Source organism: Anomaloglossus baeobatrachus, chromosome 4 (assembly GCF_048569485.1).
Source record: "Anomaloglossus baeobatrachus isolate aAnoBae1 chromosome 4, aAnoBae1.hap1, whole genome shotgun sequence".
Taxonomy (NCBI): domain Eukaryota; kingdom Metazoa; phylum Chordata; class Amphibia; order Anura; family Aromobatidae; genus Anomaloglossus; species Anomaloglossus baeobatrachus.
Window position 1 is genome coordinate 647,483,141 of NC_134356.1, and position 116,431 is coordinate 647,599,571.

Consider the following 116,431-nt stretch of genomic DNA (forward strand, 5'->3'; position numbering starts at 1 on the left):
CCTGAGAAGAGACGTACATGAAGGCCTCTTGAGTCTAATGTGCCCATTTTGAGGAAGTGAGTCTTTGTAGTATTTTCCTTTGCCAGGGCAGTCCTAAATTGTGAGGTTCACCAATGCCCCTGCATACAGACGTGCATGAGGGCCTCAAAACATTAAGTGTCCATTGTCAGGAAGTGGGTGTATTATAGTATAGCCCTTAGGCAGGGCAGCCAAAAATTGGGAGGCTCCACATTGTCCCTGGGTAGAGACGTGCATGATGGCCTTTAAACCTGAAGTGCCCATTGTAAGGAAGTGGGTCTATTTCAGTATAGCCCTTTGCCAGGGCAGCCAAAAATTGGGAGGCTCCACATTGTCCCTGGGTAGAGACGTGCATGAGGGCCTCAAAACATTAAGTGTCCATTTTAAGGAAGTGGGTGTATTTCAGTATAGCCCTTAGGCAGGGCAGCCAAAAATTGGGAGGCTCCACATTGTCCCTGGGTAGAGACGTGCATGAGGGCCTCAAAACATTAAGTGTCCATTTTAAGGAAGTGGGTGTATTATAGTATAGCCCTTAGGTAGGGCAGCCAAAAATTGGGAGGCTCCACATTGTCCCTGGGTAGAGACGTGCATGATGGCCTTTAAACCTGAAGTGCCCATTGTAAGGAAGTGGGTCTATTTCAGTATAGCCCTTTGCCAGGGCAGCCAAAAATTGGGAGGCTCCACATTGTCCCTGGGTAGAGACGTGCATGAGGGCCTCAAAACATTAAGTGTCCATTTTAAGGAAGTGGGTGTATTTCAGTATAGCCCTTAGGCAGGGCAGCCAAAAATTGGGAGGCTCCACATTGTCCCTGGATAGAGACGTGCATGATGGCCTTTAAACCTGAAGTGCCCATTGTAAGGAAGTGGGTCTATTTCAGTATAGCCCTTTGCCAGGGCAGCCAAAAATTGGGAGGCTCCACATTGTCCCTGGGTAGAGACGTGCATGAGGGCCTCAAAACATTAAGTGTCCATTTTAAGGAAGTGGGTGTATTTCAGTATAGCCCTTAGGCAGGGCAGCCAAAAATTGGGAGGCTCCACATTGTCCCTGGATAGAGACGTGCATGATGGCCTTTAAACCTGAAGTGCCCATTGTAAGGAAGTGGGTCTATTTCAGTATAGCCCTTTGCCAGGGCAGCCAAAAATTGGGAGGCTCCACATTGTCCCTGGGTAGAGACGTGCATGAGGGCCTCAAAACATTAAGTGTCCATTTTAAGGAAGTGGGTGTATTATAGTATAGCCCTTAGGCAGGGCAGCCAAAAATTGGGAGGCTCCACATTGTCCCTGGGTAGAGACGTGCATGATGGCCTTTAAACCTGAAGTGCCCATTGTAAGGAAGTGGGTCTATTTCAGTATAGCCCTTTGCCAGGGCAGCCAAAAATTGGGAGGCTCCACATTGTCCCTGGGTAGAGACGTGCATGAGGGCCTCAAAACATTAAGTGTCCATTTTAAGGAAGTGGGTGTATTATAGTATAGCCCTTAGGCAGGGCAGCCAAAAATTGGGAGGCTACACGTTGTCCCTGGGTAGAGACGTGCATGAGGGCCTCAAAACATTAAGTGTCCATTTTAAGGAAGTGGGTGTATTATAGTATAGCCCTTAGGCAGGGCAGCCAAAAATTGGGAGGCTACACGTTGTCCCTGGGTAGAGACGTGCATGAGGGCCTCAAAACATTGTTCCCATTGCAAAGGAGCGGGTCTCCTGTCGTTGTAATGTCCATTCTGCAAAGAATGGGCGAAAAAATTTACCACTGGGGGTATACCTGAAACAAAGACCTAACTATTGTAACGGTCATCATGATGGCGCATGAGGAGAAGGAGGAGCAGTCCAGCGATTATCCAAAGTCGAGAAGTGTACCCATGGGTGAGTGGAGGTACATGGCAAACTTTAAATTCCGCTCTCATTTGCTGGTGGTGTGGTGAAGTCTGGCCCAATCCAACCCTTGTTCATCTTTATCAGAGTCAGCCTGTCAGCATTTTCAGTTGACAGGCGGGTGCGTTTATCTGTAATGATTCCACCTGCGGCACTAAAAACACGCTCTGACAAAACGCTAGCAGCAGGGCAGGCCAGGACTTCCAAGGCGTAGAGAGCCAATTCATGCCACGTGTCCAGCTTGGATACCCAATAATTGTAAGGCACAGAGGAATGTCGGAGTACAGTTGTTCGATCTGCAAGGTACTCCTTCAGCATCTGGGCAAACTTAGGATTTCTTGTGGCACTACCCCGCACCTCAGGGGCTGTGGTACGTGAGGGGCTGAGAAAACTGTCCCACATCTTAAAGACTGTTCCCCTACCTCTGGCGGATTGGACTTGTGCCTCTCTCGGCTGTACGCCTCGGTTGTCCACTGATTCCTGACCTATGCCACTAGCGTTTTGTGAGGGGAATGCTTTGCCTACTTCCGTGAGTATGGCCTTCCGAAACTGCTGCATTTTGGTTGACCTCTCATCCACGGGAATAAGAGACAAAAAGTTCTCCTTGTAGCGTGGGTCTAACAGTGTTACCAACCAGTAATGATTGTCGGCCAAGATGTTCTTAACGCGAGGGTCACGAGACAGGCAGCTTACCATAAAGTCAGCCATGTGCGCCAGACTCTTAACAGCCAGGACTTCAGTAGCCTGACCAACAAGATGACTGAACATGCTGTCCTCCTCCTCCTCCTCCTCCTCCTCCTCCTCCTCATCTACCCTGTCCTCTGGCCAGCCACGCTGAATCGAGGATATGACTGGTGTGCATGTCATATCCTCAATTTGGCCGGAGAGTTGCTCCATGTCTTCATCCTCCTCCTCGTCATAGTCCTCCACTGCACGTTGTGATGAGACGAGGCTGGGCTGTGTGTTATCACCCACACCCACTACTGTTTCTTGCTGCAACTCATCGCGCTCCGCCTGCAATGCATCATGTTTGTTTTTCAGCAGGGACCGTTTTAGAAGGCAGAGTAGCGGTATGGTGACGCTAATAATGGCGTCATCACCACTCACCATCTTGGTGGAGTCCTCAAAGTTTTGGAGGATGGTACATAGGTCTGACATCCATCTCCACTCCTCAGGTGTTATGTGTGGAGTTTGACCCATTTCCCGACGGCTTAGGTGATGCAGGTACTCAACAACTGCCCTCTTCTGCTCACATATCCTGACCAACATGTGCAGAGTTGAATTCCAACGCGTGGGGACATCACACACCAGTCTGTGAGCCGGAAGATGCAAACGGCGCTGAAAGCCGGCAAGGCCGGCTGAAGCAGTAGGTGACTTTCGAAAATGTGCAGACAGGCGGCGAACTTTTACCAGCAGATCAGACAGCTCTGGGTATGACTTTATAAACCGCTGAACCACGAGGTTGAGCACATGGGCCACGCATGGAACATGTGTCAGCTGGCCTCGCCTCAAAGCCGCCACCAGGTTCCGGCCATTGTCACAAACGACCTTTCCTGGCTTTAGGTTCAGAGGTGTGAGCCAGTGATCTGCCTGCTGTTTCAGAGCTGTCCACAGCTCTTCTGCATTGTGGGGTTTGTCACCTATGCAGATTAGCTTCAGCACAGCCTGTTGCCGCTTCGCCGAGGCAGTGCTGCAGTGCTTCCAGCTTGTGACTGGTGTGGAGGGCACAGTGGATGAGGATGCGCAGGAGGAGGAGGAGGCTGAAGAGCATGACATTCCGGAGCTGTAGAGTGTGGGTGAAACACTGACTGAGGTAGGGCCTGCAAACCTTGGTGTGGGAAGGACGTGTTCCGTCCCTCGCTCAGACTGGGTCCCAGCTTCCACAATATTAACCCAGTGTGCCGTCAACGAGATGTAGCGGCCTTGCCCACAAGCACTTGTCCACGTGTCTGTGGTTAGGTGGACTTTGGGTGAAACAGCGTTGTTCAGGGCACGTGTGATGTTTTGTGACACGTGGTTATGCAACGCGGGGACGGCACACCGGGAGAAATAGTGGCGGCTGGGGACCGAGTAACGTGGGACAGCTGCCGCCATCAGGTCACGGAATGCTTCTGTCTCCACCAGCCTAAAAGGCAACATTTCCAGCGCAAGCAGTCGCGAAATGTTAGCATTTAGAACTGTGGCATGTGGGGTGTTGGCAGTGTATTTGCGCCTGCGTTCAAAGGTTTGCTCAATGGATAACTGAACGCTGCGCTGGGACAAGGACGTGCTTGATGATGGTGTTCTTTCTGCGTAGGCAACTGCAGGTGCAGGAGTGGAGGAGGCTTGTTCGCAGGCAGCATGGACAGAGGATTGGCTCGCATGCACAACCAGCGAAGACGTAGCAGTGACATCAGCAAGCACTGCTCCTCGACTCTGTTGTACTTCCCACAAAGTCGGGTGCTTGGCTGACATGTGCCTGATCATGCTGGTGGTGGTCAGGCTGCTAGTTTTGGTACCCCTGCTGATGCTGGCACGGCAGGTGTTGCAAATGGCCTTTTTTGAATCATCTGGATCCAACTTAAAAAACTGCCAGACTCGTGAAGACCTAACATTTGTACAGGCACCTTGTGTCGTCGTGTTGTTACGGGGAACGGTTGCCTGACTTCTGCCTGGGGCCACCACCCTGCTTCTTACTGCCTGTTGTGATGCTACGCCTCCCTCCCCCTGTGCACTGCTGTCCTCGCTCTGCATATCCTCCTGCCAGGTTGGGTCAGTTACTGGATCATCCACCACGTCGTCTTCCTCTTCCGCACCCTGCTCCTCCTCCTGACTTGCTGACAATTGTGTCTCATCATCGTCCACCACTTGTTGAGACACGTTGCCAACTTCGTGAGAACGTGGCTGCTCAAATATTTGGCTATCTGTACAGACGATCTCCTCATGACCCACTTCAATATGAGCTGGCGAGAGGCCAGAATGTGTGAATGGAAACGTGAACAGCTCTTCCGAGTGTCCAAGTGTGGGATCATTAATGTCCGAGGAGGACGTGTACTCAGCCTGGTGGTAGGAAGGAGGATCAGGTTCAGAAATGTGCGGTGCAGTATCACGGCTACTGACACTTGACCGTGTGGAAGACAGAGTGTTTGTGGTGGTGCCAATCTGACTGGAAGCATTATCCGCTATCCAACTAACAACCTGTTGACACTGGTCTTGGTTCAAGAGCGGTGTACTGCTGCGGTCCCCAAGAATTTGGGACAGGACGTGCGAGCGACTAGATGTGGCCCTTTGTTGTGGCGAAATTAGAGCTTGCCCACGACCTCGGCCTCTGCCTGCACCACCATCACGTCCACTTCCTTGTTTCTTGCCAATGCCCTTGCGCATTTTGCAATGCTGTGCACTGCTGACGTGTATATTCACTACTTGTGCGTTATATCAAAGTTTCTGGAAATTGCACACAAGTGCACCTGTACGCTGCCACCAACAGGCACACACGTGCGGTTTTAAAAACCAAGCACGGACGCAATAATAACCTAACACAGGTTTTAGGAGCAAAAATTAAGAACTCTGACACTATCAGCCACTGCTGACTGACGTGTATTATACACTACACTTGTGCGTTATATAATAGTTTGGTAAACGCACACCAGTGCACCTGTACGCTGCCACCAACAGGCACACACGTGCGGTTTTAAAAACCAAGCACGGACGCAATAATAACCTAACACAGGTTTTAGGAGCAAAAATTAAGAACTCTGACACTATCAGCCACTGCTGACTGACGTGTATTATACACTACACTTGTGCGTTATATAATAGTTTGGTAAACGCACACCAGTGCACCTGTACGCTGCCACCAACAGGCACACACGTGCGGTTTTAAAAACCAAGCACGGACGCAATAATAACCTAACACAGGTTTTAGGAGCAAAAATTAAGAACTCTGACACTATCAGCCACTGCTGACTGACGTGTATTATACACTACACTTGTGCGTTATATAATAGTTTGGTAAACGCACACCAGTGCACCTGTACGCTGCCACCAACAGGCACACACGTGCGGTTTTAAAAACCAAGCACGGACGCAATAATAACCTAACACAGGTTTTAGGAGCAAAAATTAAGAACTCTGACACTATCAGCCACTGCTGACTGACGTGTATTATACACTACACTTGTGCGTTATATAATAGTTTGGTAAACGCACACCAGTGCACCTGTACGCTGCCACCAACAGGCACACACGTGCGGTTTTAAAAACCAAGCACGGACGCAATAATAACCTAACACAGGTTTTAGGAGCAAAAATTAAGAACTCTGACACTATCAGCCACTGCTGACTGACGTGTATTATACACTACACTTGTGCGTTATATAATAGTTTGGTAAACGCACACCAGTGCACCTGTACGCTGCCACCAACAGGCACACACGTGCGGTTTTAAAAACCAAGCACGGACGCAATAATAACCTAACACAGGTTTTAGGAGCAAAAATTAAGAACTCTGACACTATCAGCCACTGCTGACTGACGTGTATTATACACTACACTTGTGCGTTATATAATAGTTTGGTAAACGCACACCAGTGCACCTGTACGCTGCCACCAACAGGCACACACGTGCGGTTTTAAAAACCAAGCACGGACGCAATAATAACCTAACACAGGTTTTAGGAGCAAAAATTAAGAACTCTGACACTATCAGCCACTGCTGACTGACGTGTATTATACACTACACTTGTGCGTTATATAATAGTTTGGTAAACGCACACCAGTGCACCTGTACGCTGCCACCAACAGGCACACACGTGCGGTTTTAAAAACCAAGCACGGACGCAATAATAACCTAACACAGGTTTTAGGAGCAAAAATTAAGAACTCTGACACTATCAGCCACTGCTGACTGACGTGTATTATACACTACACTTGTGCGTTATATAATAGTTTGGTAAACGCACACCAGTGCACCTGTACGCTGCCACCAACAGGCACACACGTGCGGTTTTAAAAACCAAGCACGGACGCAATAATAACCTAACACAGGTTTTAGGAGCAAAAATTAAGAACTCTGACACTATCAGCCACTGCTGACTGACGTGTATTATACACTACACTTGTGCGTTATATAATAGTTTGGTAAACGCACACCAGTGCACCTGTACGCTGCCACCAACAGGCACACACGTGCGGTTTTAAAAACCAAGCACGGACGCAATAATAACCTACTAACAGGTTTTTTTGGGGAGCGACAATTACAGTACAGACAAGTCAGACACTATCTGGACTGTTTTACACTGTGTACACCAGCCCCAGATATGAAGGCTGGTATACGGTCACCACTACCCTGCCTGCCTGCCTGCCTGTATACTGCTACAATAGTCCTGACAAGGACTCTTTTGGTCACTAGCCTGTATTCAGACCTGGCTATACCCTGCCTGTATATAGCAACAATAGTCCTGAGAAGGACTCTGCTACTGTACGCCGACCTGGCTATACCCTGCCTGCCTGTATACAACTAGAATAGTCCTGAGAAGGACTTTTGGTCACACTGTTTGCAGCCCTGCAACTGAAAAAGCTATAAAGGGCCGCAAAGCTTTCCCTGAATCAGCGACACTCTCCCTACACTCACTGTCAGAATAGCTGTGAGCAGAGCACAGCGCGCCGGCCGATATAAAGGCTCGGTGACGCTGTGCAGGCCGGCCAATCACTGCAATTCCACAACTAACAGGGCTGTGGCATTGCAGTGGTCTGCCAGCCAATCCCTGCATGAGGGCTGGCTCTCAAAAGAGCGCCAACATGCAGAAATGAAGACCACGAGTAAAGCACGAGTATCGCGAGATTACTCGGTCCCCGCCGAGCAGCCCGAGTACAGTGATACTCGTGCGAGTACCGAGTAGTGACAAGCATGCTCGCTCATCACTAGTATTGATCAGTTCTGGATCTCGCAAGACTTACTGAGTGGTACGCAAGATTGTGTGATAGAGAATATGGTGATCTCTGATCATAGTCCGGTGAGATTGGGCATTAGAGAGAAATTCAGGAGAGGTACAGATATCATATGGAGATTCCCATCGTTCCTTCTCAGGCAAGATAATTTCCATAAGGTGCTACAGGAGTGGTGGGGAGAATTCGCAGAGGACAATAAGGAACATAGAGAGTCCCCAGTGATATTTTGGGAAACGGCAAAAGCGGTCCTAAGGGGCCGTCTGGTGGGGTACGCAGCCATGATCAAACGGAAAACCAATGAGAATTATAATTTCCATAGTGAAGCAGTACGGGTAGCATATACAAATTATGTGACAAATAGATCTCCCATGACAAAAGGCAGATGGCTGGAGGCAAAAGAGGGATTTGACGAATGGGCCAAAAAAAAGGAACAACTATTCTGGTCGCACAAGGAGGTTGACTTACATAGGTTTGGCAACAAGGCGGGAAGGATGTTGGACAATCTGGCAAGGGGCAGCAGAAAGATGACAGTGATCTCTAAACTGAAAACAAAGGGGGGAGAGGTGACTACGGATCCTAAGGACATTAATAAACTGTTGGGAGATTACTATAGAAAACTATATGGGTCACGGAATAACGACATGACTGATGAGGCAGAGTGGCTAAGACAAGCCCAAATGCCTAGCTTGACGGAGGAAGATTTGAGTGCCTTAAACGCAGATATCACAGTAGAGGAGGTGACGAGAACAATTGGGGAGCTTAACACCAACAAGGCACCGGGACCTGACGGTTTCAATAGTGAATTCTATAAGGCTCTGAAGGATCTGATCTCGCCGGATCTAACCTCAGTCTTTAATGCTTTCCTGGGAGGGGCGGAAATACCCAAAAATTCCAACATAGCATATATTAAATTACTCCCCAAGGGAACCAAGGACCTGGATGATCCCTCTAGATATAGACCTATATCGCTCATAAATCAGGATTTAAAAATCATGTCCAAGATCATGGCTAATAGACTGGCCGAGATCTTACCTAGGATCATTACGAATCACCAGGTGGGGTTTATTAAGGGGAGAAATGCCGTTACCAATATCCGAAAGACAATTCTAGTGGTAGACGCGGTTAGACTGGGTCTCACTGAGGGAGGGGCTAGACCTGCCCTAGTTACACTTGACGCAGAAAAAGCGTTTGATAATGTAAATTGGGGGTGGTTAGACAGGGTAATGGAGGCCATAGGGATTGTAGGCAAGATGAGACTTTACATTAGAAACCTTTATGCCAACTCGGGAGCTAGGGTACACACTCCGGGCTTTCTATCAGACGTGTTCCCTTTGATGAAGGGAACAAGACAGGGCTGCCCATTATCTCCTCTTTTATTCAACCTGGCAATCGAGCCGTTGTCAAGAATACTACAGGGACAAAATAGCTTTAAAGGAATCAAGATAAGGGGTTCAGAAGTAAAGACAGCGCTTTTTGCTGATGACATCATACTTTATATGGGGGACCCCGGTGCGGATTTGCCACAGACTCTTGCCTTGATTGAAAAATTTGGCTCATTCTCCGGTTTCAAACTGAACAAAAAAAAATGCGAGATCATGTTCCTAAAGGGGCATCATGGGACAATGGGGGGACAAATAAGGGATGGCTGTCTATGTGGAATTCCTATAGCACAATCTTCAATTAAATACCTGGGAGTGCATATAGGAAGATCGGTGGAAACAATCTATAACTTGAATTATGGACCGCTAATCAGGAAAATTATAGTTCAATTAAAGGGATGGAAAGGTCTGCCACTTCCATTACTGGCAAGATGCCACCTGATAAAAATGATGAGCTTTCCTAGGCTGCTGTATCCCTTCCAGACAATCCCGCTATTGCTAAAACTAAAGGATGTGAATAAGCTCAACTCCGCGTATACAGAATTTCTGTGGAGGGGAAGGAAACCCAGAATAAAGCTGCGTACGCTGATGAAGTCAGCAGAGGAGGGAGGTCTAAACTTTCCAGATGTCCAAGGGTATAATCTTGTATGTATCATGAGGCATGTAATTGATTGGGTGAGAGGAACGAGTAGGCACTCAGATCATGCGATGGAAACTAAATATGCGTCACCGTGGGATCTGACGTCCATTCTGCACTCCCCACTATCCAGGGTTGAAGGGAACATAAGGAACTCAATTATATTCCGAGACACCATGCTAACATGGAAGTCGGTAAGGAAAAAACTGGGGCTCTCATGGAAAGTGTCCAAGTACTTGAACCCCTGGGCATTCCCAAATTTTCCCCTGGGACGAGAAAACAAGCTATTTACTAGATGGAAAGAGAGGGGAGTCAGGAGAATGATAGATGTTATGAATGTGGAGGACAGGAGGTGGATGACAGGTCGGGAAGTGTTGGATAAGTACAACCTTAATAGCTCACATGTCATCCAGTATGAACAATAGAAACATGGAATAATAGGAGACCTGGGTGTGGTTGGAAGAGAGCTGAACAGAAGTTCGATTGATGAGTTACTGGAATGTGATGTAACAAGTATAAATGTCTCTAAAATATATCGATCGCTAAGGGGGGTGCTTATCTCACGGGAGGATAGTCGGACTTTAAAAGCGTGGGGGAAACAATTGGGAAGGGAAGAAGTGGTGGATGATATACTGAGAGGATGGGTACAAGTGCGGAAACATATTACCAATGAGAGATGGAGAGACACTCAATTCAGAATTCTACATAGGGCCATTATAGGTTTCAACATACCAGGTAGGGATAGGTGGTGTCCTAAGTGTCAAAAAGAAAAAACGGATATGCTGCATGGGCTATGGGAATGTGAGACAATCGCTAGGTTCTGGAACCAAGTCAGACTATTTGCCCAGTCAACATGGGGAATTTTCAGCAAACTAGACTTAATGGTGTGGATTTTCCACTCCTTTGAGGGAGGAGTAGGAGGAGGACCGAGCACGCAGGAAAAGAGGAAATACGCAATAACGCATGACATAGCCATGATAGCTAAGCGTTGCATCTTAAAACACTGGATTCAAAGGGAGGGCCCATCCATAAAGGAGGTTGTGGGCGAATTACACAACCTTCTGAAGTGGGAAAAACTAGAAGCGGAGAGGGATAAAGATGGGTTGACAGCCGAGTTTTTTGTGAGATGGAGACATTTTATTGAAAGCCAATTCACACAGGGAGAAATAATTAACCTGATGGCACCTTTTGTTCACTCGGAGTGGTATATCCTGAGCGATATCCAGGACAGCCTGGGTAAACTGAGAATCACCTAGGAGGGGGCTTTGGCGGGAGGGGGAGACAAGACGGTTGGGAATACCAAGACACGCTAGCAAAATTGAAATCATTCAGGGACGACACAGAGATTTAACGAATTGTATTGCATATGTTATATTATATTTCATTACCTCTGTTTTGGTTTAATGATACTGTATACTATCTTAAATCGAACAGCAACATGGAACTCCAAATTGGGGTATCACCCACCTCTATGTCACATTTTGTCAGACGAATGTTCTTTTTTTGCAATGATACTTGTCATGTTTTTACAAATTTGAAAAATCAATAAAAAACGTTTTGGAAAAGAACCCTATATGTTTTCTGCAACTATGTGGAATATCCCATATTAATTAGCAAGCAGTTTTCTTAGTTTACTGGTTCAATTCCTGATAGGGGAGTGCCACTTTTTTCTGCAATAGTTCCTGCATTCAAAGGTTGACACATACCTTGCAGACAAAGTTAGTTTAGATTAAAATTGCTCTTTGCAGCGAAAAATGCTGACCACAAGAGCTTTTAGCCATTCATTCCATTCTTTTGCACAAAAAGCCATTTGAGCTCATATCGGAAATCATTCTCACCTTCAACTTCCAAATACTTGGTGTCAAGAGACTCAAACCCCTCAACATATTATTGTTGATTTTTGGTACTCAGTGGAAACAAATGTGGCTCTCTAGACAAGATGGAGACAAAATCTCCAAAGAAAAGGGCCACATGTGAGGATCACAATCATGACCTTAAGAGTTTGAGATTGACGCGCCACCTATTGTGCTAACAAGGAAAGCTTCTGTTGCAAACGTGCAGAAGTTGCTTACTTAAAGAAATAAAGTTCTTTTTTTCCACATCATCGACTACACAGCACAACATTTCCCATATGGTCTAGCGGTTAGGATTCCTGGTTCTCACCCAGGCGGCCTGGGTTCGACTCCCGGTATGGGAATGCAACTTTTTCTGTGCTTGTTTCGACATTCAAAGGCCGACGCAATTGTTTGGCCATTGTGGCCTGTCATTTGACCTAAAATTTCCTTACTTATCCATAGAATATTGGAACTGAATGGTAAAGTTTCTAGGCTCTCCTGCCAAAAATAATGAGTAAACTACATACCGTCTGAGGAAAAAACTTACAATCTTCAGTATATTGAATTGACTTGTTAACTCCAGCTCAAATGAGGCAGGATTCAACTACTAAAATGAAAAACAGCTTTTTAGTGAAGGCAACACTCTTTTTTTTTTTTTTTAAAACCCTATATGTTTTCTGCAACTCTGTGGAATATCCCATATTAATTAGCAAGCAGTTTTCTTAGTTTACTGGTTCAATTCCTGATAGGGGACTGCCACTTTTTTCTGCAATAGTTCCTGCATTCAAAGGTTGACACATACCTTGCAGACAAAGTTAGTTTAGATTAAAATTGCTCTTTGCAGCGAAAAATGCTGACCACAAGAGCTTTTAGCCATTCATTCCATTCTTTTGCACAAAAAGCCATTTGAGCTCATATCGGAAATCAGTCTTACCTTCAACTTCCAAATACTTGGTGTCAAGAGACTCAAACCCCTCAACATATTATTGTTGATTTTTGGTACTCAGTGGAAACAAATGTGGCTCTCTAGACAAGATGGAGACAAAATCTCCAAAGAAAAGGGCCACATGTGAGGATCACAATCATGACCTTAAGAGTTTGAGATTGACGCGCCACCTATTGTGCTAACAAGGAAAGCTTCTGTTGCAAACGTGCAGAAGTTGCTTACTTAAAGAAATAAAGTTCTTTTTTTCCACATCATCGACTACACAGCACAACATTTCCCATATGGTCTAGCGGTTAGGATTCCTGGTTCTCACCCAGGCGGCCCGGGTTCGACTCCCGGTATGGGAATGCAAATTTTTCTGTGCTTGTTTCGACATTCAAAGGCCGACGCAATTGTTTGGCCATTGTGGCCTGTCATTTGACCTAAAATTTCCTTACTTATCCATAGAATATTGGAACTGAATGGTAAAGTTTCTAGGCTCTCCTGCCAAAGATAATGAGTAAACTACATACCGTCTGAGGAAAAAACTTACAATCTTCAGTATATTGAATTGACCTGTTAACTCCAGCTCAAATGAGGCAGGATTCAACTACTAAAATGAAAAACAGCTTTTTAGTGAAGGCAACACTCTTTTTTTTTTTTTTTTTTTAAAACCCTATATGTTTTCTGCAACTCTGTGGAATATCCCATATTAATTAGCAAGCAGTTTTCTTAGTTTACTGGTTCAATTCCTGATAGGGGACTGCCACTTTTTTCTGCAATAGTTCCTGCATTCAAAGGTCGACACATACCTTGCAGACAAAGTTAGTTTAGATTAAAATTGCTCTTTGCAGCGAAAAATGCTGACCACAAGAGCTTTTAGCTATTCATTCCATTCTGTTGCACAAAAAGCCATTTGAGCTCATATCGGAAATCATTCTTACCTTCGACTTCCAAATTCTTGGTGTCAAGAGACTCAAACCCCTCGATATATTATTGTTGATTTTTGGTACTCAGTGGAAACAAATGTGGCTCTCTAGACAAGATGGAGACAAAATCTCCAAAGAAAAGTGCCACATGTGAGGATCACAATCATGACCTTAAGAGTTTGAGATTGACGCGCCACCTATTGTGCTAACAAGGAAAGCTTCTGTTGCAAACGTGCAGAAGTTGCTTACTCAAAGAAATAAAGTTCTTTTTTTCCACATCATCGACTACACAGCACAACATTTCCCATATGGTCTAGCGGTTAGGATTCCTGGTTCTCACCCAGGCGGCCCGGGTTCGACTCCCGGTATGGGAATGCAACTTTTTCTGTGCTTGTTTCGACATTCAAAGGCCGACGCAATTGGTTGGCCATTGTGGCCTGTCATTTGACCTAAAATTTCCTTACTTATCCATAGAATATTGGAACTGAATGGTAAAGTTTCTAGGCTCTCCTGCGAAAGATAATGAGTAAACTACATACCATCTGAGGAAAAAACTTACAATCTTCAGTATATTGAATTGACCTGTTAACTCCAGCTCAAATGAGGCAGGATTCAACTACTAAAATGAAAAACAGCTTTTTAGTGAAGGCAACACTCTTTTTTTTTTTTAAAACCCTATATGTTTTCTGCAACTCTGTGGAATATCCCATATTAATTAGCAAGCAGTTTTCTTAGTTTACTGGTTCAATTCCTGATAGGGGACTGCCACTTTTTTCTGCAATAGTTCCTGCATTCAAAGGTCGACACATACCTTGCAGACAAAGTTAGTTTAGATTAAAATTGCTCTTTGCAGCGAAAAATGCTGACCACAAGAGCTTTTAGCTATTCATTCCATTCTGTTGCACAAAAAGCCATTTGAGCTCATATCGGAAATCATTCTTACCTTCGACTTCCAAATTCTTGGTGTCAAGAGACTCAAACCCCTCAATATATTATTGTTGATTTTTGGTACTCAGTGGAAACAAATGTGGCTCTCTAGACAAGATGGAGACAAAATCTCCAAAGAAAAGTGCCACATGTGAGGATCACAATCATGACCTTAAGAGTTTGAGATTGACGCGCCACCTATTGTGCTAACAAGGAAAGCTTCTGTTGCAAACATGCAGAAGTTGCTTACTCAAAGAAATAAATTTCTTTTTTTCCACATCATCGACTACACAGCACAACATTTCCCATATGGTCTAGCGGTTAGGATTCCTGGTTCTCACCCAGGCGGCCCGGGTTCGACTCCCGGTATGGGAATGCAAATTTTTCTGTGCTTGTTTCGACATTCAAAGGCCGACGCAATTGGTTGGCCATTGTGGCTTTTCATTTGACCTAAAATTTCCTTACTTATCCATAGAATATTGGAACTGAATGGTAAAGTTTCTATGCTCTCCTGCGAAAGATAATGAGTAAACTACATACCGTCTGAGGAAAAAACTTACAATCTTCAGTATATTGAATTGACCTGTTAACTCCAGCTCAAATGAGGCAGGATTCAACTACTAAAATGAAAAACAGCTTTTTAGTGAAGGCAACACTCTTTTTTTTTCTTTTTTTTTTTTTTTTAAAACCCTATATGTTTTCTGCAACTCTGTGGAATATCCCATATTAATTAGCAAGCAGTTTTCTTAGTTTACTGGTTCAATTCCTGATAGGGGAGTGCCACTTTTTTCTGCAATAGTTCCTGCATTCAAAGGTCGACACATACCTTGCAGACAAAGTTAGTTTAGATTAAAATTGCTCTTTGCAGCGAAAAATGCTGACCACAAGAGCTTTTAGCCATTCATTCCATTCTTTTGCACAAAAAGCCATTTGAGCTCATATCGGAAATCATTCTTACCTTCAACTTCCAAATACTTGGTGTCAAGAGACTCAAACCCCTCAACATATTATTGTTGATTTTTGGTACTCAGTGGAAACAAATGTGGCTCTCTAGACAAGATGGAGACAAAATCTCCAAAGAAAAGTGCCACATGTGAGGATCACAATCATGACCTTAAGAGTTTGAGATTGACGCGCCACCTATTGTGCTAACAAGGAAAGCTTCTGTTGCAAACGTGCAGAAGTTGCTTACTCAAAGAAATAAAGTTCTTTTTTTCCACATCATCGACTACACAGCACAACATTTCCCATATGGTCTAGCGGTTAGGATTCCTGGTTCTCACCCAGGCGGCCTGGGTTCGACTCCCGGTATGGGAATGCAAATTTTTCTGTGCTTGTTTCGACATTCAAAGGCCGACGCAATTGGTTGGCCATTGTGGCCTGTCATTTGACCTAAAATTTCCTTACTTATCCATAGAATATTGGAACTGAATGGTAAAGTTTCTAGGCTCTCCTGCGAAAGATAATGAGTAAACTACATACCATCTGAGGAAAAAACTTACAATCTTCAGTATATTGAATTGACCTGTTAACTACAGCTCAAATGAGGCAGGATTCAACTACTAAAATGAAAAACAGCTTTTTAGTGAAGGCAACACTCTTTTTTTTTTTTTTAAAACCCTATATGTTTTCTGCAACTCTGTGGAATATCCCATATTAATTAGCAAGCAGTTTTCTTAGTTTACTGGTTCAATTCCTGATAGGGGACTGCCACTTTTTTCTGCAATAGTTCCTGCATTCAAAGGTCGACACATACCTTGCAGACAAAGTTAGTTTAGATTAAAATTGCTCTTTGCAGCGAAAAATGCTGACCACAAGAGCTTTTAGCCATTCATTCCATTCTTTTGCACAAAAAGCCATTTGAGCTCATATCGGAAATCATTCTTACCTTCAACTTCCAAATACTTGGTGTCAAGAGACTCAAACCCCTCAACATATTATTGTTGATTTTTGGTACTCAGTGGAAACAAATGTGGCTCTCTAGACAAGATGGAGACAAAATCTCCAAAGAAAAGGGCCACATGTGAGGATCACAATCATGACCTTAAGAGTTTGAGATTGACGCGCCACCTATTGTGCTAACAAGGAAAGCTTCTGTTGCAAACGTGCAGAAGTTGCTTACTTAAAGAAATAAAGTTCTTTTTTTCCACATCATCGACTACACAGCACAACATTTCCCATATGGTCTAGCGGTTAGGATTCCTGGTTCTCACCCAGGCGGCCCGGATTCGACTCCCGGTATGGGAATGCAAATTTTTCTGTGCTTGTTTCGACATTCAAAGGCCGACGCAATTGGTTGGCCATTGTGGCCTGTCATTTGACCTAAAATTTCCTTACTTATCCATAGAATATTGGAACTGAATGGTAAAGTTTCTAGGCTCTCCTGCGAAAGATAATGAGTAAACTACATACCATCTGAGGAAAAAACTTACAATCTTCAGTATATTGAATTGACCTGTTAACTCCAGCTCAAATGAGGCAGGATTCAACTACTAAAATGAAAAACAGCTTTTTAGTGAAGGCAACACTCTTTTTTTTTTTTTTTAAAACCCTATATGTTTTCTGCAACTCTGTGGAATATCCCATATTAATTAGCAAGCAGTTTTCTTAGTTTACTGGTTCAATTCCTGATAGGGGACTGCCACTTTTTTCTGCAATAGTTCCTGCATTCAAAGGTCGACACATACCTTGCAGACAAAGTTAGTTTAGATTAAAATTGCTCTTTGCAGCGAAAAATGCTGACCACAAGAGCTTTTAGCTATTCATTCCATTCTGTTGCACAAAAAGCCATTTGAGCTCATATCGGAAATCATTCTTACCTTCGACTTCCAAATTCTTGGTGTCAAGAGACTCAAACCCCTCGATATATTATTGTTGATTTTTGGTACTCAGTGGAAACAAATGTGGCTCTCTAGACAAGATGGAGACAAAATCTCCAAAGAAAAGTGCCACATGTGAGGATCACAATCATGACCTTAAGAGTTTGAGATTGACGCGCCACCTATTGTGCTAACAAGGAAAGCTTCTGTTGCAAACGTGCAGAAGTTGCTTACTCAAAGAAATAAAGTTCTTTTTTTCCACATCATCGACTACACAGCACAACATTTCCCATATGGTCTAGCGGTTAGGATTCCTGGTTCTCACCCAGGCGGCCTGGGTTCGACTCCCGGTATGGGAATGCAAATTTTTCTGTGCTTGTTTCGACATTCAAAGGCCGACGCAATTGGTTGGCCATTGTGGCCTGTCATTTGACCTAAAATTTCCTTACTTATCCATAGAATATTGGAACTGAATGGTAAAGTTTCTAGGCTCTCCTGCGAAAGATAATGAGTAAACTACATACCATCTGAGGAAAAAACTTACAATCTTCAGTATATTGAATTGACCTGTTAACTCCAGCTCAAATGAGGCAGGATTCAACTACTAAAATGAAAAACAGCTTTTTAGTGAAGGCAACACTCTTTTTTTTTTTTTTAAAACCCTATATGTTTTCTGCAACTCTGTGGAATATCCCATATTAATTAGCAAGCAGTTTTCTTAGTTTACTGGTTCAATTCCTGATAGGGGACTGCCACTTTTTTCTGCAATAGTTCCTGCATTCAAAGGTCGACACATACCTTGCAGACAAAGTTAGTTTAGATTAAAATTGCTCTTTGCAGCGAAAAATGCTGACCACAAGAGCTTTTAGCTATTCATTCCATTCTGTTGCACAAAAAGCCATTTGAGCTCATATCGGAAATCATTCTTACCTTCGACTTCCAAATTCTTGGTGTCAAGAGACTCAAACCCCTCGATATATTATTGTTGATTTTTGGTACTCAGTGGAAACAAATGTGGCTCTCTAGACAAGATGGAGACAAAATCTCCAAAGAAAAGTGCCACATGTGAGGATCACATTCATGACCTTAAGAGTTTGAGATTGACGCGCCACCTATTGTGCTAACAAGGAAATCTTCTGTTGCAAACATGCAGAAGTTGCTTACTCAAAGAAATAAATTTCTTTTTTTCCACATCATCGACTACACAGCACAACATTTCCCATATGGTCTAGCGGTTAGGATTCCTGGTTCTCACCCAGGCGGCCCGGGTTCGACTCCCGGTATGGGAATGCAAATTTTTCTGTGCTTGTTTCGACATTCAAAGGCTGACGCAATTGGTTGGCCATTGTGGCTTGTCATTTCACCTAAAATTTCCTTACTTATCCATAGAATATTGGAACTGAATGGTAAAGTTTCTAGGCTCTCCTGCGAAAGATAATGAGTAAACTACATACCGTCTGAGGAAAAAACTTACAATCTTCAGTATATTGAATTGACCTGTTAACTCCAGCTCAAATGAGGCAGGATTCAACTACTAAAATGAAAAACAGCTTTTTAGTGAAGGCAACACTCTTTTTTTTTCTTTTTTTTTTTTTTTTTAAAACCCTATATGTTTTCTGCAACTCTGTGGAATATCCCATATTAATTAGCAAGCAGTTTTCTTAGTTTACTGGTTCAATTCCTGATAGGGGAGTGCCACTTTTTTCTGCAATAGTTCCTGCATTCAAAGGTCGACACATACCTTGCAGACAAAGTTAGTTTAGATTAAAATTGCTCTTTGCAGCGAAAAATGCTGACCACAAGAGCTTTTAGCCATTCATTCCATTCTTTTGCACAAAAAGCCATTTGAGCTCATATCGGAAATCATTCTTACCTTCAACTTCCAAATACTTGGTGTCAAGAGACTCAAACCCCTCAACATATTATTGTTGATTTTTGGTACTCAGTGGAAACAAATGTGGCTCTCTAGACAAGATGGAGACAAAATCTCCAAAGAAAAGGGCCACATGTGAGGATCACAATCATGACCTTAAGAGTTTGAGATTGACGCGCCACCTATTGTGCTAACAAGGAAAGCTTCTGTTGCAAACGTGCAGAAGTTGCTTACTTAAAGAAATAAAGTTCTTTTTTTCCACATCATCGACTACACAGCACAACATTTCCCATATGGTCTAGCGGTTAGGATTCCTGGTTCTCACCCAGGCAGCCCGGGTTCGACTCCCGGTATGGGAATGCAAATTTTTCTGTGCTTGTTTCGACATTCAAAGGCCGACGCAATTGTTTGGCCATTGTGGCCTGTCATTTGACCTAAAATTTCCTTACTTATCCATAGAATATTGGAACTGAATGGTAAAGTTTCTAGGCTCTCCTGCCAAAGATAATGAGTAAACTACATACCGTCTGAGGAAAAAACTTACAATCTTCAGTATATTGAATTGACCTGTTAACTCCAGCTCAAATGAGGCAGGATTCAACTACTAAAATGAAAAACAGCTTTTTAGTGAAGGCAACACTCTTTTTTTTTTTTTTTTTTTTTTTTTAAAACCCTATATGTTTTCTGCAACTCTGTGGAATATCCCATATTAATTAGCAAGCAGTTTTCTTAGTTTACTGGTTCAATTCCTGATAGGGGACTGCCACTTTTTTCTGCAATAGTTCCTGCATTCAAAGGTCGACACATACCTTGCAGACAAAGTTAGTTTAGATTAAAATTGCTCTTTGCAGCGAAAAATGCTGACCACAAGAGCTTTTAGCTATTCATTCCATTCTGTTGCACAAAAAGCCATTTGAGCTCATATCGGAAATCATTCTTACCTTCGACTTCCAAATTCTTGGTGTCAAGAGACTCAAACCCCTCGATATATTATTGTTGATTTTTGGTACTCAGTGGAAACAAATGTGGCTCTCTAGACAAGATGGAGACAAAATCTCCAAAGAAAAGTGCCACATGTGAGGATCACAATCATGACCTTAAGAGTTTGAGATTGACGCGCCAACTATTGTGCTAACAAGGAAAGCTTCTGTTGCAAACGTGCAGAAGTTGCTTACTCAAAGAAATAAAGTTCTTTTTTTCCACATCATCGACTACACAGCACAACATTTCCCATATGGTCTAGCGGTTAAGATTCCTGGTTCTCACCCAGGCGGCCTGGGTTCGACTCCCGGTATGGGAATGCAAATTTTTCTGTGCTTGTTTCGACATTCAAAGGCCGACGCAATTGGTTGGCCATTGTGGCCTGTCATTTGACCTAAAATTTCCTTACTTATCCATAGAATATTGGAACTGAATGGTAAAGTTTCTAGGCTCTCCTGCCAAAGATAATGAGTAAACTACATACCGTCTGAGGAAAAAACTTACAATCTTCAGTATATTGAATTGACCTGTTAACTCCAGCTCAAATGAGGCAGGATTCAACTACTAAAATGAAAAACAGCTTTTTAGTGAAGGCAACACTCTTTTTTTTTCTTTTTTTTTTTTTTTTAAAACCCTATATGTTTTCTGCAACTCTGTGGAATATCCCATATTAATTAGCAAGCAGTTTTCTTAGTTTACTGGTTCAATTCCTGATAGGGGAGTGCCACTTTTTTCTGCAATAGTTCCTGCATTCAAAGGTCGACACATACCTTGCAGACAAAGTTAGTTTAGATTAAAATTGCTCTTTGCAGCGAAAAATGCTGACCACAAGAGCTTTTAGCCATTCATTCCATTCTTTTGCACAAAAAGCCATTTGAGCTCATATCGGAAATCATTCTTACCTTCAACTTCCAAATACTTGGTGTCAAGAGACTCAAACCCCTCAGCATATTATTGTTGATTTTTGGTACTCAATGGAAACAAATGTGGCTCTCTAGACAAGATGGAGACAAAATCTCCAAAGAAAAGGGCCACATGTGAGGATCACAATCATGACCTTAAGAGTTTGAGATTGACGCGCCACCTATTGTGCTAACAAGGAAAGCTTCTGTTGCAAACGTGCAGAAGTTGCTTACTTAAAGAAATAAAGTTCTTTTTTTCCACATCATCGACTACACAGCACAACATTTCCCATATGGTCTAGCGGTTAGGATTCCTGGTTCTCACCCAGGCGGCCCGGGTTCGACTCCCGGTATGGGAATGCAAATTTTTCTGTGCTTGTTTCGACATTCAAAGGCCGACGCAATTGTTTGGCCATTGTGGCCTGTCATTTGACCTAAAATTTCCTTACTTATCCATAGAATATTGGAACTGAATGGTAAAGTTTCTAGGCTCTCCTGCCAAAGATAATGAGTAAACTACATACCGTCTGAGGAAAAAACTTACAATCTTCAGTATATTGAATTGACCTGTTAACTCCAGCTCAAATGAGGCAGGATTCAACTACTAAAATGAAAAACAGCTTTTTAGTGAAGGCAACACTCTTTTTTTTTCTTTTTTTTTTTTTTTTTAAAACCCTATATGTTTTCTGCAACTCTGTGGAATATCCCATATTAATTAGCAAGCAGTTTTCTTAGTTTACTGGTTCAATTCCTGATAGGGGAGTGCCACTTTTTTCTGCAATAGTTCCTGCATTCAAAGGTCGACACATACCTTGCAGACAAAGTTAGTTTAGATTAAAATTGCTCTTTGCAGCGAAAAATGCTGACCACAAGAGCTTTTAGCCATTCATTCCATTCTTTTGCACAAAAAGCCATTTGAGCTCATATCGGAAATCATTCTTACCTTCAACTTCCAAATACTTGGTGTCAAGAGACTCAAACCCCTCAACATATTATTGTTGATTTTTGGTACTCAGTGGAAACAAATGTGGCTCTCTAGACAAGATGGAGACAAAATCTCCAAAGAAAAGGGCCACATGTGAGGATCACAATCATGACCTTAAGAGTTTGAGATTGACGCGCCAACTATTGTGCTAACAAGGAAAGCGTCTGTTGCAAACGTGCAGAAGTTGCTTACTCAAAGAAATAAAGTTCTTTTTTTCCACATCATCGACTACACAGCACAACATTTCCCATATGGTCTAGCGGTTAGGATTCCTGGTTCTCACCCAGGCGGCCTGGGTTCGACTCCCGGTATGGGAATGCAAATTTTTCTGTGCTTGTTTCGACATTCAAAGGCCGACGCAATTGGTTGGCCATTGTTGCCTGTCATTTGACCTAAAATTTCCTTACTTATCCATAGAATATTGGAACTGAATGGTAAAGTTTCTAGGCTCTCCTGCCTAAGATAATGAGTAAACTACATACCGTCTGAGGAAAAAACTTACAATCTTCAGTATATTGAATTGACCTGTTAACTCCAGCTCAAATGAGGCAGGATTCAACTACTAAAATGAAAAACAGCTTTTTAGTGAAGGCAACACTCTTTTTTTTTCTTTTTTTTTTTTTTTTTAAAAAACTATATGTTTTCTGCAACTCTGTGGAATATCCCATATTAATTAGCAAGCAGTTTTCTTAGTTTACTGGTTCAATTCCTGATAGGGGAGTGCCACTTTTTTCTGCAATAGTTCCTGCATTCAAAGGTCGACACATACCTTGCAGACAAAGTTAGTTTAGATTAAAATTGCTCTTTGCAGCGAAAAATGCTGACCACAAGAGCTTTTAGCTATTCATTCCATTCTGTTGCTCAAAAAGCCATTTGAGCTCATATCGGAAATCATTCTTACCTTCGACTTCCAAATTCTTGGTGTCAAGAGACTCAAACCCCTCGATATATTATTGTTGATTTTTGGTACTCAGTGGAAACAAATGTGGCTCTCTAGACAAGATGGAGACAAAATCTCCAAAGAAAAGTGCCACATGTGAGGATCACAATCATGACCTTAAGAGTTTGAGATTGACGCGCCACCTATTGTGCTAACAAGGAAAGCTTCTGTTGCAAACGTGCAGAAGTTGCTTACTCAAAGAAATAAAGTTCTTTTTTTCCACATCATCGACTACACAGCACAACATTTCCCATATGGTCTAGCGGTTAGGATTCCTGGTTCTCACCCAGGCGGCCTGGGTTCGACTCCCGGTATAGGAATGCAAATTTTTCTGTGCTTGTTTCGACATTCAAAGGCCGACGCAATTGGTTGGCCATTGTGGCCTGTCATTTGACCTAAAATTTCCTTACTTATCCATAGAATATTGGAACTGAATGGTAAAGTTTCTAGGCTCTCCTGCCAAAGATAATGAGTAAACTACATACCGTCTGAGGAAAAAACTTACAATCTTCAGTATATTGAATTGACCTGTTAACTCCAGCTCAAATGAGGCAGGGTTCAACTACTAAAATGAAAAACAGCTTTTTAGTGAAGGCAACACTCTTTTTTTTTTTTTTTAAAACCCTATATGTTTTCTGCAACTCTGTGGAATATCCCATATTAATTAGCAAGCAGTTTTCTTAGTTTACTGGTTCAATTCCTGATAGGGGACTGCCACTTTTTTCTGCAATAGTTCCTGCATTCAAAGGTCGACACATACCTTGCAGACAAAGTTAGTTTAGATTAAAATTGCTCTTTGCAGCGAAAAATGCTGACCACAAGAGCTTTTAGCTATTCATTCCATTCTGTTGCTCAAAAAGCCATTTGAGCTCATATCGGAAATCATTCTTACCTTCGACTTCCAAATTCTTGGTGTCAAGAGACTCAAACCCCTCGATATATTATTGTTGATTTTTGGTACTCAGTGGAAACAAATGTGGCTCTCTAGACAAGATGGAGACAAAATCTCCAAAGAAAAGTGCCACATGTGAGGATCACAATCATGACCTTAAGAGTTTGAGATTGACGCGCCACCTATTGTGCTAACAAGGAAAGCTTCTGTTGCAAACGTGCAGAAGTTGCTTACTCAAAGAAATAAAGTTCTTTTTTTCCACATCATCGACTACACAGCACAACATTTCCCATATGGTCTAGCGGTTAGGATTCCTGGTTCTCACCCAGGCGGCCTGGGTTCGACTCCCGGTATAGGAATGCAAATTTTTCTGTGCTTGTTTCGACATTCAAAGGCCGACGCAATTGGTTGGCCATTGTGGCCTGTCATTTGACCTAAAATTTCCTTACTTATCCATAGAATATTGGAACTGAATGGTAAAGTTTCTAGGCTCCCCTGCGAAAGATAATGAGTAAACTACATACCATCTGAGGAAAAAACTTACAATCTTCAGTATATTGAATTGACCTGTTAACTCCAGCTCAAATGAGGCAGGATTCAACTACTAAAATGAAAAACAGCTTTTTAGTGAAGGCAACACTCTTTTTTTTTTTTTTTAAAACCCTATATGTTTTCTGCAACTCTGTGGAATATCCCATATTAATTAGCAAGCAGTTTTCTTAGTTTACTGGTTCAATTCCTGATAGGGGACTGCCACTTTTTTCTGCAATAGTTCCTGCATTCAAAGGTCGACACATACCTTGCAGACAAAGTTAGTTTAGATTAAAATTGCTCTTTGCAGCGAAAAATGCTGACCACAAGAGCTTTTAGCTATTCATTCCATTCTGTTGCACAAAAAGCCATTTGAGCTCATATCGGAAATCATTCTTACATTCGACTTCCAAATTCTTGGTGTCAAGAGACTCAAACCCCTCGATATATTATTGTTGATTTTTGGTACTCAGTGGAAACAAATGTGGCTCTCTAGACAAGATGGAGACAAAATCTCCAAAGAAAAGTGCCACATGTGAGGATCACAATCATGACCTTAAGAGTTTGAGATTGACGCGCCACCTATTGTGCTAACAAGGAAAGCTTCTGTTGCAAACATGCAGAAGTTGCTTACTCAAAGAAATAAATTTCTTTTTTTCCACATCATCGACTACACAGCACAACATTTCCCATATGGTCTAGCGGTTAGGATTCCTGGTTCTCACCCAGGCGGCCCGGGTTCGACTCCCGGTATGGGAATGCAAATTTTTCTGTGCTTGTTTCGACATTCAAAGGCCGACGCAATTGGTTGGCCATTGTGGCTTGTCATTTGACCTAAAATTTCCTTACTTATCCATAGAATATTGGAACTGAATGGTAAAGTTTCTAGGCTCTCCTGCCAAAGATAATGAGTAAACTACATACCGTCTGAGGAAAAAACTTACAACCTTCAGTATATTGAATTGACCTGTTAACTCCAGCTCAAATGAGGCAGGATTCAACTACTAAAATGAAAAACAGCTTTTTAGTGAAGGCAACACTCTTTTTTTTTCTTTTTTTTTTTTTTTTTTAAACCCTATATGTTTTCTGCAACTCTGTGGAATATCCCATATTAATTAGCAAGCAGTTTTCTTAGTTTACTGGTTCAATTCCTGATAGGGGAGTGCCACTTTTTTCTGCAATAGTTCCTGCATTCAAAGGTCGACACATACCTTGCAGACAAAGTTAGTTTAGATTAAAATTGCTCTTTGCAGCGAAAAATGCTGACCACAAGAGCTTTTAGCTATTCATTCCATTCTGTTGCACAAAAAGCCATTTGAGCTCATATCGGAAATCATTCTTACCTTCGACTTCCAAATTCTTGGTGTCAAGAGACTCAAACCCCTCGATATATTATTGTTGATTTTTGGTACTCAGTGGAAACAAATGTGGCTCTCTAGACAAGATGGAGACAAAATCTCCAAAGAAAAGTGCCACATGTGAGGATCACAATCATGACCTTAAGAGTTTGAGATTGACGCGCCACCTATTGTGCTAACAAGGAAAGCTTCTGTTGCAAACATGCAGAAGTTGCTTACTCAAAGAAATAAATTTCTTTTTTTCCACATCATCGACTACACAGCACAACATTTCCCATATGGTCTAGCGGTTAGGATTCCTGGTTCTCACCCAGGCGGCCTGGGTTCGACTCCTGGTATGGGAATGCAAATTTTTCTGTGCTTGTTTCGACATTCAAAGGCCGACGCAATTGGTTGGCCATTGTGGCTTGTCATTTGACCTAAAATTTCCTTACTTATCCATAGAATATTGGAACTGAATGGTAAAGTTTCTAGGCTCTCCTGCCAAAGATAATGAGTAAACTACATACCGTCTGAGGAAAAAACTTACAATCTTCAGTATATTGAATTGACCTGTTAACTCCAGCTCAAATGAGGCAGGATTCAACTACTAAAATGAAAAACAGCTTTTTAGTGAAGGCAACACTCTTTTTTTTTCTTTTTTTTTTTTTTTAAAACCCTATATGTTTTCTGCAACTCTGTGGAATATCCCATATTAATTAGCAAGCAGTTTTCTTAGTTTACTGGTTCAATTCCTGATAGGGGAGTGCCACTTTTTTCTGCAATAGTTCCTGCATTCAAAGGTCGACACATACCTTGCAGACAAAGTTAGTTTAGATTAAAATTGCTCTTTGCAGCGAAAAATGCTGACCACAAGAGCTTTTAGCTATTCATTCCATTCTGTTGCACAAAAAGCCATTTGAGCTCATATCGGAAATCATTCTTACCTTCGACTTCCAAATTCTTGGTGTCAAGAGACTCAAACCCCTCGATATATTATTGTTGATTTTTGGTACTCAGTGGAAACAAATGTGGCTCTCTAGACAAGATGGAGACAAAATCTCCAAAGAAAAGTGCCACATGTGAGGATCACAATCATGACCTTAAGAGTTTGAGATTGACGCGCCAACTATTGTGCTAACAAGGAAAGCTTCTGTTGCAAACGTGCAGAAGTTGCTTACTCAAAGAAATAAAGTTCTTTTTTTCCACATCATCGACTACACAGCACAACATTTCCCATATGGTCTAGCGGTTAGGATTCCTGGTTCTCACCCAGGCGGCCTGGGTTCGACTCCCGGTATGGGAATGCAAATTTTTCTGTGCTTGTTTCGACATTCAAAGGCCGACGCAATTGGTTGGCCATTGTGGCCTGTCATTTGACCTAAAATTTCCTTACTTATCCATAGAATATTGGAACTGAATGGTAAAGTTTCTAGGCTCTCCTGCCAAAGATAATGAGTAAACTACATACCGTCTGAGGAAAAAACTTACAATCTTCAGTATATTGAATTGACCTGTTAACTCCAGCTCAAATGAGGCAGGATTCAACTACTAAAACGAAAAACAGCTTTTTAGTGAAGGCAACACTCTTTTTTTTTCTTTTTTTTTTTTTTTTAAAACCCTATATGTTTTCTGCAACTCTGTGGAATATCCCATATTAATTAGCAAGCAGTTTTCTTAGTTTACTGGTTCAATTCCTGATAGGGGACTGCCACTTTTTTCTGCAATAGTTCCTGCATTCAAAGGTCGACACATACCTTGCAGACAAAGTTAGTTTAGATTAAAATTGCTCTTTGCAGCGAAAAATGCTGACCACAAGAGCTTTTAGCTATTCATTCCATTCTGTTGCACAAAAAGCCATTTGAGCTCATATCGGAAATCATTCTTACCTTCGACTTCCAAATTCTTGGTGTCAAGAGACTCAAACCCCTCGATATATTATTGTTGATTTTTGGTACTCAGTGGAAACAAATGTGGCTCTCTAGACAAGATGGAGACAAAATCTCCAAAGAAAAGTGCCACATGTGAGGATCACAATCATGACCTTAAGAGTTTGAGATTGACGCGCCAACTATTGTGCTAACAAGGAAAGCTTCTGTTGCAAACGTGCAGAAGTTGCTTACTCAAAGAAATAAAGTTCTTTTTTTCCACATCATCGACTACACAGCACAACATTTCCCATATGGTCTAGCGGTTAGGATTCCTGGTTCTCACCCAGGCGGCCTGGGTTCGAGTCCCGGTATGGGAATGCAAATTTTTCTGTGCTTGTTTCGACATTCAAAGGCCGACGCAATTGGTTGGCCATTGTGGCCTGTCATTTGACCTAAAATTTCCTTACTTATCCATAGAATATTGGAACTGAATGGTAAAGTTTCTAGGCTCTCCTGCCTAAGATAAAAGAATTAAAGAGGGTAGGTAGTGATGAGGCATTATATAATTATAGAAAATTAAATAAAATATGTAAAAAGCAAATTAAGTTAGCAAAGTTTGAGACAGAGAGACTCATTGCGAGAGAAAGTAAAAATAATCCTAAAATATTCTTTAACTACATAAACAGCAAAAAACTGAAAAGCGATAGTGTTGGCCCCCTTAAAAATAGTCTTGGTGAAATGGTGGAAGGGGATGAGGGTAAAGCTAACCTGCTGAATGACTTTTTTTCTACGGTTTTTATACAAGAAAATGCCATGGCAGATGACATGACCAGTGATGCCATAAATTCACCCTTGAATATTACCTGCTTAACCCAGCAGGAAGTACGCCACCGCCTCGAAATCACTAAGGTTGACAAATCTCCGGGCCCGGATGGCATACACCCCAGAGTACTACAGGAATTGAGTTCTGTGATAGATAGACCATTATTTTTAATCTTCTCAGATTCCTTAATAACAGGGTCGGTACCGCAGGACTGGCGCATAGCAAATGTGGTGCCAATATTCAAAAAGGGGACAAAAACTGAGCCGGGAAATTATAGGCCGGTAAGTTTAACCTCTACGGTTGGTAAAATCCTTGAGGGTTTCTTGAGAGATGCTATACTGGAGTATCTCAAGAAAAATAACCTTATGACAGAGTATCAACATGGGTTTATGAGGGATCGATCCTGTCAAACTAATTTGATCAGCTTCTATGAAGAGGTAAGTTCAAGCCTGGACCAGGGAAATGCAGTGGATGTTGTGTATATGGACTTTTCAAAAGCTTTTGATACGGTGCCACACAAAAGGTTGGTACATAAAATGAGAATAATGGGGATAGGGGAAAATATGTGTAACTGGGTTAAAAACTGGCTCAGTGATAGGAAACAAAGGGTGGTTATTAATGGTACGTACTCGGACTGGGTCTCAGTTCATAGTGGGGTACCACAGGGGTCAGTATTGGGCCCGCTTCTTTTCAACATATTTATAAATGACCTTGTTGGGGGCATGCGGAGTAGAATTTCAATATTTGCAGATGATACTAAACTCTGCAGGGTAATCAATACAGAGGAGGATAATTTTATATTACAGGGAGATTTATGTAAATTGGAGGATTGGGCTGAGAAGTGGCAATTGAAGTTTAATGTAGATAAATGTAAGGTCATGCACTTGGGTAGAGGGAATAACATTTATGATTATGTACTTAATTGTAGAACACTGGGTAAAACAGACACAGAAAAAGACTTGGGTGTATGGGTGGATGGTAAACTTCACTTTAGTGGACAGTGTCAGGCAGCTGCTGCCAGGGCTAATAAAATAATGGGATGTATTAAAAGAGGTATAAGTGTTCATGAAAAAAATATAGTTCTACCTCTGTACAAGTCACTAGTGCGACCGCACTTAGAATACTGTGTACAATTCTGGTCACCGATATATAAGAAGGACATAGCTGAACTGGAGAGGGTGCAGAGAAGAGCGACCAAGATTATTAGAGGAATGGGGGGGCTGCAATACGAAGACAGGTTATTAAACTTGGGGTTATTTAGTCTGGAAAAACGAAGGCTTAGGGGAGATCTAATCACAATGTATAAATATATGAGGGGACAGTACAGAGACCTTTCCAAAGATCTATTTACACCTAGGCCTGCGACTGGAACACGGGGGCATCTGCTACGTCTTGAGGAAAGAAGGTTTAATCATAATCACAGACGAAGATTCTTTACTGTACGAGCAGTGAGACTATGGAACTCTCTGCCGCATGATGTTGTAATGAGTGATTCACTACTAACATTTAAGCAGAGACTGGACGCCTTTCTTGAAAAATTTAATATAACCAGTTATGTATATTAGATTTTATGACAGGGTATTGATCCAGGGAACTAGTCTGATTGCCGGATGTGGAGTCAGGAAGGAAATTTTTTCCCCATTGGAACTTGTTTGCCACATTGGGGTTTTTTTGCCTTCCTCTGGATCAACATGTTAGGCTACGGGTTGAACTAGATGGACTTAGAGTCTCCCTTCAACCTTAAAAACTATGATACTATGATACTATGATAATGAGTAAACTACATACCGTCTGAGGAAAAAACTTACAATCTTCAGTATATTGAATTGACCTGTTAACTCCAGCTCAAATGAGGCAGGATTCAACTACTAAAATGAAAAACAGCTTTTTAGTGAAGGCAACACTCTTTTTTTTTCTTTTTTTTTTTTTTTTTAAAACCCTATATGTTTTCTGCAACTCTGTGGAATATCCCATATTAATTAGCAAGCAGTTTTCTTAGTTTACTGGTTCAATTCCTGATAGGGGAGTGCCACTTTTTTCTGCAATAGTTCCTGCATTCAAAGGTCGACACATACCTTGCAGACAAAGTTAGTTTAGATTAAAATTGCTCTTTGCAGCGAAAAATGCTGACCACAAGAGCTTTTAGCCATTCATTCCATTCTTTTGCACAAAAAGCCATTTGAGCTCATATCGGAAATCATTCTTACCTTCAACTTCCAAATACTTGGTGTCAAGAGACTCAAACCCCTCAACATATTATTGTTGATTTTTGGTACTCAATGGAAACAAATGTGGCTCTCTAGACAAGATGGAGACAAAATCTCCAAAGAAAAGGGCCACATGTGAGGATCACAATCATGACCTTAAGAGTTTGAGATTGACGCGCCACCTATTGTGCTAACAAGGAAAGCTTCTGTTGCAAACGTGCAGAAGTTGCTTACTTAAAGAAATAAAGTTCTTTTTTTCCACATCATCGACTACACAGCACAACATTTCCCATATGGTCTAGCGGTTAGGATTCCTGGTTCTCACCCAGGCGGCCCGGGTTCGACTCCCGGTATGGGAATGCAAATTTTTCTGTGCTTGTTTCGACATTCAAAGGCCGACGCAATTGTTTGGCCATTGTGGCCTGTCATTTGACCTAAAATTTCCTTACTTATCCATAGAATATTGGAACTGAATGGTAAAGTTTCTAGGCTCTCCTGCCAAAGATAATGAGTAAACTACATACCGTCTGAGGAAAAAACTTACAATCTTCAGTATATTGAATTGACCTGATAACTCCAGCTCAAATGAGGCAGGATTCAACTACTAAAATGAAAAACAGCTTTTTAGTGAAGGCAACACTCTTTTTTTTTTTTTTTAAAACCCTATATGTTTTCTGCAACTCTGTGGAATATCCCATATTAATTAGCAAGCAGTTTTCTTAGTTTACTGGTTCAATTCCTGATAGGGGACTGCCACTTTTTTCTGCAATAGTTCCTGCATTCAAAGGTCGACACATACCTTGCAGACAAAGTTAGTTTAGATTAAAATTGCTCTTTGCAGCGAAAAATGCTGACCACAAGAGCTTTTAGCTATTCATTCCATTCTGTTGCACAAAAAGCCATTTGAGCTCATATCGGAAATCATTCTTACCTTCGACTTCCAAATTCTTGGTGTCAAGAGACTCAAACCCCTCGATATATTATTGTTGATTTTTGGTACTCAGTGGAAACAAATGTGGCTCTCTAGACAAGATGGAGACAAAATCTCCAAAGAAAAGTGCCACATGTGAGGATCACAATCATGACCTTAAGAGTTTGAGATTGACGCGCCAACTATTGTGCTAACAAGGAAAGCTTCTGTTGCAAACGTGCAGAAGTTGCTTACTCAAAGAAATAAAGTTCTTTTTTTCCACATCATCGACTACACAGCACAACATTTCCCATATGGTCTAGCGGTTAGGATTCCTGGTTCTCACCCAGGCGGCCTGGGTTCGAGTCACGGTATGGGAATGCAAATTTTTCTGTTCTTGTTTCGACATTCAAAGGCCGACGCAATTGGTTGGCCATTGTGGCCTGTCATTTGACCTAAAATTTCCTTACTTATCCATAGAATATTGGAACTGAATGGTAAAGTTTCTAGGCTCTCCTGCCTAAGATAATGAGTAAACTACATACCGTCTGAGGAAAAAACTTACAATCTTCAGTATATTGAATTGACCTGTTAACTCCAGCTCAAATGAGGCAGGATTCAACTACTAAAATGAAAAACAGCTTTTTAGTGAAGGCAACACTCTTTTTTTTTCTTTTTTTTTTTTTTTTTAAACCCCTATATGTTTTCTGCAACTCTGTGGAATATCCCATATTAATTAGCAAGCAGTTTTCTTAGTTTACTGGTTCAATTCCTGATAGGGGAGTGCCACTTTTTTCTGCAATAGTTCCTGCATTCAAAGGTCGACACATACCTTGCAGACAAAGTTAGTTTAGATTAAAATTGCTCTTTGCAGCGAAAAATGCTGACCACAAGAGCTTTTAGCCATTCATTCCATTCTTTTGCACAAAAAGCCATTTGAGCTCATATCGGAAATCATTCTTACCTTCAACTTCCAAATACTTGGTGTCAAGAGACTCAAACCCCTCAACATATTATTGTTGATTTTTGGTACTCAATGGAAACAAATGTGGCTCTCTAGACAAGATGGAGACAAAATCTCCAAAGAAAAGGGCCACATGTGAGGATCACAATCATGACCTTAAGAGTTTGAGATTGACGCGCCACCTATTGTGCTAACAAGGAAAGCTTCTGTTGCAAACGTGCAGAAGTTGCTTACTTAAAGAAATAAAGTTCTTTTTTTCCACATCATCGACTACACAGCACAACATTTCCCATATGGTCTAGCGGTTAGGATTCCTGGTTCTCACCCAGGCGGCCCGGGTTCGACTCCCGGTATGGGAATGCAAATTTTTCTGTGCTTGTTTCGACATTCAAAGGCCGACGCAATTGTTTGGCCATTGTGGCCTGTCATTTGACCTAAAATTTCCTTACTTATCCATAGAATATTGGAACTGAATGGTAAAGTTTCTAAGCTCTCCTGCCAAAGATAATGAGTAAACTACATACCGTCTGAGGAAAAAACTTACAATCTTCAGTATATTGAATTGACCTGATAACTCCAGCTCAAATGAGGCAGGATTCAACTACTAAAATGAAAAACAGCTTTTTAGTGAAGGCAACACTCTTTTTTTTTTTTTTTAAAACCCTATATGTTTTCTGCAACTCTGTGGAATATCCCATATTAATTAGCAAGCAGTTTTCTTAGTTTACTGGTTCAATTCCTGATAGGGGACTGCCACTTTTTTCTGCAATAGTTCCTGCATTCAAAGGTCGACACATACCTTGCAGACAAAGTTAGTTTAGATTAAAATTGCTCTTTGCAGCGAAAAATGCTGACCACAAGAGCTTTTAGCTATTCATTCCATTCTGTTGCTCAAAAAGCCATTTGATCTCATATCGGAAATCATTCTTACCTTCGACTTCCAAATTCTTGGTGTCAAGAGACTCAAACCCCTCGATATATTATTGTTGATTTTTGGTACTCAGTGGAAACAAATGTGGCTCTCTAGACAAGATGGAGACAAAATCTCCAAAGAAAAGAGCCACATGTGAGGATCACAATCATGACCTTAAGAGTTTGAGATTGACGCGCCACCTATTGTGCTAACAAGGAAAGCTTCTGTTGCAAACGTGCAGAAGTTGCTTACTCAAAGAAATAAAGTTCTTTTTTTCCACATCATCGACTACACAGCACAACATTTCCCATATGGTCTAGCGGTTAGGATTCCTGGTTCTCACCCAGGCGGCCTGGGTTCGACTCCCGGTATAGGAATGCAAATTTTTCTGTGCTTGTTTCGACATTCAAAGGCCGACGCAATTGGTTGGCCATTGTGGCCTGTCATTTGACCTAAAATTTCCTTACTTATCCATAGAATATTGGAACTGAATGGTAAAGTTTCTAGGCTCTCCTGCGAAAGATAATGAGTAAACTACATACCATCTGAGGAAAAAACTTACAATCTTCAGTATATTGAATTGACCTGTTAACTCCAGCTCAAATGAGGCAGGATTCAACTACTAAAATGAAAAACAGCTTTTTAGTGAAGGCAACACTCTTTTTTTTTTTTTTTAAAACCCTATATGTTTTCTGCAACTCTGTGGAATATCCCATATTAATTAGCAAGCAGTTTTCTTAGTTTACTGGTTCAATTCCTGATAGGGGACTGCCACTTTTTTCTGCAATAGTTCCTGCATTCAAAGGTCGACACATACCTTGCAGACAAAGTTAGTTTAGATTAAAATTGCTCTTTGCAGCGAAAAATGCTGACCACAAGAGCTTTTAGCTATTCATTCCATTCTGTTGCACAAAAAGCCATTTGAGCTCATATCGGAAATCATTCTTACATTCGACTTCCAAATTCTTGGTGTCAAGAGACTCAAACCCCTCGATATATTATTGTTGATTTTTGGTACTCAGTGGAAACAAATGTGGCTCTCTAGACAAGATGGAGACAAAATCTCCAAAGAAAAGTGCCACATGTGAGGATCACAATCATGACCTTAAGAGTTTGAGATTGACGCGCCACCTATTGTGCTAACAAGGAAAGCTTCTGTTGCAAACATGCAGAAGTTGCTTACTCAAAGAAATAAATTTCTTTTTTTCCACATCATCGACTACACAGCACAACATTTCCCATATGGTCTAGCGGTTAGGATTCCTGGTTCTCACCCAGGCGGCCCGGGTTCGACTCCCGGTATGGGAATGCAAATTTTTCTGTGCTTGTTTCGACATTCAAAGGCCGACGCAATTGGTTGGCCATTGTGGCTTGTCATTTGACCTAAAATTTCCTTACTTATCCATAGAATATTGGAACTGAATGGTAAAGTTTCTAGGCTCTCCTGCCAAAGATAATGAGTAAACTACATACCGTCTGAGGAAAAAACTTACAACCTTCAGTATATTGAATTGACCTGTTAACTCCAGCTCAAATGAGGCAGGATTCAACTACTAAAATGAAAAACAGCTTTTTAGTGAAGGCAACACTCTTTTTTTTTTCTTTTTTTTTTTTTTTTTAAAACCCTATATGTTTTCTGCAACTCTGTGGAATATCCCATATTAATTAGCAAGCAGTTTTCTTAGTTTACTGGTTCAATTCCTGATAGGGGAGTGCCACTTTTTTCTGCAATAGTTCCTGCATTCAAAGGTCGACACATACCTTGCAGACAAAGTTAGTTTAGATTAAAATTGCTCTTTGCAGCGAAAAATGCTGACCACAAGAGCTTTTAGCTATTCATTCCATTCTGTTGCACAAAAAGCCATTTGAGCTCATATCGGAAATCATTCTTACCTTCGACTTCCAAATTCTTGGTGTCAAGAGACTCAAACCCCTCGATATATTATTGTTGATTTTTGGTACTCAGTGGAAACAAATGTGGCTCTCTAGACAAGATGGAGACAAAATCTCCAAAGAAAAGTGCCACATGTGAGGATCACAATCATGACCTTAAGAGTTTGAGATTGACGCGCCACCTATTGTGCTAACAAGGAAAGCTTCTGTTGCAAACGTGCAGAAGTTGCTTACTCAAAGAAATAAAGTTCTTTTTTTCCACATCATCGACTACACAGCACAACATTTCCCATATGGTCTAGCGGTTAGGATTCCTGGTTCTCACCCAGGCGGCCTGGGTTCGACTCCCGGTATAGGAATGCAAATTTTTCTGTGCTTGTTTCGACATTCAAAGGCCGACGCAATTGGTTGGCCATTGTGGCCTGTCATTTGACCTAAAATTTCCTTACTTATCCATAGAATATTGGAACTGAATGGTAAAGTTTCTAGGCTCTCCTGCGAAAGATAATGAGTAAACTACATACCATCTGAGGAAAAAACTGACAATCTTCAGTATATTGAATTGACCTGTTAACTCCAGCTCAAATGAGGCAGGATTCAACTACTAAAATGAAAAACAGCTTTTTAGTGAAGGCAACACTCTTTTTTTTTTTTTTAAAACCCTATATGTTTTCTGCAACTCTGTGGAATATCCCATATTAATTAGCAAGCAGTTTTCTTAGTTTACTGGTTCAATTCCTGATAGGGGACTGCCACTTTTTTCTGCAATAGTTCCTGCATTCAAAGGTCGACACATACCTTGCAGACAAAGTTAGTTTAGATTAAAATTGCTCTTTGCAGCGAAAAATGCTGACCACAAGAGCTTTTAGCTATTCATTCCATTCTGTTGCACAAAAAGCCATTTGAGCTCATATCGGAAATCATTCTTACCTTCGACTTCCAAATTCTTGGTGTCAAGAGACTCAAACCCCTCGATATATTATTGTTGATTTTTGGTACTCAGTGGAAACAAATGTGGCTCTCTAGACAAGATGGAGACAAAATCTCCAAAGAAAAGTGCCACATGTGAGGATCACAATCATGACCTTAAGAGTTTGAGATTGACGCGCCACCTATTGTGCTAACAAGGAAAGCTTCTGTTGCAAACATGCAGAAGTTGCTTACTCAAAGAAATAAATTTCTTTTTTTCCACATCATCGACTACACAGCACAACATTTCCCATATGGTCTAGCGGTTAGGATTCCTGGTTCTCACCCAGGCGGCCCGGGTTCGACTCCCGGTATGGGAATGCAAATTTTTCTGTGCTTGTTTCGACATTCAAAGGCCGACGCAATTGGTTGGCCATTGTGGCTTGTCATTTGACCTAAAATTTCCTTACTTATCCATAGAATATTGGAACTGAATGGTAAAGTTTCTAGGCTCTCCTGCCAAAGATAATGAGTAAACTACATACCGTCTGAGGAAAAAACTTACAATCTTCAGTATATTGAATTGACCTGTTAACTCCAGCTCAAATGAGGCAGGATTCAACTACTAAAATGAAAAACAGCTTTTTAGTGAAGGCAACACTCTTTTTTTTTTTTTTTTAAAACCCTATATGTTTTCTGCAACTCTGTGGAATATCCCATATTAATTAGCAAGCAGTTTTCTTAGTTTACTGGTTCAATTCCTGATAGGGGACTGCCACTTTTTTCTGCAATAGTTCCTGCATTCAAAGGTCGACACATACCTTGCAGACAAAGTTAGTTTAGATTAAAATTGCTCTTTGCAGCGAAAAATGCTGACCACAAGAGCTTTTAGCTATTCATTCCATTCTGTTGCACAAAAAGCCATTTGAGCTCATATCGGAAATCATTCTTACCTTCGACTTCCAAATTCTTGGTGTCAAGAGACTCAAACCCCTCGATATATTATTGTTGATTTTTGGTACTCAGTGGAAACAAATGTGGCTCTCTAGACAAGATGGAGACAAAATCTCCAAAGAAAAGTGCCACATGTGAGGATCACAATCATGACCTTAAGAGTTTGAGATTGACGCGCCACCTATTGTGCTAACAAGGAAAGCTTCTGTTGCAAACGTGCAGAAGTTGCTTAGTCAAAGAAATAAAGTTCTTTTTTTCCACATCATCGACTACACAGCACAACATTTCCCATATGGTCTAGCGGTTAGGATTCCTGGTTCTCACCCAGGCGACCCGGGTTCGACTCCCGGTATGGGAATGCAAATTTTTCTGTGCTTGTTTCGACATTCAAAGGCCGACGCAATTGGTTGGTCATTGTGGCCTGTCATTTGACCTAAAATTTCCTTACTTATCCATAGAATATTGGAACTGAATGGTAATTTTTCTAGGCTCTCGTGCCAAAGATAATGAGTAAACTACATACCGTCTGAGGAAAAAACTTACAATCTTCAGTATATTGAATTGACCTGTTAACTCCAGCTCAAATGAGGCAGGATTCAACTACTAAAATGAAAAACAGCTTTTTAGTGAAGGCAACACTCTTTTTTTTTTTTTTTTTTTTTTAAAACCCTATATGTTTTCTGCAACTCTGTGGAATATCCCATATTAATTAGCAAGCAGTTTTCTTAGTTTACTGGTTCAATTCCTGATAGGGGAGTGCCACTTTTTTCTGCAATAGTTCCTGCATTCAAAGGTCGACACATACCTTGCAGACAAAGTTAGTTTAGATTAAAATTGCTCTTTCCTATACTCCACGTCAGCAGAACCGAGACACCAATGTCCGTTTTATCAGTACTTTCAATCATGAGTGGGACACAATGAGGGGCATTTTAAGTAAGCATTGGCCGGTACTTCTGACTGATCCCACCTTGGCAGAAGTACTACCCGATCGGCCCCTCATGACGGCCAAACGAGCGAACAACCTCGGGGATCTTCTTGTTAAGAGTCATTATATCCCTCCCCGACCCAATTTCTTTGGTTCGAGTGGCCCACTTCGTGGGTGTTACCCTTGCGGCCATTGTGTGGCATGCAGCAACGTCGTCCGGAGTAAGTCCTTCTCATCCTCTGATGGCACCAGACATTTTTCCATCTATCCCTACATTAATTGTGGGACTACCCATGCCATTTATTATGCTACTTGCGCGTGTTCCCTGATCTATGTGGGACTCACTTCACGTGAGCTCCGCATACGGGTCAGGGAACACGTCCGAGACATCATGGGTGCCAAGACAGCTGAAGATATTAGTCTCCTTAAAACTTTACCTCGTCACTTCAGACTCCACCATCAAAGTGACCCTAGTTCTCTTCAGGTCAGGGGTATTGATGTTGTTCAGGGCGGAATTCGTGGGGGAAACTTGCGCAAGACCCTTGCCCAACGAGAATCCAAGTGGATCATACTCTTAAACACCTTGGTACCCAACGGCCTTAATGAAGTTTTCAGCTATGCCCCCTTTCTTTGAATGAATTTAGTATCAACACTCCTTTGACCTTTTGTATGATAAGCTTCTAATTCCACCTTTTTGATGTCTGGGAACAGCTGGCTCCTTTCCCCCCCCCCCTTTCCCCCCCCCCCCTTTTGAGCTCTATATGTCATCCTGCTCTCCTATCCCACAGACCTCTGCTGCGTTCCCCCACAGCTTCGCCTTTAACTATTCATTTTTAAGGATTTACTAACGTATAAAATATACATAAATTTATGGAATTTTTCTCTTGGAGCAATATATATCTTTTGATATGCTCCTATTATGCACAGACGTACTAATTTGTGCTAACATATATTACTATTATGTGTTGGTAAAAGTATTAACTATTTATTTATCTGCTATTGGTTATACTAATATTTATTTTATTATTCTTGTCTTATGTTATATTTTCCCCTTTAGGTCTCTCCTTTTTTAACAAGTTTCCATGAATGAAATTATGTCCTGGGATTCAGAATTTTATCAAATCACTCTCCTTTGACTTCCTCGAAACATATTAGAGTACCGATATTTATATTTATCATATTTTTCTTTTGCTCTATTGTTTCATGTGTCTTATTTTGTTATTCTTACTCAATTCAATCTATGTTCATATCACCTATACGTCTTGTTAAGGGAAGACTCGCTGCTGGCATCAGTGCGCGCGCGTCGACCTGCCGATGGGCGGGCCGTGTGGATGCCCGGCGTCGCCGCGTGCGCATGCCTGGGAGTCATGGTGACGCGTCCCTGCCTCCCGGGCGTGCGCCCGAGCGGCGGCGCTTGTGGCTTCCTCGCCCCCCGCCCCTCGGCGATCGGCGCGTGCGCCGCACCTGTCAGCAGTTGTGAGAATCATCTCCCCTTGCCAACACTATTTAAAGTGACACAGTTCGCTTCTGGTGTATACTGCCCCTGGAAAAAGCGCTCCCATAGCGAAACGATCGTTGGTGAGGTCCCCTCTCCTGCCCCTGGCGACCCTTCACCTTCCAACAGGTAATCATTGAGGTTTTATACCTCCTCTTTACTAATTTACCACTCTGCTTTATAGCGCTGTAAATAATGCGGTGAGTACATCCTATCTGGACGTACGGCTTACACAGCTCCATTCTAACACACACCGACTACCCTGACACATGGACTGACTATCCAGCCTTCACATGGTGAAATACTTATCTTACTGTGGCTGTTTATATAAACACCAGTCCATGTGCCTCGGTATTGTAGCCGCCTCCAGACTTAGGATGTGCATTTTTCTCTGCACATTTTAGATAAGATAACCCATGGGGTGTTTGTTCCTGAATACAATAGTCTATTGTTTCTGCACTGACAGAGTTCTGTACAATGGGAACACCCCATCGGTTACCTTAGCACATGGACCGATCCTTCAGCCTTTACATGGAGAAATATCTATCCAAATTTTCTACAGCTATTTTTAGTCGATCCATGTGCTCTATTACTGCAGTCGCTATCAGATTTTGAACGTGCTTTCCCCCCGCACATTCTACTCCCCTTCATTAGATTTGTCCCCACCCTTTTTCCCTACCACCTTGGGTCGCTTCGCGCAGGAGAGGGGTCCTTTTATTGCCATTGTATAAATTGTGCAGTTGATGACTTTTTTGACATCCCATTAATGTTTGTCTTTGACCTACTGGTCCATGTACACTCCCTTTTTTTTCACTTAAAAATAAAAATATTTATATTTTCACTATCATATATTTTGGTTTTGTTCTTTTTTCTCCGGTTTTCTCTAAAATTGCTCTTTGCAGCGAAAAATGCTGACCACAAGAGCTTTTAGCCATTCATTCCATTCTTTTGCACAAAAAGCCATTTGAGCTCATATCGGAAATCATTCTTACCTTCAACTTCCAAATACTTGGTGTCAAGAGACTCAAACCCCTCAATATATTATTGTTGATTTTTGGTACTCAGTGGAAACAAATGTGGCTCTCTAGACAAGATGGAGACAAAATCTCCAAAGAAAAGGGCCACATGTGAGGATCACAATCATGACCTTAAGAGTTTGAGATTGACGCGCCACCTATTGTGCTAACAAGGAAAGCTTCTGTTGCAAACGTGCAGAAGTTGCTTACTCAAAGAAATAAAGTTCTTTTTTTCCACATCATCGACTACACAGCACAACATTTCCCATATGGTCTAGCGGTTAGGATTCCTGGTTCTCACCCAGGCGGCCCGGGTTCGACTCCCGGTATGGGAATGCAAATTTTTCTGTGCTTGTTTCGACATTCAAAGGCCGACGCAATTGTTTGGCCATTGTGGCCTGTCATTTGACTTAAAATTTCCTTACTTATCCATAGAATATTGGAACTGAATGGTAAAGTTTCTAGGCTCTCCTGCCAAAGATAATGAGTAAACTACATACTGTCTGAGCAAAAAACTTACAATCTTCAGTATATTGAATTGACCTGTTAACTCCAGCTCAAATGAGGCAGGATTCAACTACTAAAATGAAAAACAGCTTTTTAGTGAAGGCAACACTCTTTTTTTTTTTTTTTTTTTTTTTAAAACCCTATATGTTTTCTGCAACTCTGTGGAATATCCCATATTAATTAGCAAGCAGTTTTCTTAGTTTACTGGTTCAATTCCTGATAGGGGAGTGCCACTTTTTTCTGCAATAGTTCCTGCATTCAAAGGTCGACACATACCTTGCAGACAAAGTTAGTTTAGATTAAAATTGCTCTTTGCAGCGAAAAATGCTGACCACAAGAGCTTTTAGCCATTCATTCCATTCTTTTGCACAAAAAGCCATTTGAGCTCATATCGGAAATCATTCTTACCTTCAACTTCCAAATACTTGGTGTCAAGAGACTCAAACCCCTCAATATATTATTGTTGATTTTTGGTACTCAGTGGAAACAAATGTGGCTCTCTAGACAAGATGGAGACAAAATCTCCAAAGAAAAGGGCCACATGTGAGGATCACAATCATGACCTTAAGAGTTTGAGATTGACGCGCCACCTATTGTGCTAACAAGGAAAGCTTCTGTTGCAAACGTGCAGAAGTTGCTTACTCAAAGAAATAAAGTTCTTTTTTTTCCACATCATCGACTACACAGCACAACATTTCCCATATGGTCTAGCGGTTAGGATTCCTGGTTCTCACCCAGGCGGCCCGGGTTTGATTCCCGGTATGGGAATGCAAATTTTTCTGTGCTTGTTTCGACATTCAAAGGCCGACGCAATTGGTTGGCCATTGTGGCCTGTTATTTGACCTAAAATTTCCTTACTTATCCATAGAATATTGGAACTGAATGGTAAAGTTTCTAGGCTCTCCTGTCAAAGAAAATGAGTAAACTACATACCGTCTGAGGAAAAAACTTACAATCTTCAGTATATTGAATTGACCTGTTAACTCCAGCTCAAATGAGGCAGGGTTCAACTACTAAAATGAAAAACAGCTTTTTAGTGAAGGCAACACTCTTTTTTTTTTTTTTTTTTTTAAAACCCTATATGTTTTCTGCAACTCTGTGGAATATCCCATATTAATTAGCAAGCAGTTTTCTAAGTTTACTGGTTCAATTCCTGATAGGGGACTGCCACTTTTTTCTGCAATAGTTCCTGCATTCAAAGGTCGACACATACCTTGCAGACAAAGTTAGTTTAGATTAAAATTGCTCTTTGCAGCGAAAAATGCTGACCACAAGAGCTTTTAGCCATTCATTCCATTCTTTTGCACAAAAAGCCATTTGAGCTCATATCGGAAATCATTCTTACCTTCGACTTCCAAATACTTGGTGTCAAGAGACTCAAACCCCTCAACATATTATTGTTGATTTTTTGTACTCAGTGGAAACAAATGTGGCTCTCTAGACAAGATGGAGACAAAATCTCCAAAGAAAAGGGCCACATGTGAGGATCACAATCATGACCTTAAGAGTTTGAGATTGACGCGCCACCTATTGTGCTAACAAGGAAAGGTTCTGTTGCAAACGTGCAGAAGTTGCTTACTCAAAGAAATAAAGTTCTTTTTTTCCACATCATCAACTACACAGCACAACATTTCCCATATGGTCTAGCGGTTAGGATTCCTGGTTTCTCACCCAGGCGGCCCGGGTTCGACTCCCGGTATGGGAATGCAAATTTTTCTGTGCTTGTTTCGACATTCAAAGGCCGACGCAATTGGTTGGCCATTGTGGCCTGTTATTTGACCTAAAATTTCCTTACTTATCCATAGAATATTGGAACTGAATGGTAAAGTTTCTAGGCTCTCCTGCCAAAGATAATGAGTAAACTACATACCGTCTGAGGAAAAAACTTACAATCTTCAGTATATTGAATTGACCTGTTAACTCCAGCTCAAATGAGGCAGGGTTCAACTACTAAAATGAAAAACAGCTTTTTAGTGAAGGCAACACTCTTTTTTTTTTTTTTTTTTTTTTAAAACCCTATATGTTTTCTGCAACTCTGTGGAATATCCCATATTAATTAGCAAGCAGTTTTCTTAGTTTACTGGTTCAATTCCTGATAGGGGACTGCCACTTTTTTCTGCAATAGTTCCTGCATTCAAAGGTCGACACATACCTTGCAGACAAAGTTAGTTTAGATTAAAATTGCTCTTTGCAGCGAAAAATGCTGACCACAAGAGCTTTTAGCCATTCATTCCATTCTTTTGCACAAAAAGCCATTTGAGCTCATATCGGAAATCATTCTTACCTTCGACTTCCAAATACTTGGTGTCAAGAGACTCAAACCCCTCAACATATTATTGTTGATTTTTTGTACTCAGTGGAAACAAATGTGGCTCTCTAGACAAGATGGAGACAAAATCTCCAAAGAAAAGGGCCACATGTGAGGATCACAATCATGACCTTAAGAGTTTGAGATTGACGCGCCACCTATTGTGCTAACAAGGAAAGCTTCTGTTGCAAACGTGCAGAAGTTGCTTACTCAAAGAAATAAAGTTCTTTTTTTCCACATCATCGACTACACAGCACAACGTTTCCCATATGGTCTAGCGGTTAGGATTCCTGGTTCTCACCCAGGCGGCCCGGGTTCGACTCCCGGTATGGGAATGCAAATTTTTCTGTGCTTGTTTCGACATTCAAAGGCCGACGCAATTGTTTGGCCATTGTGGCCTCTTATTTGACCTAAAATTTCCTTACTTATCCATAGAATATTGGAACTGAATGGTAAAGTTTCTAGGCTCTCCTGCCAAAGATAATGAGTAAACTACATACCGTCTGAGGAAAAAACTTACAATCTTCAGTATATTGAATTGACCTGTTAACTCCAGCTCAAATGAGGCAGGGTTCAACTACTAAAATGAAAAACAGCTTTTTAGTGAAGGCAACACTCTTTTTTTTTTTTTTTTTTTTTTTTTTTTAAAATCCTATATGTTTTCTGCAACTCTGTGGAATATCCCATATTAATTAGCAAGCAGTTTTCTTAGTTTACTGGTTCAATTCCTGATAGGGGACTGCCACTTTTTTCTGCAATAGTTCCTGCATTCAAAGGTCGACACATACCTTGCAGACAAAGTTAGTTTAGATTAAAATTGCTCTTTGCAGCGAAAAATGCTGACCACAAGAGCTTTTAGCCATTCATTCCATTCTTTTGCACAAAAAGCCATTTGAGCTCATATCGGAAATCATTCTTACCTTCGACTTCCAAATACTTGGTGTCAAGAGACTCAAACCCCTCAACATATTATTGTTGATTTTTTGTACTCAGTGGAAACAAATGTGGCTCTCTAGACAAGATGGAGACAAAATCTCCAAAGAAAAGGGCCACATGTGAGGATCACAATCATGACCTTAAGAGTTTGAGATTGACGCGCCACCTATTGTGCTAACAAGGAAAGCTTCTGTTGCAAACGTGCAGAAGTTGATTACTCAAAGACATAAAGTTCTTTTTTTCCACATCATCGACTACACAGCACAACATTTCCCATATGGTCTAGCGGTTAGGATTCCTGGTTCTCACCCAGGCAGCCCGGGTTCGACTCCCGGTATGGGAATGCAAATTTTTCTGTGCTTGTTTCGACATTCAAAGGCCGACGCAATTGTTTGGCCATTGTGGCCTGTCATTTGACCTAAAATTTCCTTACTTATCCATAGAATATTGGAACTGAATGGTAAAGTTTCTAGGCTCTCCTGCCAAAGATAATGAGTAAACTACATACCGTCTGAGGAAAAAACTTACAATCTTCAGTATATTGAATTGACCTGGTAACTCCAGCTCAAATGAGGCAGGATTCAACTACTAAAATGAAAAACAGCTTTTTAGTGAAGGCAACACTCTTTTTTTTTTTTTTTTAAACCCTATATGTTTTCTGCAACTCTGTGGAATATCCCATATTAATTAGCAAGCAGTTTTCTTAGTTTACTGGTTCAATTCCTGATAGGGGAGTGCCACTTTTTTCTGCAATATTTCCTGCATTCAAAGGTCGACACATACCTTGCAGACAAAGTTAGTTTAGATTAAAATTGCTCTTTGCAGCGAAAAATGCTGACCACAAGAGCTTTTAGCCATTCATTCCATTCTGTTGCACAAAAAGCCATTTGAGCTCATATCGGAAATCATTCTTACCTTCGACTTCCAAATACTTGGTGTCAAGAGACTCAAACCCCTCAACATATTATTGTTGATTTTTTGTACTCAGTGGAAACAAATGTGGCTCTCTAGACAAGATGGAGACAAAATCTCCAAAGAAAAGGGCCACATGTGAGGATCACAATCATGACCTTAAGAGTTTGAGATTGACGCGCCACCTATTGTGCTAACAAGGAAAGCTTCTGTTGCAAACGTGCAGAAGTTGCTTACTCAAAGAAATAAAGTTCTTTTTTTCCACATCATCGACTACACAGCACAACATTTCCCATATGGTCTAGCGGTTAGGATTCCTGGTTCTCACCCAGGCGGCCCGGGTTCGACTCCCGGTATGGGAATGCAAATTTTTCTGTGCTTGTTTCGACATTCAAAGGCCGACGCAATTGTTTGGCCATTGTGGCCTGTCATTTGACCTAAAATTTCCTTACTTATCCATAGAATATTGGAACTGAATGGTAAAGTTTCTAGGCTCTCCTGCCAAAGATAATGAGTAAACTACATACCGTCTGAGGAAAAAACTTACAATCTTCAGTATATTGAATTGACCTGTTAACTCCAGCTCAAATGAGGCAGGATTCAACTACTAAAATGAAAAACAGCTTTTTAGTGAAGGCAACACTCTTTTGTTTTTTTTTTTGTTTTTTTTTAAAACCCTATATGTTTTCTGCAACTCTGTGGAATATCCCATATTATATAGCAAGCAGTTTTCTTAGTTTACTGGTTCAATTCCTGATAGGGGACTGCCACTTTTTTCTGCAATAGATCCTCCATTCAAAGGTCGACACATACCTTGCAGACAAAGTTAGTTTAGATTAAAATTGCTCTTTGCAGCGAAAAATGCTGACCACAAGAGCTTTTAGCTATTCATTCCATTCTGTTGCACAAAAAGCCATTTGAGCTCATATCGGAAATAATTCTTACCTTCGACTTCCAAATTCTTGGTGTCAAGAGACTCAAACCCCTCGATATATTATTGTTGATTTTTGGTACTCAGTGGAAACAAATGTGGCTCTCTAGACAAGATGGAGACAAAATCTCCAAAGAAAAGTGCCACATGTGAGGATCACAATCATGACCTTAAGAGTTTGAGATTGACGCGCCACCTATTGTGCTAACAAGGAAAGCTTCTGTTGCAAACATGCAGAAGTTGCTTACTCAAAGAAATAAAGTTCTTTTTTTCCACATCATCGACTACACAGCACAACATTTCCCATATGGTCTAGCGGTTAGGATTCCTGGTTCTCACCCAGGCGGCCCGGGTTCGACTCCTGGTATGGGAATGCAAATTTTTCTGTGCTTATTTCGACATTCAAAGGCCGACGCAATTGGTTGGCCATTGTGGCCTGTTATTTGACCTAAAATTTCCTTACTTATCCATAGAATATTGGAACTGAATGGTAAAGTTTCTAGGCTCTCCTGCCAAAGATAATGAGTAAACTACATACCATCTGAGGAAAAAACTTACAATCTTCAGTATATTGAATTGACCTGTTAACTCCAGCTCAAATGAGGCAGGGTTCAACTACTAAAATGAAAAACAGCTTTTTAGTGAAGGCAACACTCTTTTTTTTTTTTTTTTTTAAAACCCTATATGTTTTCTGCAACTCTGTGGAATATCCCATATTAATTAGCAAGCAGTTTTCTTAGTTTACTGGTTCAATTCCTGATAGGGGACTGCCACTTTTTTCTGCAATAGTTCCTGCATTCAAAGGTCGACACATACCTTGCAGACAAAGTTAGTTTAGATTAAAATTGCTCTTTGCAGCGAAAAATGCTGACCACAAGAGCTTTTAGCCATTCATTCCATTCTTTTGCACAAAAAGCCATTTGAGCTCATATCGGAAATCATTCTTACCTTCGACTTCCAAATACTTGGTGTCAAGAGACTCAAACCCCTCAACATATTATTGTTGATTTTTTGTACTCAGTGGAAACAAATGTGGCTCTCTAGACAAGATGGAGACAAAATCTCCAAAGAAAAGGGCCACATGTGAGGATCACAATCATGACCTTAAGAGTTTGAGATTGACGCGCCACCTATTGTGCTAACAAGGAAAGCTTCTGTTGCAAACGTGCAGAAGTTGCTTACTCAAAGAAATAAAGTTCTTTTTTTCCACATCATCGACTACACAGCACAACATTTCCCATATGGTCTAGCGGTTAGGATTCCTGGTTCTCACCCAGGCGGCCCGGGTTCGACTCCCGGTATGGGAATGCAAATTTTTCTGTGCTTGTTTCGACATTCAAAGGCCGACGCAATTGTTTGGCCATTGTGGCCTGTCATTTGACCTAAAATTTCCTTACTTATCCATAGAATATTGGAACTGAATGGTAAAGTTTCTAGGCTCTCCTGCCAAAGATAATGAGTAAACTACATACCGTCTGAGGAAAAAACTTACAATCTTCAGTATATTGAATTGACCTGTTAAATCCAGCTCAAATGAGGCAGGATTCAACTACTAAAATGAAAAACAGCTTTTTAGTGAAGGCAACACTCTTTTGTTTTTTTTTTTAAAACCCTATATGTTTTCTGCAACTCTGTGGAATATCCCATATTAATTAGCAAGCAGTTTTCTTAGTTTACTGGTTCAATTCCTGATAGGGGACTGCCACTTTTTTCTGCAATAGTTCCTGCATTCAAAGGTCGACACATACCTTGCAGACAAAGTTAGTTTAGATTAAAATTGCTCTTTGCAGCGAAAAATGCTGACCACAAGAGCTTTTAGCCATTCATTCCATTCTTTTGCACAAAAAGCCATTTGAGCTCATATCGGAAATCATTCTTACCTTCGACTTCCAAATACTTGGTGTCAAGAGACTCAAACCCCTCAACATATTATTGTTGATTTTTTGTACTCAGTGGAAACAAATGTGGCTCTCTAGACAAGATGGAGACAAAATCTCCAAAGAAAAGGGCCACATGTGAGGATCACAATCATGACCTTAAGAGTTTGAGATTGACGCGCCACCTATTGTGCTAACAAGAAAAGCTTCTGTTGCAAACATGCAGAAGTTGCTTACTCAAAGAAATAAAGTTCTTTTTTTCCACATCATCGACTACACAGCACAACATTTCCCATATGGTCTAGCGGTTAGGATTCCTGGTTCTCACCCAGGCGGCCCGGGTTCGACTCCCGGTATGGGAATGCAAATTTTTCTGTGCTTGTTTCGACATTCAAAGGCCGACGCAATTGTTTGGCCATTGTGGCCTGTCATTTGACCTAAAATTTCCTTACTTATCCATAGAATATTGGAACTGAATGGTAAAGTTTCTAGGCTCTCCTGCCAAAGATAATGAGTAAACTACATACCGTCTGAGGAAAAAACTTACAATCTTCAGTATATTGAATTGACCTGTTAACTCCAGCTCAAATGAGGCAGGATTCAACTACTAAAATGAAAAACAGCTTTTTAGTGAAGGCAACACTCTTTTGTTTTTTTTTTTAAAACCCTATATGTTTTCTGCAACTCTGTGGAATATCCCATATTAATTAGCAAGCAGTTTTCTTAGTTTACTGGTTCAATTCCTGATAGGGGACTGCCACTTTTTTCTGCAATAGTTCCTGCATTCAAAGGTCGACACATACCTTGCAGACAAAGTTAGTTTAGATTAAAATTGCTCTTTGCAGCGAAAAATGCTGACCACAAGAGCTTTTAGCTATTCATTCCATTCTGTTGCACAAAAAGCCATTTGAGCTCATATCGGAAATCATTCTTACCTTCGACTTCCAAATTCTTGGTGTCAAGAGACTCAAACCCCTCGATATATTATTGTTGATTTTTGGTACTCAGTGGAAACAAATGTGGCTCTCTAGACAAGATGGAGACAAAATCTCCAAAGAAAAGTGCCACATGTGAGGATCACAATCATGACCTTAAGAGTTTGAGATTGACGCGCCACCTATTGTGCTAACAAGGAAAGCTTCTGTTGCAAACATGCAGAAGTTGCTTACTCAAAGAAATAAAGTTCTTTTTTTCCTCATCATCGACTACACAGCACAACATTTCCCATATGGTCTAGCGGTTAGGATTCCTGGTTCTCACCCAGGCGGCCCGGGTTCGACTCCCGGTATGGGAATGCAAATTTTTCTGTGCTTGTTTCAACATTCAAAGGCCGACGCAATTGTTTGGCCATTGTGGCCTGTCATTTGACCTAAAATTTCCTTACCTATCCATAGAATATTGGAACTGAATGGTAAAGTTTCTAGGCTCTTCTGCCAAAGATAATGAGTAAACTACATACCGTCTGAGGAAAAAACTTACAATCTTCAGTATATTGAATTGACCTGGTAACTCCAGCTCAAATGAGGCAGGATTCAACTACTAAAATGAAAAACAGCTTTTTAGTGAAGGCAACACTCTTTTTTTTTTTTTTTTTTTTAAAAACCCTATATGTTTTCTGCAACTCTGTGGAATATCCCATATTAATTAGCAAGCAGTTTTCTTAGTTTACTGGTTCAATTCCTGATAGGGGAGTGCCACTTTTTTCTGCAATAGTTCCTGCATTCAAAGGTCGACACATACCTTGCAGACAAAGTTAGTTTAGATTAAAATTGCTCTTTGCAGCGAAAAATGCTGACCACAAGAGCTTTTAGCCATTCATTCCATTCTTTTGCACAAAAAGCCATTTGAGCTCATATCGGAAATCATTCTTACCTTCAACTTCCAAATACTTGGTGTCAAGAGACTCAAACCACTCAACATATTATTGTTGATTTTTGGTACTCAGTGGAAACAAATGTGGCTCTCTAGACAAGATGGAGACAAAATCTCCAAAGAAAAGTGCCACATGTGAGGATCACAATCATGACCTTAAGAGTTTGAGATTGACGCGCCACCTATTGTGCTAACAAGGAAAGCTTCTGTTGCAAACATGCAGAAGTTGCTTACTCAAAGAAATAAAGTTCTTTTTTTCCACATCATCGACTACACAGCACAACATTTCCCATATGGTCTAGCGGTTAGGATTCCTGGTTCTCACCCAGGCGGCCCGGGTTCGACTCCCGGTATGGGAATGCAAATTTTTCTGTGCTTGTTTCGACATTCAAAGGCCGACGCAATTGGTTGGCCATTGTGGCCTGTTATTTGACCTAAAATTTCCTTACTTATCCATAGAATATTGGAACTGAATGGTAAAGTTTCTAGGCTCTCCTGCCAAAGATAATGAGTAAACTACATACCGTCTGAGGAAAAAACTTACAATCTTCAGTATATTGAATTGACCTGTTAACTCCAGCTCAAATGAGGCAGGGTTCAACTACTAAAATGAAAAACAGCTTTTTAGTGAAGGCAACACTCTTTTTTTTTTTTTTTTTTTTTTTTTAAAACCCTATATGTTTTCTGCAACTCTGTGGAATATCCCATATTAATTAGCAAGCAGTTTTCTTAGTTTACTGGTTCAATTCCTGATAGGGGACTGCCACTTTTTTCTGCAATAGTTCCTGCATTCAAAGGTCGACACATACCTTGCAGACAAAGTTAGTTTAGATTAAAATTGCTCTTTGCAGCGAAAAATGCTGACCACAAGAGCTTTTAGCTATTCATTCCATTCTGTTGCACAAAAAGCCATTTGAGCTCATATCGGAAATCATTCTTACCTTCGACTTCCAAATTCTTGGTGTCAAGAGACTCAAACCCCTCAATATATTATTGTTGATTTTTGGTACTCAGTGGAAACAAATGTGGCTCTCTAGACAAGATGGAGACAAAATCTCCAAAGAAAAGGGCCACATGTGAGGATCACACCCATGACCTTAAGAGTTTGAGATTGACGCGCCACCTATTGTGCTAACAAGGAAAGCTTCTGTTGCAAACGTGCAGAAGTTGTGCTTACTCAAAGAAATAAAGTTCTTTTTTTCCACATCATCGACTACACAGCACAACATTTCCCATATGATCTAGCGGTTAGGATTCCTGGTTCTCACCAAGGCGGCCCGGGTTCGACTCCCGGTATGGGAATGCAAATTTTTCTGTGCTTGTTTCGACATTCAAAGGCCGACGCAATTGTTTGGCCATTGTGGCCTGTCATTTGACCTAAAATTTCCTTACTTATCCATAGAATATTGGAACTGAATGGAAAAGTTTCTAGGCTCTCCTGCCAAAGATAATGAGTAAACTACATACCGTCTGTGGAAAAAACTTACAATCTTCAGTATATTGAATGGACCTGGTAACTCCAGCTCAAATGAGGCAGGATTCAACTACTAAAATGAAAAACAGCTTTTTAGTGAAGGCAACACTCTTTTTTTTTTTTTTAAAACCCTATATGTTTTCTGCAACTCTGTGGAATATCCCATATTAATTAGCAAGCAGTTTTCTTAGTTTACTGGTTCAATTCCTGATAGGGGAGTGCCACTTTTTTCTGCAATATTTCCTGCATTCAAAGGTCGACACATACCTTGCAGACAAAGTTAGTTTAGATTAAAATTGCTCTTTGCAGCGAAAAATGCTGACCACAAGAGCTTTTAGCCATTCATTCCATTCTTTTGCACAAAAAGCCATTTGAGCTCATATCGGAAATCATTCTTACCTTCGACTTCCAAATACTTGGTGTCAAGAGACTCAAACCCCTCAATATATTATTGTTTATTTTTGGTACTCAGTGGAAACAAATGTGGCTCTCTAGACAAGATGGAGACAAAATCTCCAAAGAAAAGTGCCACATGTGAGGATCACAATCATGACCTTAAGAGTTTGAGATTGACGCGCCACCTATTGTGCTAACAAGGAAAGCTTCTGTTGCAAACGTGCAGGAGTTGATTACTCAAAGACATAAAGTTCTTTTTTTCCACATCATCGACTACACAGCACAACATTTCCCATATGGTCTAGCGGTTAGGATTCCTGGTTCTCACCCAGGCGGCCCGGGTTCGACTCCCGGTATGGGAATGCAAATTTTTCTGTGCTTGTTTCGACATTCAAAGGCCGACGCAATTGTTTGGCCATTGTGGCCTGTCATTTGACCTAAAATTTCCTTACTTATCCATAGAATATTGGAACTGAATGGTAAAGTTTCTAGGCTCTCCTGCCAAAGATAATGAGTAAACTACATACCGTCTGAGGAAAAAACTTACAATCTTCAGTATATTGAATTGACCTGGTAACTCCAGCTCAAATGAGGCAGGATTCAACTACTAAAATGAAAAACAGCTTTTTAGTGAAGGCAACACTCTTTTTTTTTTTTTTTTTTTTTTTTTTTAAACCCTATATGTTTTCTGCAACTCTGTGGAATATCCCATATTAATTAGCAAGCAGTTTTCTTAGTTTACTGGTTCAATTCCTGATAGGGGAGTGCCACTTTTTTCTGCAATATTTCCTGCATTCAAAGGTCGAAACATACCTTGCAGACAAAGTTAGTTTAGATTAAAATTGCTCTTTGCAGCGAAAAATGCTGACCACAAGAGCTTTTAGCCATTCATTCCATTCTTTTGCACAAAAAGCCATTTGAGCTCATATCGGAAATCATTCTTACCTTCGACTTCCAAATACTTGGTGTCAAGAGACTCAAACCCCTCAATATATTATTGTTGATTTTTGGTACTCAGTGGAAACAAATGTGGCTCTCTAGACAAGATGGAGACAAAATCTCCAAAGAAAAGGGCCACATGTGAGGATCACACCCATGACCTTAAGAGTTTGAGATTGACGCGCCACCTATTGTGCTAACAAGGAAAGCGTCTGTTGCAAACGTGCAGAAGTTGCTTACTCAAAGAAATAAAGTTCTTTTTTTCCACATCATCGACTACACAGCACAACATTTCCCATATGGTCTAGCGGTTAGGATTCCTGGTTCTCACCCAGGCGGCCCGGGTTCGACTCCCGGTATGGGAATGCAAATTTTTCTGTGCTTGTTTCAACATTCAAAGGCCGACGCAATTGTTTGGCCATTGTGGCCTGTCATTTGACCTAAAATTTCCTTACCTATCCATAGAATATTGGAACTGAATGGTAAAGTTTCTAGGCTCTCCTGCCAAAGATAATGAGTAAACTACATACCGTCTGAGGAAAAAACTTACAATCTTCAGTATATTGAATTGACCTGGTAACTCCAGCTCAAATGAGGCAGGATTCAACTACTAAAATGAAAAACAGCTTTTTAGTGAAGGCAACACTCTTTTTTTTTTTTTTTTTAAAAACCCTATATGTTTTCTGCAACTCTGTGGAATATCCCATATTAATTAGCAAGCAGTTTTCTTAGTTTACTGGTTCAATTCCTGATAGGGGAGTGCCACTTTTTTCTGCAATAGTTCCTGCATTCAAAGGTCGACACATACCTTGCAGACAAAGTTAGTTTAGATTAAAATTGCTCTTTGCAGCGAAAAATGCTGACCACAAGAGCTTTTAGCCATTCATTCCATTCTTTTGCACAAAAAGCCATTTGAGCTCATATCGGAAATCATTCTTACCTTCAACTTCCAAATACTTGGTGTCAAGAGACTCAAACCCCTCAACATATTATTGTTGATTTTTGGTACTCAGTGGAAACAAATGTGGCTCTCTAGACAAGATGGAGACAAAATGGAGACAAAATCTCCAAAGAAAAGGGCCACATGTGAGGATCACAATCATGACCTTAAGAGTTTGAGATTGACGCGCCACCTATTGTGCTAACAAGGAAAGCTTCTGTTGCAAACGTGCAGAAGTTGATTACTCAAAGACATAAAGTTCTTTTTTTCCACATCATCGACTACACAGCACAACATTTCCCATATGGTCTAGCGGTTAGGATTCCTGGTTCTCACCCAGGCGGCCCGGGTTCAACTCCCGGTATGGGAATGCAAATTTTTCTGTGCTTGTTTCGACATTCAAAGGCCGACGCAATTGTTTGGCCATTGTGGCCTGTCATTTGACCTAAAATTTCCTTACTTATCCATAGAATATTGGAACTGAATGGTAAAGTTTCTAGGCTCTCCTGCCAAAGATAATGAGTAAACTACATACCGTCTGAGGAAAAAACTTACAATCTTCAGTATATTGAATTGACCTGGTAACTCCAGCTCAAATGAGGCAGGATTCAACTACTAAAATGAAAAACAGCTTTTTAGTGAAGGCAACACTCTTTTTTTTTTTTTTTAAACCCTATATGTTTTCTGCAACTCTGTGGAATATCCCATATTAATTAGCAAGCAGTTTTCTTAGTTTACTGGTTCAATTCCTGATAGGGGAGTGCCACTTTTTTCTGCAATATTTCCTGCATTCAAAGGTCGACACATACCTTGCAGACAAAGTTAGTTTAGATTAAAATTGCTCTTTGCAGCGAAAAATGCTGACCACAAGAGCTTTTAGCCATTCATTCCATTCTGTTGCACAAAAAGCCATTTGAGCTCATATCGGAAATCATTCTTACCTTCAACTTCCAAATACTTGGTGTCAAGAGACTCAAACCCCTCAACATATTATTGTTGATTTTTTGTACTCAGTGGAAACAAATGTGGCTCTCTAGACAAGATGGAGACAAAATCTCCAAAGAAAAGGGCCACATGTGAGGATCACAATCATGACCTTGAGGGTATGTGCGCACGTTGCTTTTTACCTGCTTTTTACCTGCTTTTTTGCTGCTTTTTCTTCTGCGCTGTTTAATGCCAAAATGGATGTGTTCTTCTATTCAAGCAAAGTCTATGGGAATTTGGGTTTCCTGTTCACACTATGTTGTTCAAAATGCTGCCTTTTTGTGGCAGAACTTTGGTCAAAAACTCAGCTTTGCAGTGCAAAACCCAAATGGCAAAAACAATTGACATGTTGCTTCTTTGAAAAGCTGAGTTTTTGACCAAAGTTCTGCCACAAAAAGGCAGCATTTTGAACAACATAGTGTGAACAAGAAACCCAAATTCCCATAGACTTTGCTTGAATAGAAGAACACATCCATTTTGGCATTAAACAGCGCAGAAGAAAAAGCAGCAAAAAAGCAGGTAAAAAGCAGGTAAAAAGCAACGTGCGCACATACCCTAAGAGTTTGAGATTGACGCGCCACCTATTGTGCTAACAAGGAAAGCTTCTGTTGCAAACGTGCAGAAGTTTCTTACTCAAAGAAATAAAGTTCTTTTTTTCCACATCATCGACTACACAGCACAACATTTCCCATATGGTCTAGCGGTTAGGATTCCTGGTTCTCACCCAGGCGGCCCGGGTTCGACTCCCGGTATGGGAATGCAAATTTTTCTGTGCTTGTTTCGACATTCAAAGGCCGACGCAATTGTTTGGCCATTGTGGCCTGTCATTTGACCTAAAATTTCCTTACTTATCCATAGAATATTGGAACTGAATGGTAAAGTTTCTAGGCTCTCCTGCCAAAGATAATGAGTAAACTACATACCGTCTGAGGAAAAAACTTACAATCTTCAGTATATTGAATTGACCTGTTAACTCCAGCTCAAATGAGGCAGGATTCAACTACTAAAATGAAAAACAGCTTTTTAGTGAAGGCAACACTCTTTTTTTTTTTTTTGTTTTTTTTTTTTAAAACCCTATATGTTTTCTGCAACTCTGTGGAATATCCCATATTAATTAGCAAGCAGTTTTCTTAGTTTACTGGTTCAATTCCTGATAGGGGAGTGCCACTTTTTTCTGCAATATTTCCTGCATTCAAAGGTCGACACATACCTTGCAGACAAAGTTAGTTTAGATTAAAATTGCTCTTTGCAGCGAAAAATGCTGACCACAAGAGCTTTTAGCCATTCATTCCATTCTTTTGCACAAAAAGCCATTTGAGCTCATATCGGAAATCATTCTTACCTTCGACTTCCAAATACTTGGTGTCAAGAGACTCAAACCCCTCAATATATTATTGTTGATTTTTGGTACTCAGTGGAAACAAATGTGGCTCTCTAGACAAGATGGAGACAAAATCTCCAAAGAAAAGGGCCACATGTGAGGATCACACCCATGACCTTAAGAGTTTGAGATTGACGCGCCACCTATTGTGCTAACAAGGAAAGCTTCTGTTGCAAACGTGCAGAAGTTGCTTACTCAAAGAAATAAAGTTCTTTTTTTCCACATCATCGACTACACAGCACAACATTTCCCATATGGTCTAGCGGTTAGGATTCCTGGTTCTCACCCAGGCGGCCCGGGTTCGACTCCCGGTATGGGAATGCAAATTTTTCTGTGCTTGTTTCAACATTCAAAGGCCGACGCAATTGTTTGGCCATTGTGGCCTGTCATTTGACCTAAAATTTCCTTACCTATCCATAGAATATTGGAACTGAATGGTAAAGTTTCTAGGCTCTCCTGCCAAAGATAATGAGTAAACTACATACCGTCTGAGGAAAAAACTTACAATCTTCAGTATATTGAATTGACCTGGTAACTCCAGCTCAAATGAGGCAGGATTCAACTACTAAAATGAAAAACAGCTTTTTAGTGAAGGCAACACTCTTTTTTTTTTTTTTTTTAAAAACCCTATATGTTTTCTGCAACTCTGTGGAATATCCCATATTAATTAGCAAGCAGTTTTCTTAGTTTACTGGTTCAATTCCTGATAGGGGAGTGCCACTTTTTTCTGCAATAGTTCCTGCATTCAAAGGTCGACACATACCTTGCAGACAAAGTTAGTTTAGATTAAAATTGCTCTTTGCAGCGAAAAATGCTGACCACAAGAGCTTTTAGCCATTCATTCCATTCTTTTGCACAAAAAGCCATTTGAGCTCATATCGGAAATCATTCTTACCTTCAACTTCCAAATACTTGGTGTCAAGAGACTCAAACCCCTCAACATATTATTGTTGATTTTTGGTACTCAGTGGAAACAAATGTGGCTCTCTAGACAAGATGGAGACAAAATGGAGACAAAATCTCCAAAGAAAAGGGCCACATGTGAGGATCTCAATCATGACCTTAAGAGTTTGAGATTGACGCGCCACCTATTGTGCTAACAAGGAAAGCTTCTGTTGCAAACGTGCAGAAGTTGATTACTCAAAGACATAAAGTTCTTTTTTTCCACATCATCGACTACACAGCACAACATTTCCCATATGGTCTAGCGGTTAGGATTCCTGGTTCTCACCCAGGCGGCCCGGGTTCGACTCCCGGTATGGGAATGCAAATTTTTCTGTGCTTGTTTCGACATTCAAAGGCCGACGCAATTGTTTGGCCATTGTGGCCTGTCATTTGACCTAAAATTTCCTTACTTATCCATAGAATATTGGAACTGAATGGTAAAGTTTCTAGGCTCTCCTGCCAAAGATAATGAGTAAACTACATACCGTCTGAGGAAAAAACTTACAATCTTCAGTATATTGAATTGACCTGGTAACTCCAGCTCAAATGAGGCAGGATTCAACTACTAAAATGAAAAACAGCTTTTTAGTGAAGGCAACACTCTTTTTTTTTTTTTTTAAACCCTATATGTTTTCTGCAACTCTGTGGAATATCCCATATTAATTAGCAAGCAGTTTTCTTAGTTTACTGGTTCAATTCCTGATAGGGGAGTGCCACTTTTTTCTGCAATATTTCCTGCATTCAAAGGTCGACACATACCTTGCAGACAAAGTTAGTTTAGATTAAAATTGCTCTTTGCAGCGAAAAATGCTGACCACAAGAGCTTTTAGCCATTCATTCCATTCTGTTGCACAAAAAGCCATTTGAGCTCATATCGGAAATCATTCTTACCTTCAACTTCCAAATACTTGGTGTCAAGAGACTCAAACCCCTCAACATATTATTGTTGATTTTTTGTACTCAGTGGAAACAAATGTGGCTCTCTAGACAAGATGGAGACAAAATCTCCAAAGAAAAGGGCCACATGTGAGGATCACAATCATGACCTTGAGGGTATGTGCGCACGTTGCTTTTTACCTGCTTTTTTGCTGCTTTTTCTTCTGCGCTGTTTAATGCCAAAATGGATGTGTTCTTCTATTCAAGCAAAGTCTATGGGAATTTGGGTTTCCTGTTCACACTATGTTGTTCAAAATGCTGCCTTTTTGTGGCAGAACTTTGGTCAAAAACTCAGCTTTGCAGTGCAAAACCCAAATGGCAAAAACAATTGACATGTTGCTTCTTTGAAAAGCTGAGTTTTTGACCAAAGTTCTGCCACAAAAAGGCAGCATTTTGAACAACATAGTGTGAACAATAAACCCAAATTCCCATAGACTTTGCTTGAATAGAAGAACACATCCATTTTGGCATTAAACAGCGCAGAAGAAAAAGCAGCAAAAAAGCAGGTAAAAAGCAGGTAAAAAGCAACGTGCGCACATACCCTAAGAGTTTGAGATTGACGCGCCACCTATTGTGCTAACAAGGAAAGCTTCTGTTGCAAACGTGCAGAAGTTTCTTACTCAAAGAAATAAAGTTCTTTTTTTCCACATCATCGACTACACAGCACAACATTTCCCATATGGTCTAGCGGTTAGGATTCCTGGTTCTCACCCAGGCGGCCCGGGTTCGACTCCCGGTATGGGAATGCAAATTTTTCTGTGCTTGTTTCGACATTCAAAGGCCGACGCAATTGTTTGGCCATTGTGGCCTGTCATTTGACCTAAAATTTCCTTACTTATCCATAGAATATTGGAACTGAATGGTAAAGTTTCTAGGCTCTCCTGCCAAAGATAATGAGTAAACTACATACCGTCTGAGGAAAAAACTTACAATCTTCAGTATATTGAATTGACCTGTTAACTCCAGCTCAAATGAGGCAGGATTCAACTACTAAAATGAAAAACAGCTTTTTAGTGAAGGCAACACTCTTTTTTTTTTTTTTGTTTTTTTTTTTTAAAACCCTATATGTTTTCTGCAACTCTGTGGAATATCCCATATTAATTAGCAAGCAGTTTTCTTAGTTTACTGGTTCAATTCCTGATAGGGGACTGCCACTTTTTTCTGCAATAGTTCCTGCATTCAAAGGTCGACACATACCTTGCAGACAAAGTTAGTTTAGATTAAAATTGCTCTTTGCAGTGAAAAATGCTGACCACAAGAGCTTTTAGCTATTCATTCCATTCTGTTGCACAAAAAGCCATTTGAGCTCATATCGGAAATCATTCTTACCTTCGACTTCCAAATTCTTGGTGTCAAGAGACTCAAACCCCTCGATATATTATTGTTGATTTTTGGTACTCAGTGGAAACAAATGTGGCTCTCTAGACAAGATGGAGACAAAATCTCCAAAGAAAAGTGCCACATGTGAGGATCACAATCATGACCTTAAGAGTTTGAGATTGACGCGCCACCTATTGTGCTAACAAGGAAAGCTTCTGTTGCAAACATGCAGAAGTTGCTTACTCAAAGAAATAAAGTTCTTTTTTTCCACATCATCGACTACACAGCACAACATTTCCCATATGGTCTAGCGGTTAGGATTCCTGGTTCTCACCCAGGCGGCCCGGGTTCGACTCCCGGTATGGGAATGCAAATTTTTCTGTGCTTGTTTCGACATTCAAAGGCCGACGCAATTGGTTGGCCATTGTGGCCTGTTATTTGACCTAAAATTTCCTTACTTATCCATAGAATATTGGAACTGAATGGTAAAGTTTCTAGGCTCTCCTGCGAAAGATAATGAGTAAACTACATACCGTCTGAGGAAAAAACTTACAATCTTCAGTATATTGAATTGACCTGTTAACTCCAGCTCAAATGAGGCAGGGTTCAACTACTAAAATGAAAAACAGCTTTTTAGTGAAGGCAACACTCTTTATTTTTTTTTTTTTTTTTTTAAAACCCTATATGTTTTCTGCAACTCTGTGGAATATCCCATATTAATTAGCAAGCAGTTTTCTTAGTTTACTGGTTCAATTCCTGATAGGGGACTGCCACTTTTTTCTGCAATAGTTCCTGCATTCAAAGGTCGACACATACCTTGCAGACAAAGTTAGTTTAGATTAAAATTGCTCTTTGCAGCGAAAAATGCTGACAACAAGAGCTTTTAGCCATTCATTCCATTCTGTTGCACAAAAAGCCATTTGAGCTCATATCGGAAATCATTCTTACCTTCGACTTCCAAATTCTTGGTGTCAAGAGACTCAAACCCCTCGATATATTATTGTTGATTTTTGGTACTCAGTGGAAACAAATGTGGCTCTCTAGACAAGATGGAGACAAAATCTCCAAAGAAAAGTGCCACATGTGAGGATCACAATCATGACCTTAAGAGTTTGAGATTGACGCGCCACCTATTGTGCTAACAAGGAAAGCTTCTGTTGCAAACATGCAGAAGTTGCTTACTCAAAGAAATAAAGTTCTTTTTTTCCACATCATCGACTACACAGCACAACATTTCCCATATGGTCTAGCGGTTAGGATTCCTGGTTCTCACCCAGGCGGCCCGGGTTCGACTCCCGGTATGGGAATGCAAATTTTTCTGTGCTTGTTTCGACATTCAAAGGCCGACGCAATTGGTTGGCCATTGTGGCCTGTTATTTGACCTAAAATTTCCTTACTTATCCATAGAATATTGGAACTGAATGGTAAAGTTTCTAGGCTCTCCTGCCAAAGATAATGAGTAAACTACATACCGTCTGAGGAAAAAACTTACAATCTTCAGTATATTGAATTGACCTGTTAACTCCAGCTCAAATGAGGCAGGGTTCAACTACTAAAATGAAAAACAGCTTTTTAGTGAAGGCAACACTCTTTTTTTTTTTTTTTTTTTTTTTTAAAACCCTATATGTTTTCTGCAACTCTGTGGAATATCCCATATTAAATAGCAAGCAGTTTTCTTAGTTTACTGGTTCAATTCCTGATAGGGGACTGCCACTTTTTTCTGCAATAGTTCCTGCATTCAAAGGTCGACACATACCTTGCAGACAAAGTTAGTTTAGATTAAAATTGCTCTTTGCAGCGAAAAATGCTGACCACAAGAGCTTTTAGCTATTCATTCCATTCTGTTGCACAAAAAGCCATTTGAGCTCATATCGGAAATCATTCTTACCTTCGACTTCCAAATTCTTGGTGTCAAGAGACTCAAACCCCTCAATATATTATTGTTGATTTTTGGTACTCAGTGGAAACAAATGTGGCTCTCTAGACAAGATGGAGACAAAATCTCCAAAGAAAAGGGCCACATGTGAGGATCACACCCATGACCTTAAGAGTTTGAGATTGACGCGCCACCTATTGTGCTAACAAGGAAAGCTTCTGTTGCAAACGTGCAGAAGTTGTGCTTACTCAAAGAAATAAAGTTCTTTTTTTCCACATCATCGACTACACAGCACAACATTTCCCATATGATCTAGCGGTTAGGATTCCTGGTTCTCACCCAGGCGGCCCGGGTTCGACTCCCGGTATGGGAATGCAAATTTTTCTGTGCTTGTTTCAACATTCAAAGGCCGACGCAATTGTTTGGCCATTGTGGCCTGTCATTTGACCTAAAATTTCCTTACTTATCCATAGAATATTGGAACTGAATGGAAAAGTTTCTAGGCTCTCCTGCCAAAGATAATGAGTAAACTACATACCGTCTGTGGAAAAAACTTACAATCTTCAGTATATTGAATGGACCTGGTAACTCCAGCTCAAATGAGGCAGGATTCAACTACTAAAATGAAAAACAGCTTTTTAGTGAAGGCAACACTCTTTTTTTTTTTTTTTTTTTTTTTTAAACCCAATATGTTTTCTGCAACTCTGTGGAATATCCCATATTAATTAGCAAGCAGTTTTCTTAGTTTACTGGTTCAATTCCTGATAGGGGAGTGCCACTTTTTTCTGCAATATTTCCTGCATTCAAAGGTCGACACATACCTTGCAGACAAAGTTAGTTTAGATTAAAATTGCTCTTTGCAGCGAAAAATGCTGACCACAAGAGCTTTTAGCCATTCATTCCATTCTTTTGCACAAAAAGCCATTTGAGCTCATATCGGAAATCATTCTTACCTTCGACTTCCAAATACTTGGTGTCAAGAGACTCAAACCCCTCAATATATTATTGTTGATTTTTGGTACTCAGTGGAAACAAATGTGGCTCTCTAGACAAGATGGAGACAAAATCTCCAAAGAAAAGGGCCACATGTGAGGATCACAATCATGACCTTAAGAGTTTGAGATTGACGCGCCACCTATTGTGCTAACAAGGAAAGCTTCTGTTGCAAACGTGCAGAAGTTGCTTACTCAAAGAAATAAAGTTCTTTTTTTCCACATCATCGACTACACAGCACAACATTTCCCATATGGTCTAGCGGTTAGGATTCCTGGTTCTCACCCAGGCGGCCCGGGTTCGACTCCCGGTATGGGAATGCAAATTTTTCTGTGCTTGTTTCGACATTCAAAGGCCGACGCAATTGTTTGGCCATTGTGGCCTGTCATTTGACCTAAAATTTCCTTACTTATCCATAGAATATTGGAACTGAATGGTAAAGTTTCTAGGCTCTCCTGCCAAAGATAATGAGTAAACTACATACCGTCTGAGGAAAAAACTTACAATCTTCAGTATATTGAATTGACCTGTTAACTCCAGCTCAAATGAGGCAGGATTCAACTACTAAAATGAAAAACAGCTTTTTAGTGAAGGCAACACTCTTTTTTTTTTTTTTTTAAAACCCTATATGTTTTCTGCAACTCTGTGGAATATCCCATATTAATTAGCAAGCAGTTTTCTTAGTTTACTGGTTCAATTCCTGATAGGGGACTGCCACTTTTTTCTGCAATAGTTCCTGCATTCAAAGGTCGACACATACCTTGCAGACAAAGTTAGTTTAGATTAAAATTGCTCTTTGCAGCGAGAAATGCTGACCACAAGAGCTTTTAGCTATTCATTCCATTCTGTTGCACAAAAATCCCTTTGAGCTCATATCGGAAATCATTCTTACCTTCGACTTCCAAATTCTTGGTGTCAAGAGACTCAAACCCCTCAATATATTATTGTTGATTTTTGGTACTCAGTGGAAACAAATGTGGCTCTCTAGACAAGATGGAGACAAAATCTCCAAAGAAAAGGGCCACATGTGAGGATCACACCCATGACCTTAAGAGTTTGAGATTGACGCGCCACCTATTGTGCTAACAAGGAAAGCTTCTGTTGCAAACGTGCAGAAGTTGTGCTTACTCAAAGAAATAAAGTTCTTTTTTTCCACATCATCGACTACACAGCACAACATTTCCCATATGATCTAGCGGTTAGGATTCCTGGTTCTCACCCAGGCGGCCCGGGTTCGACTCCCGGTATGGGAATGCAAATTTTTCTGTGCTTGTTTCAACATTCAAAGGCCGACGCAATTGTTTGGCCATTGTGGCCTGTCATTTGACCTAAAATTTCCTTACTTATCCATAGAATATTGGAACTGAATGGAAAAGTTTCTAGGCTCTCCTGCCAAAGATAATGAGTAAACTACATACCGTCTGTGGAAAAAACTTACAATCTTCAGTATATTGAATGGACCTGGTAACTCCAGCTCAAATGAGGCAGGATTCAACTACTAAAATGAAAAACAGCTTTTTAGTGAAGGCAACACTCTTTTTTTTTTTTTTTTTTTTTTTTTAAACCCAATATGTTTTCTGCAACTCTGTGGAATATCCCATATTAATTAGCAAGCAGTTTTCTTAGTTTACTGGTTCAATTCCTGATAGGGGAGTGCCACTTTTTTCTGCAATATTTCCTGCATTCAAAGGTCGACACATACCTTGCAGACAAAGTTAGTTTAGATTAAAATTGCTCTTTGCAGCGAAAAATGCTGACCACAAGAGCTTTTAGCCATTCATTCCATTCTTTTGCACAAAAAGCCATTTGAGCTCATATCGGAAATCATTCTTACCTTCGACTTCCAAATACTTGGTGTCAAGAGACTCAAACCCCTCAATATATTATTGTTGATTTTTGGTACTCAGTGGAAACAAATGTGGCTCTCTAGACAAGATGGAGACAAAATCTCCAAAGAAAAGGGCCACATGTGAGGATCACACCCATGACCTTAAGAGTTTGAGATTGACGCGACACCTATTGTGCTAACAAGGAAAGCTTCTGTTGCAAACGTGCAGAAGTTGCTTACTCAAAGAAATAAAGTTCTTTTTTTCCACATCATCGACTACACAGCACAACATTTCCCATATGGTCTAGCAGTTAGGATTCCTGGTTCTCACCCAGGCGGCCCGGGTTCGACTCCCGGTATGGGAATGCAAATTTTTCTGTGCTTGTTTCAACATTCAAAGGCCGACGCAATTGTTTGGCCATTGTGGCCTGTCATTTGACCTAAAATTTCCTTACTTATCCATAGAATATTGGAACTGAATGGTAAAGTTTCTAGGCTCTCCTGCCAAAGATAATGAGTAAACTACATACCGTCTGAGGAAAAAACTTACAATCTTCAGTATATTGAATTGACCTGGTAACTCCAGCTCAAATGAGGCAGGATTCAACTACTAAAATGAAAAACAGCTTTTTAGTGAAGGCAACACTCTTTTTTTTTTTTTTTTTTTTTTTAAACCCTATATGTTTTCTGCAACTCTGTGGAATATCCCATATTAATTAGCAAGCAGTTTTCTTAGTTTACTGGTTCAATTCCTGATAGGGGAGTGCCACTTTTTTCTGCAATATTTCCTGCATTCAAAGGTCGACACATACCTTGCAGACAAAGTTAGTTTAGATTAAAATTGCTCTTTGCAGCGAAAAATGCTGACCACAAGAGCTTTTAGCCATTCATTCCATTCTTTTCCACAAAAAGCCATTTGAGCTCATATCGGAAATCATTCTTACCTTCGACTTCCAAATACTTGGTGTCAAGAGACTCAAACCCCTCAATATATTATTGTTGATTTTTGGTACTCAGTGGAAACAAATGTGGCTCTCTAGACAAGATGGAGACAAAATCTCCAAAGAAAAGTGCCACATGTGAGGATCACAATCATGACCTTAAGAGTTTGAGATTGACGCGCCACCTATTGTGCTAACAAGGAAAGCTTCTGTTGCAAACGTGCAGAAGTTGATTACTCAAAGACATAAAGTTCTTTTTTTCCACATCATCGACTACACAGTAGAGTTGAGCGCGGTTCGTGGTTCGTGGTTCTCCAGTTCTAGGCTCGAGTGATTTTGGGGCATGTTCTAGATCGAACTAGAACTCGAGCTTTTTGCAAAAGCTCGATAGTTCTAGAAACGTTCGAGAACGGTTCTAGCAGCCAAAAAACAGCTAAATCATAGCTTGGTTTCTGCTGTAATAGTGTAAGTCACTCTGTGAATCAAACTATTATCACATTTCAGTGTATAGTGTGCGTGAACAGCGCCTTCAGATCACTGCTGTTTCTATAATGGCGATCGCCATTTTTTTTTTTTTTTCTTGTCTTCCTTCCCTAAGCGCGCGCGTCTTGTGGGGCGGGCCAGCATGTCAGCCAATCACAGACACACACACAGCTAAGTGGACTTTGAGCCAGAGAAGCAACGGCATGTGTGATAGGATCTGCATGTCACATGTCCCTGCATTATAAAACCGGACATTTTCTTCACGGACGCCATTATCTGCCTTCTGCGTCTTTGGTGTCAGACATCACTGTTGCAGCTCCGTCTTGAGTCCTATCGCTGATACAGCTGTATGCGCTGCATACACAGCGTTAGACAGCATAGGGAGAGCACTTTATAGCAGTCCTTTTAAGGGCTCAAACCGGCAGGGTCAGAGTTAAGGTGACAGGTCCTGAAAACAGCGCCAGCGTCTGTGCAGCCAAGGTCAGGGATTTCCTCCCTGCATTTCACCATTAGGAGGGAATAGAAAGGCAGGCTTCCATTCCTCTACCCAGAGCACCACAATCCTGCCACTGTACCCTCTTGTCCTCTGCACACTCCAACTCATAACTAAGCCATTATACTAGCAAACACTCAGTGTACCTAGTGGCATCCTATCTGTGGCTATTGGACTTTGCTATAGTCCCACTAGTGCAAAGACATTTGCAGAGCACGTCTGCCTGCATTGCACACTACAACTAATTATAACTAAGCCATTATACTAGCAAACACTCAGTGTACCTAGTGGCATCCTATACGTGGCTATTGGACTTTGCTATAGTCCCACTAGTGCCAAGACATTTGCAGAGCGCATCTGCCTGCGTTGCACACTCCAACTAATTATAACTAAGCCATTATACTAGCAAACACTCAGTGTACCTAGTGGCATCCTATACGTGGCTATTGGACTTTGCTATAGTCCCACTAGTGCCAAGACATTTGCAGAGCGCATCTGCCTGCGTTGCACACTCCAACTAATTATAACTAAGCCATTATACTAGCAAACACTCAGTGTACCTAGTGGCATCCTATACGTGGCTATTGGACTTTGCTATAGTCCCACTAGTGCCAAGACATTTGCAGAGCGCATCTGCCTGCGTTGCACACTCCAACTAATTATAACTAAGCCATTATACTAGCACACACTCAGTGTACCTAGTGGCATCCTATACGTGGCTATTGGACTTTGCTATAGTCCCACTAGTGCCAAGACATTTGCAGAGCGCATCTGCCTGCGTTGCACACTCCAACTAATTATAACTAAGCCATTATACTAGCACACACTCAGTGTACCTAGTGGCATCCTATACGTGGCTATTGGACTTTGCTATAGTCCCACTAGTGCCAAGACATTTGCAGAGCGCATCTGCCTGCGTTGCACACTCCAACTAATTATAACTAAGCCATTATACTAGCAAACACTTAGTGTACCTAGTGGCATCCTATACGTGGCTATTGGACTTTGCTATAGTCCCACTAGTGCCAAGACATTTGCAGAGCGCATCTGCCTGCGTTGCACACTCCAACTAATTATAACTAAGCCATTATACTAGCACACACTCAGTGTACCTAGTGGCATCCTATACGTGGCTATTGGACTTTGCTATAGTCCCACTAGTGCCAAGACATTTGCAGAGCGCATCTGCCTGCGTTGCACACTCCAACTAATTATAACTAAGCCATTATACTAGCACACACTCAGTGTACCTAGTGGCATCCTATACGTGGCTATTGGACTTTGCTATAGTCCCACTAGTGCCAAGACATTTGCAGAGCGCATCTGCCTGCGTTGCACACTCCAACTAATTATAACTAAGCCATTATACTAGCAAACACTTAGTGTACCTAGTGGCATCCTATACGTGGCTATTGGACTTTGCTATAGTCCCACTAGTGCCAAGACATTTGCAGAGCGCATCTGCCTGCGTTGCACACTCCAACTAATTATAACTAAGCCATTATACTAGCACACACTCAGTGTACCTAGTGGCATCCTATACGTGGCTATTGGACTTTGCTTTAGTCCCACTAGTGCCAAGACATTTGCAGAACGCATCTGCCTGCGTTGCACACTCCAACTAATTATAACTAAGCCATTATACTAGCACACACTCAGTGTACCTAGTGGCATCCTATACGTGGCTATTGGACTTTGCTATAGTCCCACTAGTGCCAAGACATTTGCAGAGCGCATCTGCCTGCGTTGCACACTCCAACTAATTATAACTAAGCCATTATACTAGCAAACACTTAGTGTACCTAGTGGCATCCTATACGTGGCTATTGGACTTTGCTATAGTCCCACTAGTGCCAAGACATTTGCAGAGCGCATCTGCCTGCGTTGCACACTCCAACTAATTATAACTAAGCCATTATACTAGCAAACACTCAGTGTACCTAGTGGCATCCTATACGTGGCTATTGGACTTTGCTATAGTCCCACTAGTGCCAAGACATTTGCAGAGTGCATCTGCCTGCGTTGCACACTCCAACTAATTATAACTAAGCCATTATACTAGCAAACACTCAGTGTACCTAGTGGCATCCTATACGTGGCTATTGGACTTTGCTATAGTCCCACTAGTGCCAAGACATTTGCAGAGCGCATCTGCCTGCGTTGCACACTCCAACTAATTATAACTAAGCCATTATACTAGCAAACACTTAGTGTACCTAGTGGCATCCTATACGTGGCTATTGGACTTTGCTTTAGTCCCACTAGTGCCAAGACATTTGCAGAACGCATCTGCCTGCATTGCACACTCCAACTAATTATAACTAAGCCATTATACTAGCACACACTCAGTGTACCTAGTGGCATCCTATACGTGGCTATTGGACTTTGCTATAGTCCCACTAGTGCCAAGACATTTGCAGAGCGCATCTGCCTGCGTTGCACACTCCAACTAATTATAACTAAGCCATTATACTAGCACACACTCAGTGTACCTAGTGGCATCCTATACGTGGCTATTGGACTTTGCTATAGTCCCACTAGTGCCAAGACATTTGCAGAGCGCATCTGCCTGCGTTGCACACTCCAACTAATTATAACTAAGCCATTATACTAGCACACACTCAGTGTACCTAGTGGCATCCTATACGTGGCTATTGGACTTTGCTATAGCCCCACTAGTGCCAAGACATTTGCAGAGCGCATCTGCCTGCGTTGCACACTCCAACTAATTATAACTAAGCCATTATAGTAGCACACACTTAGTGTACCTAGTGGCATCCTATACGTGGCTATTGGACTTTGCTATAGTCCCACTAGTGCCAAGACATTTGCAGAGCGCATCTGCCTGCGTTGCACACTCCAACTAATTATAACTAAGCCATTATACTAGCACACACTCAGTGTACCTAGTGGCATCCTATACGTGGCTATTGGACTTTGCTATAGTCCCACTAGTGCCAAGACATTTGCAGAGCGCATCTGCCTGCGTTGCACACTCCAACTAATTATAACTAAGCCATTATACTAGCAAACACTTAGTGTACCTAGTGGCATCCTATACGTGGCTATTGGACTTTGCTATAGTCCCACTAGTGCCAAGACATTTGCAGAGCGCATCTGCCTGCGTTGCACACTCCAACTAATTATAACTAAGCCATTATACTAGCACACACTCAGTGTACCTAGTGGCATCCTATACGTGGCTATTGGACTTTGCTATAGTCCCACTAGTGCCAAGACATTTGCAGAGCGCATCTGCCTGCGTTGCACACTCCAACTAATTATAACTAAGCCATTATACTAGCACACACTCAGTGTACCTAGTGGCATCCTATACGTGGCTATTGGACTTTGCTATAGTCCCACTAGTGCCAAGACATTTGCAGAGCGCATCTGCCTGCGTTGCACACTCCAACTAATTATAACTAAGCCATTATACTAGCAAACACTTAGTGTACCTAGTGGCATCCTATACGTGGCTATTGGACTTTGCTTTAGTCCCACTAGTGCCAAGACATTTGCAGAACGCATCTGCCTGCATTGCACACTCCAACTAATTATAACTAAGCCATTATACTAGCACACACTCAGTGTACCTAGTGGCATCCTATACGTGGCTATTGGACTTTGCTATAGTCCCACTAGTGCCAAGACATTTGCAGAGCGCATCTGCCTGCGTTGCACACTCCAACTAATTATAACTAAGCCATTATACTAGCACACACTCAGTGTACCTAGTGGCATCCTATACGTGGCTATTGGACTTTGCTATAGTCCCACTAGTGCCAAGACATTTGCAGAGCGCATCTGCCTGCGTTGCACACTCCAACTAATTATAACTAAGCCATTATACTAGCACACACTCAGTGTACCTAGTGGCATCCTATACGTGGCTATTGGACTTTGCTATAGCCCCACTAGTGCCAAGACATTTGCAGAGCGCATCTGCCTGCGTTGCACACTCCAACTAATTATAACTAAGCCATTATACTAGCAAACACTTAGTGTACCTAGTGGCATCCTATACGTGGCTATCGGACTTTGCTATAGTCCCACTAGTGCCAAGACATTTGCAGAGCGCATCTGCCTGCGTTGCACACTCCAACTAATTATAACTAAGCCATTATACTAGCACACACTCAGTGTACCTAGTGGCATCCTATACGTGGCTATTGGACTTTGCTATAGTCCCACTAGTGCCAAGACATTTGCAGAGCGCATCTGCCTGCGTTGCACACTCCAACTAATTATAACTAAGCCATTATACTAGCAAACACTTAGTGTACCTAGTGGCATCCTATACGTGGCTATTGGACTTTGCTATAGTCCCACTAGTGCCAAGACATTTGCAGAGCGCATCTGCCTGCGTTGCACACTCCAACTAATTATAACTAAGCCATTATACTAGCACACACTCAGTGTACCTAGTGGCATCCTATACGTGGCTATTGGACTTTGCTATAGTCCCACTAGTGCCAAGACATTTGCAGAGCGCATCTGCCTGCGTTGCACACTCCAACTAATTATAACTAAGCCATTATACTAGCACACACTCAGTGTACCTAGTGGCATCCTATACGTGGCTATTGGACTTTGCTATAGTCCCACTAGTGCCAAGACATTTGCAGAGCGCATCTGCCTGCGTTGCACACTCCAACTAATTATAACTAAGCCATTATACTAGCAAACACTTAGTGTACCTAGTGGCATCCTATACGTGGCTATTGGACTTTGCTATAGTCCCACTAGTGCCAAGACATTTGCAGAGCGCATCTGCCTGCGTTGCACACTCCAACTAATTATAACTAAGCCATTATACTAGCAAACACTTAGTGTACCTAGTGGCATCCTATACGTGGCTATTGGACTTTGCTATAGTCCCACTAGTGCCAAGACATTTGCAGAGCGCATCTGCCTGCGTTGCACACTCCAACTAGTTATAACTAAGCCATTATACTAGCACACACTCAGTGTACCTAGTGGCATCCTATACGTGGCTATTGGACTTTGCTATAGTCCCACTAGTGCCAAGACATTTGCAGAGCGCATCTGCCTGCGTTGCACACTCCAACTAATTATAACTAAGCCATTATACTAGCAAACACTTAGTGTACCTAGTGGCATCCTATACGTGGCTATTGGACTTTGCTATAGTCCCACTAGTGCCAAGACATTTGCAGAGCGCATCTGCCTGCGTTGCACACTCCAACTAATTATAACTAAGCCATTATACTAGCACACACTCAGTGTACCTAGTGGCATCCTATACGTGGCTATTGGACTTTGCTATAGTCCCACTAGTGCCAAGACATTTGCAGAGCGCATCTGCCTGCGTTGCACACTCCAACTAATTATAACTAAGCCATTATACTAGCACACACTCAGTGTACCTAGTGGCATCCTATACGTGGCTATTGGACTTTGCTATAGTCCCACTAGTGCCAAGACATTTGCAGAGCGCATCTGCCTGCGTTGCACACTCCAACTAATTATAACTAAGCCATTATACTAGCAAACACTTAGTGTACCTAGTGGCATCCTATACGTGGCTATTGGACTTTGCTATAGTCCCACTAGTGCCAAGACATTTGCAGAGCGCATCTGCCTGCGTTGCACACTCCAACTAATTATAACTAAGTTACATTGTCAGGGATATTTATTCTTTATTATTCTGCTGTTAATAAAGCTAGACCACCACTGCAATCTTCACCACCTCTCAATTTTTACTACCACATTTTCAGTCCACAATCTTGTCGCAATCAACATGAGTGGCAAAATGACAGATGCTGGTGGAAAGGGGAAGAGGCGTGGTGGAAAAGGCAAAAAAGGTTTTGTCAGTGGGGAAGGTGGCAAAGCTCCATTATCATCTGCTGCAGATAGACCATCTACTAGCAAAAGTAAGATGTCTACTACTTATTGTGGACAATCCGATGTGCTCCCTTTTTTACGGACACGAACAAGAGGAACAAAGGTAGATGATGGGCAAAAAAGGAAAATGCTTGAATGGATCTCAAGTGGTCCAACAAGTGCCCTCTCAGCCACTTCAAGTACCGCATCCAAAAAACACCAGTCCTCTGAGTTGTCATCCCAATCACACTTGATTTCTCCCAGCTCTGAAGTCTCCATCAGCCCTGCACAGTATGGTGGAACTGAGATGGCTGAGTCTGCAGAGCTGTTCAGTCACACTATAGCCTGGGAATCAGAGGTCTGCTCCCAAGCTACAGTGAGTACAGAACAGGAAATGGTCTGCAGTGATGCCCAGAACCTTTGTGACTCTGATTCAGGCCGTGAGGACCAAGTTTCTGAGCATAATGTTGACCCTTTGTCACAAACTGTAACACCTGTGGTTATAGACAATGAGGAACATACTGATGAAGATGAGACGCAGATACCCGATTGGGATGACAACTTAAATATTCGGTCAGGGCAAGAAGAGGCTCGGTCTGAGGGGGAGGGGAGTGCAAACTCAACAATTGATGATGACGTTCTAGATCCCACCTACTGTCAACCCCCAGTCAGGCACTCGAGGAGGTCAACAGAGGCGGTGGAGGAGGATGCAACCGACGACGAAGTTACCTTGCGCCTTCCTGGACAGAGTCGGAGCACTGGTAGCACGTCTACAACTGCATCCTCAGCCACCACTCTGCCTATGAGCATTATTCGGGGTGGATCAACAGGTCGCATGGCCTCTAAGCCTTGCCTAGCCTGGTCCTTTTTTCACATCGAAAAAGATCGCCCAACTCATGTGATATGTAACATTTGTCATGATTCTGTTAGTAGAGGTCAAAACCTCAGCAGTTTGACAACTTCTTCCATGAATCGTCACATGACTAAATATCATAAGTCCCGGTGGGAAGCTCACCGTGCTGCAATGCGGCCTAGCGGAGCGAACCATCCACCGCCCGCCCCTTCCAGTGCATCCGCGCACTCTTCATCTTCTAGGACTGTGGGGACAGCTGTCACACCTGTTTTTCCACGCAAAACTTCCACCACTGTAACCGCAACAGGCAGTTTGCTTGTAAGGTCGTCAGTTGGTTTGGAAGGGGAAACAAGTGAGTGTGTACAGCTCTCTCAGACATCGATAGCACCAACGTTGGATGAAGGCAACATCATGTCTCCGCCTGCACTTTCCTCACAAACCTGCATTTTTCCAGGGACACCCTACTCAACACCGTCTACACACAGCAGCCAGATCTCTGTCCCTCAGATGTGGTCAAATAAAAGGCCACTTCCTCCGACCCATGACAAAGCTAAGAGGTTGACTCTATCCCTCTGTAAGCTGTTGGCTACCGAAATGCTGCCTTTCCGCCTAGTGGACACACAGGATTTTAGAGACCTTATGTCTGTCGCTGTGCCCCAGTACCAGATGCCTAGTCGCCACTACTTCTCTAAGAAAGGTGTGCCCGCGCTACACCAGCATGTCGCACACAACATCACCGCTTCCTTGAGAAACTCTGTGTGTGAACGGGTGCATTTCACCACCGATACTTGGACCAGTAAGCATGGACAGGGACGTTACATGTCGCTGACTGGGCACTGGGTAACTATGGTGATAGATGGTGAAGGGTCTGCTGCACAAGTCTTGCCGTCCCCACGACTTGTGTGTCAATCCTCTGTCTGTCCAAGTTCCGCCACTGCTTCTGCATCCTCCACCTCCTCTGGGTCCTCCACCTCCGCCCCAAGCCTGCCTGGTCAGGCCACCAGCGTTCTCACTGCGCAGAAGGAATCACGCACCCCTCATGTCTATGCTGGCAGCAGAGCGCAACGGCATCAGGCGGTCTTTAGCTTGACATGTCTTGGTAATAGGAGTCACACAGCTGAGGAGTTGTGGTCAGCTCTGCGGTCCGAGTTTAATAAATGGTTGTCTCCACTCAACCTGCAGCCTGGTAAGGCCGTGTGCGACAATGCTGTAAACCTGGGTGCGGCCCTTCGCCTGGGCAAGGTGACACACGTACCTTGTATGGCTCACGTGTTGAACCTTGTCGTGCAGCAATTTTTAACACACTATCCCGGCCTAGATGGCCTTCTGAACAGGGCACGAAAACTGTCTGCTCACTTCCGCCGTTCAAGCGCCGCAGCTGAGCGACTTGCATTGCTCCAGAAGTCTTTCGGCCTGCCGGTTCATCGCCTGAAATGCGATGTGGCGACACGCTGGAATTCAACTCTCCACATGTTACAGCGACTGTGGCAGCACCGCAGAGCCCTGGTGCAATACGTCATGACGTATAGCCTGGGCCAACGAGATGCAGAGGTGGGGCAGATCACCCTGATGGAGTGGTCTCAGATCAAGGACCTATGCACCCTTCTGCACAGTTTCGACATGGCGACGAATATGTTTAGCGCTGACAATGCCATTATCAGCATGACGATTCCAGTCATTTACATGCTGGAGCACACGCTAAACACTATTCGGAGTCAGGGGGTGGGACAACATGAAGGGGAGGAACTACAGGAGGATTCATATGCGCAAGGGACAACAACATCACCAAGGTCCAGACGTTCATCATCACCAACGCAGCAGGCATGGGACCAAGGGGGACAGGGATCGACAAGGGCGCATAGTAGCAGGCGAAATGTTGAGCAAGGTGCAGGAGAACATGAAGAAATGGAGGACGAACTGTCCATGGACATGGAAGACTCAGCGGATGAGGGAGACCTTGGTCAAATTTCAGTTGAAAGAGGTTGGGGTCAGATGTCAGAGGAAGAAAGAACGGGTAGCACCTCTATGCCACAAACACAGCGTGGACTTGGTCCGCATGGCTGCGCAAGACACATGAGTGCCTTTTTGTTGCACTACCTCCAACATGACAGTCGTATTGTCAAAATTAGAAGTGATGATGACTACTGGATTGCCACACTATTAGATCCCCGGTACAAGTCCAAATTTTGTGACATAATTCCAGCCATAGAAAGGGACGCACGTATGCAGGAGTATCAGCAGAAGCTGTTACTAGATCTTAGCTCGGCTTTTCCACCAAACAACCGTGCAGGTGCAGGGAGTGAATCTCCCAGTTGTAACTTGACAAACATGGGACGGTCTCGTCATCTTCAACAGTCTACCCGTACCAGTAGGACCGTATCTGGTGCCGGTAACAGCAATTTTATGGAATCTTTTCATAATTTTTTTAGACCCTCTTTTGCAAGGCCACCAGAGACAACAAGTCTGACACATAGTCAACGGCTGGAGAGGATGATACAGGAGTATCTCCAAATGAACATCGATGCCATGACTGTGCAACTGGAGCCTTGCTCCTTTTGGGCTTCAAACCTAGAAAAATGGCCAGAGCTCGCAACTTACGCCTTGGAGATTTTGTCGTGTCCAGCTGCCAGCGTTGTCTCTGAACGTGTATTCAGTGCTGCTGGGTGTGTGCTGACAGATAAGCGCACGCGTCTGTCCAGTGACAATGTGGACAGACTGACGTTCATCAAAATGAACAAGTCATGGATCCAGAAGGAATTTACTACCCCTGTGTCATCCTGGGGAGAGTAAATGCTTGTTGATTTGGAATGTGCTTGATGCAAATCAAAACATCCTGTTTGCAACTAGGGCACAAGTGCTGCCACTGAATGGGTGGGTGTGTGGGGCCCAATTTTTGGAAAAAAAGGGAGACTCCGCTTGGAGTAACCCTTGCTTACATTGTTTTTAAAAGAAGCCAAGATGAACAGAGCTGGGATCAGGAAAGACTTTGCTACCTACCCCGGTGTCATCCTGGGGACGGATAAGAATGACGTATTTTTGAATGTGCTTGATGCAAATCTAGCTGTGAAGTGTACAACTGGGGCACAACTGCTGCCACTGAATGGGTGGGTGTGTGGGGCCCAATTTTTGGAAAAAAAGGGAGACTCCGCTTGGAGTAACCCTTGCTTGCTGTGTTTTTAAAAGAAGCCAAGATGAACAGAGCTGGGATCAGGTAAGACTTTGCTACCTACCCCGGTGTCATCCTGGGGACGGATAAGAATGACGTATTTTTGAATGTGCTTGATGCAAATCTAGCTGTGAAGTGTACAACTGGGGCACAACTGCTGCCACTGAATGGGTGGGTGTGTGGGGCCCAATTTTTGGAAAAAAAGGGAGACTCCGCTTGGAGTAACCCTTGCTTGCTGTGTTTTTAAAAGAAGCCAAGATGAACAAGTCATGGGTCAGCAAAGACTTTGCTACCTACCCCGGTGTCATCCTGGGGATGGATAAGAATGGCGTACTTTTGAATGTGCTTGATGCAAATGTAGCTGTGAAGTGTACAACTAGGGCACAACTGCTGCCACTGAAGGGGTGGGTGTGTGTGGGGCCCAATTTTTGGAAAAAAGGGAGACTCCGCTTGGAGTAACCCTTGCTTACATTGTTTTTAAAAGAAGCCAAGATGAACAGAGCTGGGATCAGGAAAGACTTTGCTACCTACCCCGGTGTCATCCTGGGGACGGATAAGAATGACGTATTTTTGAATGTGCTTGATGCAAATCTAGCTGTGAAGTGTACAACTGGGGCACAACTGCTGCCACTGAATGGGTGGGTGTGTGGGGCCCAATTTTTGGGAAAAAAGGGAGACTCCGCTTGGAGTAACCCTTGCTTGCTGTGTTTTTAAAAGAAGCCAAGATGAACAGAGCTGGGATCAGGAAAGACTTTGCTACCTACCCCGGTGTCATCCTGGGGACGGATAAGAATGACGTATTTTTGAATGTGCTTGATGCAAATCTAGCTGTGAAGTGTACAACTGGGGCCCAACTGCTGCCACTGAATGGGTGGGTGTGTGGGGCCCAATTTTTGGAAAAAAAGGGAGACTCCGCTTGGAGTAACCCTTGCTTGCTGTGTTTTTAAAAGAAGCCAAGATGAACAGAGCTGGGATCAGGAAAGACTTTGCTACCTACCCCGGTGTCATCCTGGGGACGGATAAGAATGACATATTTTTGAATGTGCTTGATGCAAATCTAGCTGTGAAGTGTACAACTGGGGCACAACTGCTGCCACTGAATGGGTGGGTGTGTGGGGCCCAATTTTTGGAAAAAAAGGGAGACTCCGCTTGGAGTAACCCTTGCTTGCTGTGTTTTTAAAAGAAGCCAAGATGAACAGAGCTGGGATCAGGAAAGACTTTGCTACCTACCCCGGTGTCATCCTGGGGACGGATAAGAATGGCGTATTTTTGAATGTGCTTGATGCAAATGTAGCTGTGAAGTGCACAACTAGGGCACAACTGCTGCCACTGAAGGGGTGGGTGTGTGTGGGGCCCAATTTTTGGAAAAAAGGGAGACTCCGCTTGGAGTAACCCTTGCTTACATTGTTTTTAAAAGAAGCCAAGATGAACAAGTCATGGGTCAGCAAAGACTTTGCTACCTACCCCGGTGTCATCCTGGGGATGGATAAGAATGGCGTATTTTTGAATGTGCTTGATGCAAATGTAGCTGTGAAGTGTACAACTAGGGCACAACTGCTGCCACTGAAGGGGTGGGTGTGTGTGGGGCCCAATTTTTGGAAAAAAAGGGAGACTCCGCTTGGAGTAACCCTTGCTTACATTGTTTTTAAAAGAAGCCAAGATGAACAAGTCATGGGTCAGCAAAGACTTTGCTACCTACCCCGGTGTCATCCTGGGGATGGATAAGAATGGCGTATTTTTGAATGTGCTTGATGCAAATGTAGCTGTGAAGTGTACAACTAGGGCACAACTGCTGCCACTGAAGGGGTGGGTGTGTGTGGGGCCCAATTTTTGGAAAAAAGGGAGACTCCGCTTGGAGTAACCCTTGCTTACATTGTTTTTAAAAGAAGCCAAGATGAACAGAGCTGGGATCAGGAAAGACTTTGCTACCTACCCCGGTGTCATCCTGGGGACGGATAAGAATGGCGTATTTTTGAATGTGCTTGATGCAAATGTAGCTGTGAAGTGTACAACTAGGGCACAACTGCTGCCACTGAAGGGGTGGGTGTGTGTGGGGCCCAATTTTTGGAAAAAAGGGAGACTCCGCTTGGAGTAACCCTTGCTTACATTGTTTTTAAAAGAAGCCAAGATGAACAGAGCTGGGATCAGGAAAGACTTTGCTACCTACCCCGGTGTCATCCTGGGGACGGATAAGAATGGCGTATTTTTGAATGTGCTTGATGCAAATGTAGCTGTGAAGTGTAAAACTAGGGCACAACTGCTGCCACTGAAGGGGTGGGTGTGTGTAGGGCCCAATTTTTGGAAAAAAGGGAGACTCCGCTTGGAGTAACCCTTGCTTACATTGTTTTTAAAAGAAGCCAAGATGAACAGAGCTGGGATAAGGAAAGACTTTGCTACCTACCCCGGTGTCATCCTGGGGACGGATAAGAATGGCGTATTTTTGAATGTGCTTGATGCAAATGTAGCTGTGAAGTGTAAAACTAGGGCACAACTGCTGCCACTGAAGGGGTGGGTGTGTGTGGGGCCCAATTTTTGGAAAAAAGGGAGACTCCGCTTGGAGTAACCCTTGATTGCTGTGTTTTTTATAAATGATCCAAGCTGCACAGAGCTGGGATCAGGAAAGACTTAGCTACCTACCCTGGTGTCATCCTGGGGACGGTTAATTATGGCGTATTTTTGAATGTGCTTGATGCAAATCTAGCTGTGAAGTGTGCAACTGGGGCACAAGTGCTACCACTGAAGGGGTGGGTGTGTGTGTGGCCCAATTTTTGGAAAAAAGGGAGACTCCGCTTGGAGTCACCTTGCGGTGTTTTACATGATTTTAGAAGGGCGTGCCATGCCTATATCTGTGTGTCCTCCTCTTTTTCCTTGTCCAGCTGTTTTGTTTTCGCATGAGTATATGTCCTTGTCACTTTCCAATGTGTTTGAGTTGTTTGTCACCTTTAGGACACCTTTGAGGGTGTTTTCTAGGTGTTTTTCTGTGTTTGTGATTGCCTGCCATTGTTTCCTATGCAGTTCGAGTTCGGTTCGTCGAACGTTCGACGAACCGAACTCGAACGGGAGGTCCGTTCGGCGAACCAACCTCGAGCCGAACCGCGACCGGTTCGCTCATCTCTACTACACAGCACAACATTTCCCATATGGTCTAGCGGTTAGGATTCCTGGTTCTCACCCAGGCGGCCCGGGTTCGACTCCCGGTATGGGAATGCAAATTTTTCTGTGCTTGTTTCGACATTCAAAGGCCGACGCAATTGTTTGGCCATTCTGGCCTGTCATTTGACCTAAAATTTCCTTACTTATCCATAGAATATTGGAACTGAATGGTAAAGTTTCTAGGCTCTACTGCCAAAGATAATGAGTAAACTACGTACAGTCTGAGGAAAAATTTACAATCTTCAATATATCGAATTGACCTGTTAACTCCAACTCAAATGAGGCAAGATTCAACTACTGAAATGAAAAACAGCTTTTTAGTGAAGGCAACACTCTTTTTTTTTTTTTTTTTAAAACCCCATATGTTTTCTGAAACTCTGTGGAATATCTCATATTAATTAGCAAGCAGTTTTCTTAGTTTACTGGTTCAATTCCTGCTAGGGGAGTGCCACTTTTTTCTGCAATAGTTCCTGCATTCAAAGGTCGACACATACCTTGCAGACAAAGTTAGTTTAGTTTAAAATTGCTCTTTGCAGCGAAAAATGCTGACCACAAGAGCTTTTAGCCATTCATTCCATTCTTTTGCACAAAAAGCCATTTGAGCTCATATCGGAAATCATTCTTACCTTCGACTTCCAACTACTTGGTGTAAATGGACTCAAACCCCTCAATATATAATTGTTGATTTTTGGTACTCAGTGGAAACAAATGTGGCTCTCTAGACAAGATGGAGACAAAATCTCCAAAGAAAAGTGCCACATGTGAGGATCACAATCATGACCTTAAGAGTTTGAGATTGACGCGCCACCTATTGTGCTAACAAGGAAAGCTTCTGTTGCAAACGTGCAGAAGTTGCTTACTCATAGAAATAAAGTTCTTTTTTTCCACATCATCGACTACACAGCACAACATTTCCCATATGGTCTAGCGGTTAGGATTCCTGGTTCTCACCCAGGCGGCCCGGGTTCGACTCCCGGTATGGGAATGCTAATTTTTCTAAGCTTGTTTTGACATTCAAAGGCCGACGCAATTGGTTGGCCATTGTGGCCTGTCATTTGACCTCCAATTTCCTTACTTATCCATAGAATATTGGAACTGAATGGTAAAGTTTCTAGGCTCTCCTGCCAAAGATAATGAGGAAACTACGTACAGTCTGAGGAAAAATTTACAATCTTCAATATATCGAATTGACCTGTTAACTCCAACTCAAATGAGGCAAGATTCAACTACTGAAATGAAAAACAGCTTTTTAGTGAAGGCAACACTCTTTTTTTTTTTTTTTTTTTTTTTTTTTAAAACCCCATATGTTTTCTGAAACTCTGTGGAATATCTCATATTAATTAGCAAGCAGTTTTCTTAGTTTACTGGTTCAATTCCTGCTAGGGGAGTGCCACTTTTTTCTGCAATAGTTCCTGCATTCAAAGGTCGACACATACCTTGCAGACAAAGTTAGTTTAGTTTAAAATTGCTCTTTGCAGCGAAAAATGCTGACCACAAGAGCTTTTAGCCATTCATTCCATTCTTTTGCACAAAAAGCCATTTGAGCTCATATCGGAAATCATTCTTACCTTCGACTTCCAACTACTTGGTGTAAATGGACTCAAACCCCTCAATATATAATTGTTGATTTTTGGTACTCAGTGGAAACAAATGTGGCTCTCTAGACAAGATGGAGACAAAATCTCCAAAGAAAAGTGCCACATTTGAGGATCACAATCATGACCTTAAGAGTTTGAGATTGACGCGCCACCTATTGTGCTAACAAGGAAAGCTTCTGTTGCAAACGTGCAGAAGTTGCTTACTCATAGAAATAAAGTTCTTTTTTTCCACATCATCGACTACACAGCACAACATTTCCCATATGGTCTAGCGGTTAGGATTCCTGGTTCTCACCCAGGCGGCCCGGGTTCGACTCCCGGTATGGGAATGCTAATTTTTCTGTGCTTGTTTTGACATTCAAAGGCCGACGCAATTGGTTGGCCATTGTGGCCTGTCATTTGACCTCCAATTTCCTTACTTATCCATAGAATATTGGAACTGAATGGTAAAGTTTCTAGGCTCTCCTGCCAAAGATAATGAGGAAACTACGTACTGTCTGAGGAAAAAACTTACAATCTTCAATATATCGAATTGACCTGTTAACTCCAACTCAAATGAGGCAAGATTCAACTACTGAAATGAAAAACAGCTTTTTAGTGAAGGCAACACTCTTTTTTTTTTTTTTTTAAAACCCCATATGTTTTCTGAAACTCTGTGGAATATCTCATATTAATTAGCAAGCAGTTTTCTTAGTTTACTGGTTCAATTCCTGCTAGGGGAGTGCCACTTTTTTCTGCAATAGTTCCTGCATTCAAAGGTCGACACATACCTTGCAGACAAAGTTAGTTTAGTTTAAAATTGCTCTTTGCAGCGAAAAATGCTGACCACAAGAGCTTTTAGCCATTCATTCCATTCTTTTGCACAAAAAGCCATTTGAGCTCATATCGGAAATCATTCTTACCTTCGACTTCCAACTACTTGGTGTAAATGGACTCAAACCCCTCAATATATAATTGTTGATTTTTGGTACTCAGTGGAAACAAATGTGGCTCTCTAGACAAGATGGAGACAAAATCTCCAAAGAAAAGTGCCACATTTGAGGATCACAATCATGACCTTAAGAGTTTGAGATTGACGCGCCACCTATTGTGCTAACAAGGAAAGCTTCTGTTGCAAACGTGCAGAAGTTGCTTACTCATAGAAATAAAGTTCTTTTTTCCCACATCATCGACTACACAGCACAACATTTCCCATATGGTCTAGCGGTTAGGATTCCTGGTTCTCACCCAGGCGGCCCGGGTTCGACTCCCGGTATGGGAATGCTAATTTTTCTGTGCTTGTTTTGACATTCAAAGGCCGACGCAATTGGTTGGCCATTGTGGCCTGTCATTTGACCTCCAATTTCCTTACTTATCCATAGAATATTGGAACTGAATGGTAAAGTTTCTAGGCTCTCCTGCCAAAGATAATGAGGAAACTACGTACAGTCTGAGGAAAAATTTACAATCTTCAATATATCGAATTGACCTGTTAACTCCAACTCAAATGAGGCAAGATTCAACTACTGAAATGAAAAACAGCTTTTTAGTGAAGGCAACACTCTTTTTTTTTTTTTTTTTTTTTAAAAACCCCATATGTTTTCTGAAACTCTGTGGAATATCTCATATTAATTAGCAAGCAGTTTTCTTAGTTTACTGGTTCAATTCCTGCTAGGGGAGTGCCACTTTTTTCTGCAATAGTTCCTGCATTCAAAGGTCGACACATACCTTGCAGACAAAGTTAGTTTAGTTTAAAATTGCTCTTTGCAGCGAAAAATGCTGACCACAAGAGCTTTTAGCCATTCATTCCATTCTTTTGCACAAAAAGCCATTTGAGCTCATATCGGAAATCATTCTTACCTTCGACTTCCAACTACTTGGTGTAAATGGACTCAAACCCCTCAATATATAATTGTTGATTTTTGGTACTCAGTGGAAACAAATGTGGCTCTCTAGACAAGATGGAGACAAAATCTCCAAAGAAAAGTGCCACATGTGAGGATCACAATCATGACCTTAAGAGTTTGAGATTGACGCGCCACCTATTGTGCTAACAAGGAAAGCTTCTGTTGCAAACGTGCAGAAGTTGCTTACTCATAGAAATAAAGTTCTTTTTTTCCACATCATCGACTACACAGCACAACATTTCCCATATGGTCTAGCGGTTAGGATTCCTGGTTCTCACCCAGGCGGCCCGGGTTCGACTCCCGGTATGGGAATGCTAATTTTTCTGTGCTTGTTTTGACATTCAAAGGCCGACGCAATTGGTTGGCCATTGTGGCCTGTCATTTGACCTCCAATTTCCTTACTTATCCATAGAATATTGGAACTGAATGGTAAAGTTTCTAGGCTCTCCTGCCAAAGATAATGAGGAAACTACGTACTGTCTGAGGAAAAAACTTACAATCTTCAATATATCGAATTGACCTGTTAACTCCAACTCAAATGAGGCAAGATTCAACTACTGAAATGAAAAACAGCTTTTTAGTGAAGGCAACACTCTTTTTTTTTTTTTTTTTTAAAAACCCCATATGTTTTCTGAAACTCTGTGGAATATCTCATATTAATTAGCAAGCAGTTTTCTTAGTTTACTGGTTCAATTCCTGCTAGGGGAGTGCCACTTTTTTCTGCAATAGTTCCTGCATTCAAAGGTCGACACTAGAGATGAGCGAACCGGTCCCGGTTCGGCTCGAGGCCGGTTCGCCGAACGGGGGTCCCGTTCGAGTTCGGTTCGTCGAACGTTCGACGAACCGAACTAGAACCAATAGGCTATAATGGGAGGCAATCACAAACACATAAAAATGCATTATAAATGTACAAAAACAGTTAATAAACATTGCCATAACACTTACCGGTCCTCGCGATCCCTTCTGCACTCTGTCTCCTGCCGCTATTCCATCCGATGATCGCTGAATCCTCCCGGTGACCTGCACTGCCAGCAGAGAAGCAGGACCTATCGTGACGTCAAAATAGCCATGTGACCAGTCACGTGGCTATTATCTCATTGGCTACAGACTGGTCACATGACTATGACACGTCATGTAGGACCTGCGAGTGCATCTCTCCGGTACACGGTGCACATATGTGTATCGCCGTGTACCGGCGACATGCTCTAGCACACGGTCGACTCCCCGTTCCGTTAGGGACCGGCTGACACAGCCGGTGATTAACGGAGATCACCGTTGCCATAGCAACGCAGTTAGCGGTGACGTCACCGCTAACCGCGGCTCCGGGAGCACCGTTGCTATGGTAACGCGTCTGTCAGCGTTACCGCTGTTACCGCTAGCAGCCAGCAGTGATCACTCACGGAGTGAAGGCTGCACGCTGCTTCCCGATTGTAGTGAGCATTGTAGTTAGGATGGAGGTTCCCCAGCCCCAAGTGATGCCCCTCACTACAATCGTCACTACTACTACACTAGAAAGAAAGAAGACAGAAGCGCAGGATCGTGGAGGGCTGACAGGGGGTAATAAAGATGGAGTCTCTAATGTGTCTGTGTATTTATTTCTATTAAAGTATTTTTTCTCTGTGTGGTGTCTTTTTTTAACCCTTTATTGGAGATTCTTAATGGCCGGGTCAAACGTGCCTGACATTAAGAATCTCTGGCTTAATACTGGCTGGTAAAACAAAGCCAGTATTAACTCATGATTACCCAACAAGCCACCCGGCTCCAGGGCTGTTGGAAGAGTTGGATACAGCGCCAGATGATGGCGCTTCTATGAGAGCGCCATTTTCTGGGACGGCTGCGGACTGAAATCCGCAGCAGAGGCGCCCACAAACCTCGGGCTAACCTGTGCTGCGGATTCCAATCCCCAGCTGCCTAGTTGTACCCGGCTGGACACAAAAATAGGGCGAAGCCCACGTCATTTGTTTTTTAATTATTTCATGAAATAAGTGAAATAATTAAAAAAAACGGGCTTCCCTATATTTTTGGTTCCCAGCCGGGTACAAATAGGCAACTGGGGGTTGGAGGCAGCCCGTGGCTGCCAGCTGTACCTGGCTAGCATACAAAAATATGGCGAAGCCCACGTCATTTTTTTGGTGGGCAAAAAACTTCTGCATGCAGTCCTGGATGGAGTATGCTGAGCCTTGTAGTTCTGCAGCTGCTGTCTGCTCTTCTCCATACAGACAGACAGCAGCTGCAGAACTACAAGGCTCAGCATACTCCATCCAGGACTGTATGCAGAAGTTTTTTGCCCCCTGAAAAAATTATGTGGCTTCGCCATATTTTTGTATGCTAGCCAGGTACAGCAGGCAGGTACGGCTGCCCCCAACCCCCAGTTGCCTATTTGTACCCGGCTGGGAACCAAAAATAAAGGGAAGCCCTTTTTTTATTATTTCATGAATTTCATGAAATAATTAGAAAACAAATGACGTAGGCTTTGCCCCATTTTTGTGTCCAGCCAGGTACAACTAGGCAGCTGGGATTGGAATCCGCACCACCGGTTGGCCTGAGCTTTCTGGGCCCCACTGCTGCGAATTGCAGTCTGCAGCCACCTCAGAAAATGGCATTTTCATAGAAGCGCCATCTTCTGGCGCTGTATCCAACTCTTCCAGCACCTGCCTGCTATACCTGGCTAGCATACAAAAATATGGCGAAGCTCACGTCCTTTTTTTGTAGCTTTTTGGCAAAAAAAAAAAAAATGCTTCCCTGGATTTTCCATTGCCAGTGAAGGTAACACCAAGCAGTGGGGGTTAGCAGCCAGTAGCTGCTTGGATTACCCTTAGCTAGCAATACAAAAAATGCAGTGGGAGCTAACATATATTTTTTTTAATTATTTATTTAAATAACTAAAAATAAAATGGGCTTCCCTGTATTTTGATTGCTGGACATCACAGTGCTGTAAAAATAAATCTTTAAAAAAATGACGTAGCGCTCCGCGGTATTTTTGATTCTCAGCGCAGATAAAGCAGACAGCTATGGGTTGCCACCCCCATCTGCCTGCCGTTACCTTGGTTGGCAATCAAAATACAGGGAAGCCCATTAATTTTTTCTATTTAAAAAATAGTTAAAAAAAAAAAATTACGTTGGGTCCCCCCATTTTTGATAGCCAGCTAGGGTAAAGCAGACGGCTGTAGCCTGAAAACCACAGCTGGCAGCTTTACCGTGGTTGGGGATCCAATGTGGAGGTCCCCTCAGGCTCTTTTTTATAATTATTTTATAAATATTAATAATTACACAATAAAAGTAGGGGACCCCCCAAATTGGATCACCAGCCAAGGTAAAGCGGACAGCTGTGGTCTGGTATTCTCAGGGTGGGAAGGTCCATAGTTATTGGGCCTTCACAGCCTAAAAATAGCAGGCCGCAGGCACCCCAGACGTGGCGCATCCACTAGATGCGCCAATCCTGGCGCTTCACCCCAGCTCATCCCGTGCCCTGGTGCAGTGGCAAACGGGGTAATAAATCGGGTTGATACTAGCTGTAAAGTCACCTGAGATCAAGCCCAGCAGTTTGTGATGTCATGGCGTCTATTAGATACCCAACATCATAAACTGTCAGTACTAACAAAAACAAAAAATCGACAAAAGAAATTTATTTGAAAAAACAGTCCCCAAAACATTTCCTCTTTCACCAATTTATTGTAAGAAAAAAAATAAAGGGGTCCCACGACGACTCTGGACCGTCTAGAATATGGGGGGGAGACACTCAGGGAACGTATCCCCCATTTTCTAGGAGTGCGGACCCTTCATGTGAGGAGTGTGGGTGCAATGAATCTGCACTCACTCTCCCCGGGTCCACAGCAGCAGAGTCCATGTCGTAATGGTTGCTACCAAAGCTGCAATGCCCTGCTCATGAGGTAAGGGCATGCCTAATCAGGAGAACTACTGTAGAGGAAGCTCTGCTCACTGGTATATAGGTGCTCAGAGGTAATAATAGATAAAATTAGTGAGTAACCTCGGCACTCTATATCTCCCAGACTAAGTCAGTAAGTCACAACGGATAGTAATGCAAAATCACTCTTTATTGGTCCGTATTAAGAAAATTTTTTTTTCATAAGCATATATGTTTTTGTCCAAAACAAGTTACAAATGACGTTTCGGCCTGAGCCTTCGTCAGATTGGACTTATCTGCATGTAATCATGAAAAATGACAATAATCAGTATCACATAAGAGTGAGAGAACAATAACATAAACTCGAACAATGTAGAGGTACAATTGGGATGCAGCAAAAAAATTGCAACACAGCAAGAAATGAAACACATGATACAAATGTCATAATACAGTACAAGGACAATATAGTAATGACAAATATGGGGTCAGAGTAGACTTAGACAGCTCTGGTACGAAAGAGATGTCAATCATAAAGTAACATGTGCAGTAGGTGTAGAGCTACACTATGCATGGCAGAGCTAATGGGTAGACCGACCATAGAAAAAGTAGAGAAAAAGTGGAGAAAAAGTGGAGAATAAGTGGAACATAAGAGGAGAAAAAGTGGAGAAAAAGTGGAGAAAAAAGTGGAGAAAAAGTGGAGAAAAAGTGGAGAAAAAGTGGAGAAAAAGTGGAGAAAAAGTGGAGATTAAGAGGAGAAAAAGTGGAGAAAAAAGTGGAGAAAAAGTGGAGAAAAAGTGGAGCATAAGTGGAGAAAAAGTGGAGAAAAAGTGGAGAAAAAGTGGAGCATAAGAGGAGAAAAAGTGGAGAAAAAAGTGGAGAAAAAGTGGAGAAAAAGTGGAGCATAAGAGGAGAAAAAGTGGAGAAAAAAGTGGAGAAAAAGTGGAGAAAAAGTGGAGAAAAAGTGGAGATTAAGAGGAGAAAAAGTGGAGCATAAGAGGAGAAAAAGTGGAGAAAAAAGTGGAGAAAAAGTGGAGAAAGTGGAGAAAAAAATGGAGAAAAAGTGGAGAAAAAGTGGAGAAAAAGTGGAGAAAAAGTGGAGCATAAGAGGAGAAAAAGTGGAGAAAAAGTGGAGAAAAAAGTGGAGAAAAAGTGGAGAAAAAGTGGAGAAAAAGTGGAGAAAAAGTGGAGAAAAAGTGGAGATTAAGAGGAGAAAAAGTGGAGAAAAAGTGGAGAAAAAGTGGAGCATAAGAGGAGAAAAAGTGGAGAAAAAAGTGGAGAAAACGTGGAGAAAACGTGGAGAAAAAGTGGAGAAAAAGTGGAGAAAAAGTGGAGAAAAAGTGGAGCATAAGAGGAGAAAAAGTGGAGAAAAAGTGGAGAAAAAGTGGAGAAAAAGTGGAGCATAAGAGGAGAAAAAGTGGAGAAAAAGTGGAGAAAAAAGTGGAGAAAAAGTGGAGAAAAAGTGGAGAAAAAGTGGAGCATAGGAGGAGAAAAAGTGGAGAAAAAAGTGGAGAAAACGTGGAGAAAAAGTGGAGAAAAAGTGGAGAAAAAGTGGAGCATAAGAGGAGAAAAAGTGGAGATTAAGAGGAGAAAAAGTGGAGAAAAAGTGGAGAAAAAGTGGAGAAAAAGTGGAGAAAAAGTGGAGCATAAGAGGAGAAAAAGTGGAGAAAAAAGTGGAGAAAAAGTGGAGAAAAAGTGGAGAAAAAGTGGAGATTAAGAGGAGAAAAAGTGGAGCATAAGAGGAGAAAAAGTGGAGAAAAAAGTGGAGAGAAAGTGGAGAAAGTGGAGAAAAAAATGGAGAAAAAGTGGAGAAAAAGTGGAGAGAAAGTGGAGAAAAAAATGGAGAAAAAGTGGAACACCCTTTGGTACCTTTCATGTGGCACTAAGGGGTGCTTAGCTTTGTATTTAGCCAAAAAAATGAAAAAAAAATGACATAGGGTTCCCCCTAGTTTTGTAGCCAGCTAGGGTAAAGCAGACGGCTGCAGCCTGCAGACCACAGCTGGCAACCTCACCTTGGCTGGTAATCCAAAACTGAGGGCACCCCACGCTGTTATTTTAAATTAAATAAATAATTGAAAAAAAAAACACGTAGGGGTCCCCCAAAATTGGATCACCAGCCAAGGTAAAGCAGACAGCTGGGGCCTGATATTCTCAGACTAGGGAGGTCCATGGTTATTGGAATCTCCCCAGCCTAAAAATAGCAGGCCGCAGCTGCCCCAGAAGTGGCGCATCCATTAGATGCGCCAATCCTGGTGCTTCGCCCCAGCTCATCCCGCGCCCTGGTGCGGTGGCAAACGGGGTAATATTTGGGGTTAATACCAGATGTGTAATGTCACCTGGCATCAAGCCCTGGGGTTGGTGAGGTCAGGCGTCTATCAGATACCCGACATCACCAACCCAGTCAGTAATAAAAAAAAAATACACGACAAACACATTTTTATTTGAAAAAACACTCCCCAAAACATTCCCTCTTTAACCAATTTATTAGATTGAAAAACAAATCCAGGTCTGGTGTAATCCAAGGGGTTGCCATGACGATGCACACTGTCCCAGTCAATGAAGAGCAGGATGTTCCCCATTGGCTGGGAGAGCAGTGCAGTGACCTGAGCTAACATCAATGGGTCAGCCCAGGTCACTGCAGGGGGGTGACAAGTGCTGCTGTCAGTGAGGTACATTACCTGCGCTGATCTCCAGCACACTGACAGCCCCTGTCACTGAGCTCAATGACCGCCCGGCGCCTTCACACCAAGTATCGCGAGAGGTCCGTGACGTCACCGCTAGTCAGTCTCGGGTCGGAAGCGATAGGTGATGTGACAAGCGGCGGCCATGGAGGACAGTGACAGCGCTGAGGTCGGGATGGCGGGACTTCATCACCGCAGGTAAGCCGAGCGAGCGAGCGAGCGGGCGGGCGGGCGGGCGGGGGGGGGGGGGGGGGGATGTGGATGTGTGTGTGTGTGTGTGTGTGTGTGTATGTATGTGTACATGCCGCGGGCAGGAGGGGGTGGAGCGAGCTGAGCGGGAAAGTGTGGGCTTCCTGCACGTAACTAAGATAAACATCGGGTTACTAACCAAAGCGCTTTGCTTGGATACCCGATGTTTATCTTGGTTACCAGCTTGTGGCAGGCTGCCAGCGATGGCTCCTGCTCACTGTAGCTGTAAAAAGCCCTGCTTTTTGCTGCTAGAACCGTTCTCGAACGTATCTAGAACTATCGAGCTTTTAGCAAAAAGCTCGAGTTCTAGTTCGATCTCGAACAGCCCAAAAATCACTCGAGCCGCGAACTGGAGAACCACGAACCACGAACCGCGCTCAACTCTAGTCGACACATACCTTGCAGACAAAGTTAGTTTAGTTTAAAATTGCTCTTTGCAGCGAAAAAAGCTGACCACAAGAGCTTTTAGCCATTCATTCCATTCTTTTGCACAAAAAGCCATTTGAGCTCATATCGGAAATCATTCTTACCTTCGACTTCCAACTACTTGGTGTAAATGGACTCAAACCCCTCAATATATAATTGTTGATTTTTGGTACTCAGTGGAAACAAATGTGGCTCTCTAGACAAGATGGAGACAAAATCTCCAAAGAAAAGTGCCACATTTGAGGATCACAATCATGACCTTAAGAGTTTGAGATTGACGCGCCACCTATTGTGCTAACAAGGAAAGCTTCTGTTGCAAACGTGCAGAAGTTGCTTACTCATAGAAATAAAGTTCTTTTTTTCCACATCATCGACTACACAGCACAACATTTCCCATATGGTCTAGCGGTTAGGATTCCTGGTTCTCACCCAGGCGGCCCGGGTTCGACTCCCGGTATGGGAATGCTAATTTTTCTGTGCTTGTTTTGACATTCAAAGGCCGACGCAATTGGTTGGCCATTGTGGCCTGTCATTTGACCTCCAATTTCCTTACTTATCCATAGAATATTGGAACTGAATGGTAAAGTTTCTAGGCTCTCCTGCCAAAGATAATGAGGAAACTACGTACAGTCTGAGGAAAAATTTACAATCTTCAATATATCGAATTGACCTGTTAACTCCAACTCAAATGAGGCAAGATTCAACTACTGAAATGAAAAACAGCTTTTTAGTGAAGGCAACACTCTTTTTTTTTTTTTTTTTAAAACCCCATATGTTTTCTGAAACTCTGTGGAATATCTCATATTAATTAGCAAGCAGTTTTCTTAGTTTACTGGTTCAATTCCTGCTAGGGGAGTGCCACTTTTTTCTGCAATAGTTCCTGCATTCAAAGGTCGACACATACCTTGCAGACAAAGTTAGTTTAGTTTAAAATTGCTCTTTGCAGCGAAAAATGCTGACCACAAGAGCTTTTAGCCATTCATTCCATTCTTTTGCACAAAAAGCCATTTGAGCTCATATCGGAAATCATTCTTACCTTCGACTTCCAACTACTTGGTGTAAATGGACTCAAACCCCTCAATATATAATTGTTGATTTTTGGTACTCAGTGGAAACAAATGTGGCTCTCTAGACAAGATGGAGACAAAATCTCCAAAGAAAAGTGCCACATTTGAGGATCACAATCATGACCTTAAGAGTTTGAGATTGACGCGCCACCTATTGTGCTAACAAGGAAAGCTTCTGTTGCAAACGTGCAGAAGTTGCTTACTCATAGAAATAAAGTTCTTTTTTTCCACATCATCGACTACACAGCACAACATTTCCCATATGGTCTAGCGGTTAGGATTCCTGATTCTCACCCAGGCGGCCCGGGTTTGACTCCCGGTATGGGAATGCTAATTTTTCTGTGCTTGTTTTGACATTCAAAGCCCGACGCAATTGGTTGGCCATTGTGGCCTGTCATTTGACCTCCAATTTCCTTACTTATCCATAGAATATTGGAACTGAATGGTAAAGTTTCTAGGCTCTCCTGCCAAAGATAATGAGGAAACTACGTACAGTCTGAGGAAAAATTTGCAATCTTCAATATATCGAATTGACCTGTTAACTCCAACTCAAATGAGGCAAGATTCAACTACTGAAATGAAAAACAGCTTTTTAGTGAAGGCAACACTCTTTTTTTTTTTTTTTTAAAAACCCCATATGTTTTCTGAAACTCTGTGGAATATCTCATATTAATTAGCAAGCAGTTTTCTTAGTTTACTGGTTCAATTCCTGCTAGGGGAGTGCCACTTTTTTCTGCAATAGTTCCTGCATTCAAAGGTCGACACATACCTTGCAGACAAAGTTAGTTTAGTTTAAAATTGCTCTTTGCAGCGAAAAATGCTGACCACAAGAGCTTTTAGCCATTCATTCCATTCTTTTGCACAAAAAGCCATTTGAGCTCATATCGTAAATCATTCTTACCTTCGACTTCCAACTACTTGGTGTAAATGGACTCAAACCCCTCAATATATAATTGTGGATTTTTGGTACTCAGTGGAAACAAATGTGGCTCTCTAGACAAGATGGAGACAAAATCTCCAAAGAAAAGTGCCACATTTGAGGATCACAATCATGACCTTAAGAGTTTGAGATTGACGCACCACCTATTGTGCTAACAAGGAAAGCTTCTGTTGCAAACGTGCAGAAGTTGCTTACTCATAGAAATAAAGTTCTTTTTTTCCACATCATCGACTACACAGCACAACATTTCCCATATGGTCTAGCGGTTAGGATTCCTGGTTCTCACCCAGGCGGCCCGGGTTCGACTCCCGGTATGGGAATGCTAATTTTTCTGTGCTTGTTTTGACATTCAAAGGCCGACGCAATTGGTTGGCCATTGTGGCCTGTCATTTGACCTCCAATTTCCTTACTTATCCATAGAATATTGGAACTGAATGGTAAAGTTTCTAGGCTCTCCTGCCAAAGATAATGAGGAAACTATGTACAGTCTGAGGAAAAATTTACAATCTTCAATATATCGAATTGACCTGTTAACTCCAACTCAAATGAGGCAAGATTCAACTACTGAAATGAAAAACAGCTTTTTAGTGAAGGCAACACTCTTTTTTTTTTTTTTTTTTTAAAAACCCCATATGTTTTCTGAAACTCTGTGGAATATCTCATATTAATTAGCAAGCAGTTTTCTTAGTTTACTGGTTCAATTCCTGCTAGGGGAGTGCCACTTTTTTCTGCAATAGTTCCTGCATTCAAAGGTCGACACATACCTTGCAGACAAAGTTAGTTTAGTTTAAAATTGCTCTTTGCAGCGAAAAATGCTGACCACAAGAGCTTTTAGCCATTCATTCCATTCTTTTGCACAAAAAGCCATTTGAGCTCATATCGGAAATCATTCTTACCTTCGACTTCCAACTACTTGGTGTAAATGGACTCAAACCCCTCAATATATAATTGTTGATTTTTGGTACTCAGTGGAAACAAATGTGGCTCTCTAGACAAGATGGAGACAAAATCTCCAAAGAAAAGTGCCACATGTGAGGATCACAATCATGACCTTAAGAGTTTGAGATTGACGCGCCACCTATTGTGCTAACAAGGAAAGCTTCTGTTGCAAACGTGCAGAAGTTGCTTACTCATAGAAATAAAGTTCTTTTTTTCCACATCATCGACTACACAGCACAACATTTCCCATATGGTCTAGCGGTTAGGATTCCTGGTTCTCACCCAGGCGGCCCGGGTTCGACTCCCGGTATGGGAATGCTAATTTTTCTGTGCTTGTTTTGACATTCAAAGCCCGACGCAATTGGTTGGCCATTGTGGCCTGTCATTTGACCTCCAATTTCCTTACTTATCCATAGAATATTGGAACTGAATGGTAAAGTTTCTAGGCTCTCCTGCCAAAGATAATGAGGAAACTACGTACAGTCTGAGGAAAAATTTGCAATCTTCAATATATCGAATTGACCTGTTAACTCCAACTCAAATGAGGCAAGATTCAACTACTGAAATGAAAAACAGCTTTTTAGTGAAGGCAACACTCTTTTTTTTTTTTTTTTAAAAACCCCATATGTTTTCTGAAACTCTGTGGAATATCTCATATTAATTAGCAAGCAGTTTTCTTAGTTTACTGGTTCAATTCCTGCTAGGGGAGTGCCACTTTTTTCTGCAATAGTTCCTGCATTCAAAGGTCGACACATACCTTGCAGACAAAGTTAGTTTAGTTTAAAATTGCTCTTTGCAGCGAAAAATGCTGACCACAAGAGCTTTTAGCCATTCATTCCATTCTTTTGCACAAAAAGCCATTTGAGCTCATATCGGAAATCATTCTTACCTTCGACTTCCAACTACTTGGTGTAAATGGACTCAAACCCCTCAATATATAATTGTTGATTTTTGGTACTCAGTGGAAACAAATGTGGCTCTCTAGACAAGATGGAGACAAAATCTCCAAAGAAAAGTGCCACATTTGAGGATCACAATCATGACCTTAAGAGTTTGAGATTGACGCGCCACCTATTGTGCTAACAAGGAAAGCTTCTGTTGCAAACGTGCAGAAGTTGCTTACTCATAGAAATAAAGTTCTTTTTTTCCACATCATCGACTACACAGCACAACATTTCCCATATGGTCTAGCGGTTAGGATTCCTGGTTCTCACCCAGGCGGCCCGGGTTCGACTCCCGGTATGGGAATGCTAATTTTTCTGTGCTTGTTTTGACATTCAAAGGCCGACGCAATTGGTTGGCCATTGTGGCCTGTCATTTGACCTCCAATTTCCTTACTTATCCATAGAATATTGGAACTGAATGGTAAAGTTTCTAGGCTCTCCTGCCAAAGATAATGAGGAAACTATGTACAGTCTGAGGAAAAATTTACAATCTTCAATATATCGAATTGACCTGTTAACTCCAACTCAAATGAGGCAAGATTCAACTACTGAAATGAAAAACAGCTTTTTAGTGAAGGCAACACTCTTTTTTTTTTTTTTTTTTAAAAACCCCATATGTTTTCTGAAACTCTGTGGAATATCTCATATTAATTAGCAAGCAGTTTTCTTAGTTTACTGGTTCAATTCCTGCTAGGGGAGTGCCACTTTTTTCTGCAATAGTTCCTGCATTCAAAGGTCGACACATACCTTGCAGACAAAGTTAGTTTAGTTTAAAATTGCTCTTTGCAGCGAAAAATGCTGACCACAAGAGCTTTTAGCCATTCATTCCATTCTTTTGCACAAAAAGCCATTTGAGCTCATATCGGAAATCATTCTTACCTTCGACTTCCAACTACTTGGTGTAAATGGACTCAAACCCCTCAATATATAATTGTTGATTTTTGGTACTCAGTGGAAACAAATGTGGCTCTCTAGACAAGATGGAGACAAAATCTCCAAAGAAAAGTGCCACATGTGAGGATCACAATCATGACCTTAAGAGTTTGAGATTGACGCGCCACCTATTGTGCTAACAAGGAAAGCTTCTGTTGCAAACGTGCAGAAGTTGCTTACTCATAGAAATAAAGTTCTTTTTTTCCACATCATCGACTACACAGCACAACATTTCCCATATGGTCTAGCGGTTAGGATTCCTGGTTCTCACCCAGGCGGCCCGGGTTCGACACCCGGTATGGGAATGCTAATTTTTCTGTGCTTGTTTTGACATTCAAAGGCCGACGCAATTGGTTGGCCATTGTGGCCTGTCATTTGACCTCCAATTTCCTTACTTATCTATAGAATATTGGAACTGAATGGTAAAGTTTCTAGGCTCTCCTGCCAAAGATAATGAGGAAACTACATACTGTCTGAGGAAAAAACTTAAAATCTTCAATATATCGAATTGACCTGTTAACTCCAACTCAAATGAGGCAAGATTCAACTACTGAAATGAAAAACAGCTTTTTAGTGAAGGCAACACTCTTTTTTTTTTTTTTTTTAAAACCCCATATGTTTTCTGAAACTCTGTGGAATATCTCATATTAATTAGCAAGCAGTTTTCTTAGTTTACTGGTTCAATTCCTGCTAGGGGAGTGCCACTTTTTTCTGCAATAGTTCCTGCATTCAAAGGTCGACGCATACCTTGCAGACAAAGTTAGTTTAGTTTAAAATTGCTCTTTGAAGCGAAAAATGCTGACCACAAGAGCTTTTAGCCATTCATTCCATTCTTTTGCACAAAAAGCCATTTGAGCTCATATCGGAAATCATTCTTACCTTCGACTTCCAACTACTTGGTGTCAAGGGACTCAAACCCCTCAATATATAATTGTTGATTTTTGGTACTCAGTGGAAACAAATGTGGCTCTCTAGACAAGATGGAGACAAAATCTCCAAAGAAAAGTGCCACATGTGAGGATCACAATCATGACCTTAAGAGTTTGAGATTGACGCGCCACCTATTGTGCTAACAAGGAAAGCTTCTGTTGCAAACGTGCAGAAGTTGCTTACTCATAGAAATAAAGTTCTTTTTTTCCACATCATCGACTACACAGCACAACATTTCCCATATGGTCTAGCGGTTAGGATTCCTGGTTCTCGCCCGGGTTCGACACCCGGTATGGGAATGCTAATTTTTCTGTGCTTGTTTTGACATTCAAAGGCCGACGCAATTGGTTGGCCATTGTGGCCTGTCATTTGACCTCCAATTTCCTTACTTATCCATAGAATATTGGAACTGAATGGTAAAGTTTCTAGGCTCTCCTGCCAAAGATAATGAGGAAACTATGTACAGTCTGAGGAAAAATTTACAATCTTCAATATATCGAATTGACCTGTTAACTCCAACTCAAATGAGGCAAGATTCAACTACTGAAATGAAAAACAGCTTTTTAGTGAAGGCAACACTCTTTTTTTTTTTTTTTTTTTTTTTTTTTAAAACCCCATATGTTTTCTGAAACTCTGTGGAATATCTCATATTAATTAGCAAGCAGTTTTCTTAGTTTACTGGTTCAATTCCTGCTAGGGGAGTGCCACTTTTTTCTGCAATAGTTCCTGCATTCAAAGGTCGACACATACCTTGCAGACAAAGTTAGTTTAGTTTAAAATTGCTCTTTGCAGCGAAAAATGCTGACCACAAGAGCTTTTAGCCATTCATTCCATTCTTTTGCACAAAAAGCCATTTGAGCTCATATCGGAAATCATTCTTACCTTCGACTTCCAACTACTTGGTGTAAATGGACTCAAACCCCTCAATATATAATTGTTGATTTTTGGTACTCAGTGGAAACAAATGTGGCTCTCTAGACAAGATGGAGACAAAATCTCCAAAGAAAAGTGCCACATGTGAGGATCACAATCATGACCTTAAGAGTTTGAGATTGACGCGCCACCTATTGTGCTAACAAGGAAAGCTTCTGTTGCAAACGTGCAGAAGTTGCTTACTCATAGAAATAAAGTTCTTTTTTTCCACATCATCGACTACACAGCACAACATTTCCCATATGGTCTAGCGGTTAGGATTCCTGGTTCTCACCCAGGCGGCCCGGGTTCGACACCCGGTATGGGAATGCTAATTTTTCTGTGCTTGTTTTGACATTCAAAGGCCGACGCAATTGGTTGGCCATTGTGGCCTGTCATTTGACCTCCAATTTCCTTACTTATCCATAGAATATTGGAACTGAATGGTAAAGTTTCTAGGCTCTCCTGCCAAAGATAATGAGGAAACTACGTACTGTCTGAGGAAAAAACTTACAATCTTCAATATATCGAATTGACCTGTTAACTCCAACTCAAATGAGGCAAGATTCAACTACTGAAATGAAAAACAGCTTTTTAGTGAAGGCAACACTCTTTTTTTTTTTTTTTTTTAAAACCCCATATGTTTTCTGAAACTCTATGGAATATCTCATATTAATTAGCAAGCAGTTTTCTTAGTTTACTGGTTCAATTCCTGCTAGGGGAGTGCCACTTTTTTCTGCAATAGTTCCTGCATTCAAAGGTCGACGCATACCTTGCAGACAAAGTTAGTTTAGTTTAAAATTGCTCTTTGCAGCGAAAAATGCTGACCACAAGAGCTTTTAGCCATTCATTCCATTCTTTTGCACAAAAAGCCATTTGAGCTCATATCGGAAATAGAGTTGAGCGCGGTTCGTGGTTCGTGGTTCTCCAGTTCGCGGCTCGAGTGATTTTGGGGCATGTTCTAGATCGAACTAGAACTCGAGCTTTTTGCAAAAGCTCGGTAGTTCTAGAAACGTTCGAGAACGGTTCTAGCAGCCAAAAAACAGCTAAATCATAGCTTGGTTTCTGCTGTAATAGTGTAAGTCACTCTGTGAATCAAACTATTATCACATTTCAGTGTATAGTGTGCGTGAACAGCGCCTTCAGATCACTGCTGTTTCTATAATGGCGATCGCCATTTTTTTTTTTTTTTTTTCTTGTCTTCCTTCCCTAAGTGCGCGCGTCTTGTGGGGCGGGCCAGCATGTCAGCCAATCCCAGACACACACACAGCTAAGTGGACTTTGAGCCAGAGAAGCAACGGCATGTGTGATAGGATCTGCATGTCACATGTCCCTGCATTATAAAACCGGACATTTTCTTCACGGACGCCATTATCTGCCTTCTGCGTCTTTGGTGTCAGACATCACTGTCGCAGCTCCGTCTTCCTGAGTCCTATAGCCGATACAGCTGTATGCGCTGCATACACAGCGTTAGACAGCTTAGGGAGAGCACTTTATAGCAGTCCTTTTAAGGGCTCCAACCGGCAGGGTCAGAGAGCCATAGGTGACAGGTCCTGCAAACAGCAACAGCGTCTGTGTAGCCCAGGTCAGGGATTTCCTACCTGCATTTCACCATTAGGAGGGAATAGAAAGGCAGGCTTCCATTCCTCTACCCAGAGCACCACAATCCTGCCACTGTACCCTCTTGTCCTCTGCACACTCCAACTGATAACTAAGCCATTATACTAGCAAACACTCAGTGTACCTAGTGGCATCCTATACGTGGCTATTGGACTTTGCTATAGTCCCACTAGTGCAAAGACATTCGCAGAGCGCGTCTGCCTGCGTTGCACACTACAACTCATTCTAAACAAGCCATTATACTAGCAAACACTCAGTGTACCTAGTGGCATCCTATACGTGGCTATTGGACTTTGCTATAGTCCCACTAGTGCAAAGACATTTGCAGAGCGCGTCTGCCTGCATTGCACACTACAACTCATTCTAACCAAGCCATTATACTAGCAAACACTCAGTGTACCTAGTGGCATCCTATACGTGGCTATTGGACTTTGCTATAGTCCCACTAGTGCAAAGACATTTGCAGAGCGCGTCTGCCTGCATTGCACACTCCAACTCATTAAAACCAAGCCATTATACTAGCAAACACTCAGTGTACCTAGTGGCATCCTATACGTGGCTATTGGACTTTGCTATAGTCCCACTAGTGCAAAGACATTTGCATAGCGCGTCTGCCGGCATTGCACACTCAAACTCATTTTAACTAAGCCATTATACTAGCAAACACTCAGTGTACCTAGTGGCATCCTATACGTGGCTATTGGACTTTGCTATAGTCCCACTAGTGCAAAGACATTAGCAGAGCACATCTGCCTGCATTGCACACTACAACTCATTCTAACCAAGCCATTAGACTAGCAAACACTCAGTGTACCTAGTGGCATCCTATACGTGGCTATTGGACTTTGCTATAGTCCCACTAGTGCAAAGACATTTGCATAGCGCGTCTGCCTGCATTGCACACTCAAACTCATTTTAACTAAGCCATTATACTAGCAAACACTCAGTGTACCTAGTGGCATCCTATACGTGGCTATTGGACTTTGCTATAGTCCCACTAGTGCAAAGACATTAGCAGAGCACATCTGCCTGCATTGCACACTACAACTCATTCTAACCAAGCCATTATACTAGCAAACACTCAGTGTACCTAGTGGCATCCTATACGTGGCTATTGGACTTTGCTATAGTCCCACTAGTGCAAAGACATTTGCAGAGCGCGTCTGCCTGCATTGCACACTCCAACTCATTAAAACCAAGCCATTATACTAGCAAACACTCAGTGTACCTAGTGGCATCCTATACGTGGCTATTGGACTTTGCTATAGTCCCACTAGTGCAAAGACATTTGCATAGCGCGTCTGCCTGCATTGCACACTCAAACTCATTTTAACTAAGCCATTATACTAGCAAACACTCAGTGTACCTAGTTGTATCCTAAACGTGGCTATTGTACTTTTGTCTATTCACAGTATTGGAACGATATTTGCAGCACGTCTGCCTGCATTGCACACTCTAACTTTTTTAAACTCAGCCATTTATAGTAGCAAACACTCAGTGTACCTAGTTGTATCCTAAACGTGGCTATTGTACTTTTGTCAATTCACAGTATTGGAACGTTATTTGCAGCACGTCTGCCTGCATTGCACACTCAAACTTTTTTAAACTCAGCCATTTATAGTAGCAAACACTCAGTGTACCTAGTTGTATCCTAAACGTGGCTATTGTACTTTTGTCTATTCACAGTATTGGAACGTTATTTGCAGCACGTCTGCCTGCATTGCACACTCAAACTTTTTTAAACTCAGCCATTTATAGTAGCAAACACTCAGCGTACCTAGTTGTATCCTAAACGTGGCTATTGTACTTTTGTCTATTCACAGTATTGGAACGTTATTTGCAGCACGTCTGCCTGCATTGCACACTCTAACTTTTTTAAACTCAGCCATTATACTAGCAAACACTCACTGTACCTAGTTGTATCCTAAACGTGGCTATTGTACTTTTGTCAATTCACAGTATTGGAACGTTATTTGCAGCACGTCTGCCTGCATTGCACACTCAAACTTTTTTAAACTCAGCCATTATACTAGCAAAGACTCACTGTACCTAGTTGTATCCTAAACGTGGCTATTGTACTTTTGTCAATTCACAGTATTGGAACGTTATTTGCAGCACGTCTGCCTGCATTGCACACTCAAACTTTTTTAAACTCAGCCATTTATAGTAGCAAACACTCAGTGTACCTAGTTGTATCCTAAACGTGGCTATTGTACTTTTGTCAATTCACAGTATTGGAACGTTATTTGCAGCACGTCTGCCTGCATTGCACACTCAAACTTTTTTAAACTCAGCCATTTATAGTAGCAAACACTCAGTGTACCTAGTTGTATCCTAAACGTGGCTATTGTACTTTTGTCTATTCACAGTATTGGAACGTTATTTGCAGCACGTCTGCCTGCATTGCACACTCTAACTTTTTTAAACTCAGCCATTATACTAGCAAACACTCACTGTACCTAGTTGTATCCTAAACGTGGCTATTGTACTTTTGTCAATTCACAGTATTGGAACGTTATTTGCAGCACGTCTGCCTGCATTGCACACTCTAACTTTTTTAAACTCAGCCATTTATAGTAGCAAACACTCAGTGTACCTAGTTGTATCCTAAACGTGGCTATTGTACTTTTGTCTATTCACAGTATTGGAACGATATTTGCAGCACGTCTGCCTGCATTGCACACTCAAACTTTTTTAAACTCAGCCATTTATAGTAGCAAACACTCAGTGTACCTAGTTGTATCCTAAACGTGGCTATTGTACTTTTGTCTATTCACAGTATTGGAACGATATTTGCAGCACGTCTGCCTGCATTGCACACTCAAACTTTTTTAAACTCAGCCATTTATAGTAGCAAACACTCAGTGTACCTAGTTGTATCCTAAACGTGGCTATTGTACTTTTGTCAATTCACAGTATTGGAACGTTATTTGCAGCACGTCTGCCTGCATTGCACACTCAAACTTTTTTAAACTCAGCCATTATACTAGCAAACACTCACTGTACCTAGTTGTATCCTAAACGTGGCTATTGTACTTTTGTCAATTCACAGTATTGGAACGATATTTGCAGCACGTCTGCCTGCATTGCACACTCTAACTTTTTTAAACTCAGCCATTTATAGTAGCAAACACTCAGTGTACCTAGTTGTATCCTAAACGTGGCTATTGTACTTTTGTCTATTCACAGTATTGGAACGATATTTGCAGCACGTCTGCCTGCATTGCACACTCAAACTTTTTTAAACTCAGCCATTTATAGTAGCAAACACTCAGTGTACCTAGTTGTATCCTAAACGTGGCTATTGTACTTTTGTCTATTCACAGTATTGGAACGTTATTTGCAGCACGTCTGCCTGCATTGCACACTCTAACTTTTTTAAACTCAGCCATTATACTAGCAAACACTCACTGTACCTAGTTGTATCCTAAACGTGGCTATTGTACTTTTGTCTATTCACAGTATTGGAACGTTATTTGCAGCACGTCTGCCTGCATTGCACACTCTAACTTTTTTAAACTCAGCCATTATACTAGCAAACACTCACTGTACCTAGTTGTATCCTAAACGTGGCTATTGTACTTTTGTCAATTCACAGTATTGGAACGTTATTTGCAGCACGTCTGCCTGCATTGCACACTCTAACTTTTTTAAACTCAGCCATTATACTAGCAAACACTCACTGTACCTAGTTGTATCCTAAACGTGGCTATTGTACTTTTGTCAATTCACAGTATTGGAACGTTATTTGCAGCACGTCTGCCTGCATTGCACACTCAAACTTTTTTAAACTCAGCCATTTATAGTAGCAAACACTCAGTGTACCTAGTTGTATCCTAAACGTGGCTATTGTACTTTTGTCTATTCACAGTATTGGAACGTTATTTGCAGCACGTCTGCCTGCATTGCACACTCTAACTTTTTTAAACTCAGCCATTATACTAGCAAACACTCAGTGTACCTAGTTGTATCCTAAACGTGGCTATTGTACTTTTGTCTATTCACAGTATTGGAACGTTATTTGCAGCACGTCTGCCTGCATTGCACACTCTAACTTTTTTAAACTCAGCCATTATACTAGCAAACACTCACTGTACCTAGTTGTATCCTAAACGTGGCTATTGTACTTTTGTCAATTCACAGTATTGGAACGTTATTTGCAGCACGTCTGCCTGCATTGCACACTCAAACTTTTTTAAACTCAGCCATTATACTAGCAAACACTCACTGTACCTAGTTGTATCCTAAACGTGGCTATTGTACTTTTGTCAATTCACAGTATTGGAACGTTATTTGCAGCACGTCTGCCTGCATTGCACACTCAAACTTTTTTAAACTCAGCCATTTATAGTAGCAAACACTCAGTGTACCTAGTTGTATCCTAAACGTGGCTATTGTACTTTTGTCAATTCACAGTATTGGAACGTTATTTGCAGCACGTCTGCCTGCATTGCACACTCAAACTTTTTTAAACTCAGCCATTATACTAGCAAACACTCACTGTACCTAGTTGTATCCTAAACGTGGCTATTGTACTTTTGTCAATTCACAGTATTGGAACGTTATTTGCAGCACGTCTGCCTGCATTGCACACTCAAACTTTTTTAAACTCAGCCATTTATAGTAGCAAACACTCAGTGTACCTAGTTGTATCCTAAACGTGGCTATTGTACTTTTGTCTATTCACACTACTGCAAATCTATGTGCAGCACCTCTGCATGACAACCTCGTGCTCTGTTTTTAATAAGCTATAATGATAGCACAAAATACTGCCATTTTGTGGCATCATAGAACTGGCTGTTGTATTCCATTAGTGCCCCACTGGTGACAAGCTATTTCTAGCACCTCTACATCACACCCTCATGCACATTTAGCTACGCTAATGTTATAGCAAACTCATGGAATTCATTGCTGCATTTCATAATTCGGAGGGATAGAAAGTCAGGCTTCCTTTAGCTTTTCCTTCTGTTCATAGACAGCATCTCCAAGACAAATTTCCCCTCCACGTCTAAGTGTGGAGAGGCAGCTAGTGCGCATGCGTGTGCCGATGTACCCCAGCTGCAGCATAATTACAGTGTTTCGCCTAGTGAGTATGCTCAGCCTGACTGTGCCATTCCTGACGCTAAGTCTTCATTTCGGGATACAGCGCATGCTCCCACACTAAGTGTGAAAAGCCTCTTTGCACAGGTGCTTGCATTCTGTGCCGGGTCTAAGTCCTGTTTTGTGCCTAGACACCATGCTAAAGCTGATAGTCTTTTTTCAGAGACTGTATTTCATGCTACTGAGCATGCTCAGGCACTTCCTGCATCAGAGACTAGGTCTGGTAATGAACTCTTTGGCCCTGGCCCTGATGTGGGGGTCCCATATAGACCACAGGGCATCAGGTGTCCTCCCAAATGGCTTGCAGAGGCCCACACCTATGACTTGTCACCGCATTATTGATGGTCAGACGATGACTGGTGAGGTGTTTGGGTCATGGCAGCCATGAGGTCATCATTGAAGTTGCGTTTCCAAATAGGACGCTAGTTATGCCACTCATGACGTGTCACTCTGCTTTTGTCTCCAGGAGGTGCATTGTGGTTCACCCTGGTTTGGGGCGGACCCAGGTTATAAAAGGGGCTGGAGCCAACAAGGAGGTGCGCAGTCTTCTATTATGCTCCGAAAGAGCACACCTCCATGTGTTGAACCCATTGCGGCTTTAGGCCAGAGGTAGGCAGGGATAGGGTGGTGGATGCAGGCCACCACCACAGTTGGTAACGCAGAACGGTTAAGACCAGCTCCTGTCCTAACAGTCCTGCTTGTGCAGCCCAGTGGCATTAACAGGCCTGCTGCTGCTGATGCGCCTGCTGTCCACAGGTGTGGCCCCTACGCACACGGTCAGCGTACTCAATGGCCCCTGTGTTGTTAACAGGGAGTTCCTGGGCTGGGTGGGCATGTGGACCCTGTGACGCTAACAGGGCTCACAGTCTCCAGATCCGAATGGCGTCTAACTCGGTTCAGGCTACTATTAGTTTCATAGCCACACAGCTCTGTATCCTCCACCAAACCTTCAAGTTGCCAACCTCTCCTTTTCCAACTGGGAGCACGGTGGACACTGACTGCTGAAGGTGATATATACCTTTCTCTTTCTTTTCTTATTAATTTTTGTTATATAGCGGTCACAGATTATATACCACTTTATCCAAATCTGCCAGTCCCACTGTAACAGATGTTGTTTCTTCAGCAAATGTTACAGTTGTTTAACCACCAAATCCACGGACCAAAATTTTTTTCCCCTTTCCAACACACCTGTTCCCCTTTCCAACAGCATCTGTCCTTTTTCAACTCATTTTGGGATATGACCAAAAGTGCAACTGTGCAGGGACACCGTACTCAACGCCATCTCAGCACAGCAGCCATCCCTCGGTCCCTCCGATGTGGACAAGTAAAAGACCATTTCCTCCTATCCATGACAAAGTGTTGAGATTCACTCTGTGCAGCACTGGTGTTTAGTGGAAAAGTAGATCTAAGATTGCGTACCACATTCTGCAGATACTCCTGTATACGTGCGTCTATTTCTATGGCAGGAATTAGTTCGCCAAATTTTGTCTTGTACCGGGGATCTAACAGTGTGGCAACCCAGTATTCAGGATTACTTCAAATTCATACAATCCGAGGGTCATGTAGGTAGTGCAGCAAGAAGGCGCTCATGTGTCTTGTGCATCCAGGAGGACCAAGTCCTTGGTGTGTTGGTGGCAGAGAGGTGAGAATCGTGCATCCTTCCTCTGCCCTCTACCCACAACCTCGCACAACCGAAATGTGAGCAAGCTCTCACTCATCTGCTGAGTCTTCCATGCCCATCGCCAGTTCGTCCTCCATTTCTTCATGGGCTCCTGCACTTTCATCAACACTTTTTGCTGATACTATGCGCCCTTGTTAATCCCTCTCCCTCACCATGACTGCCGCATAGGTGCCGCTGACCATCTGGACCTCGTAGATCTTGTTATCCCTTCCGCATATGACTCCTCCTGTACTTCCTCCCCTTCCTCTTGTCCCAACACCTGACTCCGAATAATAATTACAGTGTGCTCCATCATGTAGATGACCAGAATTGTCACGCTGAGAATGACATTGCCAGTGCTAAACATCTTCGTCGACATTTCAAAACTGTGTAGCAGGGTGCATAGGTCCTTGATCTGACACCACTCCAGCAGCGTGATCGGCACCACCTCTGGATCAACTTATCCCAGGCTATATGTCTTACCGTATTTCAGCAGGGCTCTGCGCTGCTGCCACACACGCTGCAACATGTGCAGATTCCAATTCCTGCGTGTCGGAACATCGCATTTACGGCGTTTAACTGCCAGACCCTAAGACTTCCGGAGTGATGAAAGTTGTTGAGCTGCTGTGTGCGCACGATGGAAGTGAGCACATAGCGAGCGTGCCCGCTGCACAAGGACATGTAGGCCGTGATGGTGTTTTAAAAATTGCTGGAGAATTCGGATCAACACGTGAGCCATAAAAGGCACGTGTGTCACATTGCCCTGAGGATGGCCCGCAGCCAGGTTTGCATCATTGCCGCACACGGCTGTTAAGTCACCAACGGAGTCCGCTCCGTCAATTTGTACTCCGGTCGCCAGGTGACAACGTGTTCCTTTCATGAATAGTGCTGATGATGGGAGAGTAGTCGATGCCAGCGGCGCAGGTGGACGCAGGTTATGCTCACCCACTGGGCTGCATTACCTTGACAGATGCAGAATCTCTGGCTGAATGTAGCTGGTGGGTATCTCACAGATGAAATACCATCATTCAGCTACAACCAATGGGAAGACACCACACCCTTTTTTATGCCCATCCTGTCTGCAGACCACTGCCAGACATAGCTATGAACCTCTGGTTAATTTTACCCCCAGTTCAGTTTTATGATTTTGTGTGCTTGTTACCTGACTACTTTTCCTGCTTGCTGTTTATGTACCTTGTTGGCCGATACGCATTTCACCTCTGCTTGTTTTCTGATTAAGTCCTGGCCGTCCCATTCTGTTCCTGTTCCTCAATTAATGTTTTGACCCTGCCTGACTACTATTCTCTGTAATAGCGGTGTGACTCACATTTCCCATACATTTCAAAGTAAAACTTTGACCGCCTGATGGCATTGAGCTCTGCTGCCAGCATATTAAGGAGGTGTGTGGTAGTCCTTGTGCGCAGTTGCAAGGAAGGGTGGCCTGACCACACAGGGTTTGCGCAAAGGTAGAGGACCCACACGAGGTTGAAGAGGCAGAAGCAGTGTATTAACTTCTACATACAGAACAAGGATTGAAACAACTCGTGGGGACGGCAAGACTTGTACAGCAGACCCTTCTCCATCTCTCACCATAGTTTGCCAGTGCCCAGTCAGTGACATGTACTGACCCTGTCTATGCTTACTGGTCCAAGTATCTGTGTTGAAATGCACCCTGTCGCACACAGATTTTCTCAAGGAAGTGGTGATGTTGTGTGCGACATGCCGGTGTAGCGCGGGCATGCTTTTCTTGGAGAAGCAGTGGTGATTGGGCATCTGGTACTGGGGCACAGCGACAGACATAAGGTCTGTAAAATCCTGTGTGTCCACTACGCGTAAAGGCAGCATTTCGGTAGCCAACAGCTTACAGAGGGATAGAGTCAACCACTTAGCTTTGTCATGGGTCGCAGTAAGTGGCCTTTTATTTGACCACATCTGAGGGACAGAGATCTGGCTGCTGTCTGTAGACGGTGTTGAGTAGGGTGTCCCTGGAAAAATGCAGGTTTGTGAGAAAAGTGCAGGCGGAGACATGATGTTGGCTTCATCTTGCCTTCAGATCTGTTCATCTTGTATCATTTTTAAAAAACACAGCAAGCAAGGGTTACTCCAAGCGGAGTCTCCCTTTTTTTCCAAAAATTGTGCCCCACACAGACACCTTATCAGTGGCAGCACTTGTGCCCTAGTTGCAAACAGGATGTTTTGATTTGCATCAAGCACATTCCAAATCCACAAGCATTTACTCTCCCCAGGATGACACAGGGGTAGTAAATTCCTTCTGGATCCATGACTTGTTCATTTTGATGAACGTCAGTCTGTCCACATTGTCACTGGACAGACGCGTGCGCTTATCTGTCAGCACACACCCAGCAGCACTGAAGACACGTTCAGAGACAACGCTGGCAGCTGGACACGACAAAATCTTCGAGGCGTAACTGGAGAGCTCTTGACATTTTTCTAGATTTGAAGCACAAAAGGAGCAAGGCTCCATTTGCAAAGTCATTGCATCGATGTTCATTTGGAGATACTCCTGTATCATCCTCTCCATCCGTTGACTATGTGTCAGACTTGTTGTCTCTGGTGGCCTTGCAAAGGAGGGTCTAAAAAAATTATGAAAAGATTCCATAAAATTGCTGTTACCAGCACCAGATACGGTCCTACTGGTACGGGTAGACTGTTGAAGATGACGAGGCCGTCCCATGTTTGTCAAGTTACAACTGGGAGAATCACTCCCTTCACCTGCACGGTTGTTTGGTGGAAAAGCCGAGCTAAGATCGAGTAACAGCTTCTGCTGATACTCCTGCATACGTGCGTCCCTTTCTATGGGTGGAATTATGTCACAAAATTTGGACTTGTCCCGGGGATCTAATAGTGTGGCAAGCCAGTAGTCATCATCACTTCTAATTTTGACAATACGAGGGTCATGTTGGAGGTAGTGCAACAAGAAGGCACTCATGTGTCTTGCGCAGCCATGCGCACCAAGTCCACGCTGTGTTTGTGGCATAGAGGTGCTAACCGTTCTTTCTTCCTCTGTCATCTCCCCCCAACCTCTTTCAACTGAAATTTGACCAAGGTCCCCCTCATCTGCTGAGTCTTCCATGTCCATGGACAGTTCGTCCTCCATATCTTCATGTCCTCCTGCACCTTCCTCAACATGTCGCCTGCTACCATGCGCCCTTGTTGATCCCTGTCCCCCATGGTCCCATGCCTGCCGCGTTGGTGATGATGAACGTCTGGACCTTGGTGATGTTGTTGTGTCTTGCGCATATGAATCCTCCTGTAGTTCCTCCCCTTCCTGTTGTCCCACCCCCTGACTACGAATAGTGTTTAGCGTGTGCTCCAGCATGTAAATGACTGTAATCGTCATGCTGATAATGGCATTGTCAGCGCTAAACATATTCGTCGCCATGTCGAAACTGTGCAGAAGGGTGCATAGGTCCTTGATCTGAGATCACTCCATCAGGGTGATCTGCCCCACTTCTGCATCTCGTTGGCCCAGGCTATACATCATGACGTATTGCACCAGGGCTCGCCGGTGCTGCCACAGTCGCTGTAACATGTGGAGAGTTGAATTCCAGCGTGTCGCCACATCGCATTTCAGGCGATGAACCGGCAGGCCGAAAGACTTCTGGAGCGATGCAAGTCGCTCCGGTGCGGCGGTTGAACGGCGGAAGTGAGCACTGCAGACAGTTTCCGTGCCCTGGTCAGAAGGCCATCTAGGCCGGGATAGTGTGTTAAAAATTGCTGGACAACAAGGTTAAACACGTGAGCCATACAAGGCACGTGTGTCACCTTGCCCAGGCGAAGGGCCGCACCCAGGTTTGCAGCATTGTCGCACACGGCCTTACCAGGCTGCAGGTTGAGTGGAGACAACCATTTATCAAAATCAGTCTCCAGAGCTGCCCACAACTCAGTCGCTGTGTGACTCCTATTTCAAAGACATGTCAAGCTAAAGACCGCCTGATGCCGTTGCGCTCTGCTACCAGCATAGTAATGAGGGGTGCGTGATTCCTTCTGCGCAGTGAGAACGCTGGTGGCCTGACCAGGCAGGCTTGGGGCGGAGGTGGAGGACCCAGATGAGGTGGAGGATGCAGAAGCAGTGGCGGAACTTGGACAGACAGAGGATTGACACACAAGTCGTGGGGACGGCAAGACTTGTGCAGCAGACCCTTCACCATCTATCACCATAGTTACCCAGTGGCCAGTCAGCGACATGTAACGTCCCTGTCCATGCTTACTGGTCCAAGTATCGGTGGTGAAATGCACCCGTTCACACACAGAGTTTCTCAAGGAAGCGGTGATGTTGTGTGCGACATGCTGGTGTAGCGCGGGCACACCTTTCTTAGAGAAGTAGTGGCGACTAGGCATCTGGTACTGGGGCACAGCGACAGACATAAGGTCTCTAAAATCCTGTGTGTCCACTAGGCGGAAAGGCAGCATTTCTGTAGTCAACAGCTTACAGAGGGATAGAGTCAACCTCTTCGCTTTGTCATGGGTCGCAGGAAGTGGCCTTTTATTTGACCACATCTGAGGGACAGAGATCTGGCTGCTGTGTGTAGACGGTGTTGAGTCGGGTGTCCCTGGAAAAATGCAGCTTTGTGAGGAAAGTGCAGGCGGAGACATGATGTTGCCTTCATCCAAAGTTGGTGCTATCGATGTCTGAGAGAGCTGTACACACTCACTTGTTTCCCCTTCCAAACCAACTGACGACCTACCAAGCAAACTGCCTGTTGCGGTTACAGTGGTGGAAGTTGTGGGTGGAAAAACAGGTGTGACAGCTGTCCCCACAGTCCTAGAAGATGACGAGCGCGCGGATGCACTGGAAGGGGCAGGCGGTGGATGGTTCGCTCCGCTAGGCCGCATTGCAGCACGGTGAGCTTCCCATCGGGCCATATGATATTTATTCATGTGACGATTCATGGAAGAAGTTGTCAAACTGCTGAGGTTTTGACCTCTACTAAGAGAACCATGACAAATTTTACAGATCACATAATTTGGGCGATCTTTTTCTATGTCAAAAAAGGACCTGGCTAGGCAAGGCTTAGAGGCCATGCGACCTGTTGATCCACCCCGAATAATGCTCAGAGGCAGAGTGGTGGCTGAGGATGCAGTTGTAGACGTGCTACCAGTGCTCCGACTGTGTCCAGGAAGGCGCCAGGTTACTTCGACGTCGGTTGCATCCTCCTCCACCGCCTCTGTTGACCTCCTCGAGTGTCTGACTGTGGGTTGACAGTAGGTGTGATCTAGAACTTAATCATCAATTGTTGTGTTTGCACTCCCCTACCCCTCAGACCGAGTTTCTTCTTGCCCTGACCGAATATTTAAGTTGTCATCCCAATCGGGTATCTGCGTCTCATCTTCATCAGTATGTTCCTCATTGCCTATAACCACAGTTGTTGGAAAGGCAGCATTTTGGTAGCCAACAGTTTGCATATGATGAAAGTCAACCTCCAAGCCATTTCATGCCCTTCTAAAAGCATGTAAAACACAGCGAGGGGACTCCAACCACAGTCTCCCTCGTTGCCACTAACTGGGCCACACACACCCCACTTGACTGGCATCGGTTGAGCCCCCTTTTGAAAAAGAAAAAGATGCTTTGCATGAAGCACTCTCAAAAATACGCGTGCCTTTCCCGTCCCCTGGCTGACCCAGGGGAAGAAAAGTCCTCTGAGAGCCATGACTTGTTCATCTTGGTTCTTTTAGAGACACAGCGAGGGGACTCCAACCACAGTCTCCCTCGTTGCCACTAACTGGGCCACACACACCCCACTTGACTGGCATCGGTTGAGCCCCCTTTTGAAAAAGAAAAAGATGCTTTGCATGAAGCACTCTCAAAAATACGCGTGCCTTTCCCGTCCCCTGGCTGACCCAGGGGAAGAAAAGTCCTCTGAGAGCCATGACTTGTTCATCTTGGTTCTTTTAGAGACACAGCGAGGGGACTCCAACCACAGTCTCCCTCGTTGCCACTAACTGGGCCACACACACCCCACTTGACTGGCATCGGTTGAGCCCCCTTTTGAAAAAGAAAAAGATGCTTTGCATGAAGCACTCTCAAAAATACGCGTGCCTTTCCCGTCCCCTGGCTGACCCAGGGGAAGAAAAGTGGTTCTTTTAGAGACACAGCGAGGGGACTCCAACCACAGTCTCCCTCGTTGCCACTAACTGGGCCACACACACCCCACTTGACTGGCATCGGTTGAGCCCCCTTTTGAAAAAGAAAAAGATGCTTTGCATGAAGCACTCTCAAAAATACGCGTGCCTTTCCCGTCCCCTGGCTGACCCAGGGGAAGAAAAGTCCTCTGAGAGCCATGACTTGTTCATCTTGGTTCTTTTAGAGACACAGCGAGGGGACTCCAACCACAGTCTCCCTCGTTGCCACTAACTGGGCCACACACACCCCACTTGACTGGCATCGGTTGAGCACCCTTTTGAAAAAGAAAAAGATGCTTTGCATGAAGCACTCTCAAAAATACGCGTGCCTTTCCCGTCCCCTGGCTGACCCAGGGGAAGAAAAGTCCTCTGAGAGCCATGACTTGTTCATCTTGGTTCTTTTAGAGACACAGCGAGGGGACTCCAACCACAGTCTCCCTCGTTGCCACTAACTGGGCCACACACACCCCACTTGACTGGCATCGGTTGAGCCCCCTTTTGAAAAAGAAAAAGATGCTTTGCATGAAGCACTCTCAAAAATACGCGTGCCTTTCCCGTCCCCTGGCTGACCCAGGGGAAGAAAAGTCCTCTGAGAGCCATGACTTGTTCATCTTGGTTCTTTTAGAGACACAGCGAGGGGACTCCAACCACAGTCTCCCTCGTTGCCACTAACTGGGCCACACACACCCCACTTGACTGGCATCGGTTGAGCCCCCCTTTTGACAAAGAAAAAGATGCTTTGCATGAAGCACTCTCAAAAATACGCGTGCCTTTCCCGTCCCCTGGCTGACCCAGGGGAAGAAAAGTCCTCTGAGAGCCATGACTTGTTCATCTTGGTTCTTTTAGAGACACAGCGAGGGGACTCCAACCACAGTCTCCCTCGTTGCCACTAACTGGGCCACACACACCCCACTTGACTGGCATCGGTTGAGCCCCCTTTTGAAAAAGAAAAAGATGCTTTGCATGAAGCACTCTCAAAAATACGCGTGCCTTTCGCCTCCCCTGGCTGACCCAGGGGAAGAAAAGTCCTCTGAGAGCCAGGTCCACATTGTCAGTGGACAGACACGTGTGCTTATCTGCCAGCAGACCCCCAGCAGCACTGAAGACAGGTTCCGAGAGAACGCTGGCTGCAGGACACGACAAGATCCTCAAGGCGTACGTGGCGAGCTCAGGCAATTTATCCAGATTGGAAGCCTAAAATGAGCAGGGCTCAAGTTGCACAATAATGGAATCGATGTTTCTTTGCATATACTCATATATCTGTGTGTCTCCCTCTTTTTCCTTGTCCAGCTGTTTTGTTTTCACATGAGTATATGTCCTTGTCACTTTCCCATGTGTTTGTGTTATGTTGTGAGTTGTTTGTCACCTTTTGGACACCTTTCAGGGTGTTTTCTAGGTGTTTTACTGTGTTTGTGATTGCCTGCCATTGTTTCCTATGGGCTCGAGTTCGGTTCGTCGAACGTTCGACGAGCCGAACTCGAGCCAGACCCCCCGTTCGGCGAACCGCCTCGAGCCGAACCGGGACCGGTTCGCTCATCTCTAATCGGAAATCATTCTTACCTTCGACTTCCAACTACTTGGTGTCAAGGGACTCAAACCCCTCAATATATAATTGTTGATTTTTGGTACTCAGTGGAAACAAATGTGGCTCTCTAGACAAGATGGAGACAAAATCTCCAAAGAAAAGTGCCACATGGGAGGATCACAATCATGACCTTAAGAGTTTGAGATTGACGCGCCACCTATTGTGCTAACAAGGAAAGCTTCTGTTGCAAACGTGCAGAAGTTGCTTACTCATAGAAATAAAGTTCTTTTTTTCCACATCATCGACTACACAGCACAACATTTCCCATATGGTCTAGCGGTTAGGATTCCTGGTTCTCACCCAGGCGGCCCGGGTTCGACTCCCGGTATCGGAATGCTAATTTTTCTGTGCTTGTTTTGACATTCAAAGGCCGACGCAATTGGTTGGCCATTGTGGCCTGTCATTTGACCTCCAATTTCCTTACTTATCCATAGAATATTGGAACTGAATGGTAAAGTTTCTAGGCTCTCCTGCCAAAGATAATAAGGAAACTACGTACAGTCTGAGGAAAAAACTTACAATCTTCAATATATCGAATTGACCTGTTAACTCCAACTCAAATGAGGCAAGATTCAACTACTGAAATGAAAAACAGTTTTAGTGAAGGCAACACTCTTTTTTTTTTTTTTTTAAAACCCCATATGTTTTCTGAAACTCTGTGGAATATCTCATATTAATTAGCAAGCAGTTTTCTTAGTTTACTGGTTCAATTCCTGCTAGGGGAGTGCCACTTTTTTCTGCAATAGTTCCTGCATTCAAAGGTCGACACATACCTTGCAGACAAAGTTAGTTTAGTTTAAAATTGCTCTTTGCAGCGAAAAATGCTGACCACAAGAGCTTTTAGCCATTCATTCCATTCTTTTGCACAAAAAGCCATTTGAGCTCATATCGGAAATCATTCTTACCTTCGACTTCCAACTACTTGGTGTAAATGGACTCAAACCCCTCAATATATAATTGTTGATTTTTGGTACTCAGTGGAAACAAATGTGGCTCTCTAGACAAGATGGAGACAAAATCTCCAAAGAAAAGTGCCACATTTGAGGATCACAATCATGACCTTAAGAGTTTGAGATTGACGTGCCACCTATTGTGCTAACAAGGAAAGCTTCTGTTGCAAACGTGCAGAAGTTGCTTACTCATAGAAATAAAGTTCTTTTTTTCCACATCATCGACTACACAGCACAACATTTCCCATATGGTCTAGCGGTTAGGATTCCTGGTTCTCACCTAGGCGGCCCGGGTTCGACTCCCGGTATGGGAATGCTAATTTTTCTGTGCTTGTTTTGACATTCAAAGGCCGACGCAATTGGTTGGCCATTGTGGCCTGTCATTTGACCTCCAATTTCCTTACTTATCCATAGAATATTGGAACTGAATGGTAAAGTTTCTAGGCTCTCCTGCCAAAGATAATGAGGAAACTACGTACAGTCTGAGGAAAAATTTTACAATCTTCAATATATCGAATTGACCTGTTAACTCCAACTCAAATGAGGCAAGATTCAACTACTGAAATGAAAAACAGCTTTTTAGTGAAGGCAACACTCTTTTTTTTTTTTTTTTTTTTTTTTTAAAAACCCCATATGTTTTCTGAAACTCTGTGGAATATCTCATATTAATTAGCAAGCAGTTTTCTTAGTTTACTGGTTCAATTCCTGCTAGGGGAGTGCCACTTTTTTCTGCAATAGTTCCTGCATTCAAAGGTCGACACATACCTTGCAGACAAAGTTAGTTTAGTTTAAAATTGCTCTTTGCAGCAAAAAATGCTGACCACAAGAGCTTTTAGCCATTCATTCCATTCTTTTGCACAAAAAGCCATTTGAGCTCATATCGGAAATCATTCTTACCTTCGACTTCCAACTACTTGGTGTAAATGGACTCAAACCCCTCAATATATAATTGTTGATTTTTGGTACTCAGTGGAAACAAATGTGGCTCTCTAGACAAGATGGAGACAAAATCTCCAAAGAAAAGTGCCACATGTGAGGATCACAATCATGACCTTAAGAGTTTGAGATTGACGCGCCACCTATTGTGCTAACAAGGAAAGCTTCTGTTGCAAACGTGCAGAAGTTGCTTACTCATAGAAATAAAGTTCTTTTTTTCCACATCATCGACTACACAGCACAACATTTCCCATATGGTCTAGCGGTTAGGATTCCTGGTTCTCACCCAGGTGGCCCGGGTTCGACACCCGGTATGGGAATGCTAATTTTTCTGTGCTTGTTTTGACATTCAAAGGCCGACGCAATTGGTTGGCCATTGTGGCCTGTCATTTGACCTCCAATTTCCTTACTTATCCATAGAATATTGGAACTGAATGGTAAAGTTTCTAGGCTCCCCTGCCAAAGATAATGAGGAAACTACGTACTGTCTGAGGAAAAAACTTACAATCTTCAATATATCGAATTGACCTGTTAACTCCAACTCAAATGAGGCAAGATTCAACTACTGAAATGAAAAACAGCTTTTTAGTGAAGGCAACACTCTTTTTTTTTTTTTTTTTTAAAACCCCATATGTTTTCTGAAACTCTATGGAATATCTCATATTAATTAGCAAGCAGTTTTCTTAGTTTACTGGTTCAATTCCTGCTAGGGGAGTGCCACTTTTTTCTGCAATAGTTCCTGCATTCAAAGGTCGACGCATACCTTGCAGACAAAGTTAGTTTAGTTTAAAATTGCTCTTTGCAGCGAAAAATGCTGACCACAAGAGCTTTTAGCCATTCATTCCATTCTTTTGCACAAAAAGCCATTTGAGCTCATATCGGAAATCATTCTTACCTTCGACTTCCAACTACTTGGTGTCAAGGGACTCAAACCCCTCAATATATAATTGTTGATTTTTGGTACTCAGTGGAAACAAATGTGGCTCTCTAGACAAGATGGAGACAAAATCTCCAAAGAAAAGTGCCACATGGGAGGATCACAATCATGACCTTAAGAGTTTGAGATTGACGCGCCACCTATTGTGCTAACAAGGAAAGCTTCTGTTGCAAACGTGCAGAAGTTGCTTACTCATAGAAATAAAGTTCTTTTTTTCCACATCATCGACTACACAGCACAACATTTCCCATATGGTCTAGCGGTTAGGATTCCTGGTTCTCACCCAGGCGGCCCGGGTTCGACTCCCGGTATCGGAATGCTAATTTTTCTGTGCTTGTTTTGACATTCAAAGGCCGACGCAATTGGTTGGCCATTGTGGCCTGTCATTTGACCTCCAATTTCCTTACTTATCCATAGAATATTGGAACTGAATGGTAAAGTTTCTAGGCTCTCCTGCCAAAGATAATAAGGAAACTACGTACAGTCTGAGGAAAAAACTTACAATCTTCAATATATCGAATTGACCTGTTAACTCCAACTCAAATGAGGCAAGATTCAACTACTGAAATGAAAAACAGTTTTAGTGAAGGCAACACTCTTTTTTTTTTTTTTTTAAAACCCCATATGTTTTCTGAAACTCTGTGGAATATCTCATATTAATTAGCAAGCAGTTTTCTTAGTTTACTGGTTCAATTCCTGCTAGGGGAGTGCCACTTTTTTCTGCAATAGTTCCTGCATTCAAAGGTCGACACATACCTTGCAGACAAAGTTAGTTTAGTTTAAAATTGCTCTTTGCAGCGAAAAATGCTGACCACAAGAGCTTTTAGCCATTCATTCCATTCTTTTGCACAAAAAGCCATTTGAGCTCATATCGGAAATCATTCTTACCTTCGACTTCCAACTACTTGGTGTAAATGGACTCAAACCCCTCAATATATAATTGTTGATTTTTGGTACTCAGTGGAAACAAATGTGGCTCTCTAGACAAGATGGAGACAAAATCTCCAAAGAAAAGTGCCACATTTGAGGATCACAATCATGACCTTAAGAGTTTGAGATTGACGTGCCACCTATTGTGCTAACAAGGAAAGCTTCTGTTGCAAACGTGCAGAAGTTGCTTACTCATAGAAATAAAGTTCTTTTTTTCCACATCATCGACTACACAGCACAAAATTTCCCATATGGTCTAGCGGTTAGGATTCCTGGTTCTCACCCAGGCGGCCCGGGTTTGACTCCCGGTATGGGAATGCTAATTT

General features: G+C 42.3%; 35 non-coding genes across 35 annotated transcripts; all 35 read left to right on the forward strand.

The window, feature by feature from the left end:
- The first annotated feature begins 12,885 nt into the window (after window positions 1-12,885).
- Window positions 12,886-12,957, forward strand: TRNAE-CUC (transfer RNA glutamic acid (anticodon CUC)). Its single transcript has one exon. It is a non-coding gene; the product is annotated as a tRNA-Glu (tRNA).
- Window positions 12,958-13,820: 863 nt separating this feature from the next.
- TRNAE-CUC (transfer RNA glutamic acid (anticodon CUC)) lies at window positions 13,821-13,892 on the forward strand. Its single transcript has one exon. It is a non-coding gene; the product is annotated as a tRNA-Glu (tRNA).
- An 856-nt stretch (window positions 13,893-14,748) lies between these two features.
- On the forward strand, window positions 14,749-14,820 carry TRNAE-CUC (transfer RNA glutamic acid (anticodon CUC)). Its single transcript has one exon. It is a non-coding gene; the product is annotated as a tRNA-Glu (tRNA).
- A 3,661-nt stretch (window positions 14,821-18,481) lies between these two features.
- Window positions 18,482-18,553, forward strand: TRNAE-CUC (transfer RNA glutamic acid (anticodon CUC)). The gene has a single exon. It is a non-coding gene; the product is annotated as a tRNA-Glu (tRNA).
- A 2,754-nt stretch (window positions 18,554-21,307) lies between these two features.
- Window positions 21,308-21,379, forward strand: TRNAE-CUC (transfer RNA glutamic acid (anticodon CUC)). The gene has a single exon. It is a non-coding gene; the product is annotated as a tRNA-Glu (tRNA).
- A 3,676-nt stretch (window positions 21,380-25,055) lies between these two features.
- On the forward strand, window positions 25,056-25,127 carry TRNAE-CUC (transfer RNA glutamic acid (anticodon CUC)). Its single transcript has one exon. It is a non-coding gene; the product is annotated as a tRNA-Glu (tRNA).
- A 5,766-nt stretch (window positions 25,128-30,893) lies between these two features.
- TRNAE-CUC (transfer RNA glutamic acid (anticodon CUC)) lies at window positions 30,894-30,965 on the forward strand. The gene has a single exon. It is a non-coding gene; the product is annotated as a tRNA-Glu (tRNA).
- Window positions 30,966-32,767: 1,802 nt separating this feature from the next.
- TRNAE-CUC (transfer RNA glutamic acid (anticodon CUC)) lies at window positions 32,768-32,839 on the forward strand. Its single transcript has one exon. It is a non-coding gene; the product is annotated as a tRNA-Glu (tRNA).
- A 1,790-nt stretch (window positions 32,840-34,629) lies between these two features.
- TRNAE-CUC (transfer RNA glutamic acid (anticodon CUC)) lies at window positions 34,630-34,701 on the forward strand. Its single transcript has one exon. It is a non-coding gene; the product is annotated as a tRNA-Glu (tRNA).
- Window positions 34,702-36,503: 1,802 nt separating this feature from the next.
- On the forward strand, window positions 36,504-36,575 carry TRNAE-CUC (transfer RNA glutamic acid (anticodon CUC)). Its single transcript has one exon. It is a non-coding gene; the product is annotated as a tRNA-Glu (tRNA).
- Window positions 36,576-40,848: 4,273 nt separating this feature from the next.
- On the forward strand, window positions 40,849-40,920 carry TRNAE-CUC (transfer RNA glutamic acid (anticodon CUC)). The gene has a single exon. It is a non-coding gene; the product is annotated as a tRNA-Glu (tRNA).
- Window positions 40,921-43,663: 2,743 nt separating this feature from the next.
- TRNAE-CUC (transfer RNA glutamic acid (anticodon CUC)) lies at window positions 43,664-43,735 on the forward strand. Its single transcript has one exon. It is a non-coding gene; the product is annotated as a tRNA-Glu (tRNA).
- A 1,803-nt stretch (window positions 43,736-45,538) lies between these two features.
- On the forward strand, window positions 45,539-45,610 carry TRNAE-CUC (transfer RNA glutamic acid (anticodon CUC)). Its single transcript has one exon. It is a non-coding gene; the product is annotated as a tRNA-Glu (tRNA).
- Window positions 45,611-47,414: 1,804 nt separating this feature from the next.
- Window positions 47,415-47,486, forward strand: TRNAE-CUC (transfer RNA glutamic acid (anticodon CUC)). The gene has a single exon. It is a non-coding gene; the product is annotated as a tRNA-Glu (tRNA).
- An 860-nt stretch (window positions 47,487-48,346) lies between these two features.
- Window positions 48,347-48,418, forward strand: TRNAE-CUC (transfer RNA glutamic acid (anticodon CUC)). The gene has a single exon. It is a non-coding gene; the product is annotated as a tRNA-Glu (tRNA).
- An 860-nt stretch (window positions 48,419-49,278) lies between these two features.
- On the forward strand, window positions 49,279-49,350 carry TRNAE-CUC (transfer RNA glutamic acid (anticodon CUC)). Its single transcript has one exon. It is a non-coding gene; the product is annotated as a tRNA-Glu (tRNA).
- An 865-nt stretch (window positions 49,351-50,215) lies between these two features.
- TRNAE-CUC (transfer RNA glutamic acid (anticodon CUC)) lies at window positions 50,216-50,287 on the forward strand. The gene has a single exon. It is a non-coding gene; the product is annotated as a tRNA-Glu (tRNA).
- Window positions 50,288-52,088: 1,801 nt separating this feature from the next.
- Window positions 52,089-52,160, forward strand: TRNAE-CUC (transfer RNA glutamic acid (anticodon CUC)). The gene has a single exon. It is a non-coding gene; the product is annotated as a tRNA-Glu (tRNA).
- An 870-nt stretch (window positions 52,161-53,030) lies between these two features.
- TRNAE-CUC (transfer RNA glutamic acid (anticodon CUC)) lies at window positions 53,031-53,102 on the forward strand. Its single transcript has one exon. It is a non-coding gene; the product is annotated as a tRNA-Glu (tRNA).
- Window positions 53,103-55,347: 2,245 nt separating this feature from the next.
- TRNAE-CUC (transfer RNA glutamic acid (anticodon CUC)) lies at window positions 55,348-55,419 on the forward strand. The gene has a single exon. It is a non-coding gene; the product is annotated as a tRNA-Glu (tRNA).
- An 871-nt stretch (window positions 55,420-56,290) lies between these two features.
- Window positions 56,291-56,362, forward strand: TRNAE-CUC (transfer RNA glutamic acid (anticodon CUC)). Its single transcript has one exon. It is a non-coding gene; the product is annotated as a tRNA-Glu (tRNA).
- Window positions 56,363-57,235: 873 nt separating this feature from the next.
- TRNAE-CUC (transfer RNA glutamic acid (anticodon CUC)) lies at window positions 57,236-57,307 on the forward strand. Its single transcript has one exon. It is a non-coding gene; the product is annotated as a tRNA-Glu (tRNA).
- Window positions 57,308-58,596: 1,289 nt separating this feature from the next.
- TRNAE-CUC (transfer RNA glutamic acid (anticodon CUC)) lies at window positions 58,597-58,668 on the forward strand. The gene has a single exon. It is a non-coding gene; the product is annotated as a tRNA-Glu (tRNA).
- An 871-nt stretch (window positions 58,669-59,539) lies between these two features.
- Window positions 59,540-59,611, forward strand: TRNAE-CUC (transfer RNA glutamic acid (anticodon CUC)). Its single transcript has one exon. It is a non-coding gene; the product is annotated as a tRNA-Glu (tRNA).
- An 867-nt stretch (window positions 59,612-60,478) lies between these two features.
- Window positions 60,479-60,550, forward strand: TRNAE-CUC (transfer RNA glutamic acid (anticodon CUC)). The gene has a single exon. It is a non-coding gene; the product is annotated as a tRNA-Glu (tRNA).
- A 1,809-nt stretch (window positions 60,551-62,359) lies between these two features.
- TRNAE-CUC (transfer RNA glutamic acid (anticodon CUC)) lies at window positions 62,360-62,431 on the forward strand. Its single transcript has one exon. It is a non-coding gene; the product is annotated as a tRNA-Glu (tRNA).
- A 16,426-nt stretch (window positions 62,432-78,857) lies between these two features.
- TRNAE-CUC (transfer RNA glutamic acid (anticodon CUC)) lies at window positions 78,858-78,929 on the forward strand. The gene has a single exon. It is a non-coding gene; the product is annotated as a tRNA-Glu (tRNA).
- An 860-nt stretch (window positions 78,930-79,789) lies between these two features.
- TRNAE-CUC (transfer RNA glutamic acid (anticodon CUC)) lies at window positions 79,790-79,861 on the forward strand. Its single transcript has one exon. It is a non-coding gene; the product is annotated as a tRNA-Glu (tRNA).
- An 870-nt stretch (window positions 79,862-80,731) lies between these two features.
- On the forward strand, window positions 80,732-80,803 carry TRNAE-CUC (transfer RNA glutamic acid (anticodon CUC)). Its single transcript has one exon. It is a non-coding gene; the product is annotated as a tRNA-Glu (tRNA).
- An 860-nt stretch (window positions 80,804-81,663) lies between these two features.
- TRNAE-CUC (transfer RNA glutamic acid (anticodon CUC)) lies at window positions 81,664-81,735 on the forward strand. The gene has a single exon. It is a non-coding gene; the product is annotated as a tRNA-Glu (tRNA).
- Window positions 81,736-82,600: 865 nt separating this feature from the next.
- On the forward strand, window positions 82,601-82,672 carry TRNAE-CUC (transfer RNA glutamic acid (anticodon CUC)). The gene has a single exon. It is a non-coding gene; the product is annotated as a tRNA-Glu (tRNA).
- Window positions 82,673-89,969: 7,297 nt separating this feature from the next.
- TRNAE-CUC (transfer RNA glutamic acid (anticodon CUC)) lies at window positions 89,970-90,041 on the forward strand. The gene has a single exon. It is a non-coding gene; the product is annotated as a tRNA-Glu (tRNA).
- Window positions 90,042-91,833: 1,792 nt separating this feature from the next.
- TRNAE-CUC (transfer RNA glutamic acid (anticodon CUC)) lies at window positions 91,834-91,905 on the forward strand. Its single transcript has one exon. It is a non-coding gene; the product is annotated as a tRNA-Glu (tRNA).
- An 863-nt stretch (window positions 91,906-92,768) lies between these two features.
- TRNAE-CUC (transfer RNA glutamic acid (anticodon CUC)) lies at window positions 92,769-92,840 on the forward strand. The gene has a single exon. It is a non-coding gene; the product is annotated as a tRNA-Glu (tRNA).
- An 860-nt stretch (window positions 92,841-93,700) lies between these two features.
- On the forward strand, window positions 93,701-93,772 carry TRNAE-CUC (transfer RNA glutamic acid (anticodon CUC)). The gene has a single exon. It is a non-coding gene; the product is annotated as a tRNA-Glu (tRNA).
- Window positions 93,773-116,431: the final 22,659 nt, after the last annotated feature.